The sequence below is a fragment of the Equus asinus genome, chromosome 15 (genome assembly GCF_041296235.1).
Source record: "Equus asinus isolate D_3611 breed Donkey chromosome 15, EquAss-T2T_v2, whole genome shotgun sequence".
In the NCBI taxonomy this organism is placed as follows: Eukaryota; Metazoa; Chordata; class Mammalia; order Perissodactyla; family Equidae; genus Equus; species Equus asinus.
This window is the reverse complement of record NC_091804.1, coordinates 35549647-35670657: the sequence shown is the minus strand read 5'-3', so window position 1 is coordinate 35670657 and position 121011 is coordinate 35549647. Positions and strand designations below refer to the sequence as shown.

The 121011-nt window shown below is 48.6% G+C and overlaps 6 protein-coding genes and 1 pseudogene across 17 annotated transcripts; 2 read left to right on the top strand and 5 right to left on the bottom strand.

The window, feature by feature from the left end:
• Window positions 1-17740: 17740 nt before the first annotated feature.
• LOC106843023 (uncharacterized) lies at window positions 17741-22235 on the bottom strand. 2 transcript variants are annotated; one of them, XM_014859878.3, is made up of 5 exons: window positions 22061-22235; window positions 21012-21310; window positions 19845-19961; window positions 18806-18997; window positions 17741-18347 (listed from the first exon to the last, which is right to left on the bottom strand). In XM_014859878.3, the coding sequence occupies exons 2-5, from the start codon at window positions 21280-21282 to the stop codon at window positions 18322-18324; spliced, it is 606 nt and encodes a 201-aa protein (XP_014715364.2). In that variant the 5' UTR covers window positions 21283-21310; window positions 22061-22235; the 3' UTR covers window positions 17741-18321. The 2 variants fall into 2 exon arrangements, with proteins under 2 accessions (XP_014715364.2, XP_070342102.1); XM_070486001.1 differs by lacking the exon at window positions 22061-22235 and having other exon boundaries at window positions 21012-21366.
• A 2128-nt stretch (window positions 22236-24363) lies between these two features.
• On the bottom strand, window positions 24364-25091 carry LOC106842998 (RNA-binding protein 3 pseudogene; annotated as a pseudogene).
• A 10752-nt stretch (window positions 25092-35843) lies between these two features.
• On the bottom strand, window positions 35844-45170 carry PIGT (phosphatidylinositol glycan anchor biosynthesis class T). 4 transcript variants are annotated; one of them, XM_014859865.3, is made up of 12 exons: window positions 44941-45169; window positions 44212-44389; window positions 42239-42366; window positions 41812-41912; window positions 41563-41649; window positions 40938-41025; window positions 40731-40828; window positions 40476-40641; window positions 39615-39815; window positions 37412-37577; window positions 37212-37295; window positions 35844-36519 (listed from the first exon to the last, which is right to left on the bottom strand). In XM_014859865.3, the coding sequence occupies exons 1-12, from the start codon at window positions 45125-45127 to the stop codon at window positions 36267-36269; spliced, it is 1737 nt and encodes a 578-aa protein (XP_014715351.1). In that variant the 5' UTR covers window positions 45128-45169; the 3' UTR covers window positions 35844-36266. The 4 variants fall into 4 exon arrangements, with proteins under 4 accessions (XP_014715351.1, XP_070342095.1, XP_044604091.1 ...); XM_070485994.1 differs by having other exon boundaries at window positions 44166-44389; window positions 44941-45164; XM_044748156.2 differs by lacking the exon at window positions 39615-39815 and having other exon boundaries at window positions 44941-45170.
• A 7126-nt stretch (window positions 45171-52296) lies between these two features.
• Window positions 52297-57149, bottom strand: DBNDD2 (dysbindin domain containing 2). Its single transcript, XM_014859870.3, has 4 exons — window positions 56811-57149; window positions 54275-54421; window positions 53945-54082; window positions 52297-52970 (listed from the first exon to the last, which is right to left on the bottom strand). The coding sequence occupies exons 1-4, from the start codon at window positions 56866-56868 to the stop codon at window positions 52765-52767; spliced, it is 549 nt and encodes a 182-aa protein (XP_014715356.2). The 5' UTR covers window positions 56869-57149; the 3' UTR covers window positions 52297-52764.
• SYS1 (SYS1 golgi trafficking protein) lies at window positions 54283-85202 on the bottom strand. 5 transcript variants are annotated; one of them, XM_014859877.3, is made up of 4 exons: window positions 84944-85083; window positions 84492-84730; window positions 82544-82611; window positions 54283-54421 (listed from the first exon to the last, which is right to left on the bottom strand). In XM_014859877.3, exons 2-4 carry the CDS (start codon window positions 84651-84653, stop codon window positions 54415-54417), a joined length of 237 nt encoding a protein of 78 aa, XP_014715363.1. In that variant the 5' UTR covers window positions 84654-84730; window positions 84944-85083; the 3' UTR covers window positions 54283-54414. The 5 variants fall into 5 exon arrangements, with proteins under 5 accessions (XP_014715363.1, XP_014715358.1, XP_070342101.1 ...); XM_014859872.3 differs by lacking the exon at window positions 54283-54421 and adding an exon at window positions 80105-81334 and having other exon boundaries at window positions 84944-85202; XM_070486000.1 differs by lacking the exon at window positions 54283-54421 and adding an exon at window positions 80105-81515 and having other exon boundaries at window positions 84992-85120.
• TP53TG5 (TP53 target 5) lies at window positions 59153-74867 on the top strand. 4 transcript variants are annotated; one of them, XM_070485999.1, is made up of 5 exons: window positions 59153-59314; window positions 60467-60611; window positions 71334-71408; window positions 71600-71730; window positions 73469-74863. In XM_070485999.1, the coding sequence occupies exons 2-5, from the start codon at window positions 60546-60548 to the stop codon at window positions 73959-73961; spliced, it is 765 nt and encodes a 254-aa protein (XP_070342100.1). In that variant the 5' UTR covers window positions 59153-59314; window positions 60467-60545; the 3' UTR covers window positions 73962-74863. The 4 variants fall into 4 exon arrangements, with proteins under 4 accessions (XP_070342100.1, XP_070342099.1, XP_070342098.1 ...); XM_070485998.1 differs by lacking the exons at window positions 59153-59314; window positions 60467-60611 and adding an exon at window positions 70867-71065 and having other exon boundaries at window positions 73469-74865; XM_070485997.1 differs by lacking the exons at window positions 59153-59314; window positions 60467-60611 and having other exon boundaries at window positions 71050-71408; window positions 73469-73982; window positions 74740-74867.
• Window positions 85203-98046: 12844 nt separating the features above from the next.
• Window positions 98047-117756, top strand: SDC4 (syndecan 4). The gene is made up of 5 exons (XM_014859864.3): window positions 98047-98202; window positions 110258-110396; window positions 111548-111594; window positions 112368-112566; window positions 115719-117756. Exons 1-5 carry the CDS (start codon window positions 98134-98136, stop codon window positions 115868-115870), a joined length of 606 nt encoding a protein of 201 aa, XP_014715350.1. The 5' UTR covers window positions 98047-98133; the 3' UTR covers window positions 115871-117756.
• Window positions 117757-121011: the final 3255 nt, after the last annotated feature.

Genomic DNA, 121011 nt, shown 5'->3' with positions numbered 1-121011 from the left:
TACAAATGAAAATTTGGGTGAGTTTATTCTGAGCTTAAATCTGAGCATTATAACCCGGGAGAGTCTTTCCACAAAGGAACAGAGCACTCCAAAGAAGTGGGGGTACACAGGGTGGTTATATACCCTCAAAGAATATGTTTCACACATGATTGAAATGTCCCTTTTACAATAGTCACAAGGCTGCTCTGTCAGCACAGCCATTGATGGAAACGGCAGATAGGTCTGCTGTTTCAGTGAACCCCGCAGGCTGGCATGTCTGTTGCCTCGAGCTGGGCGGTCACGCACGGATGAGCGCTACAGTCAGTTCCCAGCCTAAAGAAAGATGCTTAATCTTTAAGGAGATGCCAACGTTGGGAGGGGGAGGGAAGTTGCACCTTTATCTCAAAATGTCTAAGCAGATATACAATGCATGCTCAATGGCCACAGTCAGGCCCTTTTGGAAAAACAAAGTCAGGCCGAATTAGGTTTATGCCAAATGGCTTCCTCATATACTCCAATATATCCTATTGCTTGCCATTTTTATTTGTCACCCCCATAGGGAGTATGGAGTTGGAAGAACGTAGGGTGTAATTAAGGCAATTCTGTTTTCAGGTCCTCTGACTTTTAGTACTTGGTCACTTCCCTCAGGCATCATAAGCCCCCCTACACCTTGTACAGATGCAGAGGTTTGCTTTTTAGGCCAATGGGGAGGCCAAGTGGGCGAGGCTATAAAGCACCGTCACCAGTGTGGCTGAAGGCACTGGCGCACCTCTTGGCAGCGGAGCTTCCCAAACTTCGTTTTTCGGGGCACTGGGGAGTGTGCCCCGTTTCGAGTTTCCCGACACCAAGTCACGGTTGATTAGATTACCATCTACATTAATTTTAGAGCAACATTGATTCACCCAATGGAATCCCCTTCAGCACTGAGGACATGGTTTAGAAGGCAGCTTTTTAATATCGGCTGGCCCTCCTTTACCAGGGATATCTTTTGGACCGTACTTGCATTGTTTTGCACGGTGTCCAGGTTTTCCGCACTTAAAACAGGCATTATCAAAAAGCACCTTTGGGCAGCTGCGAAAACGCCGCTGCCATTACTTTGGCCACATGACTATGAGTTCCTACTTCCTGACACGCTCCAGCATATCCCCTAAGGTGTGAGTTCGCCTTTTAAGGTGAGACATAGCAGACTGGCAATCAGCATTAGCATTTTCAAAGGCTGTTTTCAACAGGATAATTTGAGCTGCTTCAGGATGAGCTATTTGCCTCTCAATTGCCTGCTGGAGACGGTCAATAAATTCTATGTATGGCTCGTTTGGCCCTTGTCTGACATTCACAAAGGAATTGGTGACTTTGTCTGCCCCTGAAGGGGGAGTTGCCTTCCAGGCTGCTAATGCCACCTCTGAACATTGTCTATGCAATATTCCATTTGCCTCAGCCTGTGCTTGAGGCGTCGCATATTGGCCGACCCCCTGTAGCATGTCGGCACTGATTGGGAGAGGGGGGTTTAAAGATAGATTATCCATAGATCGGGATACAGATATCTCGTTATACTCAGACCTGAAAAGAGTATATTCAGCATGCAACAAAAGAGTCTTTGCGAGCAAAAGCCAATCACAGGGTAGCAGACGATAACTGGCTCCCAGTCCCTCTATCATCCCGACAGTGAAAGGTGACTGCACTCCATTCTCTCTAATGCTCTTTTTCAGCTCCTTAAACACCCCAAAAGGAAGGGATTCATGTTCTCTTAGCCCATGATTGACCATCACGGGGAAGGCACAGGAAAAAACATCAGGATCTCCACGATTTAATCCTTCCTGAAGGCAATTATGAACCACACTATACTGCCCGGAATCAACATACGGGGCGGGTGGAGCACAAGGAGGAGCATCAGGCAAGACAGGAGGGTTCTTGAAGGCGAAATGCCTCTCTAAAAGAGGGGGGAATGGTAAATCATCATCGTCTGAGGACGTTTGTTCAAAATTTGTCTGAGACTTACTAACAGCCTTTTTAAAAGAGTCTCTTGGCGGCGAGCAAGGCAGAGCAGGCAGTGGTGGCGCCTCCTCAGCTTTGCCTGAAGGGCGCTCGGGTGAAAGAGGCCGAGTTTTCCTCATCCGATAGATCCCACAAAAGGAACAGTGCAGTACGTACTGTTCCCCAAGTCGTTAAGATATGTACATCCTTTAAAAGACCATGCTCAAGGCGAGACTTTAGTGCCTTGCCAGCCCTTTCCCACAACTCAATGTCCAAGGTGCCATCCTCAGGGAACCAGGGGCAATGTGTAGATATTGCAACATCCTCTGTAACTCGGCGGGAGAAACTGAGACTGAAATCGAGGCGTGAGCAGGGGACAAGTAAGGTATTAATATCAACTGAGCTATCCTCGTAAAAGTTCTATCACATAATAACTAGATAAACGGAGCATGATTTTTATTTCACCTTGATAGTCAGCATCAATTACCCCAGGAATGATGTTTAAGCCCTTCAAAGCTGAGCTAGAGCGTCCCATTAAAAGCCCAAAATATCCTGATTGTAAAGGTCCCCATACATTGGTAGGAACAAGAAAGGTTTCATCAACACAATCTATGACGACTGTCTCTGAAGCCTGAGATCCACTCCGGCACTTCCTGACGAGGCCGCCACTAAATCATTCACATAGAGTCGGCCTGCTGATTGAGAGCTCCCCAAATGTGGTTTTTCGGGGCGCTGGGGAGTGTGCCCCGTTTCGAGTTTCCCGACGCCAAGTCACAGTTGCTTAGAAATATTGCCAGCAATATCCTCTGTGACTCGGAGGGAGAAACCAAAACTGAAATCGCCTTCAGCAGCCGCTGAAGTGTCTTAAAGTATAATTTCTGCTGAATTGCCAATTGTTGGCCCATCATTCTCATGGCGGGCCGCCGAAAGGCGGTTGAAATTCCCCCATATCGTTACTCACCAATAATGCCGCCGATCTTGGATCACGTCGGGGTCACCATACGTCGGTGTCGCAATCCAATGTACACATCAGGATAGATGCGGAGAGGGCTGATGGCCACTCTGAGTTTATTATAACCAGCGTTTCAATATATACATAGCTTACAGCTGTTAAACATACACAGGTGTTCTGGATGAAGTAATTAGCGAATGCCAAGGATTCTTAGCGATTTCTCAAGGAGCCCTCCCTTGGCCTCTGTTTTGATATTATCATGTTATTGCTGTGCTCCTATATTTTTATCTGGGAGCAGGCAAGGTCTCTTAGGCAACGGTCCCTCCTGCTCCCGATATCGATATCGTTTCTCCATCTGTGTCCCTAGGCAGCCGCCACCTGGCTTACATTGCACCCCCCCCCCCCCCCCCGCCCCACCCCGCTCCCCGAGGTCTTACCCGTCATTGGCTAACCGGCCTTCTCACCTCCAGGTCACAGTTTGTTGGCAAGCCTTTTCCAGTGATTATTAACCCTTCCTGTGTCAGGGGCGGCTACAGTGAACCTGCCGACGCCGGACTTCAGCATGCCCTACAATGTCATCTGCCTCACGTGCACGGTGGTGGCCGTGTGCTATGGCTCCTTCTACAACCTCCTCACCCGAACCTTCCACATCGAGGAGCCCAGCAAGGGCGGCTTGGCCAAGCGGCTGGCTAACCTCATCCGGCGCGCCCGTGGCATCCCCCCGCTCTGAAACTCGCTGTCTTCACAGTGGGGTGACTGTTTCTCTCTGGGAAGGGATAGTGGCGACCCCAAGGGCTCTTTCCGCCACTTGCTGTCCCCAGAGTCGGCTTTTGAACCAAACTGCCCCTGGACTAGGACAGGGCCTAGAGCTGCGCTGTCTGTGCAGTAGCCACGAGCCAAATGTGGCATTTGAATTTAAATTAATTTAAGTTAAAAGTCCATTTCCTCAGCTGAACTAGCCACATTGAAAGTGCTCAGTAATGAAAAGTGATTCGGGACTACTGTGTTGGACAGTGCGGACAATGGTTTCCGTCACTGCAGAAGGTTCTGTTGGACAGCGCGGGCCTAGGTAACAGGGTGTGCTGAAGAATTCGTATCACTGTGTAGTAGCTGGAATTTACTGTTGTGGAATAAAAAGTGGCTGCTTCCTGGGTTCTTTGCCTGCTGTCCTTGAAGGGCTGGGAAGAGCTGGGGACTAGGGCTTGTTTGCTGGGTGCCTGAATAGGACCTCCTACATCCTCTGCCTGCAAAACACCCCAAACAAACTCCCCTACCTCCTCCCACTCCTGCCAGAGATTCCTTCTCCTCATCTCCTGCTTCCCCCTCCCCCACCCCCATCCTCGTCTGACTGTAATTCCCAGAACTCCCTGGGTTTAGAAGTGTTTATGTAGGCATAATCCATGACCATGAATGTGAAGCATGTCCCGCCTTTCAGGGGCCCTGTCACCAAGGGTAAAGCTGGAGAGACAGAAGAGCGGGGAGTGGTGTTCTGACCAGTCTGTGCATCAGATCATTTGGGGCTCTTGTGAAAATACTACAGATTCCTGGGGTCCAGAGCCTATGAATTCAGTTGGTCTGGGTGTAGCCCAGCCTTTGAATGTTTATCAGGGTCCTCAGGAGCTCACGTTGTGGGTGATCCTTAGGCCACCCACAGGCTTTGGAGCCAGGCTCATTGGATTGAAGCCTGCCCCTGCCCACCTCCCCTTCTGGTTATATAACCCTGGGTTCCTGTTAAACTCGTCCTTAGGTAGATGCCTCCCCCTGCCCATCTTCTGTCTCTTCCTCTGGCTCGCTTGGCATCAGCTGTCCAGGTTGATGGCCCCCCCTGTGCCTCTCCCAGTTTGTACATCCATTGGTTTGGCTTAGGATGCCCTGTTCCGCCAACCACACACGCTCCACACGTATCAACTGCCTGGTTATTCTTACTTACAAAGCCAGATGAGATGTTTCCTCTAGGAAATCTCCCGTGATAGCAGGCTGCTGTAGATGCCCCTCCATCTGCTCCCACAGCTGCCTGGATTTACCTTTACATGCTCCTTAGCACCCTGGCTGTTACTGTCCTTTAACTTCCACTGGACTCTGAGCTTCCTGGAGGCACAGGGGCTGTCTCCCGTCTGGACCTGACCCAGCTCAGGACGTGTAGGTTCTCACTCAGCAGATGTAAATGTGTGAACGGGTATGGGCTGTTCTGGCTTGGGATCTGGGGTGTGGGGTAGGAAGGGGGAGGGCGAGGGGCACTCTAGAAACCCACAAATAGGGATGCAACAGTCTTTAACACAGTGTACTGCTGAGGTTTGTACAGCCAGCAGAGATGGGGCTTTTCGTGTTGCCTCTGCGAACATACAAGTGATGTGTGTATCTCTATGTGCATCGGAAGGGAGGTGGTGAGCTAGTCTAGACCATGGGCAAAAGCAACTTGGTCAAGATGCGTTCACTTGAGTTTACTTCCAAAGCAGTGAATAAGCAGGGTGTAAGTGAGATAAGGACTCGGGGCGGGTGGGGAGGTATCTGAAGCTGGGTGTTCTTGGCAGCCTTGGTGGAGCTGGATGCCTGCCAAGGCAGAACAGCGTGGAGTTGTGGCCTGGCTGTCCCTTGTATACCCCCAGGCAAGTGAGTACCTAGAAACAGCCTCCATTACCATGTCATAGGTAATCTGTGCGCTGACAACACCCACATATCTCTACTCTAGACCTCCTCCCTGAATTTCAGACTCACTTACCCAACTGCCTACTCGCCATCTCCACTTGATGTCTGAAGGCATCTCAAATTTAATATCTCCAAAACCGAGCTTCCGATATTCTCCACCCCCACCCCAAATATGCACATCTGTGGTTGGCTTATCCCTGTTAATGGCGCCTCTCATCCTTCCAGTTGCCCAGGCCAAAAATCTTGGAGTCATCCTTGATTCTTCTCTCTCACACCCGTCAGCAAATCTGTGTGCTCTACCCTCAAAGACAATCCAGAGTCCAACTCCTTTTTACCACTTCCACCATCGAGTTTTCGGTCAGGTCTTCCTGGCCACCCCTATTTTAAATTGCTACCCCAGCTACAAGCTCGCTCCTTTCCCACTTCGTTTTCCTCTGTAGCTCTTACCACCATCTAACATACTGCATGTCTTAGTTTTCTTGTTTATTAGTTATTAAACTCCATGGGGCCAGGATATTTGTCTTTTGTAGCTGCAGGGTCTGGAACGGTGTCTGGTATGTAGTTTGAGTTCCAGTAATTGCTGAATGAATGAATGAATGAATGAATCTATGAATATCACATAGCAATTTTGCTGCTGAACAAGTCGGGTCACGCAAACATCTGGGTTCTGAGCCGTGGAATTCTTGCTGTGCCAGCACTGGGACAATCTTCCCTTACCCCTGCGCAGCGTCTGGGCATTTCCATTTATGCTCATTTGGTGGTTCTCCCAGGGTAGGCCTGGCCATGGCCTTCTCCAAGAAGGTCAGCACAAAGCAGCGGCCTCTGGGGAGAAGGGTCAGAGGCACTGAAGGCCAGGTCGGTCAGGCCCCCAGAGCACTGTGACCTGAGCTCTCTCCACACGGCTGGGGCTGTCTGGTGGAGCTGCTCTGGGGATAGCGCTCAAGGGAAAAAGGGAACTTCTGGCCTCTGAGGGCTCCCCGGGGAAAAGAACACCGAGTGAGCAGACGAAGGGGACTTGCGGGAGTGGAGCTGCCGGCAGAAGAACTAGTCTCCTGGTATCTTCCCTCAGCACCCGGCACAGTTCCTTGTAACCAACGCTATTCCATTTGCCGGACAGAAGCACCAACACTCAGTCACCGCAGACCTAGCAGGACACTTCCAGGACACGGCAGTGGCCCATCGTCTCTAAACAAGGCTTGGAGAGAGAGAGCTGGCTTGAAGGTCAGACCGGCTTGGCAACAGCTGCCCCTGGGATCCACCTGCCAGGTGCTCTTCTAAGGCTCGGGGGGCGGTGGGGGAGCGGGGCAAGCAGGACACCCAGAACCTGGCCCCTCCCTACCCCCAGTAACCAGGACCTGGGGAGATGGCCTGGCCTCAGCCTTCTCTATCTGCACGGGGACAAGGATGGTTGTTAATGCATTGAGAACTGGGTGAGGGGTGGAGCCCCTGCCCTGGGAAGGAGTGCTGCGCATAGGAAGAAAGAGGCAAAGTCCATCAGCCTTAGACTTCCCAGCTTCCCTGCCTCTGCCTGTGCGCCTTCCGTTAAGGCCTTGCTGACTCTGTCCTGAGCTAGATCTCCTTCCTTGGAGCCTTTCCTGACCTAAGGACATACAATGGAGAAAAAGATAGTCTCTTCAATGAATGGTTTTGGGAAATCTGGACAACCACTTGTCCAGAATGAAAGCAGACCATCATCTCACACCATACACAAAAATAAACTCAAAATGTATCAAAGACTTGAAGGTAAGACCTGAAACCGTAAAACTTCTGGAAGAAAATATAGGTAGTACACTCTTTGACGTCGAACTTAAAAGGATCTTTTCAAATACCATGTCTTCTCAGACAAGGGAAACAAAAGAAAAGGTAAACAAGTGGGATTTCATCAGACTAAAGAGCTTCTGCAAGGCAAAGGAAACTAGGATCAAGACAAAAAGACAGCCCACAAATTGGGAGAAAATATTTGCAAATCATATATCCAACAAGGAGTTCACCTCCACAATATATCAAGAACTCACACAACTGAACAACAAAAAAACAAACAGCCTGATCAGAAAACGGGCAGAGGAGATGAGCAGACCTTTCTCCAAAGAAGATATACAGATGGCCAGTAGGCACACAAAAAGATGTTCAACATCGCTATCATCAGGGAAATGCAAATCAAAACTGCATTAAGATACCATCTTACACCTGTTAAAATAGCTATACTCACTAAGACTAAAAATAACGAAAGTTGGGAAGAGCATGGAGAGAAGGGAACCCTCATACACTGCTGGTGGAAATGCAAACTGGTGCAGCCACTATGGAAAACAGTATGGAGATCCCTCAAAAAACTGAAAATAGAAATATCATATGACCCAGTTATTGCACTACTGGGTTTCTATTCAAACAACTTGAAATCAACAATCCAAAGTGACCTATGTACCCCTATGTTCATTGCAGCACTATTCACAATAACCAAGACATGGAAGCAACCCAAGTGCCCACTGACCGATGATTGGATAAAGAAGATGTGGTATATATATATATATATATATATATGTGGCATATATATATACACCCACTGGAATGCTATTCAGCTGAAAAAAAGAAGAGAAAATCATCCCATTTGCAACAACATGGATGGACCTAGAGGGTATTATGTTAAGTGAAATAAGACAGACTGAGAAAGATAAACACCATATGATTTCACTCATATGTGGAATATAAACAAACACATGGACAAAGAGAAAAGTTCAGTGGTTACCAGGAGAAGGGGGAGGGGTGGGCACAGGGCATGAAGGGGAGCACTTATGAGGTAACAGACAAGAAATAATGTACAAGTAAAATTTCACCATGATGTAAACTAATAGAACTCAAAAAAATTTTTTAATTAAAATTTTTAAAAAAGAATAAAAGAGGGGCTGGCTGGTGGCGGGCGTAGTGGTTAAGTCCACACGCTCTGCTTCGGCACCCTGGGGTTCACAGGTTCGGATCCTGGTGTGGACCTATGCATCACTCATCAAGCCATGCTGAGATGGCATCCCACATACAAAACAAAGAGGAAGATTGGCAACAGATGTTAGCTCAGGGCCAGTCTTCCTCACCAAAAAAAAAAAAAGGGCAAAAGATCTAAACAGACATTTTTCCAAAGGAGATATACAGATGGCCAACAGGCACATGAAAAGATGTTCAACATCACTAACTATTAGGGAAATGCAAATCAAAACTGTAATGAGATATCACATCACGCCTGTCAGAATGGCTATAATTAACAAGACAAGAAATAACAAGTGTTGGAGAGGATGTGGAGAAAAGGGAATTCTCATACACTGCTGGTGGGAGAGCAAACTGATGCAGCCACTACAAAAAGCAGTACAGAGATTCCTCAAAAAATTCAGAATAGAACTACCATACAATCCAGGTATTCCACTGCTGGGTATTTACCCAAAGTGAAAACACGAATGTGTAAAGATATGTGCACCCCTATGTTCACTGCAGCATTATTCACAATAGCCAAGACTTGGAAGCAACCTAGTTGCCCATCGAGGGATGAATGGATGAAGCCAATGTGGTATATATACACAGTGGAACAATGGAACACTACTCAGCTAAAAAAAGAGGAAATCTTGCCATGTGCAACAGCATGGATGGACCTTGAGGGTATTATGTTAAGAGAAATAAGTCAGAGGGAGAAAGTCAAATATAGACTGATCTCACTCATAAGTAGAAGATAAAAACAACAACAAACACACAGAGACAGAGATTGGATTGGGGGTCACCAGAGGGGAAGGGGGGAGGGAGGAGAGCAGAAGGGGTGATTAGGCATGCGTGTGGTGACGGATTGTGATTAGTCTTTGGGTGGTGAGCATGATGTAATCTACACAGGAATCGAACTATAATGGCGTACACCTGTAATTTATATAACAGTATACAGTATAAACCCACGTTACCTCAATTTAAAAAAAAAAAAAAAGGAAGGAAGAAAAGACTAGTTAAGAGCCTGAGATTTGGAGTCAGAAAGATCTGGTTTGAATCCTAACTCTACTACTTCCTAGCTTTGTGACCCTGGACAAGTTATTTAACCTTTCTGAGCCTCAGTTTCTTCATTTATTACATGAAGATAATACTTGTAGCCTCATAAGGTCAATAGGAATTAAGAGATCATTTTGTGGCAAAGCAATCAAGACAGTGCCAATATTTAATCAATAGCTGTTGTCAAAATGCCCTGTAGGTGCCCTGGGCTCTACCTACCTGGCCCTGCTTCATCCCACTGGGCTCCCGTGATGTCATCTACCTTCATGTTCAGACAGCCTCACGTTGTACCCCAAAGACACTTTGTGCACGCACTCCCCACCGGTTCACGAGGCCTAAAACTACGCCGTCCTTGCTTTGTAGAGTTGGGTGCTGTGGTTTCTCTGCCTGGTCTCCACAGGGAGAGAGACAGTAAAGACAGTCCCAGTTACCGACTCAAAAGCCATTCCCCTTTCTTCCTTGCTAAGAAAGCAAGCTTGATTTTGTGTGTGCCAACAAATACTCTCCTAAAAATACTGATTAAATATATATGTGAGAAATATTTTAGCATGAGGCTGTCTCTGTGACCTCAGGATGGGGATCAATAACAAATACTTTGTACTTTAATAGTAAATTAAGCAACAATCAAACAGGAAATTCTAGGAAACTGACAAGTGATTCCAGATGAAATCCGATAATGAGATAAAGAGCAAATACCAAAAGACAGAGTCATACAGATAGAAAAAAAAAAATCCATGATGTAAAGTATTTGAAAGAAAGAAGGAAAGAAAGAAGGAAACCCCCCATCCCTCCCTACATCCCTTCCCCAGGTTTTATCTACTCTCATCTTGGGTTTTATCCAATCTCATCTTCTGTGCATTCCTGAGAGGTGAGCAGGGCAGATTTTATGCCCACTTTAGAGAGAAGAAAACTAAGGCTGAACGGGCATCCTAAATTCAGGCAGCGCAACACAGGTCCTGCAGGGATGGCCAGTCCTCCAGGAATGAGTGTGGAAGGCTCCACAGAACCGCCCGGCCTGAACTAGCCCCTCTTCGCTCTGTACTCCACCTGATTTTCTTCACAGCAGTTGAGACTATCTGAAACTGCTCCTGCTCATTAGTGTTCACTGGTGCATTCCCTCCAGCTAGAATGCCACTTCCAGGAGAGTGAGGAGCTCGTGTGCTGTTCACTGCTGTGACCCAGAGCTTCGAACAGTGCCTGGCACGCACACGATAGGCATCAGTGATGGCAAGGTTGTTGATCCTTCTGGAGTGCAGGCAGTATTCTAAAGTCTTTACCCGGATGAGCCCCCTTGGCCTCACTCACAACCAAAGAAGTTATCATCACTCCCATTTGGCAGACGAGTCAGACAACAACAGAGAAGTAAAGTGATTTGCTCACCTGGAGATCAAATTGGCAGAGCCAGAGTCTGGAGCCATAGAGTCTGTTTTGAGCTTTCAGTCACCACATTAACTCTCCCTAATAAACGTTTGCTGAACGAGTAAATGGAGGAATCAATCTACTCAACATCTTTGTCTAAATGTGCTACAGGCACCATGGACTCAACATTTACGAAACAGAACTTGTCCTTTCCCCAAAGACTTGCTTCTCCTCCACCCTCCAGGAGGCTGGTTCTTCCTCTTCCTCATACCCCTGAGCAATCTCTTAGGAAAGCCTGTTGATTGGACCTCCTCACTATCACGCCACTGCTCTCTGCTAATCCAGGACACTCTCTTCTCCCATCTACACAATTCTCATGACCTCCGCTGTTGCAGGCCCTGCCCCTCCTCTCTATCCCTCCCCTACATTCTCCCAAGATGTCCAGGTCCTTCTTTTGCCCTTCAGAAAAAGCCGAAAACTCTTAGCTTGTCTCCCAAGGCTGCTCAGGTCTGCGCCCAACTTCACCCAGTACCATCTAGTCCCCTCTTCCAACTCATTCTCACAGACTCTCTTCTTTTCCCTAAACCATCTTTTGCTTTTCCACCTACTTAGAACGCTCTTCCCCGACTTTCCTCTCAGTAACTCTTGCTCCTTCCTCAGATCTCAGCTAAAAGTTCACTTCCTCAGGGTGTCCTTCCCATCCACCACAGCCACCGCCTCCACACTAAGCCAGGCCCCTGCTAACTCTCCCATCACACCCGCACTCCCCCTTCACCAACAGTCGCCATATTCATTATTAGTCACTTGTTTAATATCTAACGAATTTTCTGCTAGAAAGTAAACTCTAAGAGAGCAAAGATTGTGTCTGTCCTGTGTACTACAGATGCCCAGTAAGTATTTTATATTAAATACTCATGTTAATTTGTGAATTATAAACTCACTTTCCACACACACACACACACACACACACACACACACACGTCTTTTACAAAGCAGGTACCCAAAGAGTTAATTTTCACATGAAATAGGAGCTGTGTGCTAGTTCAGATGGAGGTCATACTTCTTCCTGGGGCCACCAGGGGGCAGGCAGTGTCTTCCTTAAAGACTGGTTCCTAAGAGGATCTTTGGTCTAAAGAGAACCAGCAGTAGACCCCACCTCCTGCCCACAGTTTTGAGAGACCAGAGGGTCAAACAAAGGGTGGGGACTGGACCTGGGTGAGGCTCATCACTGAAGCAAGAGGGCTTACATCAGCCCTGAGGAACACTGGGACCCGTCTGGAAGAGAGACTGTGGCACTCCTTCGACACAGGGGACTTCCCAGGGGTGAACTTCTGGGAGGTGACATTACAAAAAAAAGAAATTCATTCCTTTCTTTAATGCAGTAACCCTCACACTAAAAAAGCAGTCAGGAACCAAGGAAACGAAAAATCTATGTGCTTTAGACAAGTTGCTTTGGTCTACGGTGTTCAAAGCACTTCAGCGCCATAATCAACAAAGTGCTCAAAAATACCCAAACCTGTGAATTTCTTAAGGCAGATACCATCGCCCTGTTTTACAAAGAAGGAAACTGGCTCAGAGAGGTGAAGCGACTTGCCCAAGATCGCATAGGAACGTCCAGAGCTGCTGAAGCCAAACTCTTCTTATTAGTACCAAGTCCTTTTCCATTACACTGTTGTTAATAATTACTAATAATAAATAAATAAGTTTACTATTATTTATGAATAGTATTACTATTACTGTTATCAGAGCTACCATTCCTTGAGGGGTTACTCTGCCAGGCACTTGTACAAAGCATTTTACAAATATTGTATCATTTTAATGCTCACCATAAATCTATGAGTTGATATGAGAAAGAGAAAAGCAGGCCCTGCTTCCGAGAGCTGACTGGACACTCACAGTTGGCCTGTGATGTTCTTCCTCCCGACATAAACAATTTCATGGAACAGCAACATCAGACACAGTCGTTCTGTGCCCAGGAGGGATAAAGACAAAAACACAACCCTCTGTAATCACGTCTGAACACAGACAAAACGTGAGCCTCATGCAAGCCACAGAAACGACCAAGCCCTCCCCTGTCCTGGCTGCTAGGAGAGGCTGCTGCTTCTTTACCAACTACAGCTGTAACCCCTATCTAGTCTTCCCTTCATAGAGTCTAGATTAAGATGTCCAATCATAGAACTGCGCCACCTCCTGACAGCATCCAACCCAGAGCAAAGCCAGCTTCTTTCAACCCTCTCCCAAATCCTGTAAGTCCTTCCTAACATTCTCTTAATGAGATGCCAAATGGTCCCAAGGTGTGCCTTCTCCCTCGCTGCAGTGAGGAATAAACCCAACTCGTCCAACTGGGAACAGGAGTGTTTACAGAGGTCTGTGACTGGAGACATGGACAGGTAATATCATTCTCCTTATATGGTCAATAAGGAAAGTGAAACTCATAGAGATTGAGAAATTTGCCCAAGACTACGAAGTAGTGAATGACAGAACCAGCTCTATCGATGTTCTCATTTGTTTAACGATCCCTGCTGTTTGAGCACTCTGTGCCTTGATTTCCTCATCTGTAGTGACGCAGTTGGACTCTGCTCTCCAAAGGTTCCTCCAGCTCACATCTTCCCAGAGGCAAGGGGGTGGAAGCATTGTCAAAGGGGCTCCCCTTGGGAGTGCTGGGACCTCCCTTTGTCGGGGATCCACGAGCTTCTCAACAAGTCATTCCCACAGTGCCTTGCAGCTGGGAAGGTCTAATAATGAACTTGAAGAGTGATGCATCCTGGGAAATACCTCCAGGAGCCTTGGACCTCTGCCTACTACCTAATCCCTCCCCGCAGCCATCCTCTTTCCGTTGTTCATATTTCCACATTATCTCATTGCCACTCTCTTGTCCAGCCAGGGGACACAAGTCAGGAGGGTGACTGGGAGCTCTTACCCTACTGACCGTCCTCCTGTTCTTACACTTACCTCGCTCTTCCAAAGCAGAGAAGAGGCATCCTAGCAGTCGCTGCATAAATCGTAGGGAGCTGAAAAAAAGGGATTCCTTTCACTTCAAATCCTGAGAATCTGAAAGCTGCTGGAGGGGACTTAGCAAAATGTTGCACAAGAACCTAAAAGACACTTTGTGGGAGGGGGCACTTCCTTGAGTGCCATCTCCCAATCTCTGTGGAACTGTCTTAGGACAAAGACAGCAGACTTGATCAGTGGGTTTCCTGAGAGTAGAGTCCAGACCAGTGTAGAAAGGCAAGGCAAAGGTGAGGAGGACACTTACTGCTTCAATGGGAAAAAGAGTATTTGCATGATGGGAGCTGCCAGCTGGTACCTGCTGCCCAAGAGATAGTGAGCTCCCCGTAGGAGGAGGTACAAAGTTGAGCCTGGTTGACAAGCTGCCTTCTGTGAAATTCTAGGATTTAATGATTCAGAAGCCTTCCCCAATTTTTCTTCCAACACCAAATCCCTCCTCCATCCCAACATCTACACGACACTGTCACTCACCTCTGATGGGTCCGTTTCTTAGAGATGATAAGGCAGCTGGCTCACTCCCCAGGAGCTGTGACTAGCAGAAGGGAGCAGGAAACTCGAGCTCTGGAAGGAGAAGGGCTGGGGCTCTCAGGCAAATGAGGGGGGTCCCCATCTCTCCTGGGTAGCTCCTCTTTCTCTCCTCTCCACCCAGGGGACTCCCAGGTTCATGCGGATTCAGGGTTGGGTGGACTTTGAGGAACAAGTTGGGATCCGCTCATGATGCTCGACAGCTACTTGGAAACCCATAACAGACTCCACTGTGGGAAATGGATGGAAGGACAATCTTTTTTCTCATCTCCATCTCTTTGGCATGGCCCAAAGCTCATGTTTTCTCTTTCCTTTCTGCCTAATTCTCCCTTTGAAGTATCCAACTCACCCTTCAAAATTCAGCTCAAACGTTGCCTCTTTTGGCAAGCCAGCCTGATCTCCTTAGGGGAGAGCCAGGGTCTCCATCTCAGCTCCCACAGTATGTGTGCTGCTGGAACTCTGTGCTTCTGGCTGCCACACTGGGCGGGGAATTCTTTGAGGGTAAAGACTGTCCTGGTCCACAGGGATCCTAAGTGGGGCAGTGGGGTACAAGAAGAAAATATCTAGAAGCTTCTGCTTATTTGCTAACTCGTTGTTAGTACAATCAAGCTGATTCCAGCTCCTAGAGACCAACCCCTATACAGCAGAGCAGAACCCTGTCCTATCTTTTTGCAGCATCCTCTCATCTTCCGGCGCTGTCAGACAATGCTCTGCTGCTGTTCAGAGGGCTTTTATGGCCAATTTTTTCAGACTGGAGAGGCCAGGTCCTTCTTCCTAGTCTGTCTCAGTCTGAAAGCTCCACTGAAACCTGACACCATGGGTGATCCTGCTGGTATTTGAAATACTGGTGGCCTAGCTTTCAGCATCACAGCAACATGCAGCCACCACAGTATGACAACCGACAGACGGATGGTATGGTTCCCTGACCGGGAATTGAACCTGGGCCGTGGCAGTGAGAGAACCCACTCTTAACCATTAGATCACCAGGGCTGGCTTATTTGTTTCTAGCCTATCCTTTATTAAAATATATATTATTGAATACTTGTAATCTACATAATAGTACAAAAGTGTGCATATAATTATAATGACAGATACGAGAGTTGCACATTCAAACTTTTTATCAATATGGGTGTGAGTGATCAGACAGATCTGGCGGCTACTGTTTTGGTCATTACTGTCTCCCTAATAACTATCACAAAACAGGTACTTAATACACGAGAGAATGAATGAATGAACGAACATGATGTTGCCTGGGTTTGGTCTAATAATGGTCATGTTTGTTAGCTGGGTGACATTGGGCAAGATACTTCCCTTTCTTAGGCCCCAAATTACCTGTGAAGTAAGGAGGTTGGATCAGATTCCCTCCCAAATGCCTTCCAGGATTAATGTTTCTAGGTCTGAATCACTCATTCTCCAGGAGAGGACAGTATAATTTAGTCAATAAGAAACCTAGCGAATGTTTAAATTGCACTATTTACATGCCAGGCTCTCTGTTCTAAGGGCTCAGCATGTTCATTCATTTAACCTCTCAACAACCCCTTAGAGGGGGAAGACAGGCACAGAGAGGTTCAGTAACTTGTTCAAAGCCACATAAATAGTGTCCTACCCTCACCCCTGGGAGCAAACTCCTCCAGTACTGCTGGCTGACTTCCTGCATCTCTGCATCTGCATCTCTTTGCCAAGGGGCTTTCTTGGGAGGCGCACAAGAAAAGCCTGTACACAGAACAAGCCAGAAGTCCTCAACCAACGCAGGACAGGGAAATGGTGTGTAAACATCCCCTTGTCTCTTGGGGGAGATAATTGCAGGGAATCTGTTTTCCCACTTCCCCAGTCCCCTCTGGGATCAAGCACCAGTCTCAGTGAGAATGGGCTTAATAACTAAATGTTTATTGTCTGCCTTTCCTGCCCTGTCTCACCTGCCTCCACCTTACCTGAGTTACTTGCCCTCTGCTTCGTAGGAACCCCAAACTAAGACAGACCCAGGCTTTGGACCCCTGCAGCCTTGCTGGAGAGGCTGGGCTCTTGACTTCCGCAATCTTCCTCCCTCCGAAGGACAAAGGCTCTCCATCAGTCAGATAAGCCCAAGTTCTGCCATTTATCTGTTATAATGGGTTGAACTGCGTCCCCCCAGAAATGAAGTGTTGGAGTCCTAAGCTTCCAGAAAGTCAATGCCAGAAAGTCCACTGCTGCCACCCCCAAAGAACCCAGTGATGGTGGGTGGGGGATGAAGATGTGGATGCAGTGAGAATGAGGTCCGGGTTAGAGTTCTGGCTTCAAACCTGTCACCCTGTATCACCCAGTAGAGAGGAGTTGTGCTCATGCATGCACTCATTCCCCCAATGTTTATGAACCATCTCCTTCATGCTGGGGACTGTGTGAAGTTCTAGGCATAATGTGATGAGGAAAACACAGGCATACATTCTGAGGTTCCTCAGAATGGGACCTTATTTGGAAATAGGGTCTTTACAGAGGTGATCCAGTTAAGATGAGGTCATTAGCGTGGCCCTAATCCGGTATGACTGGTGTCATAAAAAGGGGAAATTAGGTCACACACAGAAAGAACGCATGTGAAGATTGGACTTATGCTGCCACGAGCCAAGGAACTTCCAGAAGCTAGGAGACAGAGCTGGAACAGAGTCTTTCCCAGTGCCTTCAGAGGGTGCACGGCCCTGCTGACACCTTGATCCCAGGCTTCTAGCTTCCAAAACTGTGAGACAATAAGTATCGCTTGTTTAAGCCCCTCGGTTTGCAGTACTCCGTGACAGCAGCCCCAGGAAACTAATAGGGCTGCTGTGTGACAACTCCAAGCCCCCATTTCCTCCCTGGCAGGATTCTTAGGATGAGTAAACGGAATAATGCATGCAAAACGCCAAGCGTGAAGCCTGGTGCATGGAAAGTGCTGACTAAATGGGTGTCGCAGTCGCTCTCACTGAACTAGCAAGGCTCCTTCCCCCGCCCCACACACAGCCCCAGGGCAGGTGCTCCCTGGACCAGTGGACATCTGAGACTCATGTTCCTACCTTCTTCCTTCAGAGTCCAGAGCCCTAAAATTTGACTTGGCCCCAAAAGTCAAAAAATCTTGACGCCCAGGTTTTTGTGAGCTCACAGTGGCCATCAAGAGGTAGCTGGCACTGTAATCGGTTTGCTTCCGAGACGTGGTAGGGCTCAGTGTGAAGGAAGGAAAAGGGGAGATGCCACTGCTCTGCAGAACAGTGTGAACGTCCACCATTGGGAGGGACTGTAGTAGTTAAGGTTCTTAGTTGCAAACAACAAATCCACTCCGGTTAGTTTAATTTGAAAGTGAGTTTATTTAAATCTAAGGCCAGAGAGTTTGCAGCCACAGACAGGAAAATGTGCAACATCATTATGGGGAAAAGGGGCTTCTTTTTAACGAAAATACCTGTCACTGATGGCAATCAGAACTTGATGCCAGGAAGTCCACTGCTGCCACCCCCAAAGAACCCAGTGATGGTGGGTGGGGGATGAAGATGTGGATGCAGTGAGAATGAGGTCCGGGTTAGAGTTCTGGCTTCAAACCTGTCACCCTGTATCACCCAGTAGAGAGGAGCTGTGCTCATGCATGCACTCATTCCCCCAATGTTTATGAACCATCTCCTTCATGCTGGGGACTGTGTGAAGTTCTAGGGATAATGTGATGAGAAAAACACAGGCATACAGTTCTGGCTCTCATGGTGCTTGGAGCCTACTGGATAAGACAGAGAAGGAACAAGTAGACCAGGGGGAGGAGGAAAGAGGCAGGGTTCTACTGAGGAGGGGTGGGTTGAGAAGGGATCAGACAAGGAGGCTGAACTACTTGGGAAGGCAGCCACAGCCCAGCCTTGCATGGGGCCTCCCCAGACTTCAGCATCTCAGGGCAGCACGTGTGGCTTGATCTCTGCAATGAGAAAGGACCTTGTTGATTGCCATCACTGATGCCCCTGACCTGGACACTGTCCACCCTGACAGATCCTACAGCATCCCAGAAATGAACAACCACGGTCCTCTCCATGACCGGGGTGACCAACAGGAAGGAAGCCACACCCAGGGGGTTGGGGGGTGGGCTCAGGAGCCCTGCAGATACCCTCTGCAGGGTGGCTGCCTCAATGTTCCCATCTGAAAAAGGGGAGCAGGGCAGATGGCTCAGATTATCTCAAGGGACACTTCTACTGTGACCTTCTGCCAATCTGGCCCGTGGAGGACGTGCTCCATCTCTGGTCACAGCACACTGCTGCCACTTCCTCCTTGGAAGACAGCCCAGAGGAAAGACACTGCCCAAGCATGAGGGGTATGGGCCACCCTGAACTCTACCTCTTTCCCCAGGCCTTCCCCTCCCTGCCCCGCCCCCCACCTTACCCTGGAGTGCAGCCCCCTCCCCACGGCAGGTTTTCAGGCACTCCTCCTTGCTGATGAAGTTATTCTTCTTCTGTCTACAGCCACCATATGTAAAAGTCTCACATTGCGCCGAGGTGGCGTTGTAGAAGTACCTGCGTATCATGGCCCTGCAGCGACCCACATAGGGAGGCTCCAGGCAGAAGGCAGGAGGGACTGCAAGGATACAAGAGGGCTCTGGGTCAGTTATGAGGATGATCATCCCAGCTCGGTCTACACAGTGAACAGCCGAAGATCTAGCATGTCTCAAAATAAAGAAGGGTAGTAGGGGAGGTGGAGATGCGTGTAGAGCGCCCAGCCTGGATGTGGAAGCTCACAGCCTTTGCCCAGACCTCGCCCTGTGCATCACTTCCTTCTGGCTGTTCCTGAGTTCTATCCTTTTATAATACAATAGTGATCTAGTAGTAAAATGTTTCTCTGAGTTCTGTGAGCCATTCTAGCAAATTAATCAAGCTGAGGAGGAGGTCGTGGAAACCTCTGATCTAGAGCTGGTCAGCGACAATCTGGTCTTGGAATTGGCCTCAGACGTGGGGGGAGGAGGTGCAGTTTTGTGGGACTGAGTCCTTTAGCTATGGGATCTGACTGCTGTCTCCAGGTGGATAGTGTCAGAACTGAGTTCAACAGCAGGATGTCCAGTCAGTGTCCTCTGAGAACTGGAGAACTGCTCAGTGGTGTTAGAAAAAACAAACATACCGGAGAGGGAGTCTCAGAACTGTCTTTACACATCTTTACATCTTTCCACTAGTTACAATAAGCATATATTCCCTTTGGAATTAAAAAAAAGAAATATTTAAAATAGAATATATCACAAATTTTGCAATAAGTAAATAAGATTGTAGAAGAATATTAACTGATATTGGGAAATGGTTGCAGTATATTGTGGAATAAGCAAAACACTACGTCCAGTGACATCTTAGCCTTATGAAGAATAAAACATGTGCCATGAGGATATGGACATCAATCCTTTTTAGCAGCCGTTCCCTTCTTTCAAATGAAATCTTACCAAAAGAAAACTCCTCTAGGAGGCTAGGCTTCTTGCACGGTAGTGGAGCTCGGCGGGATGCAAGTTGGCGGCGCTGGACCGCAGGTAGGGATCCACTTGTTGGTGACTGTGTTGTGGCTGCAACCCACATACAAAATAGAGGAAGATTGGCACAGATGTTAGCTCAGGGCAAATCTTCCTCAGCAAAAAAAACCAAAAAAATCCCAAAAAAGCTGTTCTGGTAGGTACCCAGGTGTGGGGTCCAGAGCCCCATCCTCAGCCCTCTCACTCCCCTCACTTCACCATTCTCCTACCTTAGTACACCCAAGGCTCAAGGAGCATCTTGTGCAAACCCCTGGACTACATGTTCTTTGAGGTGTTAGCAATGCAGCTCATTGGCTGTGTGATCTTAGGTAAGACAATTAACCACTCTGAGCCACGGCAGCCTCATCAGTGAAATGAGCATAATAATCTTAACCTCATAGATTTGTTGAGAGGATCACAAATGATGTCTATAAAGTAAGGAGCAATTAATCAAAAGCAAATAAATGTTAGTTCTTAGAACAGTTGTTAGATGCACTCATTAAATTCTAATTGAACGTTGCGTGTCAGTACCTGAGCTATAAACCACCTGTGGACAAAGTTGCCCAGAAAGAGCCCTTTAGCCTCCCCCCCACAGAAGCAGGGCAGCCAAGGCCCCCGTGGCCGCCCTGGGGACCAGCACTGCCGGATCTTCCAACACAGGGACAAATCGATGCTTCTTTTTTTTGAGCACCAGATTAAGTGAATGGCTTCCTTTTAAGGACTGGAGTGTATCAAAAACACATATTTTACTCCATGTAAAGTTTTAAAATGTGCGCTTATCCGGGAATTGAAAAATTATTATTATATATTTTAGATGTAAGTTGCCAAAACGTAAAATATCTTGACGAACATTTAAGAGAGGAACTTAAAATTCTCTGAATTATTCTATGTGTTTATTCAGCCACAGACTTCTTAACTCCTTCAATAAACTGTCGAGTAAATGGGACAAAAAAATCCTGCAAAACACAGGCTAAAAATATCACATAATTGCCCAGAAAACAGAAGGAAAGCTCTCATTTAAGAGAAAAACTTTGCATTGATTTCTAATCAAGAGAGGTTTGGTTCCCCCTACTCCTGCCCCCCCAGTCTCTTCCACAGACTCACCTGCATTTTCTGCCCCAATCACCAGAAGAGAGCTGATCGAGGGCTTATGTTGGTGGTTACGGTGGTGGCAAGGGTGGTGGGTAAGGTGGTGGCAAGGCTGGTGCTGAGGGTGCTGGGTAGGGTGGTGGAGAGGTGGAGGGGTGTTTTTCCCCTGGGTTCCGGCCACCAGGATGCTCAGGAAGCCGAGAAGGGCGAAAAGGCAAAGCCGGTTCATCATGGTGGCCTTGAGGAAGGGCTTCTGAGGAAACCTGGGGCTGACAGAGCTTTTCATACCCCAGCTGAGGGGTGGGAACAGGCGACTGGGAGAGAAAGGGGAGGAGCTGGGATCAAAACTGTTCATTGCGCAATCTCTCCCCACCTCCTCAGCCGAAACGCTCAGTAGTAGTGTTTCTCACACTTTATCACGCCTGCGAATAGGCTGGGGATCTCGCTGAAATGCACGTTATGATTCAGCAGTCTGGGGTGAGGCCTGAAAAGCAGCATTTCTAACAGGCTCACTGTGACAGGTGCATCCCCAGGCCCAATCTCCTTTCCTATAAAATGGTCCACAGAACCACCCTTTGATCAGCCAGCCTGGAGGAAACCTCACCGGGGTGGAAGGAGAAGGGGAGCCGGCGGGGAGAAAAGCTGTCTTTCCCACACGCCTTGGGAAAGTGGCAGAGGAAACAAGACCAGGAAGAGGTGAATCTCGGAGAACCTCAGAATTCTCTCACATTAATCGGCCTCTCTGAACCTCTACCTTTACCTTACTTCTTTGGAATGGTTGCAACATCTACCATGTGACAAGTACAAGTCACTTCGGTTCTTTCGCAAAATGGAACAAGTGCCCCCAAACCCACATCCCGCAGAAGATGAAGCGATTAGGTAGATTTCAGGGCGATTGAGAAGATACCAACACACCTGCACCACACTTTGCAGTGCGCACAGGTTAGTAAGGCTCAGCATCGCAGTGGTCCCCACCCACCCGCTACAGAGACACCCTCCCGTCTGGACTTGACTGAACTGTCAGGACCCACTAACAATTGCAGGTACCCTTGGGAGAAGAATACCTTAATTCCTATCTCGTGCTGGAGATGATCTCAGCTGGGAGTGTGGGACACCACAGTGGTGCAGTTTTCACAGTCAGGAGGACCTGGGCGTGGCAAATTACTCATGCTTCTGGGCCTCTGTGCCCTCATGTGTAAATCGGGCTGTTTATGAAATTCTTACACCATGGAGTCCTTATGATTCTTTTGTCCACCTTTCGCCTCGCCCTGGCCTGGGAAGATAATGCCAAGATTCACGCATCTCAGGCTGTTGCAAAGAAGGGGTCATCCAAACTACAGCCTACAACCAACTGTTGGATTTGCTCTGATGCTGGTGATCCTACAGTGCTTTCTGTCTGTCACAAACTTCTCCCTGATTTCCAGTGCCTCAGCTTCTCTGAAACAATCTTGCTGGATAAACACTTCTGAGGAAGTGGAGACACAGTTACGTGGAATACATAAACAGGCAGACTGGCTCAAAGAACTACCCCCCTCTTCGGGATCATTTCTGGACTTATTCGATTCTAGCTGGTTTGGATCGTGGGGACCCTGGCTCAGGGGTGCTCTTCAAACCTCTGTCATTATTTTGTTGCTAATGATTGTCTCCTTAATATGCTGCGTTCTCTCAAAAGCTTTAAATGTATATGGGCATCCATTGACCAACTACGGTTCTCTCCAACTGGAATGACAAAGGAGAACAGAAGAATGTAACCCAATCCAAGAACATGAGGCTGACATTGTCTCTTGCGAATACTACACTGAGACCTGAAGAGGCAATGGTAACCCAGAGTCACGCAAAGACCGATATTTTTTTGAGGAAGATTAGCCCTGAGCTAACTGCTGCCAATCCTCCTCTTTTTGCTGAGGAAGACTGACCCTGAGCTAACCTCCATGCCCATCTTCCTCTACTTTATATGTGGGACGCCTACCACAGCATGGCGTGCCAAGCGGTGCCATGTCCGCACCCGGGATCCGAATCAGCAAACCCCAGGCTGCTGAAGCAGAAGGAGCGAACTTAACCGCTGCGCCACGAGGCCGGCCCCAAGACTGATATTTTTGATCGAGCCTCTTGAATAGTCAAGAGGACGATCAAAAGGGGGGAGACTGTTAAAATAATTTTCTAGACCCAAGATGGAGCCACTCCTGCCTGGGGTGCCTAGTCAGCAAACCAACCTTAGATAAATGCTCTGCTTGACCGGAAATGCAGCATATCCAGTCAGCCAATCCCCAAATGCCAAGCCAACTCAGGGATCTATACTTATTTCCTGTTCCTTACTCATTTTCTATTTTTCTTTTCCTTTTTTCTTATTCTTTATCCTGTAGAAGCTTCCTGCCTTAAACCCCACTCTGCTGTTCCCTGGACCCTTGGGAATGGAGACTGCCCATTTCATGAAGTGTCAAGTTTGTGTCACCTAAATTTTCTTTAATCATTTTTAACATGATAAATGCCTGCTTTCTGGGGTTTGGGGCTTCACTGACTGAGGTCAGTCATGCATGCAGTATATGCCACAGTAAAAACTCAAGACACCCAGGCTCCCCTGGTTGGCAACACTTTGCACCAGTTGGGCTGAGGAATTAACCACGTCCTGCATGACTCAAATGGAAGGAGATGTTTGGAACTTGGGCCTAGTTTTCCTGTATTTCACCCCCAATACTTTTTCCTTTGTGGATTTTACTCTGCGTGGATCTGCTGTAAACTTTATAACCACTTCTGAGTCTTGCGAATCCTTTTGGCACAGTGAACCTCGGGGATTCCAAACACAAGTCGTTTCCCTGGTTATCTCCATTTACTATCCATTGTTATCATTGTCCAATGTTATCTCCAAATAGAAACTATAGTCCAGTCCATAGAAGTTAAGTAACTTGCCCGCAGTCACACAGATAACAAGTGGCAAAGCTGGTATTGAAATTTGTCCATCTCCAGCAGCTGTGCTTTTAACAACCACTGCAGGACAAGTGAAGATAATCTAACATAACTGATGTCTCTTACATAGAAAACTCAACAATTTTAACAGAAAATTGCTTCAAAGAGGTTATATAAAAAATTTCCCTAAAAACAAAATCTGTAGAAGAAAAAATACCCAGGCTCTACAAATGTCCCAGAATTTGTCTTTAAATGGGATAGAAATTTTGAAAAATACAAGGAACTTTCTAAAAGGTCTTTAACAAGCTACCTTGGGCGCTCAACTCAAAAACAGAAGTTCATGAACTAAAATCGATGTTTCAGTGCAGCTTCCAAAATCTTGCCAAATACAGCCATTTGGAAGGACGAGCCAGATCTGAAGTTTCATTCCTTGTGTATCTGCATTAGGCGTGTATGCGTCATCTCAGTTGTCGTAATGGTCTCTGTGATTTCCTCCTGAGTAGCAGTCATAACCACCCTGACTTCTGCCACCATAGTCTCCTGACCTTCCATATCCGTATCCATATCCTCCAGGTCAACTGTCATACCTGCCACTCCCATAGCCCTGGTCCCCACCACCTCTAGAGTAGCTGCGACGACACCCACGAGCCCCTAGGCATCCCTTCCAGTCCCCTGGAGCCAACTTGCCTGCGTGGTCCCCACGGATCTGGCAACCATCCAGAGACTCTCCGTTCAGGGCTCTCATGGCGTCTGAGGCCCACTCTGGATTGGTGAAGGTGATGAAGCTGAAACACTGGGACTGCTGAGTCTCCTGGTCCTCGGCAATGACCACCTCAGAAAGAGGCCCGGAGCTGCTGAAGAGGTCTCCCAGAGGCCACTCATCGATGTGGAAGTTGAACCGTCCCGCCAAGAGCTTCCCCTCTTCAGAGGACATGGCAGTGAATTTGAGTCCAGATTAAGGAGTCAAGGGGACAAAAGGACAGTACCCAGAGGAACAGAGAGACTGGGGTTTTTTAGTTTGGACTCTCAGGAGTATTAGTCTGGCAAAAATGTTCAGCCAGACTGATCTTTAAAAAAATAATGTGCATCTGGGGACATTTTGAAAACCTGTACACAATATTTATCATGGTTAGGAAGCAATTTCTGAATGTAACTAAGAAATCAAGAACATGATTCCTTAGAAGTGTTGTTTAGTCAAGATCACCACCCTGATGATATAGAAGTTTCTTAAAAATATTTGTGAAAGGCATTTTTTTTTTAATACTAGAAGAAAAAATATTCTGCTGTGTCTCATGTAGTATTTAGGATGTCCTTCACGGAGCTGACCAAAAAGAGGAAACCTGAAAAAAAAATCTGTAGATTGAAAAAAGCACCCCATGTTCCAGTTTAAAAAAAATGATGCAGAGGGACTGGCCCAGTGGTGCAGCAGTTAAGTGCGCATGTTCCACTTTGGTGGCCCAGGGTTCACCGGTTCGGATCCTGGGTGTGGACATGGCACCGCTTGGCAAGCCATGCTGTGGTAAGCGTCCCACATACAAAGTAGAGGAAGATGGGCACGGATGTTAGCTCAGGGCCTGTCTTCCTCAGCAAAAAGAGGAGGATTGGCAGCAGATGTTAGCTCAGGGCTAATCTTCCTCAAAAAAAAAAAGATGCAGAGGATGATACCAAAATATCCTCGTTAAGGTACTAAAGCTCAAAGGTGAGCAGAGATGTCCTTCAGATAGGAAAGAAAGTAACCTTTATGGGATGAAACCTTTCAGGCCACTTCATAGCCACACTCCATGGCGGAATTCAGTAAAGCCAGGTTCACAATTGTTCTAGACAAGAAAGTACGATTCAGGATTTTTCACATGATCTAATTGTCCTTCAAGTATAAAGGCAATATGCAAAACTTCAGGGAAAAATTCAGGAAAATTTGTTTTTGTAGAATTGTTTTTGTTTATCTACCTAACAAAATGTTAATGAGGTTAACCTGAACTTACTGTTAGTTACTACACGTGGTGGAAGTTCACTGTCCCATATGGTGGGCACAAGCCACATGTGGCCATTGAGCACATGAAATATGGCTGGTATGAATCATGATGTGCTGTAAGTGTGAAATATACGCCAGATTTCAAAGACTTAGCACAAAGAAAAGCAAAATATCACATTAATATTTTTTATTACATGTTGATTATATGTTAAAATGATAATATTTTGGATATATTGAGTTAAACTATTATTAAAATTAGTTTGACCTCTTTCTCTTTAAAATGCAGCTACCAGAAAAATTCTGTTTGTGGCTTGCATGGTATTTCTGTTGCACAGCACTATGACAGAACTGGGAGAAAGATTTTGCTTCTTGTTTGTACTATTCAGTATAGCTTGATCTTTTTAAAATAAGCATGATAATTATATAAAACAATCAACTCAATATTCTAAAATTAACAAAGAGCTATGTTTTCTCTCCTGGGATGTTAAAATGAACCAATGAACAAAGAGCTATGTTTTCTCTCCTGGGATGTCGAGACAACCAGCTGGGAGGCTCTGGATGGGAGCCAATAATAACAGAATAGAGAACAGCTGTGCTGGGCCCTCAGGGACCATATCGTCCAGCCCATTTGTTTTATAAATTGGGAAACTGAGGCCCCGAGGGCCCACTTACCAGTCCAAGGTCACAGGGACTCAGGTCTGCAGTAGATGAAGCTGAGGACTGGCATTCCAGATGCTGCAGAAGTACTGACTTAGGGAATTTGCTCAATAGCCCCCAAGAACTCCTCCAAGGAGAGTGGAACTGCATCCAGGTAAAAAGTCCACTTTCTCTGGGCCCGCACACCTTGCCCAGAGCGCTTCCTCTTCCGAGTAACGAAAAGCAAGATACTTCCCCCAACCCAGGGGAATAGGGCTCCTTCTCCTTCAGCCGGAGGTGGAAATTCCAGCCGCCCAGCCCAGCCCAGAACACGCAGCTCCTGGCACCGTGAAGTTCAGCCGCTTCCTTGCCCTCTGCCTCGCCCCCTGCCTCGTGGGCACGGCCAGCTCAGGAAAGATCTCCGGAGAGCTGAGGGGTTGAGAAAGAGGATCCCTGAGACTCATAGCCTGTGGGGGAATGGGGGCTGGACCAAAAGCCCACCCGGTCACTTCCACCTCGGGAGGAAACCAGGGCCTAGATACGGGACAGGGCTTGCCTGCGATCTACCATCTAGTCTGGGAAGGATCTGGGGCCAGACCTCCTGGATGTCTATTTGATTTAATTAAATCTTTGCCAAATTTTAATTTTTATTAAAAAGCAATACATTTGTTTATTTTTAAAGAACAACGTGTAAATATGTGAATTAAAAAGTGGGTCCCCAGGGCCGGCCCAGTGGCGCAATGGTTAAGTTTGCATGTTCCACTTCGACGGCCCGGGGTTCGCTGGTTCGGATCCCGGGTGTGGACCTACACACTGCTTGTCGAGCCATGCTGTGGCAGGCATCCCACATATAAAGTAGAGGAAGATGGGCACAGATGTTAGCTCAGGGCCAATCTTCCTCAACAAATAAATAACTAAAAAGTGGGCCCCCTATTTTACGCAGCCCCAACACTCCTTCTCTCCAGAACCCTACTCCCTAGAATTCTTATGAGAGAATGAGTTTCATTCTGCTTTAAAAATGAGACCAGGTTCTCAAACTTGGCTGCACATTGGAGTCACCTGGGGTCTCTCTGGGTCCCACATTCAGAGATTCTAATTTAACTGGTCTGGGCAAAAGCCTGAGCATCGGGATTTTTTTAAAGTTCCCCAAGAGAGTCTAATGTTCCACCAAGGTTCAGAAGTGCTGCTCCAAAGGAAGGGCTTGAATTTCCTCCCTGGAATAGCCTCTTCCTCTCCCAGCTTCGACTTCTCCCAGTACATCCAGCACGGCGAGGGTCACATCCGCTGAGGATTCACAAGATGGTACGGTGCAGCTGAGTTGACCCATGTGCTTATTTGTCTGAGGGATGCTGTCCTTATCAGGGAAAGTGTACAAATCAAAGTGGTGTTTGCTGCACTCCATGAAGAGATACACTGGGGTCCTGAATGTCCAAGGCTAATTGTGGAGGGTGTGTGATGTGCACATGTTTGATAAGTCACTTTGTGTGATAACCAGAGCCAGGTGTGAAAGGAGTTAAAATAACAAATGATTTGGTAAAAGAGGTCTGCTTCTTTATTTGCTGATTACCCATGGATATTAAAGATTGTTTAATGCAAATACCTTTTTCCTTATTATAAAAAATGATACTTGTTCATTGTCATTCAAATGATACTGAAAAGAATTTTTAGAAAACAAAAATCCTTGGCGCCGGCCCCGTGGCTGAGTGGTTAAGTTTGCGCGCTCCGCTGCAGGCGGCTCAGTGTTTTGTCGGTTCGAATCCTGGGCTCTGACATGGCACCACTCATTGAGCCACGCTGAGGCGGCGTCCCACATGCCACAACTAGAAGGACCCACAACTAAGAATATACAACTGTGTACCAGGGGGCTTTGGGGAGAAAAAAGGAAAAAAAAATAAAATCTTAAAAAAAAAAGTTTAAAAAAAAGAAAAGAAAAATCCCTTGAAATTCCATGAGCCAGAAATAACTGCTCTAAATAAATTGGTGAACAGCCTTGGAGCCATCGTGCTGTGGGTCTGTATGTGTGTTTGCCATCAACGGGACCAGACTAGATCTCCTATTTTGTAATTTGATTTTTCATTCAGCAAAAGTTATGGACCTCTCTCCGTACTGACACATACAGATTAGCACTACGTTTTTACTAATTGCATAGTAGCCCATCAATCCCTTGTTGGTGAACATTCACATTTTTTCCAAATTATAGTTTTTTGCAATTATAAACAAGGCTACAACAAACCTCTTGATGTTAGGTTATGAGAGGCTGTAGCACGCAGAGCTTGGATTTGAAATTAAATCTGGGTTTAAGCCCAGACCCCAACTTACAGGTTTTATGATTTTTGGAAAATTACCAAAACTCTCTGAGCCTCAGTTTCTTCATCTGTGAAGTGGGGACAGTAATAACCTCTCCATTAGGTTGTTGAAATAATGTAAAGTATGGCAAACACCTAGCAGGGTGCTTGACCGTAGAAGAGATGCTCAGGAAAAAATACTTACCAGTTCATAAAAAGGACGCATAAGCAACAATCTTGTCCTTCCTTACCCCTGCAGCCAATCTCAAGCAAGAGACCCCCCAGGAGATGACCCCAACTCTCCCTGCCCTGTGCCAGCTCCCCTCAGTGAGGGGTCCCTGCAAAGGCTATTTCCACCAATACTTCTACAGTTCAACGTCCAATGAGTGTGAGCACTTCATCTATGGTGGTTGTCAGGGCAATGCCAACAATTTTGAGACCACAGAGATCTGCTTGTGGGTCTGCAAACCCCCTGGTGAGTTCTCTTATAGAAACAGGAAAAGTAATGGTGGTGATAGGATGATGGAGTGTGAAGGGAAAGAGTGTTGGTGAGAATGGTGGTAGTGATGCCGACGATGATGTTAATATGGGAGTTGCTGATGACTCCAGTAACGGGAATAAGGGATGTGTCACCAAGTGGTGGTGGTGATGGTGGTAATGAGAGTGCTGGAGGTGTAGGTAGCAAGGCTGTGGTTGGTGGTTGTGATGTGGACAGTAGAGATGAAAGTAATATTGGTTATTGTAGTAAGGCCTCTTGAAATATGCGGTGGTGCTGACAAAGGTGAAGATAACAATGTAACCTGCACAGGGGATGATCGTGTGGATAGAGATGATGAATGGGATGGTAGCAGTGATCGTGGTGGGAAGTTGATAGAGACGAGAAGGCCTCTGGGATGGTAAATGTTGAAGGAGTTGGGTAAGGAGTCCAGCTTGATGGCTCTGGCTCTAGGCCACCAATAGGCCAGCCAAGAAGGGAGCTGATTATCATCTCCATTACAGAGACCAAGGAAGACAGCAGCTGAAGAGGATGCCTGCACATTCCTAGGCCTTGACGGAAAACTGGCTCTGCCGCCATTCCTGCACTGAGGCTCTGTTCTAAACCCATCCTGTAATATTCCTGGACTAGGTCAACAAAGCATTCAAAGTTGATGTGGCCTGAAGCCTTCCTACAAGGGCCCTGGCCTGTCTTCAAAAATTGCTCACAGACATCTCAGCTCTCAAGGGCGGTAAAACCTGTGTTACCCTTTCCCCTGCCTCCTTCGGGCCCTCATTGTCCTGTGCCCCAGAATAAACATGAGAACAAAGGACGCAGTTCCCCTATCACCAAGAGATCCTCGTGGAAGCCAGGCTGAATGGAAGTTTGGGGACCTTGCTTGTCTGTCCCAGAGCCTGACTCCTGCTCTTTCTACCTGGAGCTCCACTCAGAGCCGCGAGGTTCTTCCTGTGCAGAAGGAACCATGTCCTAGGGAAGTGTGGAAAGGGGTATAAATTCAGGGAATCTTGGTCAGCCAGGATGGGCCTTGCTTCTCCACCGAGAGGGATCCTAGAAAAATTAGGATTTTACAAATTTGCAGTAAAATATATACAACATAAAATTTACCATTTTAACCACTTCTAAGTAGACAATTCAGTGGCATTCAGTCTACTCGCACTGTTGTGCTACCATCGCCACCATCCCTCTCCAGAACTTTTTCATCTTCCCAAACTGAAACTTTGTACTCATTAAACACTGACTCCCCATTCCCCCTCCCCCAAGTCCCGGCTGCCACCATTCTACTTTCTGTCTGAGTTTGACTGCTCTAGGTACCTCGTATAAGTGGAATCATATGATATTTGTCCTTGGGTGACTGGTTTATTTCACTTAGCGTTAATGTCCTCAAGCCATGTTATAGCACGTGTCAGAATTTCCTTCCTTTTTAAGACTGAATAATATTCTGCGGTTATATAGTGTTTTGAATGCCAGATAGCGTATGCCCTAACCACCACATTCGCCTCCCCTCATAACTCTCTCCTCTTGTCCTACATCTAGTCCAACCACCTCCCCTTGCCGAAAGGGAAACTATAGCCCAGGATCAAACAGCAATACAAGAAGCCAGGACCTGGGGTTCCCAGACTAGACCTCTGTCCTTGGTGGTGTCATTGGTGGCTTTGGTTGCGTCATTGGTGTCCTGGGTGTGCCTTTCCCACCCCTCACCCCATTCGGATGGCCTGACATTCCCACCAGTTGGCCAGGAGTCAATCTAGATCATGGAAAATCATGTCAGGAAGAATGTGCTGGGTAGCCAGCCTTGCCCTAGGCTCAAGGTGGGATCCAAAGTTGAATGGAATCTAGACCTTGGGCTCTTCCCAAGGCTTGAAATGCTTCAATTAAATGGACATGAATACATGCATATTTGAGAGAAAGGGAATGTTTTTCCCTTTATTTCCCCACTCCCTTTCATATTCTTAACTGTTACCCAGAGATTGAGCTCTGGAAGGTTCAATGAGGACAGCCTTTGACCGATATTTGAAATACTTTGCGTACGCTGAAGTTTATACAGTTTTAAAAATATGACTATTAAAGATATTTCTTTTAAAGTAGAAAAATACACTTACACACACTAAAGAGTTTAATCAGTAGCTCAGATCAATTCAAGAGATGAGATAAGAAGAACTAAGCCCTTGCGATGAGCCAAGTCATAACTAACCATCATTTTCTTTTCTCCCAGAAAAATGAATGAACCCTTCCCTGGATTCACTGGGTCACAGCACTTATTCCAATTGATTTGACGTATGTGTTTCTCTCTCTCTACCTCTAGGCTGTGAGTAGGGCAAGGACCATGTCAAAGGTAGATCGTGCAAAGGACTTAACATATAGTAAGCACTTACCAGCAAGCACTGAATTAATAATTAGTGAATTCATCCTTGAATGCATGGTCCATAGTCACGTGATCCAACAGTGAGTCTTGGGGGCTCTACCTCCAAAATTCATCCCAAACTCAGTCAATTTCTCACCACCTCTACCTCTACCACCCCAGGCCCCTCTTCTGGATGACTCTGTCTCCTCCTTACTGGCCGGTTACCTCCTACAGGCTACTCTCCACACAGCAGCCAGAGTGGCCTTTTAAACACCAAGTTACTATCAAGGTGCTAGTTTTCCTGTTGGATGGTAGGTTCACGGGTGCTTACTGCGCTGAAATACACACATACACATGGATATAATCATGAAAAAGGAGCACGCATGGACCAAGGATGTGAGTATGAAGCAAGAATTAGCAACCCAATTCTGTGCACCAGGAGGCCAAAAAAGTACAGAAACAAATACCTGTGAATCAGACGGCGCTACTCCTTAGCTCCCACCACGTGTGGAATAAAACCCAGAGGCCTTGCCTGCGGGGCCTCTTCCATCTGCCCCTGTCACCTTCTCCAAACTCACCCCCACCTCCCTGCCCCCCTCCCTCAAGTCCAGCTACCCAGACTCCTCTTGTTTTGCACACACAGAAGTCATGTTCCTGCTGCAGTCTTTGCACTTCTGTTCCTTCTGACTAGAATGCTCTTCCCTAGGATTTCAGGATTTTCTCCTTCACTTGGTCAGGTCCCGGCTCATTCATTACCTCCTCAGGGGCCTTGATCATCCCTCTCATGTTCACTCTGCTTTACTTTTCTTGAAGGAACAGAGCACTACCAAATGAGCATAGATGGAAACGCCCAGACCTAGTGCAGGGAAATTACACTATCTATTTGTTAACGCATCTAGGCTTTTGTTGTCTGTCTGCCCCGCTGCACTGTAAGCCCCCGGAAGGGAGGGATTCCCTTTCTTGTTCACTGCTGTGTCCCCAGTGCCCAGATCAGTGCTTGGCACATGAGAGATACTAGATAGATATTTGTTGAATGAGTGGATGAATGGAGGAAGTGATGGAAAGATGGGTCAGAGGGTGAATGAATGAATAAATGAACAAATGAATGACTCTATGAGCTCGGCTGGAGAGGGGATCACTGTAGGAGCGGGAATGGTCAGGAAAGGCTCCATGGAAGGAGATCTAGCTCAGGACAGAGTCAGCAAGGCCTTAACGGAAGGCGCACAGGCAGAGGCAGGGAAGCTGGGAAGTCTAAGGCTGATGGACTTTGCCTCTTTCTTCCTATGCGCAGCACTCCTTCCCAGGGCAGGGGCTCCACCCCTCACCCAGTTCTCAATGCATTAACAAGCATCCTTGTCCCCATGCAGATAGAGAAGGCTGAGGCCAGGCCATCTCCCCAGGTCCTGGTTACTGGGGGTAGGGAGGGGCCAGGTTCTGGGTGTCCCCGAGCCTTAGAAGAGCACCTGGCAGGTGGATCCCAGGGGCAGCTGTTGCCAAGCCAGCCTGAGCTTCAAGCCAGCTCTCTCTCTCCAAGCCTTGTTTAGAGACGATGGGCCACTGCCGTGTCCTGGAAGTGTCCTGGTAGGTCTGCGGTGACTGAGTGTTGGTGCTTCTGTCTGGCAAATGGAATAGCGTTGGTTACAAGGAACTGTGCCGGGTGCTGAGGGAAGATACCAGGAGACTAGTTCTTCTGCCGGCAGCTCCACTCCCGGAAGTCCCCTTCGTCTGCTCACTCGGTGTTCTTTTCCCCGGGGAGCCCTCAGAGGCCAGAAGTTCCCTTTTTCCCTTGAGCGCTATCCCCAGAGCAGCTCCACCAGACAGCCCCAGCCGTGTGGAGAGAGCTCAGGTCACAGTGCTCTGGGGGCCTGACCGACCTGGCCTTCAGTGCCTCTGACCCTTCTCCCCAGAGGCCGCTGCTTTGTGCTGACCTTCTTGGAGAAGGCCATGGCCAGGCCTACCCTGGGAGAACCACCAAATGAGCATAAATGGAAATGCCCAGACGCTGCGCAGGGGTAAGGGAAGATTGTCCCAGTGCTGGCACAGCAAGAATTCCAAGGCTCAGAACCCAGATGTTTGCATGACCCGACTTGCTCAGCAGCAAAATTGCTATGTGATATTCACAGATTCATTCATTCAGCAATTACTGGAACTCAAACTACATACCAGGCACCGTTCCAGACCCTGCAGCTACAAAAGACAAATATCCTGGCCCCATGGAGTTTAATAACTAATAAACAAGAAAACTAAGACATGCAGTATGTTAGATGGTGGTAAGAGCTACAGAGGAAAACGAAGTGGGAAAGGAGCGAGCTTGTAGCTGGGGTAGCAATTTAAAATAGGGGTGGCCAGGAAGACCTGACCGAAAACTCGATAGTGGAAGTGGTGAAAAGGAGTTGGACTCTGGATTGTCTTTGAGGGTAGAGCACACAGATTTGCTGACGGGTGTGAGAGAGAAGAATCAAGGATGACTCCAAGATTTTTGGCCTGGGCAACTGGAAGGATGAGAGGCGCCATTAACAGGGATAAGCCAACCATGGATGTGCATGTTTGGGGTGGGGGTGGAGAATATCGGAAGCTCGGTTTTGGAGATATTAAATTTGAGATGCCTTTAGACATCAAGTGGAGATGGCGAGTAGGCGTTGGGTAAGTGAGTCTGAAATTCAGGGAGGAGGTCTAGAGTAGAGATATGTGGGTGTTGTCAGCGCACAGATTACCTATGACATGGTAATGGAGGCTGTTTCTAGGTACTCACTTGCCTGGGGGTATACAGGGACAGCCAGGTCACAACTCCATGCTCTTCTGACTTGGCAGGCATCCAGCTCCACCAAGGCTGCCAAGAACACCCAGTTTCAGATACCTCCCCCACCCGCCCCGAGTCCTTATCTCACTTACACCCTGCTTATTCACTGCTTTGGAAGTAAACTCAAGTGAACGCATCTTGACCAAGTTGCTTTTGCCCATGGTCTAGACTAGCTCACCACCTCCCTTCCGATGCACATAGAGATACACACATCACTTGTATGTTCGCAGAGGCAACACGAAAAGCCCCATCTCTGCTGGCTGTACAAACCTCAGCAGTACACTGTGTTAAAGACTGTTGCATCCCTATTTGTGGGTTTCTAGAGTGCCCCTCGCCCTCCCCCTTCCTACCCCACACCCCAGATCCCAAGCCAGAACAGCCCATACCCGTTCACACATTTACATCTGCTGAGGGAGAACCTACACGTCCTGAGCTGGGTCAGGTCCAGACGGGAGACAGCCCCTGTGCCTCCAGGAAGCTCAGAGTCCAGTGGAAGTTAAAGGACAGTAACAGCCAGGGTGCTAAGGAGCATGTAAAGGTAAATCCAGGCAGCTGTGGGAGCAGATGGAGGGGCATCTACAGCAGCCTGCTATCACGGGAGATTTCCTAGAGGAAACATCTCATCTGGCTTTGTAAGTAAGAATAACCAGGCAGTTGATACGTGTGGAGCGTGTGTGGTTGGTGGAACAGGGCATCCTAAGCCAAACCAATGGATGTACAAACTGGGAGAGGCACAGGGGGGGCCATCAACCTGGACAGCTGATGCCAAGCGAGCCAGAGGAAGAGACAGAAGATGGGCAGGGGGAGGCATCTACCTAAGGACGAGTTTAACAGGAACCCAGGGTTATATAACCAGAAGGGGAGGTGGGCAGGGGCAGGCTTCAATCCAATGAGCCTGGCTCCAAAGCCTGTGGGTGGCCTAAGGATCACCCACAACGTGAGCTCCTGAGGACCCTGATAAACATTCAAAGGCTGGGCTACACCCAGACCAACTGAATTCATAGGCTCTGGACCCCAGGAATCTGTAGTATTTTCACAAGAGCCCCAAATGATCTGATGCACAGACTGGTCAGAACACCACTCCTCGCTCTTCTGTCTCTCCAGCTTTACCCTTGGTGACAGGGCCCCTGAAAGGCGGGACATGCTTCACGTTCATGGTCATGGATTATGCTTACATAAACACTTCTAAACCCAGGGAGTTCTGGGAATTACAGTCAGACGTGGGTGGGGGTGGGGGAGGGGGGAGCCGGAGATGAGGAGAATGAATCTCTGGCAGGAGTGGGAGGAGGTAGGGGAGTTTGTTTGTTTGGGGTGTTTTGCAGGCAGAGGATGCAGGAGGTCCTATTCAGGCACCCAGCAAACAAGCCCTAGTCCCCAGCTCTTCCCAGCCCTTCAAGGACAGCAGGCAAAGAACCCAGGAAGCAGCCACTTTTTATTCCACAACAGTAAATTCCAGCTACTACACAGTGATAGGAATTCTTCAGCACACCCTGTTACCTAGGCCCGCGCTGTCCAACAGAACCTTCTGCAGTGACGGAAACCACTGTCCGCACTGTCCAACACAGTAGCCCCGAATCACTTTTCATTACTGAGCACTTTCAATGTGGCTAGTTCAGCTGAGGAAATAGACTTTTAACTTAAATTAATTTAAATTCAAATGCCACATTTGGCTCGTGGCTACTGCACAGACAGCGCAGCTCTAGGCCCTGTCCTAGTCCAGGGGCAGTTTGGTTCAAAAGCCGACTCTGGGGACAGCAAGTGGCGGAAAGAGCCCTTGGGGTCGCCACTATCCCTTCCCAGAGAGAAACAGTCACCCCACTGTGAAGACAGCGAGTTTCAGAGCGGGGGGATGCCACGGGCGCGCCGGATGAGGTTAGCCAGCCGCTTGGCCAAGCCGCCCTTGCTGGGCTCCTCGATGTGGAAGGTTCGGGTGAGGAGGTTGTAGAAGGAGCCATAGCACACGGCCACCACCGTGCACGTGAGGCAGATGACATTGTAGGGCATGCTGAAGTCCGGCGTCGGCAGGTTCACCAGCAGCGGCTCCGTGTAGAGCCGCACAAAGTAGCTGGAGCTGTCGGAGCCTGGGAAGCTGGGGGCAGGAAGGAGCGGTCAGGCGGACCTGCCGCTGCTCCCCATCTCTGGGGCTGCACGGGGCCAATGCGCCACGGTAAGGGTCTGCAAAGTTTTCTTAGCCTTATAACCTTTTCAACAGAAGACATCTCATATGAAAGCTTAACACAACAACCTGGCACAAGGAGAGCTGCCTTACGCTGCGGGAGAGGAAGGGGCCCTACTTTCACTTGGCTGCCTCTTCCTTAGCCTTCTGGTCTCAGCCTAAAGGCCATCTCCTCAAAGAAGCCTTCCTGGATAACCCAGCAGATTACTCCCCAGCACCAGCCCTGGGTACACGGCTCTCTAGAACAGAGCCTCCCCTCCAGACCAGAAGCATTAGCAGGGCAGGGACAAGTCCGTTCCGCTTACTGTTGTACAGCCGGTGCTCTCAGAAGTGCTGGCATTGGTTAAGTGCTCAGTTAAATATTTGTTAAGAGAATCAGTGTGTAAATGTAGGTTATAAGTACTGCTCTTCTCACGTATTTATTCTTCTAGAAGCACTTTCAAACCATTTTATAAAGTACAAATATTATAGACCACTAGGATTTTTATTAGGATCGAGTTAAATCTGCACATTACTTTGGAAGAGGCAGCCCCAACCTACCCTGCAGAAACCTGGTCATCTGTGTTAATGCCCACCCCGAAGCACACAGCTGAGGTCACACTTACAGGGTGTTGAAGAGGGGGCTCTCTTCCCAGTCCACGGGTTTTGATGCTACGATGCTGGGCACGAGGGCGCTGAGGACAGATGGGCTGCAGAGAAGCAGATATTCCGGGAGCTGTGTTGCTCACTGGCTCCCCAACCAGGGGAAAGTGGCAGAGAGGATGAGTCAGGAGGGTGGGGAGCAGTATGTGGGGGTGGAGCCTACCTGACATAGAAGCCATGGTTGGGGTCCGGGGTGTACTCGGTCCACTTGAGCAGTGCCCGCTCAAACTGGATGGAGACCTTGGTGACTGAGTTGGCTGGCAGCTGAATCAGCATCTCCAGGAGGTGAGGCTGCAGCCGGTCCTGGGCAGGCTGGTAGTGGATGTAACCTAGAGACAGGCAAGGGTCACCCATACCTCCTTCCTGGGGTCAGACTACCTGCACCTCTTGTTCCAACCTACTGAGGCCTTGGGGCCTGGATCTAGGCACCCAGAAGGAGGGCTCTGGATCACACAAGGCAGGCAGGTTCAGGGAAGGGAGCAGGATGTCAGAAAAGATGTTTCCAGGGCAGCTGTCCCAGCAGGTGCTCAATCTCATCAATCTTCACATCACTAAAACTGGGGCATCAGACCTCAGAGGCCTGAAGTAACACAGCAGAGAGTTCACAGAACCACCTGGGAAGTTTTCTGGCCAAAAATATGGGACCTGAATCTAATCAAGTCCCTAAATCTAACCAGCAATACACAAGAAACGCAGGGGATGGAGGAAGATGTTAAACATGGGCATAAGGACAAATCCAGAATGCAGAACATTCTATACAACAAATAAGACCCCAGTTTCTCCACTGGATAGATTAAAAAAAGAATGGGAACTGTTACAGCTTAAGAGAGACTTAAGAGGACCACACCAACGCAAGACGTTAATAACAGGGAAACCGTGGATTTGGGGCGTCTCTAAGAATACTATACTTTCTGCTCAGTTTTCCTGTAAACCTAAAACTGCTCTAAAAAATAAAGCCTATTAACTAAAAAAAGAGAGAGAGAAACTTAAGAGCATATCAAGCAAATGCAATGTGAGGACTTTGTTTAGATCCCAATTCAAACAAACCAATCACAAAAAGTTATTGTTAAGACTGCTGGAGGAAAAAGGAATGCTAATGATAGGCTGCACTGTCCTTTAACTGTTAGAGATATAAACTGACGTATTTAAAGATGAACTGATAGGACATCTAGGATTTATGATACTCCAGCAGAAAAACAAACCAAAAAAATAAAGGGAGAGATGAGACAAAAACGATAGGGAGCTGGAGACTGTCGAAACTAGGGGATGGGTACGAGGGAGTTTATGATATTATTCCATTTGGGTATGTGTTTGAAATTTTCCAGAGCAAAAGGTAAAAAAACCTAGGAAAACCTACAAACACATAGGTAGCATGGTGGCTGAAGCACAGATTTTGAAGGTGGTACAAACAGTGGTACTGAAAATAAGTATTAACCACAGGCTTGAAAATACTGGAAACAATAGAGGTGTTTAAGGAAGGTTTGAAGTCTGGCCCTTTGGCATGTGCTACCACCTCTTCCTAGAAATCTGTTTCTGTGCTATCAGTCTCCCCCACTCCAGAGAAACACATGTGCTTCAGTGTTACGCCTGCACCTCACAGAAAGCACTCAGCAAATATAACTCCTCTGTAGAAAAATAATAGAAAATAAAAAGACAATTTTAAAACTATACCTCTTGACCCCTCCCAAGGAAGCAAACCCATCTACTCCAGCCCTGCTATCTTCTTTGTTTCTAGTCCTCTGCTGTTCCTGCTAACCCTCTCTCTACCTGAAAGAGTCTATGAATCATCACAAAACAAGAGGCGCCCAGGGTGCCAGGAAGAAGGAGAAAACAACTGAAAAAGACAAGAAAACTACTGCTTGCATAAAGTCCCATTAAGAATCACCAGGCTTGGGGCCGGCCTGGTGGCGCAGTGGTTAAGCTCGCACTTTCCACTTCTTGGTGGCCCAGGGTTCGCCAGTTCAGATCCCGGGTGCAGACATGGCACCGCTTGGCACTCCATGCTGTGGTAGGCGTCCCATATATAAAATAGAGGAAGATGGGCATGGATGTTAGCTCAGGGCCAGGCTTCCTCAGCAAAAAAGAGGAAGACTGGCAGTAGTTAGCTCAGGGCTAATCTTCCTCAAGAAAAAAAAAAGAATCACCAGGCCTATGGGTTTTCATTATTTTTGCCTTATAAATTACTTCCAGATCTAGCATGGTGAGGCTACCCTTGCCATTTCCCAAACTATTCCTTCCTAACATGTTATGCCTGTGTAATTTTTTCGAGGTACCCCAGGAATTACCCTGAGAAATGAGGGTTTGGAGACCTGGAGGGAGAGTGAGCCAGGGTGGGGAGGGGGACGTGGTTTGGGCTCAGCTCTCACTTGGCTTGTTCTCCTTGCCCTTGGAGGTGATGGTGAGGGTGTGCACATACAGCCGCAGGTACCAGGGCACCGTGTCCAGCAGCAGCACGGGGAAGGCCCGGTAGGGGTGGGTGTTGTACAGCAGGGTGCTCAGCTCCCCACTCTGCAGCCCATAGCCGCTCACGTACCGCTGGGCGTGCAGGAAGGGCACTGGTGGGGCCTCTGCATAGAGAAAAGTCAACAGCTAGAGCTCCCAAAGGAAAGGTCACTCCCCACCCCCACATCCCAGGCCACATTCAGAGCCTCAGAGCCAGGAGGGGAAGGGGGAAAAGCTTTGCCATCAGAAGTGGGAAACCTGCATTCTGGAATCACCTGTCTTCCTCAGCCCACACTGATGATAAGTGAATTACTATTATTTACTAAATATTCATCTGTCCTGAGCTCTGTGCCCCTCCCAACCCAAACCAGGTGCTCTCATGGCATTCTGCACTTTTCCTTGCTAACACTAAACACAACTGCAATTAATTAACTGGATGCCTGCCTCAACTAGTAGATAGTACGTTTCTTGAATGCAGGGTATCTTCTGCAAAAAATATTTGTTGATTAATGCACGAAAACCTCCGTGTTTTACATTAATTATCTCATCCAATCTGCTAGGTATTACTGTCCACATCTTCCAGATGAGGAAGTAAGGTTAGGAACCTGCGCCAGGTCATAGAGCTTAGAAAAGGGGGAGTTAGAACCAGGTCATCTGACTGCACAGATCTGGGTCTAACCACAAGCCTCTTATCTTGTAGTGAAGAGGGAGGAATGGGAGTCTTCCCCAAGAGATGAAACTCTGTAGCCTGTTATGCCCCTGGCAGCCCATCCCCCACCCCGCACCATTCTCTGGGGGTCTCTTCCACTTGAGCTGGAGGTTAAGGTTGCGGGAGTTGTTGATCACGGCCGTGTCAAGTAAATCGTAGACAGCATAGGTCTTCTGGGTGCCCAGGATGACATCCTGGTATGTGGTGAGAGGGGGCGGGTTCACCTCCAACGTCTCATTGTCCTGGTGATACAAGGGCAGGTCTGAGAAGTGAGCAAAGGGGCAGGCTGGCCTTGGGGAGAGAGACTGTGTATGGCTGGAGATCTTGGCACCTGCTTAGAGCTGGTGATGTCCACATAGACTCGGCTCTCTGCAGCCAGGGGGCAGGGCTCTGTGAGGGTCCGGGAGAACATCCGGAAGAGGGACCAGTCTGAGAAGCAGAGAGAGGGAATGAGCAGGGGCTGGGGCCAGGCCTGGTCCACAAAGAGAACGCAGGGCTGGCGATGGGGAGGTAGAGATGAGCTGCCAAGGTAGCTTACCTTTCTTCCCTTGCCCCGTGACGAAGGCATCAAACACAACGGAAAGGGTCTGCCTCAGCTCCCAGGAGATGCTGGTACAGCGTGCATTCTACCACAAGGGCCAGATGGCAGCAGTAAGGACATATCACTCCCCCAACCATGCAGCATCTGACTCCTACCTGGACTCAATCTCTTGTCTATTATGCATCTTTCCATCCATCACTTTGCTACCATTCACTACTGAGCACTCGACCCTGTGCCACAGCTTTATGGGCATTAGTCGGATGAACTATCGCCAACAACCGCAGCAACTACTACTACGGTTATTCTCATTCGACAGATGAGGAAACCAGGCTCAGGGAAATAAAATAATGTGCTCAAGGTCATGCCAGCTGGCGAGTGACAAAGCTAGCAGGTGCACCCGCACAGCTATTCTTCTTAACCACTATGGTCCATGACAAAGATTTATTGAATGCTTGCCAGGCAAACACTCAAGTTTCCTTCGTACGTGGCCAGTGCCCAAAAAGTCATCATCACATCTACCACTTCCTACTGGCTCAGCCCTCGGCAGGCACTGAGCTGCATGCTTCACCTGTACCTCCTCAGGGCCCCTGGGTGGCATCCATCCCCATTCCCCATGACTTACTCTGCAAACAGGGCGGATATGCACTGCCTGGGAGTGGTAGCTAGTGTGGAACAAGCGATCAGCCTTCAGCAGCACAGAGAGGCCTGCCTGGAGGACGCGAGAAGGGATGAAAGGTCAGAGCCCTGCACTGTGGGGCAGAGGGCTGAGGCTATCTGTAAACACAGCCTGCCTGTCAGGCAGTGAAGGGCGATATGCCAACTCTGTCCACTCCCTGGGGCTCCCACCCCATTGAGACCACTCTGGCCTCACCTTGGAACTACAGGGCAAGAGCTTCTTCCATGGGGTAAGGTTCTCAGTGCAGACAACCTCCCGCGGCAGCACGGCATAGCGCAGGAAATAGTGATCAGTGCCTGAAGGAGACAGAAGTCCATCTGGGGGAGTCTTGGACCCATTCCTCAGGACCCACACCTTAGAGATGGAGTGACCTCTCCTCCTCCCCATACAACTCTCTAACACCACCACTCTAACCATCCCAACTGGGGGTGAAACCCCTTCCTCCCCTTGGGAGAAGGCAACACAGAGACAGCACAGTCTCGGGAAGCCTTCTTCTGGGGCCTGCATACCCAGGGGATTTATAAGGTGGCCCAGCTGAGGAAGGAGAAAGCTGAGGGGAAAGGAGGTAAAGGTTTGGGCAAGAGGTAACAGGAAGAAGGAAAGGGCTGCGGGGCTATCTCACCATTGGCCAGCCCCAGGGGTTTGAAGGAGGCAGTGGGAATGACCGTGTTGGTGGAGTCGATGAAGTTGAGAGAGGCACAGAAGATCCCTGAGAGGACGTTACTGAGCTCCTTCCAAGATTTATCCACACTGGATGGAGACACAAACCCACTCACTGTCCCGGGGCTGCCTCTGCTCCCTCCCTCAAAGCCTGCAATTGCTGCCAAACCATGGGTCTGGCCAGCTGATGGAGCTGCAATAGCATTGCTGCCCCACTCAGCCTACTTCCTGGGCCTCACCCACTCAGCCCCTTCTTCCTCACTGTCCTCTGGACATCCCTACCTCCCCACAGGTCTCTGCTCAGGTGACTCCTCCTCCTGCCTGGGAATGCCCTACTCCCTCCTCTCCGCCCACCTGCAAGGGAGAGCCCTCCTCCAGGGAGCGTTCCTGCCCCGCTCGACCACAGCCTCCTCCTGTGCTGCTGCGGTTCTGACCACCCGAGCCGCTCACGAGGTTCCTCCTGGGAAATGGCTAAGAGGCAGCAGGATGCTGTCCTAAGCATCTTTTCTCCTCACCTAAGCTGTGAGCAACCTGAGGACAGGGAGCAAGTCTGAGTCACCTACATACATCCCACAACACTATGTAAAGTGCCCCCCACCTCAGAGGCTGAGACCAGCTCACCGAGCCATGCTGAGGTGTGCTCGGCTGGGCAAAACTACATACTTCCCTGTGAATACTCTGGGCATGAAGGTAACTCCAGGGCATTCCTGGTTCTGCCCCCGGAATAGAAGCTCTTACATTACAAAGGCTCACTGAACAGGGAAAAACAACCATTCTAGAACCTCAAAAAACATCAAATTAAATTAGGTATTTTTTTCTTAAAAAAATATCAAAACAGATTTGTTGTCTACATTAATAATAGAAAGCATGAAACCAGAATTCTAAACATCCGTTCCATATTATAGATAATTATAAGGTGAGAGAAGACAGCAACAGTAGAGCAGATGGGAAAGCGGCCAGGAGCCAGAGTTCAGGCAAGAGAGAAAGCCTTGGCAAGTTTGGGGTCACTACTTGCTCCTCATTTGATATCACCTTAGTGCTGTTCTGGGGTTTTTTGATACTCCTCTGTTCAGAGCTTTTCAATTATTCCAATCCTCAAGCCTCAAATAAAGATTGCAGACTTGAAAACTAAAAGCTCCACCCAACCCATAACCATGTTTTCATTTGGTGTACACAACAGTAACCAACACAGCATGTCTTAAATTTTTAAATTATTTGCTGATGTTTAAATTTGCCAATTTTCACATTAAAATCCAGATTTCTAGCATCTCTTGAAAAATGAGTTTGTGACAACAGCTGGCCTCTATTCCCACATGGTAACAATCCATAGGAGCTGAGTGGCAGCTGTCCTTTCAAGCTCTCTAACGTGCCACAGTCCCCACCACTCCCTATTACTGTCCCTAAAATTTTATTTATCATACTTGTGCTATTGATTTCTCAGAGTGGAATTAAGAGGATATTGTGGTACAACAGCAGTAGCTAGACCCTCCTCTCTCCTCTAAAAACCAATTCCTCTAATATGGAGATCTGGCAACTTGTGGGCCAATTCTAGCCCACAGATATTTTGTTTGGCTCTGATGGTATTCTTTATTACTATTATTATTATGTGAATGAACATCTTTCAAAAGGTTAACCGGTTTGCCACAGTTTTCTACTGCCTTACATCCAAGTAAGCTTCGATTATTTGTTACCCATCTCTGTAGAGGTACGCATGTGCTACCTTAAGTGTGGAAGTATTAGGGGAAAGAAGCATATTCAGCAAAGTAAAGAACACCACCTAGTGGAAATATCATTTCCTCAACGCCAGCTTTACCACCATGGAATTGCTGCCTGCTGGAAGTGCTGCCCTCAAGGGGAGTGACAGGATGACAACACACACCGGCCCCTACCTCATTCCCTCCATGGCCTCCAACAGCCCTCAAAGTGGGCACTCACTCAGTGACGGTGTCTTGGAACCAGACCCAGAGCTCTGCACCTGATGGGGCCTGCAGGAAGGGTGGTCCCCAGTATCGAGTCCTCCAGAAGCCTTGAGTGAATGACAGGTGCAGCTCCTGCAGAGAATACTTGGAGATCAACTGCCCCAGGGCTTTGGGGAAGAGCCTATAATGAGACACTGGAGAAGGGGGAGTAGGTGAGTGATGGTCCTGGAGGGAGGGTTCTCACGCACCCCAAAGAAGAAGTACACCCCAGGTTCTGGGGTCAGAGATCTAAATTCCAGACCACACTGTGTCACTTACTAGCGATGTGATCTTGGGCAAGTACCTTTCCCTGTCTACATCTCCAATTTCTTCCCAGTAATCGTTCACGAACTGAGCACTGTGCCCAGCACCCAGGAGAAATGGTAACCGCCAAGATCATCATCATTAGTATTATCGACAGAGAGCCCTAATTAAAGGCTCAGAGTGGCAGCCTGGAACTACGAAAAGAGCACGGAACGAGGAGTCAGGAGGAGTCACCGTCCCTCTCTGGGCCTTAGCTTCAGCACCGGTACAGTGGGGTTCTTCAATAACTGTCCCATCCTTCCTCTAAGGACCTACTCTGTCAGGCCCCACGCCCAGGGGCCAGAACCCCACCCAGGGCCCCGAGGCCCCGCCCCCAAGACCTGCCTCTATCCCACTCCCAGCACGTGCCGCAGGATATCTTTCTCCAGTCTCGCCTTCTCACCTTCTTCCCGATGCAGCTCCGAATCCCAGCGCGTGCGGAACTGGAACGTGGCGGCTACGTCCCCAGAAGGCAGCGGGGTGATGACCAGCTCCTCCCGCAGGCTGTCGCGTGAGGGCTCTGCATGGCCCCAGCCGCCTGGCCCCAGGAGCAGCAGCACAATCAGTGCCAGCCGCACGGCCGCCGCCATGCCTGCGGCTACTTCCGCCTGCCAACAGCGCCCGCCTCCACGAGAGGCCGGCCTCCAATGGGAAGAGCGTATGAGAAGCGACTTCCGGTGCCATCCCGGAAACCGGGTGCAGTTGCCAGAGCGACGGCCTGGATAGGCCTCTAAGGGCTGGTAGATCTAAGGGGGCGCTGAGAGGGCGTGAAGGGCAGTGGGCGTGTGGCGTGGCTGCGTTGAGGACCCCGTGCTTTGCGGTATTCCCACCCACAAGAAAGTGCTTAATAATACCGAGCGCCGCCACTGCCGCTGTGCCATGAGATAGTTGAGGAAACAGACTGAAAAAGCTTAATTACTTTTGCAAAGTCACACGGCAGGGCTCATGCCTTCCTCAGCTTCCAGTGTCTCCATTTGCTCGGTCCTAAGCCTAGCCAGCTCTCTAGTGGCAGAGCTTTCCTGCAAAACGCCTAGCTGGCCTTTTTATTATGAAAAATTTCAAACATACAGTAAAGTGGAAAGAATGAACACGGGTTACAAGGAATACCTATTTCCCCATCACCTAGATTCCACCGTTAACATTTTACTATACTTGCTTTATCACATATAGTCTATAAATCCCTCAATTCATCTTATGTTTTAATGCATTTCAAAGTAAATTGCAGACATAAGTACACTTCCTCCTAAATATTGAAGCATGCATATCATTAACTAGAGTTCAATATTTGTTTACATTTTTCTTTTGGTGTAAAATTTACATACAGAGAAATGCAAAAATCTGAAGTACACATTCATTGAGTCTGACAAAGACATAACCCTGTGTAACCCAAACTCCTGTCAAGATAGAGAACATTCCTAAAACCCCAGGAAATTAGCGAATGCCCCTTCCCAGTCAATTCCTGTCCCCTCCACTCCCTTCCAGAGGCAACCACTGTTCTGATTTTTCTCCACAAAATAGGCTAATCTGTTGTAGAGCTTCACATAAATGAGATCGTCATGTCGTATGTATACTTTTTTGTGTAAGGCTTCTTTCACCAGAACAATGTTTTTGAGAATCATCCATGTTCTTGCATTATCAGCAGTTCGTTTCTTTTTGTTGCTGTGTAGTATTACAGTGTATGAATATACCATAAACCATTTTCCTGTTGATGGACACCTGAGCTCTGAGCTCTTTTAAGTTTTTTTGTTTTTGTTTTGAGGAAGATTAGCCCTAAGCTACTACTGCTAAACCTCCTCTTTTTGCCAAGGAAGACTGGCCCTGAGCTAACATCCATGCCCATCCTCCTCTACTTTATATGTGGGACGCCTACCACAGCATGGTGTGCCGAGCGGTGCCGTGTCTGCACCTGGGATTCGAACCAGTGAACCCCGGGCTGCTGAAGCAGAACGTGTGCACTTAACCGCTGTGCCACCAGGACAGCCCCTCTTTCAAGTTTTTAGTTATGATGAACTAGGCTGCTGTACAAGTTACTTTGTAGACACATGTTTATCATTGCCCTTGAGTAAATATTTACCAGTGGTCAAAGAATGGGTGTGTGTTTAATTTTATAAGAAACTGCCAGACTTTTCTCCAAAATGTATCATGTTATACTTGCACCTACAATGTATGGGAGTTCTGGTTGCTCCACATCCTGGTCAACATTTCTTTTTAATTTTTTGGACTTTTTAGTTTAGGCCAAGTGGGTATGTATGTAGCAGTATTTCATTGTGCTTCAATTTGCATTTCCCTCGTACCTAATGATGCTGAGCATCTTTTCATGTGCTTATTGGCCATTCGCACATTTTCTTTTGTGAAGGGCCTGTTAAAATCTTGTTTGCACCCTCCTTCTTTTTTACTGGCCTGTTTGCCTTTTAATTTTTGAGTTGCAGGAGTTCCAGTGTTAAATTCCAGCTTTGGTTTTTCCAGCAGCTCTATGGAGAACACATTCATGAAGGATTTTGCCCACAGTCGCTTGGTAAAACCACAACCATACTCCTATGAAAAGGCAAATTTGCTGTCAGGGAGATCTGCCAAGATATATCATAACCAGCCAGAAAGGAAGTGTCAAAAAATGTCTTTCCTTACACCTGGGATATGCAGCCATGCACTGGGGCTTTGGGGAGGAAGGAAAAGAAAATGTCTTTCTCTCATTGTGACCTCATTCTACTTACATCCAGCATTTCTATCCCACTAGACATGGACGGAAGGAAGGCCATGAGTTTAGATGTCAGATATGGGTTGAAACCCCATGGCAGCCTTTGATCCATATGAGCATGAGCAACCCTAGTATCACTTTTCCTCCTCTGTAAAATGGATAAACCTACTTTCAGGGTCGTCATAAGGTTTAGAAATTGTGTACAGGTAGGGTCTGGAATGCAATAAGTGAGTAGTAACATTTACTACCATTTACTCCAACAACTCTTTGAGGTAGGTACTGTTATCTCCATTTTACAGATGAGAAACTGAGATAACTGCCTAAGATTAGTGAGTGATGGAGCCAGGACTAGAGTCCACACTATCAACCTAAAAAAAATATAGTTGCCATCATTATGATTATTTTGTATTTCTATGCTTTGTTTCCGTTCTTTTGGTGAGGAAGATTGACCCTGAGCTAACATCTGTTGCCAATCTTTCTCTTATTGCTTGAGGACGATTGTTCCTAAGCTAACATCTGTGCCAATCTTCCTCTATTTTGTATGTGGGATGCCGCCACAGCGTGGCTTGATGAGTGGTGTGTAGGTCCACACCCAGGGTTCCAAACCCACGGCCACCAAGGTGGAGCATGCAAACTTAACCACTACACCACTGGGCTGGCCCCTGCTTTGTTTCCTTTTGAAATTGCCTGTCCCCATCATTCAAGACCCAGCAACCTCCAGAGAAGACTTACCTTCTCCTCTCTGGTGTGTACTCCTGCTACAGCCCACATTATATTTCCATTATCTGTGGCCATTCTGCTCCTGGAAGAGCTCGTGGTCACTTTAGCATTTCTGTTGCCTAAGCAAGGAGGCTAGCACATAGTAGGTGCTCAGTAATGTCTGAATAAACAAATGAACAAGACAACATCATAGCACAGTTCCATGTTGTCCCCACACCACCATCCTGTTCACAGGATCATGTTCTGTGCATCCTGGGGACTGCTACAGTGTGAGCCTTCTGGGGAATCTTCCTCCAACTTGTGGTCTCTCCTATTTCTCCCACAGGAGTCCTTCCAGCACAGGATTCCACAGGAGGAGTTTGTCTTCTTCACTCCTCTCCAGAGTCTACGACAAGTCTATGAGACAGAAGAAGCCACACTGTGGCTTAGAGACTGAAAGCTGGGCCGCTTGCCTCGGAGTTGACTCCAAATCATCCTTGCATCTCCAAGGGCACTGTGTGGCCTCAAAAAATAGTCAGCTGGAGCTTCTGGCTCTGAAGGCCAGCCAAGCCCCTGTGGTTTGGCAGAAGAAGAGGTCATTGTCCAGCTAGGAAGTGGTCCTGGGGTCTCAGCTGACCCTAGATTTTTCCAGGCAGGGCAAGGGCTCATAGCAGCAGAACTGAAGGCTCCCCATAGGCTCACAGACAATTCCACTTCTCCAGGGGGCTGTACATCACTCTCCCCAGGCAGGCTTCCTGCCCCAAACCCCACAGATTTTAGCATCACGTGCCTGGGGTACTAAGAGATTTGTTGACCTGATGACAGCAACCAAGCTAGTCTAGCTTCCCATCATTTACCTGGAAGGAAGTGGGTGATCCCAGGAGCTGAGAAGCCCTGCATAGCAGAGGCCAGGAGAAGGCTCAGCCACAGTCAGACAGGAGGTTAAGCCTTGCTACTCCAAAGAAAGGGAGAACAAGAGAACAGAGACCATGTCTTCCGTGTGCAGCAAAGTCATAAGCAACCCAGGAAAACCACAAAATTTAACATGAGCCTGGGCAGTGGCCCAGCTTAGCAGATGATCTCAACTTGGACACAGAGGCTTTTAGACAAAAGGAGCACAAAACTCCCACAAGTTTCTCACTAGCGCTAGGAAAAGCATTTAAGAACTGTCGCTTACAATGGCCTCCCGCGGGGTGAAAGTGGGATGGGACTATGGGAAAACTGCAGCCCTGTCACTCAGCCCCGGTGGCACAAAGAGCTTTGGGGTTTAAGCTGAAGTCATTGATCCCACGGTGGGTGGTGTTTGATGTAATGTGAGAAATGACTTGGTGTTCCTTAAGGCTAAGTCCTATAACTCCTCCTTTCACTCCACGTTCTCTTCTGGGCAAGCTCATTACCCCCTATACACGGAAAACTCATTTATTTATTTTTCCAGCCCAATCCTCTCACCTAAATCTCACACTCATGGGTCCAAGTGCCTATTTAACATGTTCTCTTGGATGTCTCAAAAGCACCTCAACAGGCTGGCCCCGTGGCCGAGTGGTTAAGTTCACGTGCTCTGCTTTGGCAGCCCAGGATTTTGCAGGTTCAAATCCTGGGTGCGGACCTAGCACCACTCATCAGGCCATGCTGAGGCAGCATCCCACGTACCACAACTAGAAGGACCCATAACTAAAATATATACAACTAGGTACTGGGAGGCTTTAGGGAGAAGGAGGAAAAATTAAACCTTAAAAAAAAAAAAAGCACCTCAAACTCAATATGTCCCAAACCAAACTTATGACCTTCTTCCCAAACCTGGTTGTCTCCTAAACTCCCTATCTGGGTGAAGAACCCTCCAAATAACCCTGTTGCCCAAGGCAGAAACAATGGTGCCATCTGACCCCTGCCTTTCTCACACCATCGAATCAAATCTTTTGGAATTTGCCTCCTAAATCTCTCTTCATTCCTTCCACTTTTCTGCCTCTCCTATCACAACCCTAGTCCACATTCCCTTCTGACTAGATGGCTGCAATCATCTCCTAGTTTCCAGGCAACCACTCTGGGCCCTTCTAATCGGTTCGCTACAAGGAGCCCCTCCAGCCATTCTTCTCCTAGTTTACTCCTACTTATCCTTAGGTCTCAGCTCAAATGGCACTTCCTCAAGAGAAACACCTCTGGCCTCTCTGAATAGGCTAGTAACTCCTTCTTAGCATTAGTCATAGTTGCAATTTTACATTCGGGCCCCCACCAGACTCTAAACTCTGAAGACCAGTATGCCTTTTTTTTTTTTTTGAGGTTATGATAGTTTACAACATCGTGAAATTTCAGTTGTACATTATTATTTGGCAGTCATCTTACAGGTGTGTCCTTTCACCCTTTGTGCCCGCCCTCAGTATGTCTTTTTTTGCCACTACTTTCCCAAGGCCATGCTCAGTGTCTTACACATTAAACACCGACATTTAATTTTTTTTTTTGAGGAATATTAGCCCTGAGCTAACTGCTGCCAATCCTCCTCTTTTTGCTGAGGAAGGCTGGCCCTGAGCTAACATCCATGCCCATCTTCCTCTACTTTATATGTGGGATGCCTACCACAGCATGGCTTGCCAAGTGGTGCCACGTCCGCACCTGGGATCTGAACCGGCGAACCCTGGGCTGCCAGAAGCAGAACGCGCACACCCAACCGCTGCACCACCAGGCCGGTCCCCAAAGACATTTAATATTTATTGAGTGAATGTCATTTACTGGTTTATACCCTGTCTCAACCCAATTAAGCTAATCATCACCACTCTCTTCTGGGTCAGTTACCTCCAGCATGGACTATTGCATTATATGTCTGTCTTGAGCTTGTCCTCCTCTGGTATATTCTCTATGCTGCAGCCAGAATTATCTTTTTAAGAAGCAAATTCAACCACTTAAAATCCTTCATTACTCCGAATAAAGTTCAAATTCATTAGTGTGGCCTCTAACACATAAACTGCTAGTTACCTACCCAAAAAACACTATCCTCTTGTTCCTTAGTAACATAACCCTGATTTTATCAAGACAGCAGTGTGCCCTGCTGAAGGACTATCCCAGCCTGCCCAGCAGCCAGGGTGCTTCTGAGAGGTTTGAAAGGTAGTAGAGGAATCAGATGCATTGGTCATTCAGTGACTTGAAAGGGTTACTGTCTTTCCACAGGCCAGAATTTCCTTTCTTCCAGATAATGCTGTGTCCCTATGTCTGTAAAACATCTATGAATGAAACATTTCTCATATTAGCAAGTTCTGGCCAACAGATGAAAGCAGATGCTCCTGGTTGACACTTCTCAAAATGCCTCTTAAAGTGGGAATAGACAGCTGGCTGTGCCTTTTTTGCCCATCCCCAATTTCACCTCCTGCTTTCTGCCAGTTTCAAGGACATGATGGCTGGGGCTTCAACAGCCATCTTAGACGTAAGATATCAACAAGAATTCGAGCCACCTGCCTGGGATGGCTGACCAAAGGAGCCCAGTAACTATGGAGCAGCCATATAGCCCTGTACTCTGGACTTCTATATGAGGAAATAAAGTTGTATATTAAGTCACTGATATTGTACTAGCAAATTGAAACTGGATACAGGCTACAAAGCATTGCATCACATGCCCTTTGTCAGCCTCACCTCTCCCTTCACCTTCTCCTCAAATTCAACAATTCAGCCAACGTGAATGTTTTTCAGTTCCTCAGGGCTCTTTCTCTCCATTTAGTCATCCCAAGGTGCTCTTTCTGCCTGGATTACAGCCCCTACCAAGCTAACTCCTACTCATGCTTTGGATCTCAACTTAAAAATCAGCTCTTCAATGACCTTACAAACTAGGTTGAGCTGCCCCTAGGGCTGGCCCCATGGCCTAGTGGTTAAGTTCACATGCTCCACTTTGGCGGCCCGGGTTCACAGGCTCAGTTCCCAGGTGTGGACCTACACCACTTGTCAGCAGCCATGCTGTGGTGGCCACCCACATGAGGGAGGAAAGTGACCCACATAGAGGAAGACTGACACAAATGTTAGCTCAGGGTGAATCTTCCTCAAGCAAAAAGAGGAGGATTGGCAACAGATATTAGCCCATGGCAGATCTTCCTCAGCCTACCCCCCAAAAAAAGATACCCTTATTTTCTGACACCTGAGTAGTTCTTGGTCATGTCACACTGTGAACTGTGGTATTTGATTTTCTCCTCCAGAGACAGGAGAACTCTGTGAAAGGCAGGGATACAGCCTATCTTGTTCAAAACTGTATTTCGAATGCCCAGCACAGATGTTCAATAAATAATTCTTGAAAAAATGGAGTGAGTGATGGGCATATGGTGTTGGTTAGAGAGCTAAGGAAATACAGTGGGTTTAATATCTTTGCAATGAGAAAAATGAAGCAGGATGGTTGGTATATTATTATTTGTTTATTATTTATACCGTGCCCTGTTCCAAAACAGGACGTAAGAAAGCAGGATGGCTGGAGTACCCACCCGCTGGGAGTGCTAAGGAGTTCATGGCCACTTAGAGACACTGGTTTAGGAGACTCTATCAGAAGGCTGCAGGATAGTCTGGGGGAGGGAGGAGTTCTAAGAAAAGCAGTGGCATCTTATCCTACCTCTTCTTTCATCTCCTCACTTGCAAGCCCTACGTCAGGAGGAAGCCAAAGACTGGTGGGCGGCTTGCAGCAGGAGAAGGTTAGCAGTAAAGCAGGGGATGGTTCGTTCTCAGAGAGGTGCACCATCCCACCCTCCCTTCCTCCCTCTGGTGCCTACTGCATGTAAAGAGTCTGGTCTTCTCTGAAGGGCTCTGGGGGAGCCTCGGGTCTCATGGAAGAAAAGCCAGCTCAGTCAGTCTGTAGGTGGAGAGCCACCGCTAGCTACAGGCTCCAGGCTCTGCCCCTTCATCACCCCCACCCTCCTCTTCGTCAGACTGTGCCAAGGGCGTGTCTGCTCCGCCATCACTGGGATTGGGGCTGTGCAGGTTGGTGGATGAGTCAGAGGATGAAGAAGAGGTGCGGGATGCAGTCCTGTCTAGCATGGGCAGTGGCAGGCTCAGCTCCTCTGAATGGTCGTCCACCCCTGCCCAGAGAGAAGAGCTAGTCAGGGTCACAGATAGGGCTTCAGAGGCCTCTTAGAGATGATGTGGCCAGGAGAGACTAAAGCTCAGAGAGGGGCAGGGACTTGACCAAAGTTACTCAGCCAGTCCACCAAAGAGCCAGGGTCTCCTGACTCCCAGTTCCTTCCACTTCACTACACCACGTCTGGGTTCTAGAGTCAGGTTGATCAATTCAAGAGTTCAAGTTCTACCTACATCACCTACTTGCTACTGAGTAGCTTTGAGCAAACCACTTGCCATCTCAAGGACCCTGCTCCTTCTCAGTAAAAAAGGGACACCTACCTTCCAGAGGGTTTTGAGGATGAAATCGAAGAATGCTGACAAAATGTCTGGCACATAGCAGGCCATCAATAAATAGTAGCAGTTTTAAATAAGAGAATGTCTATCTTATAGGTTAAGCATACCAGCTTTGGAGTCACACAGCCATGGTGTAAACCCAGCTTTTCTGCTTTCTGGCTATGTGACAACTTCTCTGAGTCTAATTTCCTTCTTTATAAAATGGAGATAATACCACCTGTCCTAATAGGACATTGTAAGGATTTAGATAATATATATAAAATACTTTAGCACAGTATTAGAAACCTAATGAAGTACTCAATAAACATCAACATTAAAATGACTAAAACTGCTTAGGTTGCCTAATATAAAAATTACATTTTTACATTATTTTAATTCCATTAATTCCATTAATTTCAAAAATGTAAAATTAACCAAGGTTAAGGAGGTTGGGCATTCCTAGAACTTTGGACTGGAGGTCTGTAACCCACTTCCTCTCAGGGCAACTTCCCTAAATCAGAACAGACAGCTGAGGGTGGAAACGCCCACTTCCAGCCCATACATGGAGACTTCCCCAGCCCAGCCTTGCAGCCTCACTTCAGGGCCCTGACATCCAGCTCTGGGTAACTGGTGCCCAAGTCCCCAAAGCACAGGAGCATACCAGACGTCTGGGGGGTGGGCGGAGGATCTTCGCAAGGCAAGAACACGTCTGCTCCGTCCTGATCTCCAAGGTCAATAAGTTCCACTTGCTCCAGCGTGTCCACATTCACTTCCATGGATGAGATACTACCTATGGGGGCTACAGACCGAGAAGGGAGCGAGTCAGGAGGAACCAGGCTGGAGCCGACAGGATGGTCAGAGAGATGTCAGGTCCAGAGATAGAAGTTTAGAGGGCCAAGAAAACAAGAGGGGAGGGGAGCCCAAGATTCAGGACCCATAAGACTTCTCCCCTACCCCACCCTAGTCCTCCTCCCCAGGACATAGAACTTACGTCTCTGCGACTCGAGATGCAGGTGGGATAGGGGGAAGACAAACTCGGTCTCTGGCTGTAAAATGTCCTCGAAGAATTTCTGCCGCTCCCGAAGGCGGAGCTGCTGGCGCTCCAGGGTTGCCCGAGGATTTGGGTCCATGTCAGCTCCTGGAGGGTAGAAGAGCGAGCACAGCTATGGAACGGAGGGGGACTACAGTGGGGGCTTGGGCTTGGGGAGCCCCCACTGGAGCCAGCATCTCAGCAATGGGGCCTCGGGTTCCAGCCTGGACACTTGTGGACTTGGTTACCTCCTTCCCCTTCCTGGAAACAAAGCTAATTACCACACACTCTAAGTCTCCTACAGAGGCGGGGCTACCCTAGCTCCACAAAGGGGATGCCAGTTCCAGGCACAGCAAAAGAGGCTGCTCTGTGTTCAGGGACACAGCCAATGGCCAAGTCTCAGAATCGTGCCCTTCTGAGAGCAGTTGGAGGGACTGGTCCAGCCCAAATGGGGGAGGCACTTCTACTTAATGGGTGAAGGCCAGGGAAGAGGACAGGCTAGAGATCTCAGGGTGGAAGGTCCTCTTGCTCCAGTGCTGCAATTCTGGTTCCGGCCCGTCTTCCAAAATCTACAAGAAGACAAAAGCACCCCCTCCTCTCCTCTCTCTTCACACATGCACACACACACACACACGCACACCCATCATCACCATCTCCTCCAAACTCTGCTCTTAAGTCACAGACCTCACTTCCAGTTTTGGCTCTGTCCCTAAGAAAATCATCTTTCTAGCCTCATTAAAATGGCATAATTGTCCTACCTGCCTCAAACACAAGACACTGCTTGTGAAGGTGCTCTGTGAAATGTAAAGCTCTAATTCATGTGCTATTTAGAGGACGATCACCTCTTCTCTGTACTCCCACAGCTCTTTATTTGAGCTCCTCTCCTCTGACACATCTCACTGTTTCATCTTCCCACTAGTCAGTGAGTAGCAATTGGAAAGGCGGGTCCTGGGTCCAATTCAGATCAGGCCCCCAGTGCTGAGAGCTTTGCAGAAGAGAGCTCTGGGCCAGCCCAAGCCCTGTGCATTCACTCCCACTCGCTCCATCTCCTTCCTGGCATTCGCTCTGAGCTCATCACTGGAGGAAAGGGAGCATCTAGTTTGAGGACCAGATCGTCATCCTCCGCAGACTGCTTTCCCCACCTCATCTGGTTTCAGCGTATCCGAGACCCTGGCCTCCATAGGCGCGGGGGACGGGGTTGGGTCGCGAGGGACCCAAACCCAAGTGGGCCAGGCTGGGCCAAGGAAGTGTGGGGAGACCATGTGCCTGCGGGCTGGCAGTGGAGGAAGGCGCTGACGCCGATTCCTGGGAAAGGCTCTTAGAGCTGCCGCCCAGGTCACCACGCTAAAAATACCCGGGGCTCCTGGGGCCGTCTGCTCTAGCAGCGGGTAGGGGGAGGGAGAAACAGTAGATGGGCTGCTGACGGGGACCGGGGGATCCGGGGCGCCCCCTCTCTTTTCCCCTCCCCCTAACCCCATCAATCTCACGAGATTGCAGGGGCTGCCCCCAGGAGGGCCATGGAGCCGACGCTGGAGAGACGAAGGGAGTTGTTTACGCAACTAGAGGTGCTAGGGACAGGGGTGAAGACATTGGGAGAGATTTGGGGACAGGGGGCTGCCAGGGGCCAGTGAAATGGAGAGCGCCCTCTCGGTCTCTGCCCCACCCGCACTGGAGTCAGCAAGAGCGAAAGAATTCCCTAAAAAGGGACGCGCCGCGTCCGCGGGGGTTGGGAGGGGAGGCAGTGGAGGGCCCCCCCACCGGCCGCTCCACTCGGGTCCCTGTGCCCCCCGCCTCCAGGCCCTCGGCGGCACCTGCGCCCGCCGCCGCCGAGCCCCTACCTGCCGCGCCCGGCGCCCCCGCTGACTCAGTCTGTCCGCTCCGGCAAGACGGCGGCGGGGGCGTGAGAGCGAGCCGCGCCGGCCGGGGTGGGGCTGCGCCGGGTCTCCCCGGGGACGGACGGGCCCTGGGAGCCGGGAACGAGGAAGAGGCGGGAGGCGGAAGTGGGGGAGGGGCGGCGGCGGGCACACGCTCTCGTCTCTCGCCCGGCGGCAGGAGGGATCCCCTTCTGAGGTGATTGCTCGTACTTCCAGAGCGGGCAAAAAGTTCCCGGTACGCATCCTTCCTCCCCGCGACCAACCAGACCCCTCCGCACCCCGGCTGCCCGCCGCTGCCGCCGCCCGTGCGCTCGGCTCCGCGCGCTCGGATACATCTGCTGCGCCCCGCCTGCCCGCGCAAAGGCGCAGCGGGGACACGCGCGGGCAGTCGGCCCACGCACACTTGCTGCTCCCCGACTCCCCGGCAGCCCCGATGCAACGAACACGCACTCGCGCACCCTGACTCCTCGGCCACACTTGGCACGCTTACGCGCGCCCATCTCGAGCAGGCGCACACAGAGAAAGAGAGGCTGGGTACCTGTCGGAGGGGGAGGGCGCTGACCCAGTGCCGCCCATCAGGGCAGGTGCACCGCGGCAGAGGACCCCCTAATCCTGGGACTCACCTGGCAGCCCCACGTTCCTGGATCCAGGACAGGACAGAGCCACCGCCCAGTTTTCCATGCACTGGGCGGAATCGGCGCCGGGACAGGGCGGGTCAGGGCTGGGGCGGGAGCATTGAAGCGGGCCCCCAAACACCGGCGAAGAGCCAACCCCCCCCCCCAGGGTGCTTGCTAAGAGGGGCGCTGCACGTCGGGGCTGGCGAAGGTGGAGGGGCGAGGCGCAAACTGTGGGCCGAGAGGGGAAATGCTTGCCCCCTCGCAGCGCCTCCAGATTAGCGCCAGAAGTGTCCAATATATCGGCTCCTGGACCGAGACTCTGCCCATTCTCTTCCACTTCCCTTCCACCCATCCCCTTGTGCTGGTAGCTCCAGAAGCCAGGAGGGCCGGGTCAGAGGAGGGGGGTGCCTGTCGGAGATGCTTCTACCGCGGGGTCTCTTGATCATTCATACAACAAACAGCCTCGAGCAAGCAGGGAACTAGGAGTCATTCTTGGCACCTCTCAGTCCTTCGCTGCCCACATTAAAATACACCTCCATTTCCTGTCGATTTTCTTTCCTAAATGTCTTTCTAGAATGCACTATTCCTCTCCGCTTCCACCACCATCTCTCCCTTGGCTCTTACAGTAGTAGCCTTCTATCTGGTTTTCCTGTACTCACTCGGGCCCTGCTACCTCCATTCCCCACATAGCAGTCAGTCATCATTTCAAATCTTCTGATGTGCCACCCCGTGCTTAAATCCCTCCACTGTTAGAATAAAATCTAGGCGCTGATACCTGAGCTAAATCCGGAGGAACTAAGCTCAGCAAGCAGAGAAGAGGGGGAAGGACATGTGCCAAGGGATGGAGGTGTGAAAAGTCCTGACACATTCAGGTTCCCGGGTCAGGGCACCAGCACTCTACAGATACCTACAGCACTGCCTCTTCTCTTATTATTGGGATCTCAAAACATCCCCGTGAGAAAAATACAGTAAACAGGGGCCGCCCCGTGGCCGAGTGGTTAAGTTCGCGGGCTCTGCTTTGGCGGCCCAGGATTTCGCTGGTTTGGATCCTGGGTGCAGACAGGGCGCGGCTCATCAAGCCATGCTGAGGCGCGTCCCACATGCCACAACTAGAAGGACCCACAACTAAAAGTATACAGCTGTGTACCGGGGGGCTTTGGGGAGAAAAAAGGAAAAATAAAATCTGTAAAAAAAAAAAAAAAAAAGAAAGAAAGAAAGGAGAAAAATACAGTAAACAGCTTTCCTACTGTTCTACAAGCAAGGAAACTAGTTTGTGGGAGGCAACAAGTGCAGTGGTTAAACGCACAGGATGGTAGTCAGACCCTCTTGACTGGTGTCAAGTGCAGCTAGTCTAGCTGTGCATCCAGCCAGCTGTGTAAACACAACTTCTCTGATCCTTGAATTCCTTGCCTATTAGATAGGAATAATTAATCCCTACCTCTTAGGAGATAATTCATATAAAATGCTTAGTACAGGATTTGAGCACTTAGGAGAAGCTCAATAAACGTTAGCTGTTTTGACTGTAATGCCTTCAGAGAAAGGGAGGAAACTGCTTTCTTCCATGAATTTCTGAAATTATGGGAAGTACACCCTAATAGTTAATAGTTGTATAGAGCTTATTATGTACCTGTCACTATTATAAGTGCTTTGCAAATATTTACTCTTTTAATCCTCTTAACAATCCTGTGAGGTAAGTACTATTATTATTTCCATTTTACAGATACTATACTGAGATACAGACAGGTGAAGGCACTTGTCCAAGGCCGTAAAGCGAGCGAGTGATGGAGCTGGAATTCAACCCAGCTAGGCTGCTTCAGAGACTGTGCTTATAAGCACTACTCCCAGCTTGCTCCCCTTTTATCCTGTTGCAGTTTTCATCTTCCAGGAGACATTTTGGACAGTTTGATTCTTATTCCTCATTAATGGATGGAGCAGATACTTGGTCCCATTTCCTAGCACAGAGGAATGAGGGTAAGTAAGGAGTACAGTGGAGGAGAGCTCGGCTCCCAAAGTCACCTCTCCCGTTTTCAGGCTTATTCTTGGGAACAGGACTCCATAGATGTTTTTGACCTGTCCCCAAGATAGCGACAGATCAGGAAACTCTGTCCCTTCCCTTTACCAGATATTTGTCACATGAAGGGGTGGAGGGGGAAAAATAATTCAGGAGGCTGACCTGGAAGGGTGTCAGCCAAGAGAAAGACCCAGGCAGTGGACCCAGGAGTGGATGGCAAGAGGTGTTGAAAGAAGCACTGTAAAAGAAATGGCTTGGATTTCTGGCTTCCATCTAGGACACAGAAAGCTGGGAAGAGCATCATTACCACACTAATAACAATATTAAAAAATTGTTAGGTAATCTATGAAATTATAACTTGTCAAACCCATCAGAGAGCTGAGGTTGCAGAGCCACCAGTTAACCTGCATTCCAAAGAAGAAGGAGCCTCCAAGAAGGAATGGGATGCAGGCACTGGCACACTGTGAAGCGAGAGGAAGACGATGTCTCCATGCAAGCGGTAAGAAGAGTTCGGCTACAATTTTTATTGAATTGCTAAAGGCCCAGTGGGGCTTACATGACCATACAGAATCCATGGGACTCACAGACACTAAAAGTAATCATAGAAACAACAAAACCCAAACATAGTTCAACTCCTGACAAGATTGACTCAATCCTCCACACTAATGGCCTGAAAAAAGAAGAGAGATGACAATTTCCAGGCATAAATAATATTGACCTCAGTCTCTACTGTTCTACACATTATGTCAACAAATCAATCAAAAATTACAATTCACACACAAAAAGCAATTTTAAAAACCCAAAAAACAAAAAGCCCTATTGTCAATCATCAAAGCAATTAACAGAATCAAATTCAAGACACAGATAATTTTCTAGAGTTATGTGACAGAGAATTTAAAACAACTATAACAGTATGGGAAAGGCTCTGTTGGAAAATATGGACAACATGTATAAATAGAAGGGGAATCTTAGCAGAGAGATGGAGACTGTAAAAAACAGTCATATGGAAAATGCTAGAAATTTAAAAAACATGTAACAGAGATGAAGAATCCTTTGGCAGGCTCATCAGTAAACTCAACACAGCTGAGGAAAAAATCAGTAAACTTGAAGATAGGTTAATAGAGACTAGCCAAACTGAAACAGAAAGAGAAGAAAGAGTGAAACTAAACAAAAAACCAGAAGATCCAAAGCTAACATATGTGTAATTTGAATCCCAGAAGAAGAGATAGAGATAAACACACACACACACATATTTGTAGAAATAATGGCCAATAATTTTCCAAAAATAATGAAGAAAAACACAGAGCCACGAAATTCACAGAATCCAAAAAAGATTAAATGCCAATGCACAACACACAGACACATAAGTAAATACACACACAAACAAAAAATATGATCTATCATATTCAAATGGTTGAAAACCAAAGATAAGGAGAAAATCTCGAAGGCATCTAGAGGAAAAAGACACACTGCCTACAGATGAACAAAGATAAGAGTTATAGCAGACTTTTCATTAGAGAATAAGTTATATGACCAGAAGATAATAGAGTGATAGCTTTAAAATACTGAAAGAAAAAACTGTTAACTCGGAATTCTATACCCAGCAAAAATATCTTTCAAACATCAAGGAGATTCAAACCCTTTTTTTCAGGTGAACAAAAACAGAAAATTCATTCGCAGCAGATCAGCGCTACAAGAACTAGAAAAGAAGTTCTGGAGGCAGAAAGAATATGATATTAGAGAGAATTTCGGATCTACCTAAAGAAATGAAGACCTCTGGAAATGGACAGAAAAAGGTAAATATAAGAGACATTTTTCTGTTTTTAATCACTTTAAAAGATAATTAATTGACTGTCTAAAGGAGAAGAGTAGCAATATATTGTGCATGTACAACATAAGTAAAAGTAAAATGTATGACAACAACAATAGTAAAAACGATGGGATGAGGAATTGGAAATATTCTGTTAAAGGATCTTTCTGCTATAGAAGTGATATATATATAAGAAGTGATATACTATCATTTGAAGATTGTGATTAATTGAAGAGATATATTGTAAATGCAAGGGCAACCACTAAAAACTTTTCTTAAAGAGGTATAAATAAGAAGCCAATCATGGAGATAAAATGGAATCATAAAAATATTGGCAGGCATCCTCCCTGGGCCTCTTTGTGTCCAACACATCTTGTTGAGTATGTCAGGATTGCAAGGGTCTGACTGCTCTTTCACCTGGGCCCTTGCTCAGGATTGTTAATACGGCTGGCAATTTTGAGAGATGAGGTCATGGCTTTCTCAGAAAAAGGCAGGCTTGCTTACTGCTTGCTATAAAAGTGCTAGGTCTTGGTCCCTTAGCCGCAACACAAACCCACCGTGAGTGTACTGTGCATCTGGACACTGTATCACTTGTTGGACTTAGTGTCAAGGGAGCAGCGCTCAACCACGTTGATGTTCATGTTGCTCGGGATGCTATGAGTAATAAACTGTCTCCATCAGATGCAGTAAATATTACTGTCTACTTTTGGTACCCAATAGGTTGAGGTTTTTCCCTGAGAAAACATAATCCAAACTAAGGAAGAAAAAGAGAAAAAACAAGAAAAAGCACAAATGGAAAAATAGAAAACAAATAGCAAGATGGAAATTGTGTGTGTGTGTGTGTGTGTGTGTGTGTGTGTGTGTGAGGAGGACTGGCCCTGAGCTAACATCTGTGCCAGCCTTCCTCTATTTTACATGGGATGCCGCCACAGTGTGGCTTAACAAGAGGTGCTAGGTCCCTGTCCGGGATCCGAACCTATGAACCCTGGGCCACCGAAGAGGCGCAAACTTAACCACTTCACCACCGGGCCAGCCGCAAGATGGAAAATTTTAATCCAATTTGATATGTCAATGAAAGACAACCAGTTAAAAGACAGACCAGTAGATTTGAAAAAAAACAAAAGGCAATAATATGCTGTTTACGAGAAACCCAATTTAACTATAAAGAAATAAATGGGTTAAAAGTAAATGGATGGAATAAGATACACCACACAAATAGTAATCAAAGCAAATTGGAGGCAGTACTAATATCATTCAAAGGAGACTTCAAAAGGGTGTAGGCTTCATCACTACTACCAGTGAGGAAGAGGGATATTACACAACAATAAAAGGTTCGATTCACCCAGAAGACTCAACAACCCTAAATGGGTATACGTCTAATAAGAGAGCTTCAGCAATACATGAGGTAAGAACCAACAGACCTAAAATAAGGAAGAGAAAAGTGTATTACAGTTAGAGAATTCAGTGCTTCTCTCAGTAACCAGTAAAACAAGTGGACAGAAAAAAAGTAAGGATATAGAAAACCTGAACACTATCGACTAACTTGTTCTGATTGAGACTTTTATAACACTTTACCCAACAACAGCAGAATAAACATTCTTTCAGCTGCATGTAAAACGTTCACCAAGATCCATCATATTCTGGGCCATAAAACAAACCTCAACAAATTTAAAAGAATTTAAATCATACAATATATGTTCTATGACTATAAAAGAATGAAAATATAAATAATAACAGAAAGATATCTGGAAAACATCCCAATACTTGGAAATAAAAAAAAAAACAATATTTCAAAATAACCCATGAGTCAAAGATGAAGTCCAAAAGGAAATTAGAAAAATATCTTGCATTGAATAAAACTGAAATGGAGCAGCAGCCACCAAACCAGCTCCCAATGTTCCTCGCCCTCTGTTTGTTCGTACCTTAATGTAGAACTCTGCTACACTGTATCAGCGTTACTCTATGTGACCAATAAGACATGGCAGAAATGATGGTATATCGCTTCCAAAATTAGGATTTTAAAAAAAAGACCACAGCTTCCATCTTGGGTGTGTGTTCTCTCTATCGCTTGGATCACTCACTGGGAGAGGCAAGCTATTATGTTGTCAACAGCCCTACAGAGAGGCCTACGTGGCAAGGCACTGAAGATTCCAGCCAACATCTAGAGAAGAGAGGCCTGCCAGCAGTCACATGAGACAGCATGGAAGCAGATTCGCCGGCCCTGGGAGAGCCTGGAGATGTCTGCAGCCCTGGCCAGCAGCTTGACTGCAACCTGGTGAGAGACTGAGGCAGAACCATTCATCTAGAGCATTCCTGGATTCCTGATGCTCAAAACCTTTGAGGTTTGAGATAATAAATACTTCTTGTTTTAAACTGCTAAATTTTGGGATAATTTGCTGTGCAGCAATAGATATCATATAGAGATTTTGGTACTGGGTTGAGTGCTGCTGTAACAGCTTGAACATCTGGGAGCGGCATTAGAACTGGGCCATAGACTTTGAGAAGAGTGCAGTAAAAGCCTAAAGTGCCTTGAAAAAGTTGTTAATAGAATCCTCGGGCCTTTGAAAAGGCTGCTGTGAAGGCATAAAAGAAAGTGAGGTAAATACTATTAGAACCCGGAGGAAGAGGAGTTCTTGTTATGTTGTGGTGCAAAGTTTAGCAACCCTGTTGCCTGCAGTAAAGTAGAAAGCAGAAAATGTGTCTAATGAATTGGGTGATCTAGTTAAGGATTTTTCCAAGAAAAGTGTTGAAGTGGCATCTTCCTGCTGCTTATAGTAAAATGCCAGAGGAGAGAGGGAAACCAAAAGCAGCACTTCTCAAGCGAGAGTGATGTGGGCTCCAGGAGGCCATTTGGCAATGTCCAGAGATACTCTTGCTTGTCACAACTGGAGAGGTTACTATTGGCATCTAGTCAATAGAGGCCAAGGATGCTGCTAAATATCCTATAATGCACAAGACAAACCCTCTCACTACCACTGCCTCCCCTGACATCAAAGAATTTTCCTGCCCAAAATGTCAATAGTGCTGAGGTTGAGAAACCCAGAACTAATAGGAGGGACTTAAACATGAAGGAGCCAAGACTTCATGGCAGAAAATTCTCAGTCTCTCCAAATGGCAAGTGATGGTAAAATTAAGAAATGGTTTCCTAGCAAAGCTCAAATTCAGAGTATTACTAGGAAAACATGATCCAAAAATGAAACTGAGAAGGTGCCTATAAAATCTTTTGTTTACATCTCAGAAAGATTTAAGGCAATGCCTCAGAGTACTATTTAGTCAGATAAAAGACCTCTAAAGAAATTATAGGTGTGCCTCACAGATGCTGTGAATCAAATAATAGGCATTCTAGAAAGCTTAAAGGTGATGTCCTGTAGCCATTTCAGCAGAAGCCTAATGTAGTGAAGGGCTTGTCTCAAAGAAATTGTGGGCATGGTTTTTGTCTAATAGAGTAGACCTTTTTTATTCACGAAATTCAGAGTGATCCACAAGTTCTTAAAATGATTATGTATCCAGAAACATCTCCAGCTTGGACTTATATGGATGAAGAGAGTATAAAATAAAAAGAGGGCTTCCAGTTCAGAACAAGATGGAGTAGATGCATTCCTCTCTAGACTTCCCACTAAGTACAGCTGAAAGTGCTGGACAACACATAAAACAAACATCAAAAGGCAGACCATCCAGGAACCCCAGTGCTCAAATGATACAGCAGTGAGTCCCTGGGTTTTCTTTTTGCTAGGGTGCTGGCAAAGCCTGCAACCCTGGAACTACCAAAGAGCCATAGACAAAAATTGCCCCTATGAAAAGCCTGTTCTCTCTTGTCAGAGGACTCAGAAAGGGGCACTCCAGCAAGACAGAAATCTTTTGACCTTAAATGCCCCACTCTAGCAAAATCTCAGTCCCAACCTCCATGAGCAAAGGCAGAGGGGAAAGCCTAGACTTTAACGTTTGTCTTGTGGCAACAGGCACCTCTCCCCCTTACCTCCGGGTGGTGGTGGAGGAGGCTGAGTGGGGAACCTGGGCTTCATCCCTGCCCAGCAGCAGTGAGGCAACCATCCCTTTCCCCTACAGGCTGGTGTCGGGGGGGGGGGGGGGGGGGCATTTGCGAAGCCTGGACTGTCACTCCCACCTGGTGATAAGGAGTTGGTGCCCCTATCTCACTGGCCCAGGTCAGCAGAGGCCTACTAAAACAGAGAATTAAATGAGATCCAGAGTCTCATAACATAATTTCTGAAATGTCCAGGTTATAAATGAAAATAACTCACCATACCAAGAACCAGGAAAATTTCAACTTGGACAAAAAAAGACAAACAACAGATGCCAAAGGATCACAATGATGTTGGAATTATCTGATAAGGATTTTAAAACAGTCATTATAAAAATGCTTCAACAAGTAATTACAAACATTCTTGAAATAAGTGAAAAAATTAAAAATATCAGGAAAAAATAGAAGATTTAAAGAAGAAATAAATAGAAATCTTAAAACTGAACAAAAAGTGACTGTACTGGGTTGAATAGTGTCCTCCAAAAATTCATGTCTACCCAATACCACAGAATGTGACCTTGTTTGGAAATAGTGTCTTTGCAGATATAATTAGTTAAGATGAGGTCATACTGGATTAGGGTGGGCACAAAATACAATAACTGGTATCCTTATAAGAAGACTGTGTGAAAACAGAAAAATGCACAGAGGAGAACACCATGTGCAGATGGAGGCAAATGTCAGAATGACAGGTCTACAAGCTAAGGAATGCCAAGGATTGCTGGCAATCAGCAGAAGCTAGGAGAGAGGCATGGAACAGATTCTCCCTTGGAGCCTCCAGGAGGAAACAACACCTTGATTTGGGGGATTTTGGCCTCCACAACTGTGCAAAAATAAATTTCTATTGTTTTAATCTATCATGTTTGTGGCAATTTGTTCCAGCAGCCTAGGAAACTAATACAGAAACCAAAATTTAAAAGAGAAAAAAGCTCACTGGATAGGCTCAACAGAAAGCTAGAGATAACATATGAAAGGATTAGTGAGTTTGAAGATAGAATAGTAGAAATTACCCAATCTGAAAAACAGAGAAAATTAGATTTGAAAAGAAAGAACAGAGCTTCAGAAACCTGTGAGACAAAAGATTTAACATTTGTGTCACTGGAGTCCCCAGGTGCAGAGGAAAAAGAAGTGAAGCTGAAAAAACATTCAAGGAGATAATAGCTGATGTTTTCCCAAATTTGATGAAAACCTAAACCTACAGATTGAAGAAGCTGAAAGGTAGGATGATTTCCCCTTAGGATCAAGAACAAGGCAAGGATATCTGTTCTCATCACTTCTATTCCACATGGTACTGGAAGTCCCAGCCAGTAGAATAAGACAAGAAAAGGAAATTAAAGGTACTTTAGGGAAATGTAAATTAGCACTACTGTGAGATACCACTACATACATACTAGAATGGCCAAAAGGAAACCCAACCTAATAACACCAAGTGCTGCTGAGGATGTGGAGCAAGTAGACCTCTCACACGTTGGTGGGAATAATAAAATGGAACAGCTACTTTGGAAAACTGTTTGGCATTTTCTTATAAAGTTAAACATACAATTACTCTATGATCCTGAAGTCCCACTCCTAGGTATTGACCCAAGGGAAATAAAAGTGTTTATTCCCACAAAAACCTATACACAAATGCTTTTAGTAACTTTATTCATAATCACCAAAATCCTGAAACTAGTCCAGATGTCCTTTAATGATGACATAACCAACAGTGGCAGATTTTTGCCGTGAAGAAAGGAAAGAAAAGGAACACAGTACTGATACACTCAACATGTGCAAATCTCAAATGCACTGTGTTAAGTGAAGAAATTTCCAGATTCAAAAGGCTACATATGGTAGGATTCCATTTATATTATTTTCTAGAAAAGGCAAAGCTATAGGAACTGAAAACACATCAGTTGTTGCCAGAGCCAGGAGTGGAGGGAGGAGTTAACTACAAAGAGGCTTCACAAGGGGATTTGGGGGGATTATGGAACCCTTCTATATACTGGTTGGGGTGGTTATACAATAGTATGCACTTGTCAAAACCCATAGAACATACACTAAAAAAGGTGAATTTTATGCCAATAAAGCTAACTTCAAAGAAACTAAAGGACACACTATGAGAGGAAACATAACAAAACTAAAGAGTGGAAGCTCACACCCATTAGGATGGCTGCTATCAAAAAAGAAAATAAGGGGGCTGGCCTGGTGGCATAGCGGCTAAGTTCGCACACTTTGCTTCAACAGCCTAGGGTTCATGGGTTTGGATCCCGGGCACAGACCTACACACCACTCATCAAGCCATGCTGTGGTGGCGTCCCACATACAAAATGGAGGAAGACTGGCACAGATGTTAACTCAGGGCTGATCTTCCTCACCAAAAAAGAAAAGAAAAGAACGAGTGTTAGTGAGGATGGAGAACCCTTGTACACTGTTGATAGGAACGTAAAATGGTGCAGCCACTGTGCAAAACAGTATGGTGGTTCCTCACAAAATTAAAAGTAGAATTACCATATGGTCCAGCAATTCTACTTGTACGTATATATCCCAAAGAATTTAAGGCAGGGTCTTAAAGAGATATTTGTACACCCCATGTTCATAGGAGCATTATTCACAATAGCCAAAAAGGTGGAAGCAACCCAAGTGTCCACTGATGGATGAATGGATAAAAAATACATAGTATATACATACAATACAATATTATTCAGCCTTAAAAAGGAAGAAAATTCTGACACGTGCTCTAACATGGATGAACCTTGAGGACATTATGCTAAGTGAAGTAAGCCAGTCACAAAAGACGAATATTGTGCGATTCCACTTACAGGAGGTACCTAGAATAGTCAAATTCATAGAAACAGAAAGTAGAAGGGTGGTTGCCAGGGGCTGGGGGAGGGGAAACGGGGACTTGTTGTTTAACGAGTATAGAGTTTCAGTTTTGCAAGATGAAAAGAGTTTTGGAGATGGAGGTGGTGATGGTTGCACAAGGTGAATGTACTTAACACTACTGAGCCGTACACAAAAATGGTTAAGATGCTAAATTTTATGTTATGTGTATTTTACCACATCTAAGAAAAAAAAAGTGGTGGTTTCTCACTTAAGAGGTTTGGATTTAGTCCATAAGGCTTACCAGCTGTGTGTCACTGGGTAAGTCTCTACCCCACAAGTGGTTTTTCCAGTGTAAATGGAATATGGAAAATTGCTTTGGGAGCTATTGCTGGGGTACAAAATCGGGTCATGGAGAACTCCCTGGGCCCCCGGGGATGAACTGCCTAGGTAGGCGCAGCTTCCAAAGGAAGGGAAGCAAGTGAGGGATGAAAAGTCTGGACAGAACAGGATGGCAGAGGCAGCAGGGCCAGGCTCTCAGCGCCGAATCCAGCCGCCCTGCGTCAGTTGCCAGAGCCCTTCAGGGCCCCCTGGACCCTCAAGACAAACTCCTATCTCCTCAGCCTGGTGATCAAGCCCTGAGGGGTCTGTGTCCTGCTCACTTCTCCAGTTTCAGCCACTGCCACTCTCAGCCCATATTTTCTACACAGAAACATACAATAATTCCCTCCTACACCTGTGCTTTTAAAATTCCCTCTTTCAAGAATGCCCTGCCCACGTCACACCCATTTGCCTAGCCAGCTCCTACTCCTCCTTGTTTCCTCATCACCCTCTCTGTGAAGACTTCCCTCAACTCCTCAGGCTACTCCTCTGGGTTCCAACAGCCCCCAAGATTACCTTTATCCTAGATAATGCTATTTATTTCACTTTTTAAAAAAATACTTATTGGGCATCTGTTATCTGCCAGACACTATTCTAGGCTCTGGGGTTTATCAGTGAATAGAACAGAGAAAACTCCCTGCCTGCAGGAGCCATACTCTTAGGGGTACTGGCAGACCCTGGGCCTGTGACCTTCTTGTGGGGAGGCATGCTCTGCCTATAATGTTATTGTCCTCAGTGCCTCGCACACAGTGGGTCCCCAGCTCTTGGGGCTGAGTGGCAGGTGTGGATGACTCTGATGCAGCCTGCCAGGCAGAGCCCAGAAGAGTCCAGCTGCTAAGAGCTGAAATTGTGCTGGCATGGAGAGGGCTGCCTGAGCAGGCAGAGGAGCCAAGGAGCACTGGGGTAGACAGGAGGGGGCGGGGGGAGAGTGTCCTTTGTGTCTTCCCTCCCGAGTCACCTCCTCGGGTTCTTCCTTGGGCCTGGCATGTTTAACCACCCCCTCATCTTCATCCTAATAAGACAGTTACATGTGAGAAGCTGTCGCACAGTCTAGGCTCGGTGGATCCCTGCTGGCAGGGCTAAGCACTCACTCTGCACACACACGTCTCCACCCTAGAAGCAGTGTGGTACGGAGCCGTTCCCACGTTTGGTTGGGTATCAGATTGGCTGACTGAATGGGGTGGTGCCTGAGATGCTGTTTTTCACAATCTTCAGATTATTCTGATGCAGCCAGCCAGGCAGATTATTCAGAGCAGCCCGAGTCATTAAAGCCTGCCATGATTCGTCCTAACCCTTTACCATAACTCCCTCTCTGCCCTCATCTCCTGCCACCACCAATCTCCCTTCCCTCACCTGGCTTGAGCCTCTACTCCAGTCTCGCCCTGTTGGTGAATCTGCCCCATTCCCCCCTTTCTATGTAGCAAACTTTGCCCCTTCACTCTCCCTCTCCCCTCTGCCCTGTTTACCTTTCAGTAACATAAACACACATTTCCAGCTGACGTACGGTGGTGTGCTGGAACTGACTCATAAGGCTTGCAAAAGCCTATTACATTTTTAGGAACTCTGCTGGCTGGTTGTTAAGCATAGCCATCATTAAAAGTCAAATTACACAAACTTAATTAAATTAATGATATTAAAAACAAAGGCGAAAATGCTCAAACTCATCACTTTCTCATTTTTTACTACCTTCTACTATTATCTATGTTCTTCAGAGTCTTTACATCTGTAGAAATGTAGTAGAAATATATAGTAGATAATGGTATGATCCTGTGCATTACTGTTCGACTCTGTGTTCATTGGTAGCTTGAAATAATCTGTGGTAGGAGTACTCACACCACAGAATTAGGTAAATGTGATAAATCAGGTTTGGATTTTGTTGACTATATAGACGAGGGGTGGTGATGGGTCAAATCTGGCCCGTGAAGTATTTTTGTGAGTAAAGTCTTATTGCAACATATCCATGCCCACTCATTCACATACCATCTATGGCTGCTTTCACACTACAAGAGCAGAGTTGAGCAATTGCAACCCTATGGCCTGCATAGCCTAACATATTTACCATCTCACCCTTTACAGAAGAAATTTGCTGACTCCTGCTCTAGCCCTAAGAAAGTAATGGAGGAGATGTTAATAATGAAGATTAAATGTAAACATGTGTCCCATCTATAGCCGTTATGTTGTACATAGCAACGCACACCAAAAAAAATAATAATAAAATTGAGAAAATATACTTCCTGTATTTGAAAAGTGTGATCCAATACAGCAAATAAGTCCATCATGTCATCGACGAATGAATGGAATTCCACTACCTTTGTTCTTTCACTTTTTCGCTTTCTTCTTACTCTTTAGTGTAAATGAAAATATCAACATCCATGTTGGAACTACACTTATTCATCAATTTACAACTACAGGTGGGTTATGGATACAAGAGTTAGGCAAAATTCCAGAAAAGTATACTGTAAGAATTAACTGGGTTTCTGGAATTTACAATAAAAATTAGATTCGATTTAGATTTAGATTTTGATTTCTATCAGTAAAATTTATCATAAACACACACTTCGTTTCAGAGAGCCAATTATTAAACATTTACAAGCGCACACACACTGTTTTCTTCCCCCTCCACTAGAATGTAAATTTCTTGAAGTTAAGAAATTTCTTTTATTCCAGCACTTAGAGCAGCTCCTGAATGTAGCCAGTGCACAGTCAACAGAGGTGACCAGGATGAACAGATGAGCGGTGACCAGGTGACCAGGGAACCCCTGGTTTCATGGGTAGACTGTCAGACCTTAGGTTTCCAGCTCCACCATTATCTACCTATGTGGCCTTGAGTAAATTAACCTCTTTGAACCTTGGCTTCTTCATTAAAAAAGAGAGAATAACCCTCTTCCCTCGCAGGGAGGTGGTGACAATATATGCCTTTGCCTGGCACCTACTAGGTTTCTTCGCAGGTGGGAGTTTCCTCCTCACCACCCTCCCCTGCCACACACACATTCCTTAGAGACCCAGCCCTGCTGCTGTAACACATTTCAGTGATGTCACAGCTCCCCTCCCTGGGAGTTCCAGCACAAGCATCCTGATGCCCAGCCTGAGTGCTGGCTGAACTGAGAGGGGCAGGGCGCAGGCAGTGCCTGGTACCAGTCTTGCTCCTTCTGTCTTTGAGGCCTCACAGCCCCAACATGAGTCCATCAGCAAAGAAGAGGCCCAAGAATAGAGTGCTTTCCAAGGTTGGACTTGGGACTGGACCTGGGGGGCCCTTAACAAAGAGTCCAACCACATCCAGGGCGGGGGCCTTCTAGCAGGGGGGAAAGGGAGAGGTGAAGGGTGAGGGAGGTCAGGAGAGTTAGAATGGTCTCCCCATTTCTGCCCCCAAACCCAGGTGACAAAAATCCCAGTCTAGTGTTGCTCAAACCATGCTCAGCCAAATGGAAAGGCACAATGGAGGTGTTCAGGGGGATTCCTCCTGTGTTCGTGCTCTGTCTTTCTGTCTCTCAGATGCAAGATAAGGAATCACAGGACAAGAGTCAGCAGCCTGTCAGCAGAGTAGTTGAGCAGAACCGACTTAAAATGGTGAGATGCCCCATTTTGGTCCCTGTGTAGGAGAGCCTGAGCTCCCATGTAGTGCTGTTCCTGACTGCCAGGCTGAGTGACCCGGAAGGAGTCACCAGGCCAAGCCCTGAGCTGAGTTGAGCCAAAGTTTGGGTCGGGTGTGGGAGGCTATCCCAGGAAAGCTGAAGCTTCTGTTTTTCTGACCTTTGCAGTTGTTAAAAAACTTGTCGCTCTTGAGGCTATTCAACAGCTCGAACCCCCGGACCCGCGAACTGTATAACCTGGCCAAAAGGTGTTGGAATTCACTGCTCAGAGTTCCAAAGATCCTCAGGATCTCCTCCGGGTGAGCTCGGCCCACCCATGGCCCCCCAGCGTGGACCCACTAGCTATCTTTACTAGGAACAGGCACTGTGCTAAGGTATTTAGAAAACTTAATTTTCACAAAGGTTTTATGAGAAAGGTATTTATTGGCCCTGTTTTACTGATGGGGAGCTGAGGCTCAAGAGATAAAGTGATTTGCCCCAGTGAACTGAACTGATGAGTGGCAAAGCTAGGATTTGAAGCCTTCCTGCCTGATATCAGAGCTGTGGTCATAACCAGAGTCATAATCATCCAATTATGGGACTAACCACCACCTGGGCCACTGAGCAAGAGGGGCCACTCCTCCTTCTCCCCCTCTCAAATCAACACAACCCAGAGATTCACCTGCAGACCAGTCATCTTGCTGAGGCTCAGTTTCCTCATAAGTCACAGCAGAATATTAAGAAAGCTAACATTTATAAAGCAGCTGCTGGGGCCAGCCCAGTGACATAGTGGTTAAGTTCATGTGCTCTGCTTTGGTGGCCCGGGGTTTACCAGTTCGGATCCCAGGCGTGGACCTAGCACCACTTGTCAAGCCATGCTGTGGCAGGCGTCCCACATATAAAATAGAGGAAGATGGGCACAGATGTTAGCTCAGGGCCAATCTTCCTCAAAAAAAAAAAAATAATAATAATAATAAAGCACCTGCTAAGTGCCAGGTACTATGCTAAGTACTTTACAAGCATTTTCCCATTTAGTTTGTTCTTCACAACAATCCTATTAGGCAGACAGAATTATCCCAGTTTGACAGATGAGGAAACTAGGCTCTGAGAGGTGAAATTTCTTGTCCCCAATCACACAGATGGTAAGAGGCAGAAGGGAATCTGAACCCCAGTTTGTCTGTCTCGAAAGCCTGTATTCTCCAAGCCGCCCTGCCGCAGCACTGCCTCCTACTTTGCAGGACTGTTGTGAGGGTTCTGAGCCTGACACAGGGTGGGCACTCAATCAGTGGTGGCCATTATTATCGTCAGTATTGTCATTATCTTGAGCTTGAGGCCTCATCCCTCTCCACACACACTCAGCTAGGACAGTGCTGCCACTTTGCAGGGGACCAATCTATTATCGGCACCTTTGGGGAAAGTCTCCTTCCAGCATCAGTACGTCTGGTCAACTCTAGCTCTCTGCACTCCTCTCTCTGAGTTGGCCTCCCTGATGCAGGCAATCGGGAAACCCTGAGCCAGAAGGGTCAGGCTCATCTAGTCCCATAGTTTTCCATCCTTTTAAAGCAGCAAACCTCTCTTCAAAGATCTGTCCCGAAGCCCCAGTTGTGTTGTGTGTGGGAGGAGGAGTTATCCTACCCTGACCCTGCCCCTTGCGGGGGGTGGGGGGGGGGGCAGCATTTGAGATGACTCCTCAGAACCCTAAGGTTTCTTGGAACACCAGTTGAAACAAAACACTGGACTAGTTCACCCCCTCAACTGAAATCCAGAGGCAGAACCCGAACCTAGTGGCTGATGCATACGATATATATTCCTGGGTGTTCTAACTATCAGTCATTGCCTTTCACCTTCCCCAGCCTCTCACATCCCTTCTGCCAGTACTTGTCACACCCCCTGCCCTGGGAACAAGGCCTCTGGGTGGTCGAGGATTTTCTTTTCAGGCCCTCTATTGCTTTCTTAACAGGCTCCCCTGAGCCGGCTACATAGCACCTGTCTCAGGGCCAGGCTAGAGGACCAGGGCCTTAGTCCTGCTCTGCTCACTGCCATTCTTCTCCCTGTCAGGAACAACGATGCCTGCAATAAAGTGGAAGAGCACAATGAAGAGCTCCAGGAGGCTAGGAGTTCCAAGGAGACACTGGAGTCCAAGAAATTCGAGTCCATAGAGGAGCCTAAGGAGATGGAGCCCAAGGTGGGGGTGGGGGAGACGAACAAGGCCCAGCAGTCACCTGCAGCAGTGCTACAGAAAGAAGAGCAGGCGGAGCCTGAGGTCCCAAAGACATCGAGGGATCCTGGAGCCCAGGGGAAGCAACCCCCCACTGGGGGCTCCCGAGTCTTCCTCCTGAAGACCCTCCAGCACGGAATTCCCAAGGAGGACACGAAGCAGCTGGAAGCTGCTGACCAGTGGGTCTGGTTCGAGGGGCTGCCCAAACGAGTCCACCTCCCAGGGCCCCGGGTGATGTGCAGATCATCCGCCCTGCGCTGGGTCAAGCGCTGCTGCACCCGTTTCTGCTCTGCATCACTTGAGCTGCCTATGTGCCGTTCATACAGGGTGTGACAACGCCACTGCCAGGCCAGGGTGAGATGCAGGCCCCAAGCCAGGCCTAGAGCTGGGCCCCAGAATCAGAGGGCTTAGGATCCAGAGTCTTGTGGGCTGTGGCTGGCAGTACTGGGAGGCCCTACCTTCAGGCCCAGAGAAGAAAGCCCAGAGAGGGGGAAGCCATTGACCAAGGCCACACAGCAGGGTAGTGGCTGGGCGTGGGCCTCCCAAGATCCAACTAGGGACTCTGGGGAAGGAGAGGCACTGGGAGTGTGGGTTCTGAGTGGGGGTCATTGTATTGCCTGGAGGCCTCAGGAGGGGCCACAACTGCTATAGCTCAGAATCTCACAGTTAGAAGTCTGAGTAAGGAAGTTTCAGGATTTCTAAATGTGAGAGGAGGGAGAGTGGTCAAGCAGAGCTCTGCCACATCCCATCCCCTCAGACCAAATCATCTCTCCATTTGTTTTGTTCATGCTTCAAGTAAGATTCACCCTGAACAAAAAGTTCCTTAGCGGGGGGAAAAAAAAAAAAGGACGAAAATACTCCAACCCCTCCATGAGAGCACTGAGGTCCCAGGAAAGGAAGGGAGTGATGGGTTTGGGGGTCCAGCTGAAAGACACGCTTCCCTTCGCAAAACCCACGCTTCCCTTCGCAAAACCCACGCTTCCCTTCGCAAAACCCACATCTCCAGCCTGCCAGACACAGCAGCGCCCGGTCCCTGAGCCCTCTCCATGGACGGCAGCGCCCCCTGGGGGCGATCTTCGCGCCTAACTAACGCCGAGGTCTCTGCCCGCAGGTGGTGCGACCTTGGAGGGGGAGCCACAGATGTGAGGAGAGGGAGGAGACCGCTCAATCATCCGAAAGGGAGGGTTGGGAGGGAAAATTTTGAAGAAGTCTACAAATAAAATCTCCCATATGGCACTGAAGAATACTACCGCTGGCTCTGCCTGTGTGTCTGGGGCAGGAAAGGATGGAGGAATGAGGCCCTCAGCGGAGGTGGGGAGGGAGAATGTGCATCACGACTTCAGCCTTCTTCCACCTCATCCCCAGGCCCCTAAGGTCAGTCCAGAACCCAGAATAAAGAAGCCAGCGACCGGTACCCCTCCCCCACCTCCGCGAGCTGGCCTCTGGAGTGGTGCACTTTATGAAGTCACGGGGGGGGGGGGAGGGGGCATTTGTCGGGTGCTTCCTGGTGCCAGGTGCCTCACAATAGCCCTGCAAGCCAAGAAGACGAGGAAACCGCGGCGCCGAACCGGCAAGTGACCTGCCCAGGCTCACACAGCTAGGAAGTGGCGCAGCAAGAACTCCTGATATAGGTCTCCTGGCTGCTCCCCGTTCCAGTTTCCGAAGGAAAGAAAAAGACGCAACGGGACATCGGGTCCGTCATGCACCGGCATTGCGACCTGATTAGCGCAGGGCCAGGTGTCAATAAACGGATGTCCGCTGGGCCTCGAAATGTACCCCACCTGGGTCAGGAAAGCACCGAGTCAGGCGGAGAGTTGGTACTGCGTCCCTACTGCTCCCGTGTGACATGACACGTGCCACCCTCCAACCCTAAGCCCTGGTCAACCCCAACCGGTCGGGGTCACTCTCAGTCCGTAGGAGCCATAGGACCCCGAACATGCAGTTGAGAAAGGAAAACCCGGGGAGAGCGGGCGTTCTCCGGACGAAGACTATAATCCTCCGTATTCCCCAGGAGCGGGCTGCGCGGAGTGGGCGCCCTAGGGAACGCAGCGGAGCCTTCGAGGGCGTAGAGCCCTCAGCCCCGCCCCCGGACGGAGCTAGGGCAGCGATGGAGATCGCCAGATTGGGAGAGAGGGATTGGAGGGGCTGCCTTTGAACCCGCCCGCTCGCACCCCTCCTCCCAACTGGCGCTCAGCACCGTGACTGGGCATCCGGGGGACTGGCGCCGGCAGAAAACGGAACGCGTTTCCTCCGGGGCGGCGCGGACGGGTGAGCGCGGCCCTGCTCAGCGTCGGTGAGGCTGCCGGGCCTCCGCGGCGCGCCCCCCAGCTCCCCCGCCGGCCGGCGTCCTGGCGCTGCGCCTCCAGCCCTACTCGGCATCCCTCCGCCCCCGCCACGTCCCGCGCGACCTCCAACCCAGTGCCCTCCGCTTCAAGCTGTCTTCCAGTTCAGCTTGCACCCCAGCCCATGTCCTGAGCAGTTTCCATTTCAGTTCCCTTGCTGAATGTCATCCGTCTCATAACCTTCAGTAACCTCTCCTAGGTCTTTCGTCTCAGACACCTTCCATTCGATCAACGCGCGCGTGAACTCCTGGCCTGCACACTATCAGTGGCGGTTAGAACAGCGCGCTCCCAAGCCAAATCCCAAACCCTGTCGGGGGCCCCGCTCCACTAGTCTTCGTGGGAGCTGCCCAGGGAGCCCCAAATGGGGGCTGGAAAGGCGTGGGCCTGGGGGAGACTGGCAACTTCCGCTGTGCCCCATAGGGAGCCAGAGCCCGCCAGGCTGCCCGCTGGTAATGCCATCAAGGAGCCGTGCGCCTGTGTGCCTAGGCTGGGACCCAGCATGGCCAGGGCGCCCGTGCACTCCTTCCAGCTTTATTCCCACCGGCACTGGCACTTGGGCCTTGAGCAACCTGCCTCCCACAATCGCAAGATTGGGGTCTCCCTGCTACCACACTCCGTTTGTTTAACCACCTCAATCTGAGGCTCCCTCTTGTGGGCTCAGTTAGATCCTGATTTGGGCGGGAGGCTGAGCGGATCTCACGGATCAGAAACCACCCTGGAAATGGCTCCCTAACAGTCAGCTGGGGGAAAAATTAACTTTAAAGGGTTTGAATGAGTGACTTTTAACAAGTCACGTGACCTCTCTGAGACTCTTTCATCTGTTTATAAAGCAGGGATACTAATATCCATTCCAGAGGGCTTTGAGTAAACCAGGTCTGATGTAGGTGAAGCCAGTTTGTGGGGTGCTGAACAAATGTTTGGCCTTTTTCCATGCCCGTTCCCTGGCCCTGCACCATAAGAAAGCCCCAGGCCAGTACTGGCCCTGTTTCTCAATTATGAGCAGCTGCCTAATTACCTACCTTTAAAGAACTAGTTGCTTGTTAAAAAGCCAGTCTTATGTTCATGTTCACAACCTTTTGCTAAAATGGCATCCAACAGAGAGACAGACTGGTCTCTCCCCCATCTGGATCTTGTCCCTCAAACATGACTGGAACATGGAAAGAGGATGAGGCTTTCGGGGCAGACAGGCCTAGCTTCCTATCAGCTGTGTGATGTTAGGGAAAGCTGTTTGCTCCTAATCCTCAGTTTGTCTGCAAAATGGAGGAAATAATGGTGCCCACCTCAGTGGATCAAGTAAGAATATACATACATTACTTTGCAGCACACGGCACATAGGAACTCAAAACTTGGTGGCTGTACCGAGATCACGGGCAATCATGTCCCCCATCTGACAGCTGAAAACACTGAGGCTCAGAAGAAAGGTGTCTCCTCTGTAAAATGGGGGGTGGGGGGGAGAGTGGTAGCCCAAAAACTACAACTGCTTGAGCCAGCCCGGATGGCCTAGTGGTTAGAGTTCGCTGTGCTCTGCTTCAGTGGCCTGGGTTTGGTTCCCAGGTGAGGAACTATCCCACTTGTCCATCAGTAGCCATGCTGTGGCAGCAGCTCACAAAGAAGAACTAGAAGGACCTACAACAAGCATATACAACTATGTACTGGGGCTTTGGGGAGGGAAAAAAAAACTTAAAAAAAATAAATACATAACTACAACTGCTTAGATTTACGGGTCACTTCCTGTGTGCTGGGCACAGTGCTAGGTGCTTTACACGTGACATCTCACCGAATCCTCACAACCACCCAGGGAAGAACTACCATCCTCATTTCACAAACGAGGACACCAAGGTAGGAGAGGTTAAGTATCTTATCCAAAGTCTCACAGCTGGTAGCGGGACTGCAGGACCTCACCCTACGCTCCGCTGCAGCTCTCTAAAGCCTTCTAGCATCGGACCCCTAGGATCCCCACTGACCGGCCCAGGGAGTGGAAGAACAGGAACTAAAACTCTCGGCTCCCTCTACCCACTCTTCTCTCAATACTGTTTTTACCCCCCTTTGCTACTTTCCTACAGAAACCCTCAAGCAAGACGGTGGCTTTTAATTCCCTCTCCACAGAGGGCCTCTCTTGGGACCTTCATCCACTCCTACAACCCCTGCCTCTGAGGCTCTGTGGTCCCTGGGCTACAGATACAGGGAGGAGTTCCACACCTGCACACTGACTGCCCTCTGGGACTGCCAGGAGGAAGCTCTCCTGATCTGAGAGTTATTGAGGAAAAAGCCTACGAAATTCTGCTTCCAGGGGAGCCTGTTTGAGCCATGTACACCCCAGGACTCAGGGGGACCTGGAGCTTCCCACTCTGCCCGCTGGTGTCTGCTGGCTGCCATCCTGGACCCCGTTTGGCTCTGATCTGGACAGGGCTGCCTAGAACTAGGGGTTAGAGGCACCCTGTGAGCTAGACATACCTTTCTCCTTTCCTGTCCTCCGTCCAGGTTACAGACTATCCTGAGCCCCAGCTGTGCAATAGTCTCCACTTCTCCTCCTATTGGTCCAATTTCAGGCAGTGGGTGGGATGAAGGAAGGTCTAGACTTCAGACTCATAGAAAGTCAAGAGATACACCAACTCAGTGGTAGGATGGAGGTAACTTTCTGATCTAGGTACTGTCCTTTATGCTTTGGAAATAAAAACATTCCTTACATTCCTATGTTCACTTGGAAATCTGTGGCCCTATTTAATGTACCATGTATCAGTTTTTCTGAGAAAGCCAGTAACGTTTATAAAGCACCATACATCCTTAGTATTTAAAACAATACAATAGGATGAGAACGTATAGAGCGCAGATTGTTTAACCAATAAGAACTCAGACATCCTTAACTATTAATGTCTTCTGAATGAGTTTGTTAATGTCATGACTGGAGCCCAAATCCTGGCTCTGCCAGCTCCTAACATGGAACCTTGGGCAAGTTTCTTAGTTTCCACATCTGTGAAATACAGCTGATATTCCCTACTTCAGAGGGTGGTTGTGAAGATGAAGTGAGGAAGTGGACATAAAGCATTTGCCCCACTGCTGGACATCTATTTATTAAGCAGTCAGTAGATGTTATTACTAAAATGACAAACATGTCACTGCTATCGCCCAGTTCTCTCTGGAACTTGCCTCTAGACACTGCTTTTATTGTTACTTTAGAAATCATAAAAAATCTCATTAAGATCATTTTTTCTAGCTCCAACTGTCATTCAGCTCAGTCACTATATTACTGAAAAAAAAATTTGGCTTCCCTGACTTTTGGCAGTTTCCTGAAAATCAAATTAACACTCGAGGGGCAGAGATTTGTCATCAGAGAAGACAGGCACAACAGGCACGAGCCCTTGAAGGAAACTCCCAAGGAGATGTGCCAACCAGCTGGAGCAGCCACCACCGCAGCTGACCAGGGGAGACGGCAGCCACATGATGCGAGTCCTCTGATGCCTTTCTCAAAATTAGTCACATGTCTTCAGGGTTTGTGGTGTCTGGGGGAAATCCACACACCCAGGAGGAGCCATCTCAGCTGGCCTTACCTCCTGGACTTGGCAGCCAGGATTAGTCCCATTAACAAGCTGCTTCCTTCCAGTTTGGCCAGAGCACCCCGAGTTACTGAGGTGTCTCACCCAGCACTTTCCCAGTCTCTGCCCAGGCATGTTCCTCTTAAACCTTCATCCTGTCAGCCTCAACTCCCTACTCTGCAGGGCTGGGAGCCAGGAAGCTAGAAAGGCTTCATGAGGAGAGAGCAAAACTCCCCGTCTGTGTGTCCCTAACATTGACACCTGAAAACTGACAGCTCTCTTGGGCAGGATCCAAAGAGGAATACCATGGTTTCCATGCAGAAATGGGTCTAGACCAGTGTGTTCCACCAGACACGTTCAGAAGTCACCGGCAAATGGGGAAGGAATCCTGAGAGTCGTGGTGGTTCACCAAGATGTCAAACAGGAGGCTGTAGGTGGAGGGGGTGGGACACAGAAGTCCCCAGTAACTTTGTATTTTAACCAAATGGAGGAATAACCTGGGGTTCAGGAAAGGAGACAGTGGCCTAGCAATTCTTGATGCCTAGCTGCTCTGATCTCTCACAGTTCCAACCATGGCATTACAAAGCAAGTCGAGGCAGAATCATGGAAAATACTGTATTTATATACATAGGAAGGACAGCTGCAAGCCCCTCACAGAGGACACTCCACCCCAAAGAAAAATCTTAGCAGCAAATTCCTATCTCCCTTGACACTACCAGAGCAGGTTGAGCTGGAAGGCTGGGCTTCCTGTCTCTGGGCACCCATCATACCCTTCCTGTTACAGAATTCCAAATAAGGCAGGAAAAAGGAACTACTGCCAGAACCGAGGTCCAGTGGGAGCTGGGGTGTCTGATCATTCCTAGAGAATGGGCAGTGACTCTATCATGAGGGTCAGGGTGGGGGGCGATGCTGAGACTCCTCTTGGGGTCCTAAGGCTGGCCTTGTTGAAAGCTGGCAGCAGGGTGGGAACTCAGTAGAGAACTGGAATAAAGTCGGTCATGGGTTCATGGGTGCACGTGCACAGGCATGTAGCGGGCCACAGGTTGTGCATTTTCCTTGTGCTTGATGCCTCCATCTGCCATCCTCTCCCTGACAGCAGCTGAATATTTTGTACCTACAGTTCTTTCTGTGGCTATGGATCCAGAAACCAAGTGTTTCTCCAAACAGAATAGCTGCGGTTCAGCAACACGGCAAAGGGAGCAGCTGTCCCAGGGAGGTGAGACAGATGACTAGAAGAGTGGTTTGCTCCAATCAGATATCCTTGATTTTTTTCTTTTTTAAAATAACAGGCTGGTGATACATATGGTGGCTCAAGAGTGACATGGTTCCAATTCTGTTATTACCCTGAAAGAGGTCCCCTTGCTGACCTCCCAGATACTAAGGCTTCAGCAGTCAGAGGCCATTCTTGCAACTGTGACCCTGACTGCTACCTGCCTTCTTGACGGGGCCTCACTATCTCTCCCACACCAATGGAGACTTCACATTTCCAGGGTTCCTCTCAGCCTGGGCTGGACCTCATCTGGAGGGTCTAAGCAGCCCAAGGTGTTGGGGGTGGCCAAGTGCCCAGCAGGGTGTCCAAAGGACCCGATTCTAGACATTGGATTTAGGGGCTGAGTTGAGGGGGATCTCCTTGAGCTCCGTCCGCATGCACAGGTACTCCCCGATGACAGCCATGAGTGCAATGCACACGATTTGGACCAGCCACCAGGTCAGCGCCGAGGGGAAACGGGAGCTGTAGAACCAGCAGCCCAGGAGGTGAAAGAAATGGACAGTGACAGTGAAATCCAGACACTGCTTCCCTCGTCGGATGAAGTACAGCAAGCCCAGGGCACTGTGGGGAGAGGACAGCAGTGAGTTGTCACTGGGTTGTCCTGGCCTTAGGTTATTTCGGGGAGTGGGGACAATCAGGATGACAGCATAGTGGTCAGAAGCAAGCGAGATAAGTGTGAAGCAAGGGTTCCATTATTAGATGCCTAGAAGAACCTGACAGGTAATGTTGAGAGTGAATCAGCCTGGGGAGAAGAAAAACAGACTATGAGCTTGATAAATGGCAACCGTCACTCAGGGGGACCCTAGGGATCAGGGGGGATTGTGGCGCCCTGAAGCACACATGTTCCATCTACAGTGGGGACAACAGTTACTTGCAGCTGGGCAAATCATCAGGCTAGAAGATTGGCCTGGAATCAATCATCTTCCCATTTTTCACGAGAAACCAGAAATCTGGATTTTTTATATAAAATACCCTGATTTTCAACTAAGTGAGAAAATTTTTTGAACACCATGCATGGGCTGACCACTTTGTAAGCCAAAGAGAATGTATCTGGGACACAAATTTAGGTCAAAGTCAGTCCACCAGTTTTCAGCCTCCAGTGTAAGGTCAAGAACAGTAACATGCAAGGCACTGCTCTAAGGACTTCCTGTGAATTAGCTCATTTAATCCTTACAACCATGAAATGGATAATATTATCATCTCACTTTACTCACAAGGAAACTGGAGCTTAGACAGATTAACTTGTCCACGGTCACTAGACTAGTGGTAAAGCTGAGATTCAAAGCCAAGTGAGTCTGCCTCCGGAGCCTGAGCTCTTACTCACTATGCTACACTGCCTCTTAAGAGACAGGCAACGGTCATGAGATCTTAGAGGTTACCCAGTGAAACCCTCTGTGTACAGATGAGGAGCCTGAGGCCCAGAGAGGGGGAAAGTAACCTGGCCAATGGCACAGGGACCAAGAATAAAACCCAGTTCTCCTGACTTCCAGTCCAACCGTTTCCTCACCTCGTCCCACATCAAGGAGGTGATCTGAGATGGAAGCTGTCCCACACGCAGCGTGCACAGAGTGACATCAGAGCTTTCCAGCTAAGTCAAAACCACAATGGAAGGAGCTCTATGATGGAGCCAGTCCCAGAACTGGCCTCTACCGCCCACTTCAGTCCACCACTCCCCAGGAACAAGTGCCAGCCTGTCTCATGTCCAAATGTAGGAAGTTAGTGTCAGTGCTAAGACCCCAAAAGCTGGATGGCAAAACTGGCGATACTCACCAGGTGAGGGCGTTGAGGATGAAGGACATCATGGAGAGCCGGCCTGGAGGGGTGGAGAAGCCCAGGATCTGAGGGGGAATCACAAATAGAAATACGCTGGAGAGGTGACTTGGCAGAGCCTCCCAAGGAACAAGCATTCTTCCCAGAGCACAGAAGACAATAGCCCCCTTCATCTGTATGGCAGCCCATTTCCAGCAAGGTGCTTTCACAGACATCCATTACGGTATCTCATCGGACCCACTGCAGCAGCTAGGAAGGGATTATTATCCTCATTTTACAAAGGAGGAATAAAAACTCAGAGAAGTTAAGTAACTTGCCCAAAGTGATACAGTAAGTAAAGAGCAAGAGTAAGGTCCAGAACAGGGTTCAGCAAATTATGGCCCCAGGGGCCAGGCACCTATTTTTGTAAAAAAAAGTTTTATTGAAATACAGCCACACCTATTTGCTAGTATTGTCTACGGCTAGTACAGTGGCAAAGTTGAGTAGTTGTGACCTAAAATCTTTACTATCTCATCTTTTAAGAGAAGTTTGCCAGGGGGCCGGCCCCATGGCCAAGTGGTTAAGTTCACAAGCTCCGCTTCGGTGGCCCAGGGCTTCACCCATTTGGATCCTGGGCACGGACCTAGCATTGCTTGTCAAGCCATGCTGAGGTGGTGTCCCATATACCAGAACTGAAAGGACCTACGACTAGAATATACAACTAGGTACTGGGGGAATTGCGGAGAAGAAGAAGAAAAAAAAAGATTGGCAACTGACAACAGATGTTAGCTCAGGCCCATTCTTAAAAAAAAAAAAAAACAAAAAAAACAAGAAAGAAAAGTTTGCCAGCCCTTGGTCTAGAATTCACGTTGTGTGCATGAGGTCGCTCTTCAACAAAGCCCAGGATTCCTCCACGCCCTTCCCAAGAGGACAGAGGCTCCTAAGAGGCTACCACTAGGCACCTGGTGGGTGTGCAACCTCCAATACTCTTGATACACTACTGTATACCAAACACCTGCACAACTTTCAGTTCACAAAAGCCTCTGACATCCATAGTCTCATATCATCCTCACAACAACCTTGTAAAGCTATGATTGTTGTTGTTACTCTTACCTCTTTTGGGATAATAACTCGCCCAAGGGCTACACAGAGAATAAGCAGCAGGAGCAAGGATTCCATCCCACATCTCCTGGCTCCAAGAACTGTGCTGATGACCATACACCACAGGTGCCTCTCACACGCAAACACCTTTTGGGCCTCCATTACACTTTATGAAGCATGTTCACATTCAGAGGCCCCTCTGGGCCTCTTCCCATTTGGCTGAGGATTTTTCTGCCCAGTTTCCAGAGGAGGAAACAGGCTCAGAAAGGTGAAGAAACTCATCCAAAGTCCCACAGTATGTTTGGGGCTAGACTGGACACTAAGCCTTTCTGAATCCCAAGTACCAGTTCTTTGCTCTGCAGTCCATGACCTCTCTGCTACTGCTCTCATGATTTTGCAGACAGGAAAACTGAGGTTCAGAGAGGTAACAACACTTGCCCCAGGTCACACAGCTGGTCAGTGGAACTTAAACGGAGGCGTGTCTGACTCCAGAGTCCGGGCAGTTTCCATTATACCTCTGTGAACGTTCTTTTATCCATCCCCCTCCCCAATATGGCATCTGAGAATCCAAGGCTCAGAGAAGTGAAGTCACTTTCTCAGCGTGTCAGAAGAGAGCTGTATTAGGTTGTCTGGAACGCAGGCCTATCTGTTAGAACATCCAGGCCCTTTCCTTTGTACTAACCTGCCTCTCTGTTATCAGTCATTCCATTTTATGGAGGGTCCACCTGAGGCTCAGGAAGGTGAGATCGCTTTCTGGGGGCCACAAAGCGAGAAGGTGGCCCAGCCAGGTCTAGAGCCCAGTAGTGTCGGACCACAAATCCCACCCGGTGAGGCCGAGACCCCGCCCGCTCCGGCCCGGGGATCTTACCTCGGCGTCGAACATCTGGTCCAGCGAGGGGCTGCTGCGCACCAGCCCGTCCACCAGCGCCAGCCACAGGCCCAGCGAGCCGTAATAGACCATCTGCATGAGGACGATCTGCGACACGATCAGCAACGGGTCCCACACGTAGCTGCGGAACTGGCCCGCCATGCCGGCCTGCGGGGCCCGGCCGCGGCCAGGGCCTGGATCAGCGCCGCCGCGCCATGGGCCCCAGGCCGCCCCGGTCCCTGCAAGACACACGTCTGCCTTCAGCCAGCGGGCCGTCACCATGGCAACGCCCCCCCCCCGCCCGGGAGGAGGGACTGGGATGGAGGGGGCGAGCCCATTCCAGGAAGGGGGGGGGCCGGGTGGACAGACCCATTCCCAAAGTCAGGGGAAATCCTGCTCATTCCGGCTGCTCGGTCCCCGCCCGTACTCAAGCTCCTTTGGGGTTCACTCACTGGTGACGGACTCGAGGATCGAAGCGTCCGAGGGCGGCCCACCCTCACCTGCTGGCCTCCGAAACACGGCTGACAGACACGACCATGGAGGAGAAGCCCTGCCGGCCTAGAGAGGCAAAGCGCCAGCGACGGCGGCTGCAACGTAGGAGGGAAGCATTTCCGGGGACGGCGGTGGAGGGGCGGGGCTGAGACTGCGCAGGCGTAGTGGGTGCAATCTTCGGCTCAGCCACCTGAGCGAGGGTACCGGCCGCCGGGAAGCGAAGTGTGCACATGCGCAAAATGAAGAATGAAGGCGAACGGAAGTGAGACGCGAGAGAGGTAGAGCTTGCGTGCCCTCTAGAGGGGAATCTTGAAGAAACGGAGGGCGGCTGGGGGAGGTGGAAGAGGGGTGACCAAGGGCGAGGAAAAGATGCTTGGGAATTAAGGAGGTGATAAACGTTGACTTTATTTTCAGCTTAGATTCCCAATGTTTTCTTTCTCTTAGTTAAAGTCTGGGGTAACTCGAAATGAACCTGCCAGCTCTTCCACACATGATTTTGCCACTGTTCCCATTTTACCGATGATTAAACTAAGGGCCAGAGGAGGAAAGCAACCTCTATGTCTCAAAGACATAGAGATAGTGGAGTCAGGATTCGAATTCAGGTGTTGCCAACACCACAGCATCGATTTCGTGCCTACTCGGTGCTAGGAAGCTTTGGACGTGTAGGAATGAGACAGTCCCTGCCCTCAGACACAATCTAACTATATTAGAAGGCAGAGTAGTGATGTTTTATAATGTGAGTATCTATTTACATTTACATATCTCTATATATTTATAATGGAAAGAAAACAGGTTCTGAAGTCGTCCCTGGGAGCAGATCCAGATTCTTGCCTGCTGCGTTGACTGTGTTCTCTCAGCCTTCTCTGAATCCAAATAGTGTGGACAGTCAGTAAATATTTGCTGAATGAGTCAAGAACAGAGAAAGGGCAACAGCAAAGTGATGAGTCACTTCATTCCAGCACCAGCAGACTAAAACTCCTCAACTTCATTGATCCTACGTTCCCCCTCTCCAGAGTGGAAAGAAAGGAAGTAACTGGTTCCACGAAAAGAACATGGGTTTTAGCTCTACTAGCTGTGTGACTAGCAAGCCACTTCCTTCCTTAAACCTCAGCTTCCCTGTTTAGGAAATGAGGAGTTAGACAAGATTAACGTTTTCCAACATTTAATCTATCCTCCACTAATTATTTTCCCATAAAAAAAACTTGTCAAAGACCCATGTAACTGCCAATCAGAACTTCTGAACAGCTTGTGGTAACCATATAATCACCTTGAGTTGATACAATTCCAGACAAAAGTAAAGAAACTTGAGACTTTATCAAGAGTAAGTAGGTGATTTTCCTTATCATCTGGAAATGCTGGAAACAGTTCACTTGGACTCCAGTTTGCAAGTCATTAAGGCCCAAAGATTTGTGAGGTGCTTCTAGCTCAATCATTCTTTTAGGCGCCTCAATTCAGTTCAACAACTATGTATTCAAATCACCCTCATCCACTGATTACTCACATGATCTAGTGTTTCTGAGAAAACATCCTCTGTTTATTAAATACCTTGTTTCATCCTCACTATGCAAAAGGTAGATATTATCCCCATTTTTGAAAGTGAAGAAACTGAGGCTCAGAGAGAAGCATGACCATCCCTAGATCAGAGGGCTCATAGGAAGCTGAGCTGGGATTCAAACCCAGGACATCTGACTCCACACACCGAGATACCATTACAGGAAAAAAAGAAAGAAAGGAGACAGTGAAATAAGCGGTGGAGTAGTGGGAAGTGGAAAAGGAGCAGTGAGTCCCGCTCACATAGCCCTGGGGTGAGGGATTAAGGAGAGGTGGGAGGAGAGGGTGAGGGGAAGTCCTTGAGAGATTTGAGTTAGTTCCCGAAGGCAGCTTCCTCTTCATTGCGTGTGCTGGAATGTGTGGCTCTTCAGGAGTCAGGCATGGCCCCCCTCACCACCCCCCCACCCCGCCCCTCGAAGTCACAGCTGGACCCTCTCCACTCCATCTCCACCCTCAGAGGGAAGGCCCTCCCTACCCATTCTCCTGAAATGGAAAATGCAGGTAGTCTGGGCCCTGAGGCGTTGGGGCCCAGCTGGATAGCTGGTGTCTGACGTCATCCCTGGGGCCTAGAGCTCACCTCTGGGAAATCCCCGCCCACCTGCAGGAGAGCCTATGGCAGTTTCCTTTTCCCTGTAGGATTTCAGCTCTTGAATTCTCACCTTTTCAAGCTCCGGAAATGTGTCTTAATTTGGGTACACCAAGGAAACCAAGAGCTGGGGGAAACCACACTAACTCCCTTGGCCAGCCCTTCCTTGGCCCGTTTTCTGAATTTAACTACAGACAGCCTGAAAAAGAACAAAGCCTGGGCTAGGGCACCACTGACTGGCCATGTAACCTTGGGCAAGTCCCATGCTGGGTCTTAGTATCCCAAACTGTAAAATAAAAGACAGGCATTGGACTCCAACTTCCAGATGCAGTCCCTGGCCCTGTGCCATCTGAATCACCCGAGGAACACACTGTGGAGTCAGATTCCCAGGCCTTGTTGCAAACCAAAGTCTGAATCTCTAGAAGCAGAGTCCATAAATCTGTGTATTTAAAGAGTTCCCGAAGTGATTCAGAGGTACAGCTACATTTGGTCATCACGAAGCAAGATGATCTGTAACTGACCTCAGAGCAACCCTTCCTTCTAGCGGCAAATCATTCTGTGACCTTGCCATGTCCATGGCTCTGTTCGGGCCTCCGGGTTTTTTTTCCATCTGTAATATGAGGGGGTTGGACTAGAATAGCTGATCTCCAAGGGCCTTTCCCACGCTGCCAAGTTTGTGGTTTCAAACTTATGAATGAAATTTTAAACTTTAGGTCAGAGGCAGAATGACAAAAAGCCACAAACTGGGACAAACTGTCCTCTTGGTGCAGTGGAGGGAAATGACTCCGGCTACTTGGTCACTACGTCACTCCCACACTGGGCCCCCACTGTGGGCATGTGAGAACAGCTTCTGCTGGGGTCACTTTCCAGATCCACCCCCATAAAGCCCTTGGGAAGTGTCCTCATATAGGTCTATGGGTTTTGGAGCCCTGCTTGTATTGGAATCCTGGCTCCACTACTGTCTTTCTGGGTGACCTTGGGGAAGTTAACTTCATCTCTTGGAGTCTCAGTTTCCTCCTCTATAAAATGGGAATCAGAATAGTACCCATGTTGTGGGCTGTCTTGAGGATCAAATGTGTGCTTACCCCACTGCCTGATATACAGTCAGCGTTATGTAAACGTTAGCAATATTAATTATTGTTATTATTTCTTCCCTTGGAATGTGGGAGTCGTGACTCCTGATCTCTCAGATATATGGCAAAGATCTAAGTAGACAGACAGTAAGCCGGGTGCCTGGCATATAGTAGGAACTCAGTAAATGTGCTACCTTCTCTTCCTGATCCCACCCCACCCCTCAGGTTCTCCAATTCCCTCCCTTTCTCCCTTCTTCCTTCCCTAGGCTGCCCTCCAGCCTCTCACATGATCCCTTTCAGGGAACGTTTGATGGAAACACTTCAGGGGAGACGCGTGTCTCAGGGACAGGTTATGCAATCTTGCGCTCACACTTATTGGAAACTCCATGTGGGAAGCTAGCTTTTGACTGCCTGTCCTCTGCGTTGGTGATCAACCTGTGCTCTGGCCAGCGAGCTCCTCTCTTAGAAGAGAAATTGGAGAGAGAGAGCTCATCGCCTGCCTGTTCTCTCCTCCAAACTGAGAACCCTTTGTTACCCAGACTGTTTTAAGGGCTGTGTGTGTGTCTGTGTTTGGGGAGGAACATTTGCTGAGCACCTGCTATGTGCCAGTCACTTATATTATCTCACTTAATCCCTATTTAATTTCTAAAACAAGTCTGTGAATTGCACATACCGTTAATATTCCCACTTAACAGATAAGGAACGTGAGGCTCAGAGAAAGGACACCATTTACCCAAGACCACTCTGCCAATGAGTGGTAGAGCTGGACCTCCAACTCAGGTCAGTGTGACTCCACACACTACCTCTTCCCAAAGCACAACAGAAAGTGCACCGGACATTACAGTTTACATAGAGCTTTCACGTACATGATCTTACCATCCTAACAGCCCTGGGGAGGTAGGGATATACATTTTCCCCATTTTACAGATCAGGAAACTGAGGCTCAGAGAAGGAAGTGACGCACTCAGTACACAGCTGGGGTGTGGTTGGTCTGGTCAGCTGCAATGCTCAAAGTTGAGGAACTGGAGCTTTTGTCTTTCCACTCCAGCCTCCCTCTTCTTTATACTGGAGGGGTCAAGGGACTGGTTTCCTGTGCTCTGTGCTCCACGGTTAGTGATTTTCTGCAAATTATGTCTCTATGGAGCGTGGACAATGCCAGGCATTCCACTGGGTGGCTGAGCCTCTGGAGGTTGTTGTTCCTCTTGAATAAAGAGCTCTTTTCCAGGTGTGGGTTGCCCAGGTCTAAGACACCCTGGAGAGGACGGAGAGAAGTGAGATTTTCTGAAACTGTTGCCCCACCCCTCAGGTGTTCTCCCCACCAGGTTCTACACTCTCTGCCTTTCCCTTGAAATTATTTTTTGCTCTGACCTTGAAGGATTCAGGGCTTTATTTTAAGAAGAAAAGTTACTTTCTTCACCTTCATTTCATCATCATTCATTCAATCAATCAATCATTTATTGATAAATATTCATCAAGCATTTACTGTGTGCCAGGAACTGGTCTGGGGGGTACAGATATAATGAATAAAGAGAAAAACTCTGACCTTGTTGAGTTTATATTCTCATGGAGGAGACAGACCATAACCAAGGCAACCGAAAATGTAAAATGTCATATGAAGTCATGAGAAGTGCTATGAAGACAGATGGAGGTGAGGGGGTAGAGAAGGGTAGAGGAGGAAGGGTGAGAGGAAGTACTTCAGAAACAGCCGCCCGCAAAGACCTCCCTGAAGAGCTGGCGTTCCAGCAGAGATCTGATTGAAGTGAAGGGGGAACCAACTGGATATCAGGGAAGAACATTCCAGATAGAGGGAACTCAAGTGCAAAGCCCTGAGGCAGGAATGATATTGGCATGATTAGGGGATAGCAAGCAGGCCAGTGTGGTAGGAACTGAGGAGACAGAGGGAGGAGTGGAAGCTATGCCATCAACCCTTGCCTAAGAATTTCCAGCTTACAGTTCATTATCACCTTATGACACCCTTGGGAGGTGAGCAGGGTGGGTGGGTGGGTGGAGTTAGATAGGCCAGATGGGAAGAGGGAGATAGAGTCATTCATTCATTCATCTAACAAATATTTATTGAGTGTTTACTATGTAGCAGGCACTGTGCTAGCCTCTGGGTACACAAAACAGACATAGTACCCTCCCTGAGGGAGCTTCTGATCTAGCAGAGGAGATACACAATAAAGCTAGGAAGCAAAGAAATAGTTGTATCAATATAAATTGTAGTGAACACTATGAAGGAAATGATCTAAAAGAATTTGGGCAGGAACACAATTTGGCCCCAGGGGAAGGTCTCTTTGAGGAAGGAATGTAAAACTAGTAACCCTGAAAGATGAGTGGAGTTAGCCAGGGCAAGCATGTGCCAGGCAAAGGAAACAGAGTGTTTGTAACAGCCCTCATGTCATCACGCGGCGAGTCTCATTTATTGGAGGAGAAAACAGACCTGAGACAGGGGAAGTGAATTGCCCATGTGATAAATGGCAGAGCAGGCTTCAACGGAGGTTCCTTACCTCAGTACCCTGTCGCCTTGGTGTTCTACTGACAGCTTTTGCTGTTTGCAAAGAGCAAATTCTAATCTCTGGCATCTGGAAAACAGTTGCACTCTCTCCACCTTGACCAGATGTTGGATGAAAGCTGGGGAAAAGGACACCGAGGGAGGAGGGAAAGTCAGGAGGAGCAGGAAGGCTCTGCTGAAGGATTGAAGTGAGGTGATGGGCTCAGGTTCAAAGTGTCCTGCTCTGTGCGTTGCACTCCAGGCGCTGTGGCATGTGACTCACAGGGTGCTACGCCCACCGTATGCAAGTGCTCAGACCACGGTCTCTGTCAAGGACTCAGAGGCAACAGGGTGTTGTGGAAAGAGCCCAGGGCTGGAACCCAAGGGATCTGGGTTTAGATGAAGCTTTGTAACCTGGACAACCCGCTTCACCTCTCTGAGCTTTAGTTTCCTCAACTATAAAATGGCTGTAATAATACCAGCCCTGGCTACCCTCTGGGACTGTTCGGGGTATGTAAACGCAATAACCTAGATGAAATCTCTTTGAAGAACTATATAGCACTCTGCAAATGGTTGGGATTGTTATTATCTGTGCCTTTCTCCAGCTGTCAGAGTGGGGGCTGCAGAGGAAGCACAAGCTTAGTATGCAGGAGGTTCTCAGGGACAAATCTCTCAGCCTCTCTTCCAGCATCTTCCCCTCTGCTTCCTCGGGGACAGCACACTTCAAAAATGTTTTTGTGGGGAGAACAGGAATCAGAGCTGTAAACTCAGTGGGACAACATGGTGAGACAGAATCAAAGAAATCTGATGTGAATCTGGGATTAGTCAGCTATTGCTGCTTAACAAACAACGCCTAAATCTCAGTGGCAAATGACAAGAGTGTGTGTTTCTCAGTCATGGGTTTGCAGGTCAGGTGGGGCAGTTTTGTTACAGCTTTGTTGTCTTTCTCCTCCCTAAGCCTGTTTTCGCGTCTATAAAATAGAAAGGATACTATCAACTTCATAAAGTCAGGGTGTGGATGATGTTCAACACTCCCTTCTAACTACACATGCCCTTTGCTCAGAGTGTGTTAGACACTAGAAAATGTTCATCTTCTAGGCTGATGGTAATGCAAGAAGTGGTCTGGCCTGAAAGTTCTCACCCTAGAAGGCAATGAAGGCCACTGGCCAAGCCAATCAGACTGGCTGTCCCCCAAATTCAGACTAAAAGAGAGAGTCAGTAAGTCAGTAAAAGAGAGAGAGGCACACGTCCAGGAAGAAGAGACACCCTCAAATAAAGACCATTCAGGCTTCAAGAGCTGGAGAGGAGTTGGCCAGCCTCTGGAATTATCTCAGTTCTCAATGTCTTCATTTCCATTTTAGGCTTTAGCTCTCCTGTATCCTTCTAAGAACCTCCAAGCCCCTTTTTATTTATTTATTTTTTTTGCTAAGGAAGATTAGCCCTGAGCTAACATCTGTGCCAATCTTCCTCTTTTTTTCTTGAGGAAGATTAGCCCTGAGCTAACATCTGTGCCAATCTTCCTCCACTTTACATGTGGGTTACTGCCACAGCACAGTTGAAGAGTGGTGTAGGCCCACACCTTGGATCCAAACCTGCGAACCTGGGCCACCAGAGAGAAGCACTTTGAATTTAACCACTATGCTACCAGGCTGGCCCCAAAGCCCCTTTTTCTTGCCATCCTGAGGGAGACATGGTTCCTTGCAATTGTAAAAGCCGCACTAACACAGAGGAGATCTGTACAAAGTTGCCAGCTAAGAGCTTGAAATATAATAGGTCCTTAACCACTGGTGACAATTGTTTATTAATAAGGATGTTTACTTAAGAGCAAGGATGGTGTCTCATTCAGTAGGATTTTTCAAAAGGCCTCTCACACAGAAGATGTTCATCAAATGTCTATTGGATAAACGACCGAATGAGTGAATTTCTGTGTCTGAGCCTCAAGGACAAATATCCAAATGGTATTCTTCCATTTATCTGCACAGCAAACATTAACTGAACGTTGACTTGTGCCAGATCTTGGGCAAGGTGCTAGGGATATCTCTGTCTCTGCTGTCATGGAGCTTACCTCTGGTAGGGAAACGGATGATAAACAAGTAAAAGGATAAATGCATGATGTCAGGTAAGGACAGCGTTATGACAAATAATAAACAAAGCAAGGAGAAAGGGCTGTTTTGGGAATTCTTTCAAATACCTCCAGTGCATGCTGACTCACTGTGTGAGCCTTGGTTCGTCTATTGTATAATGGGGGTGCTGTTGGATTGAGAGGACTGGGAGGGCCCTTCTGAACCCAATGTTCCCAGTTTCTGCAGTTATGCAAGGCAGTGGCTGGACATTCCATGGCCTCTGGAAACTCCAGGCTGTCATTATCTGGAACTGGAAAGACATTTGCATGGAGCAAGGAAGACCAGAGAGTTGGTGCCATTCTGGGAGAGCCCCACGGCTCACTGTCTCAGCTGTTCTGAAAATAGTGACATGATTACCTCTTATTTACTGTGTGTGAAGAGCTGTTGGGGAGGGAGCTCCCCAACTCAAGACTCTCAGGGGGAGACCTCCGTGATCATAAAAACGGATAACATTTATGTGCTAGGAATATGCTAAGGACCATACTCTCAACACTCATGACATAACAACTACAGTGATTCCCAAGTTACCAAAGAGGGAACTGAGGCACAGAGAGGTAAAGTGTCCTGCCCTAGGTCACATAGCTAGGATGAGAGCCCAGATCTCTCTGACCCTGAAGCCTGTGCTATTAACCTTATGAACTCTAACATAATTGAGAAAGAGACATCTGCCCAAGGAGGGGCAGAAATGGAGACTAGCGGTCCTAGGGGAAGGAGAGGGTGAGGGATTTGAGAAGGCTTGCAGGAAGTGGAGGTGTCGGAGCTGGGCCGTTAAGTACAGGATTGGTTGTAGCTTCTTGGGCTTGGTGTCTCTAGATGCTCCAGTGTGCACCCAGCCCAGGTTAACTCGAGCCTGGGAGGCCTGGGAAAAGGGAGAGAGGCAGCTGCACCCTCTGTAGGTTGGGTCTCAGCTCCTTTCTGAGCTGCATGGGAGGTGGCTGCCTGTTGACTCTCTGAATCACTTCTCTTTGCTTGAAAGGAAGCTGGGAGAAGGATGTACAGTGTGTGGCCCATGACATCACCCAGACTCACTCCTTCTCAGAGGCAGAAAATAAGGAAGGAGTGAGGGAACCAACATAGGGGAGCACGTACTATGCACCCTGCACCTCGCCTAATTTTATCTCCATTTTACCGAGGAGCAAAGCGACTCTCCAACTTTCCTCCAACTGGCAAGTGCTGGAACAAGGATTTTAATCAAGAACTTCTGGCCCTAAAACCTGTGTAATTTTGTTTGTTTGGCTTTTTTTCTTCACTTGAGACAGAAATTGTATTTATATAAGGTCAGGGAAACAGTGGAATGAGAGATGTGAAACTGGGGAGAGGGGCCGGCCCAGTGGCGCAGCGGTTAAGTGTGCACGTTCTGCTTCCATGGCCCGGGGTTTGCCGGTTCAGATCCTGAATGTGGACATGGCACCACTTGGCAAGCCACACTGTGGTAGGCATCCCACATATAAAATAGAGGAAGGTGGGCATAGATGTGAGCTGAGGGCTAGTCTTTCTTCCTCAGCAAAACGAGGATTGGCAGCAGATGTTAGCTCAGGGCTAATCTTCCTGAAAAAAAAAAAGAGAAACTGGGGATACAGACCAGGCGTTACAGGTGCCAGGGACCCCTGATCCATTTATTATCTCAGCTTTTTGGGTTTTTTACTTTAGTCCCATGTAGGGAACCTGGGACTTCAGTTGAGGTCTACAAACCTTTGACTACTGTGTTCTGCTTTCTGGGAGCCAAAGAGAACCCATTAGAACTTTTTACAGGGCCTCAGGGTCTGGTGGAGTTGTTTTAACCCTTGGAGGTCGGGACTTCTTTGTGGATCTAAAGAGAGAATCTGAGGTTTCTTGCCCCAGAAAAATTTACATAGAGACACATACCCTATGGAAGTAGTGACTGTCCATGTGCCTCTTGTCCCCAGTCCAAACAGCCCAGGTTAAAACCCCACAAATAACTATATTCAAACATACTGCCTGCCTTCAGAGAGATTCTCAGAACTTGGAGAGGGGGAAATTAATTTCTTAATTTCAGGAGGTTGGCATATCTTTATACAAGAGCTTCCACGAACTGTCTAAACTAGCAATCTTCAGTCTTTTTTGCTAGTGTAATTTCCGAATGATTATCGAAAAACTGTACTTCTTGGCACATTTTTTAGTTGATAGCTAACCTTTTTCATAAAAGTTGCAATAGTTGCAAAGGTTGTAATTTCCGACATGTTGTAAATTCATACACTTAAAAATAAATGGTTACATCATTCTTTAAAATGTATCCAGTTGAATTAAATACCCTAGCAATCTGATACCTACAACTAACCGTTTAAAAAATACATGAACAGGCTCTTCTCTAACAGTCAGAAATTTTACATCATTCCTTTTTCTATTCAAACTCAAATTTCCACTCCATGTTCCACCACAAAATTTTACCATGATGCATTTTTTATGCTTAAATGGCTTATGGATAAGTCTATCATATTTCTCTGCCTAAAAATATGTATATAAACTGGATCATTATTTTACTTTCTATGACCGTAAGACTAGGTATTAAATTTTTCTATCATTAGAATTATCATAAGAATGCAATTGATCAAAACAATGTAATATATTACTGTTTTTAAAAGTCTTAGAGGGCTGGCTCCGTGGCTGAGTGGTTAATGGTTAAGTTCCTGAGCTCCACTTTGGTGGCCCAGGCTTTGCTGGTTTGGATCCTGGGTGTGGACCTACACACCATTCATCAAGCCATCCTGAGGTGGCGTCCCACATAGCACAACCAGAGGCACTCACAACTAGAAGATACAGCTATGTACTGGGGGGCTTCGGGGAGAAGAAGAAAAAAAGAAAAAGAATACAACTAGGTACTGGGGCTTTGGGGAGAAAAAAAAGGAAGATTGGCAACAGATGTTAGCTCAGGGCCAATCTTAAATGATAAATAATAAATAATAAATAAATAAATAAAAAGATAAAAGTCTTTAAAAAATTTTAACAGCTTTATTGAAATGTAACTGAAATAAAATTAACTACACATATTTAAAGCATCCAATTTGACATAGGTATACATTTGGGAAACCAGTCCTAAAGCTTTGATAAATAATTATTAAATAGAAAAAAGTAAAATTGGGCAATTTTTCCTCCACAATTAGTTCACATATCCCTGGATGAATATTGTTTGTGCTAGAATGCGATAGGTTTTAGCAATAATTTTATTCCTATCTTTCATTTTTTATAGCTGTCAAGCCGTGGTGTACCAAAGCCAGCTTGTACTGATTCAGTTTTTAGGAATTCTGTGGGTGGTTGTTAAATATAACTATTACTAAAAATTAAATTATATAAATTTACAGTTAAATAAACTATTAAAAACAAAGGAAATAAGTACTCAAAACTCATCACCTCCTAATTATATCAGTACATTTTACTGTTACCTGTGCACTTGATGTTATGTGCAACTGTGATATCTGCATAGTAGAAATACTGCTTATCTCTAACCAACCCCATGTTCAGTGACATCACATTGTAGCTTGAAATCAGCCACGGTGGGAGTATTTACACCACAGAAATTGGCAAATGGTACAAATTAGCACTTCCCTCCTCCCCCAAACTATTGTGAAACATTTACCAACACACTACTGGCTGTAGGTGCTGAGAAAACTTCTTCACTTAAAGAAGTTGGTGGAAAGGAAAGGAGTTTTGTTATAGCAACGTGATGACAGATAACCAAAATCGCATAGTAATCTATCATCAAAAATTACTTTTAATGATCTGTCTACTGGCAACTAGATTAGGCCCTCCTTCAATTCTGTGGAAAGCAAAGATTGCAAAAACCATCATCTGACTTGCAAAAGGATTTCCTATTCTGACATGAAATTCATTCATTTTCTCAGTTTATTTCTGAATCCTAGGAAGGGTATTGAGAACAGCTGAAAATAATTGCTTACCTTTTAATCTGTGGGGAAAACACGATCAGCATTTGAAACTTGCTGTACTGTCAAGTATTGTGCCTCAGAAGATTTTCAACTTTTGGTAATAATTAAGGGATGGACGAGGGGAAGTCACTCCCAACTCTTCACAAAGTAGATGAATTCATAATATGCCAACAGAGGCCAGACTACCCTGGTTCTGAAGCACGTTTCAGCTTTAGAAAGATATATATATCTTAGAAAGTTATATATATCTTAGAACTATATATATATTTTAGAAAGATATATATATCTTAAAAAGAAATATATATATATGTGTGTGTGCATGCATATATATATATCTTTATACAATATAAATATAAATATGGGAGAGAGGCAAGGCTTGGCACCTTTGGTACTTTGATTGGTTATCATAGGATGCACCCACCCCAGTAATAATAATTCCAACAGTACTTGTATTTGGGGCCCCGAAGTATTCCGCCCCCCCCCCCCCCCCCCCCCCCCCCCCCCCCCCCCCCGCCATGTAATGTTAGGAGGATGCAGGGGTAAGGCATACACACCTTTCTTATACAAACGGTAGAAGAGATCCAAGAATGGAGACAAACTAGCAGACCAGTTCTCAGAGAGATCAGACTTTTTAGGAAGTTCAAAATCTGGGAAACGAATCTCTTAAAACAGAGGTCAGTCACCCAGAGACCAAAGTCTGCTCATTGCTTGTTTTCGTTCAGTCCACTACTGAGAATGGTTTTGACGTCTTTAAATGTTTGAAAACAAGGTCAAAAGAAGAATGATACTTCGTGACACGTGAAAATTGTATGAAATTCAAATTTCAGAGTCCGTAAATAGTGTTTTATTAGGACCTAGCCACACTTACTCTTTTAAGTATTTATGGCCGCCTCTGAGCTACATCGCTAGCGTTTGAGTAATTGTGACCGAGACCGTATGGGCCGCAAAGACTAAACTATTTAGCTCTTTACGGAAAAAGCTTGCTGACCCCTGCCTTAGAACTAACCTTGCTCAAGACCCATTTGGAAAGTCTTCTGTGCTCTCAGAGGGGAGGGTGCCCGGTTTGAAGAGCGCCGGTCTAATCTGAGGACCTTGGGCTAGTGCTTCCTGTCCGTGAGCCTCAGTTTCCCCAACTATAAGATGGACTGGACGCAGTGCTCTCTGGGGGCCGGCTTAGCAGGGGATCAAATAAATAAAGAGGGCTGGGGCCGCCTGGGCACCGGCAGGCGCGCACGGAGCGCGTCCCTCGGGGTTTCCAGCCCCGCGGGCGGGAGCAGCGCCCCGGTGGCCCAGCTTTCCCGGGGAATTCCGGGCGGGGGGCGGGCGGCGGGGGCGGGCCGGGGCGGGGCCGGCCGCCGCCTATAAGAAGGGCCGCGCGCCAGCCCGTGCCACCCTTCCGCGCGCCCTCTCCGCACCGCGGCACTATGGCCCCCACCCGTCTGCTCGCGCTGCTGCTGCTCCTCGTGGGCGCCCAGGCCGCCGCCGCCGAGTCGGTAGGTGTTTGGAGATCCCCACCGGGGGCGGCCCGGTGCCTCCTTTGTTCCTGAGATCCTGGGGTCGGGGGTACGCAAGGGGCTGCGTCGCCCCCAACTAGTAGCCCAGGGCCGGGAAACTTTGTTGAAAACTTGGCTCCGGGGTCACAGGGAGGCTCCCGGGGGTGGCTCCTCCGCGCGCCGCGCGCCCCTAGCCTGTCGCTCTTCACGCTTCCCTCTGACCTCAGCCCCGCCGCGGGCTCCAGGCTCCCAGTGACTAAGCCGGTGTCACTTCTCCCTCCCACACTCTCGCCCCTTCCCTGGTGATCCCGGGGCAGGCTCGGAGCCCTGAATCCCCTTCTTTGCCCTCTGGGCGCCCAGAGCGGGCAGCTCTAGAATCCGAGGTGGCCTGGGGATGGGGGGGCTGCGTGTATCTAGAAGGGGGAGGGGTTTAGGGTTCTGTGGGGCCTTGTTTCACACACGAGGGAATGGAGAACTGAGCCCTGACTCACTTCTGGCCCCAGTCCTGCACTGGCTTGTGCCTTAGGGCAAGGCCCTGTCGCTTCTGAGACTCAGTTTCCCCATCTGCACAAAGGTATGGGGAAGCAGGGCAGGAGGTGACCAGTGCGCCTGCAGCGTCCCTACAGAGTTGGGAGTCTGATCTTTCAAGGGCCGAGGGCAGGGATGGTTTACGCTCAGCACCTCACTAGTAGTTGTGCCCCTGCTTTCTACAAGAGGAGTGTTTATTTCTGCTCAGCTGCAGACTGCAAAGTCGAAGCACCCACCCTGAGCTGGGTGAAGGGGGCCAGGGGAGAGAAGGCCTCAGTGAGTCCTGAGAAGCCTCTCCGTGTCATTGGCCACTGGTCCCTGTCATAGTTTATAAAGCCCTGGGCCACCAGAAGCTCCATTTATCCCAGCAGTAGCTGGGGAGGAGGGAGGCAATCTTATCTGGGAGGTGGGTGCCTGAATTGCTGGGAGAGGCCATTTGCCCCCCCACAAGCCTGGGCTTTGTGCTCTCTTCTGTGCCCTTAAGCACCCGTGTTTGTGGGGAGCAAGTCCGTGAAGTTTACTCATTAATGTCATTTCCTTTCTGGGGCTCCTGTTTCGCTTGGCTTACTTAGGGGAGAGTCGTTTCTACCTGGTAGGCTCTTGTAGAGGAATGAGTGAGACCCTGAGCAAGAACCGCCCCCAACCTGAGCAGAATTGCTAGCACTCGGTGATTATAGCAAACATTTAGCGCTTATGGTGTGCCTGGCACTTTTCTAATAGCTTTCTAATGGTTGTTGTGATGGCTTATCAACTAGCTTAATTCTGCCTGCAACCCTACTGTTTACCGTTTTTACACTGGTCCTGAGGCTAGAGAGGTTAGCTGACTTGCCCAAGGTCACACAGCTTAATAAGGGGCTGAGTCAGATTCAAATCCAGGCAGGCAGGCTTCAAGTTCTGCGCTTATCTTAACTGATAGTCTGATGCTGCTCTGAGTGGCTGCTGTTGTGTCCCATTCTCTGGTAACTCAAGACTAGTGTAGAGTCTGTTGAGCTTTTGGGCTGACCGGCCTCAAGGAATTCTGAGGTGAAAGGAAACAGAGACCCAGGGGGAGGTCATGACTTCCCCAAACCCTTGCCAAAAGGTTAGTGGCTGAGCCGGAACTCGAACTCAAGCCGGCTGTTCCCTCGTGCAGTGCCGCAAACTAGGCCCCGAAGGATGTGTTGGAGTCACCAGTTGGGGAGGCATTGGAGGAATGCCATGTTGGGTCCCGTTGGCCTGGGCAGTGTGGGGAAAAGAAGAAAAACCCAGGAGGTTGTGAGGTCACTGCATGGGCAGCCACATGCCAGTCTCGGATCAGAGGCTACTGAGCCTGCAGGTGCTTCAGACTGAGGAACAGACAGCTGTGTCCTGGGGGCAGTCAGAAGGATGTGGTTTGGGGGAGGGGGCTGTGCCAGTCCTGAGTGTGGTGGCCTTTCAGCTGGGGGAGACGTCAGCCCTGAGCAGCTGCTTCCTGAGAGAGGAGTCCATCTCTCTCATTGTGACCTCAGCGCTCCCCTTCCTGGCTAATGTCACAGACCTTCCGTCTCTAATTGGGTCAGAGGGCTTCCCTTTTTGCCTGCCCCCTCTCCCCACCTTTCCTTTCAAGGTTGTGGCCAGAAAAATCAGACCTTGTCACAGCTGGGTTAAACCATAGAGGTGATCTGGTCCACCCTTTTCTTTTTGCAGGTGGAGAAAACAGGCCCAAGGAGAAGGTTTTGCTAAGAGCAGTTATGATTAATTGAGCGCTTTCTGTGTGACAGGTCTGGTGGTTTTTGTTTTTGTTTTTGTTTTTTTGCTGAGGAAGATTCACTCTGAGCTAACATCTGTTGCCAGTCTTCCTCTTTTTGCTTGAGGAAAATTGTCACTGAGCTAACATCCATGCCAGTCTTCCTCTATTTTGTATGTGGATTGCCACCACAGCATGGCAGCTGATGAGTGGTGTAGGTCCACACCCGGCAACTGAACCCGGACCACCAAAGTGGAACTTAGCCACCAGGCTGTGGGGCTGGACCCCAGTGCATTTTATCCTTACAGAAAACCTAGCATGTAGAGATTATATTAGGTCCATTTTACAGATGAGGGAGCTGAGAGAGGTAAAATGGTCCACTTTGGGGTAGCAGAGAGCATCCAGGCCATGAGAATCTCTGTCCAGGAGTCCCCCTCCAATAGTGTTGTTGGGGCCCCTCCCCAAATTTTAGGTTTAAGCCAAAGGCCTGCCCTCCCTTTGGGTGGTCCCTCCCCCCCACCCCCCTTTTGGTGCCACAGGTTTTGGGAAAGGAACCCAGGCAGAGCACCCAGACTCCTCTCCGTTTGGCGGGGCTTGCCATCCTAAACCAGTTCTTCCTGTCCAGCTGGGAGCATTCCCCTGAACTGCTTTCCTGCCACTCCCTCCCTGGCCAATTAAAGGCAGCCTTGTTTTGGGAGCTGGACCCCCCCCCCCCCCCGCCCACCTGCCAGAGGTGTTGCTGCCCAGGGGCACAGCCCACTGACTTGGCACCAGGCCCAGTCAGTTCTGGGGACGGGCCCCTATCCACCAGGTGTACTCTAGCTTAGAATGTTTGTGGTCTTCTTGAGAATTCTCTCCTTGATTGCACAGAAGTAGGGGTGGGGCGGAAGCCCAGGAGGTCTAGGACCCTTGAGTGACCAGTGAGAGCTCTTGGAAGTTCTTAGAAGCCCAGAGAGCTGTCAAGCACCCAGGAGAATATTTTGGCCACAGATTGGAGGGCTCCATGTGGTTGAGTCTCTTTCTCTGAATTGACATCCCCCATCTGTACAGTGAGGGGTTTGAACTGAATGGCCTGGAGAGCCTTTTCCAACTCAGATATTCTATTAATAATTTAGTACCTACCCTTTGAAAGGGGCTGTGGAAACCTTAAGACATCTAAGGCATTCCCTCTCTTAAAAAAACTTATGGTTCATGAGGGAATTAATATGCTTCACCATGTTCTGAGCCTCCCCCCAGTACCACTTCCACCCACACACCCAGGGCAGGAACTCTGCTCTGTTCATTTTTAGTGAAATACCTGTCCCAGAGTTAGTTCTCAGGAAACGTTTGTATGGATGAATAAATAAATGCATGTGTGAACTTCATTCTAAAAGGTGCATCGAGGTTATTTATCACTAATATGAATGCCTCCCAGTGATTCTGGGAGGTAGGTATTATCATCTCCATTTTTATGGGAAACTGATGCTCCGAGGAATGTAGTGCCTTGCCAAGGTCAGAACCAGGTCTGTCTGGATAACACAAGGTGTCTGGTTTGAGCATCCTCAGAGAACATTCCAGATGAGGTGATTGGCTGGGTTTGAAGGTAGATACTTGGGTCCTACTTCTGAATTGCTGGGTGGCCTTGAGCAAATATGCCCTATCTCTGGGTCTCAGTGTCCCCAACTCTGAAATGAGGTGGGACCAAAGCCCTGTAAAGGTGCTTCCTGCCCGGATTACCCACTGACGGGGGCAGGGGCCCTTCTTGGCCTCCTTGGTAAAGAGCCTAAACAAGAAGAGATGTTGGGAGGGGTGGCGGAGACATTCAGCTCCTGCCGTCCCCAGCTCCTGGAAACAGAGGACCCTTCCAAGGACTTGGAGTGCTGAGCCGGCCTGAATGAGGAGCTGGGAGAGCCAGCCTGGGCTTCCCGCCTCTGTTCCCTTTGGGGAGGAATTGGCTCCTAACTGTCCTCAGCCTCCTGGACTGGGGGGCATGATTTCCAAAAGACTGTTGAAAATTGGGGGAAGGGGCTGGACAGGGCTCTGTGAGTCACTGGAGGAGAGCAGTAGCTGGCCTGCCTGAGTCACTCGTTTCCTTTCGACGTCTTGGCGAATAGGATGACTCTATGGTCGGGGTGTCGGAATGGGCTCCAGAATTTATCCTGTCCTTTGGGAGCCTATTAGAGATACCCTGCGTCTCAGTGTCCAGGGCCTTGAGGGGACATACAGGAATACTTGTCCCAGGCCCTCAACATTCCAGCACCTTGCCTGTGTGTGGACTTTGACGGGGTAGAGTTCAGCCAGTCCTCAGAACTGGTCTTTTGACCTCTGCAGGTCAAGAAAAGCAGGTAGAGCTTTTTCTTTTTTTTCCTTTTTTCCTTAGAGCAAAACTGAGGCTGCAACTGGTCTGAGTTCATGGAGCAAAGCTGGTGCAGTCCAGATTTGACTTGACCCCAGGAGTGTCTGATTTTTCTGACATGCCGCCTCCCCGCCCCCTGCTTCCTGGGACTGGCTGGAGGGCACTGGGACGCCAGACCTCGCTGCAGGGGTGTGAAGTCCACTCCTCCTCCTTGCTGCAGGGTTCTAGATGGGCTGCCTCAGCTTCCCGGTCTGGGAGGAGATGGTGGTAAAGCTTATAGGAGAGGCTGCAAGGAGAGCTCCCTGTACCCCGCCTGGGAGGGAGGAGGCCAGGTGTGCCTGGACCTTTGACGACCCCACCCCAGGGACCCTGGAAGCTTCCTCCCCTCCCCCCAACAGCTGCGAGGTGGGCAGGGAGGAGTCTAGGGTGGGGCTGATGGAGCCCAAATCTCTTATTTGTTTGTCTTAGAAGTGGCTGTTGGCTAATTATCCGATGGGTTTATATTTAAACAAGAACCAGTTCCTGGCAGCTCCACCCCTCCTGCCGGGATCTGTAGGAACCCCCTGCTGAGCAGTTTTCAGCCTGGAGGGAGCAGGGTAGGGGTTCACAAAGGGTCCCAGACAAACAGGACACTGCCCAGGACTTGGGGTCACCCTCCTGTGTTGGAGGGGCAGTGTTCTGTAGGAGGAGGGAGGAGGGGCAGAGTTCCTAATCCTGGGGAGGCTGAATGAATTGCAAATAGCCCTCTGGGCTTGAGGGGGTTGTGATGGTGGACAGAAAAGGTACAGTGTTCTGCAAAGCTAGTTTTCATTGTGTGGTGCCTAGAGAGGGAGGAGGAGATGGCACGTGGCAACAACTGGGGCCTGATTTAACCCCAGGAATACGAGAAACCCGACTTCTTGGGCTGTCTTGTTAACTCACTGGTGACCTTTGGGTGTGGTCCCGCACCTCGAGGAGCCCTCTGGCTATGTGTGCTGGAGGCTGGGTGACTGTAAAGTGGGTACATTTCACAGCTGAGTCCCCATCCCAGCTGTGCCGCTCACCCAGGGACACACAGTTATTAAGTCACTTTGCCACCGTGAGCCCTAATGTCCTCTATAAAACACCTGTGTCACTTGAGGGTCATAATTGGTGTTTAGCAAACTTGTAAAGTGCTGCCTTAAGTTTGGTTTATTATTAGCAGCTAGACAAGGGTTCTTAACCTGGCCAGACGTTGGCTTCGGGGAGGTGATGTCTGTGTACCCGTTGAAAATGTAAGCCGATGGTTACAGTTCTTGGGGTTCAAAACCTTCTATCCTTTTCAGAGGGCTCCAGGAGTCCCCAAAAGATCACTCCGTGATCTGAACAGTTTGGCTTCGGCCTTCTACAGTCGTCATTCCCCCTACCCAGGGCTGCTGCTCCCCACCCCGACCCTGGGCCAGGCCCTCCTACTCAGCTCCCCTCCCCCATCCTTCAGGCCCCGAGCTCAGCTGCCCCAGTTTTCTCTGGCACAGTAGAGGCTGCTAGTCAGGTGACACCTGGGGTAATGGAAAGGGGAGGCAGGGAGAGGCTGGTATGTGTGGAAACAGTGACTTGGTGGAGCCCGGCCGGTTGTGGCCAGGCCTGCAGGGACTGGCTGTACTACTCGGAACCTCAGGGCGTGGGGAAAGGGGTGACAGAAATAGGGATACTCCTTGCCCTGGGGAAGCCCGCCCGGCCGGGAGATGTCTGTGGGACAGACTGACCTGGTCTGGAGCGGTGGTTCTCCGAGTGGCGGGGGAGGCTGGGAAGGGGCAGGAAGCCAGCACCCAGGGCTGGTCTCATCAGCGAGGCAAGACTATCGGCTCTGCTCTGCAGAACACGAGAGGGAGGGTTGTTTACGTCCTGCCCACGGATCCAGCAGGGCCCTCGGATCCGCTGCCTAGATTACAAACCCCAGCTTCAATGCACCTCTGTCTCTGCGGCCCTGAGGGAGCCAGCCCCCTCCCGGCTGTCTCCACCGGTAATCGGAGCAGTGCCCAGCTTCGTTACCAGGCCTCCAGACAGAGGGAGGCTTGTCTCTTTGAGAACCGTCTTTTACAGGTGGGGAAACTGAGGCCCAGAGAGGGGACTCTCCCCAGATCACCCAGGGAGTTAGTGACAAGGGTACTGCCTCAGCTTCTGGCGGGGTTATGTCCAGAGGCTGCAACAGCTCCCGCCCCCTTGCCTAGCTGGCACCCCAGGATCCTGGAGCCCTTGCTGTGGGAATGGGCTGCACTGTGAGGGGAGCTGGTGAAAAGCTGGCTGCTGGCAGTGCCCAGCCTGGCTTCTCTCTCGAGTGATTGTGTTCAGAGTAACCTGACCTTGGAGTGACATTCGAATCCCCACCTCTCCCCGTCCCCTAGACCTGGCTTAACCCTTCAGGTACCAGAGTACCCAGTCATGGATTGGTGTGTGGTTTCTTTCTGGCTTCTAGATGTTTTCTTCATCCCCGGGGCAAGTCAGGAAATACTCTGGGGGTACAGGTCCCCAGGTAGAACTTCAGGTGTCTCTGGTCACTGCCCTTTGTTCCTTTTGGGAACATTCAACTGGTCTTCCCTCTGCCTCTGTCTGCTTAGGACAGGCACTCAAAGTTGTGTGACCTTGGGAAGATCTCTGCCCATCTCTGGGTCTTTTTCTCTTGCACAATCTTAAGAGACCTGGTTGGTTGGTCTCTGGTCTCAGAAGCAAAATAAGAATGTGGATGTCCTTTCACAGTTTGCAAAGCACCTGCCCATCCACCGACCACTTTCTTTCTAGCAATGGAACTGCTTCTATCACTTTTCCCAGGTCTCTGACCCGTTGAGTACTAATCTCCTTAGCCAGAAGGAAGGCAGGTCGGGATTAATAAGAGCCAGCTACTCACTGAGCACCTGCTGTGTACCAGGCCACATGCTGGGTCTCTTGCACACATTAATGCATTTTCACTTAATCCTCATCATCCTGCACGATGCTACCAGCCCTGGTTACAAAAAGAGGAAACTGAGGATTCAAGATGTGCAATAACCCCGAGGCCCCTAGAGTTAAGAAGCGGCAGGGCTGCAGTTTGCTTGTACATCTGCCCTTATGGGTAAGTGCTCTGGTGGTAAATCCTTCGTTGGTCTGCCAAGGTGTAGAGTCCTGGTTGTGGTCCCCGGGTTTTGCTCATGCTGGGGGATATCTGACCTTTTAGAAGGGGGATGGGGGAGGACAGTGACTGTATCAGTAGCCCCTTCTAGGGGCTCTCCTGCCACGGTCACGCTGGTGGGTTTAATAGTTGGAGCCCAGGGGAATCACCATCCCCCCTCCTTCCTAAATTTGGCTTGCCCAGTTGCCCATCTGGTCTCACCTCCAGAAATAAGGGTAAAGTGTGTCCTTGACCCTGCCTCCCCTGGGGAAGATCAAGGTGAGGGAAGGCTCTCCTCCCTCCTTTGCCCCCACCAGTTCACATTTAACCAAGCCTTGACCCTGAACTTTTCCCTGGTGCCCCAGCCAATTTTCTGTTCTTTTGTTTGAGCAATATCACTTTCACCTTTATTTACTCCCTGGCCAGGGGAGGGGGTGCCCTGGAGCCCTGGCCTGGCAGTGTGTGTTGTGGCTTTGGGGTTGGGGTGGAGAGGTGAAGCGTGGGTGGCAGTGAGAAGCCTGGCTGTGGCTAAGGCATGGTCTTGAGAAAGATCTAGGTTTGAATCCAGTCCCAGCACTGTCCCTTTCTAGCTGTGTGACTTTGGATGAATGAATCAGCTGAACCTCAGTTTCCTGCAAAAAATGAGTAAAGCACCTTACAAGGCTTTTGTGCCAATAAAAAGAGCTTAGAGAGAAGCACCCAGCTTGGTGTCTGGCATGTGGTGGATACTCATGCTAGTTACCCAGTCTCCATGCCTTTCCTGGGTGACTGAAGCTGTGGGACATTGGGGTAGGGTTGGTGACCTTTTTCTAGCTTCATGCCTGTAGGCTATGGACTGCGTGGGGGGAGTATATCTGGAGTGACAGCTGCAGTCTGTGGATTTGCCGAGACCCTTAGGAGCAGCCAAAACCCTTGAAGGGGGAGGGAGGACAACTCCAGCCGGGAGCCAGGAGACCTAGGTTCGAAGTCCAGCTCTGCTGCCAGCTGTTTGGGTGACCTTGGCAAACCCCTTGTCTTGTCATCTGTTTGCTGGGTTATAAAATGGGATGGTTGTGTTCTGTGGCCTCAGATACCTTCTGTGGCAGGTGCTAGTCCCTTTGGAACAAAACAGCACCCAGCTCTCTTCTTTTCTATGGATAGTTTAGGGAAGCATCCAGCATCTCTAAACCCCCAGGCATCAACCCCAGGTGCCCACCATGGTCTGGGGGACCCAGGCCCACTGCCTTATTCAGCTGACGATTTCTGTTTTGTGTCTGTGAGAGGGACAAAGAGGGTGCCTGTGTGTGCACACACATATGAACGCGTGTTCCCCAGGCAGGGATGGGTGAGCCGAGAACAAACCACAGTCTTAGCCAGGAGCAGGGTGGGGTCCTTCTCTGGTCAGGGCTGGGCCTGGCTGCTTGGTGGCCTGGTTCTTCAAAGCCACCCCAGACTGAATGGGCCTTGTCTGAAAAGAGGGTGGGGAAAGGGAGGGCTGTTGCACACACAAGGGGTGATTGCCCACAGTTCATGGAGCTTGGTCCAGTCTTGCTGGCTCCCACCTACTTGGGAATTTCCCTCATATCAGGGTCATGGGTGGGGAAGGGGCCAGAGAGGGTACTTCTGGAGCTGAAGAAGGGTTTAATTTCCTGTGTCTTCCCATCAGCCTGACAAAGCTTCTCCCTTGACTTGCTGTAGGAGGGCACCTATGCTCATCCAATGCACAGCCTCAAGGGACCCCTGTCCTTAGAGCCTGGAATAGGTGTCTGGCCAGGTCTAATCCTGGCCATGCCGCTGATCCCCGGTGTGACCTTAAACAAGTTTATTCTCTCTGGGAACCTGGTATAAAAATGAAGGGTTAGGGATGACCACAAAGAGTGCCGAACTGAGAATAAATCTGGGTTTCAGCCTCAGTTTTGCTGCCCACTTGGCTACAAGCTCATCATACCCGCCACCTCTCTGTCTTCATTTCGTTAATGTAAATTGCAGGTAGTTTCTCGCAGCCAATCAGCGTTTTAATCCCATGGGTTGTTTTGAAACACCTCTTAGCACTTTCACATACTAAAGGAAGGGCAGGATGCGGTAAACAACATTCTGTGACTCCGTGACTCCTGGGGCACAGGGAGGGTTGGGGAGGGTCTCAGCCTGAAACAGCCCAGTGTTGGGATCTCAGCCCCTGCTTTGAGGACTTTGAGCTCTGACTCCACACAGCCAGTCTGGTCTCCAGGCTGAGTCAACAAGCAGCCAAAGTACCTTCTTTCCCTCTTGGGCTGGATTTGACCTCCACTTAACAGGGCTCCCTCCTAGCCTGGGTAGGCGGGCACTCCATGTTCACGTGTGTTTGTGCGTGTGTTTATGTGTATGTGGTTAAAGGCTTAGGTGACCTATGCCTGGGTTCTGGTCCTACGCCTGGGTGCGGTCACTTTCGGCCTGTGTGACCTTGGGCAAGTGACTTTATCTTTCTGAGCCTCCTGCCCCCTGTTTCCATTTCTGCAATAAAGATCTATTAGGAGGACCTGCTTCATGCTAAGTGGTTAGCTTGGTAAGCCATGGAGATCCTGCTGTTTCCGATTCTGGGCCCCAGGGGAATTTGCAGCAGGAGATGGGGATAGGAGCGCAGGGACCCCACCCTAGGTACTGGCAGCTTGCGCAAGCACGGAGGAGCCTTTTCCTTCAGCTGCCAAACCAAAGCCACAGGCACGGGCTGTGTGCGGGGGCTGGAATTCCAGCTCCAGCAGCTCAGCAGCTCCTGATTCTCGAGTCATGAAGTCATCCCTAACCAGAGCTTAACCCCTTCTGGCTCCCCACCCCCACGTGTGCCAGGCGCTCTCTCCCTTCCGGCGGTGGGAGGGGCAGTGCCTGCCCGCCACCTTCCTCCCAGCCTGAGACTGCTCCCTTCCCGGAATCCAGCATGTGCCCTCGCGTGGGTGGAAGATAGCACCACAGTCAGGTCCACCCCCTTCTCCACGGAAGCCAGTGGAGAGTACAGGAGGAGCCTGGGCATCTCCTGAGATGGTAACCTTGTCTTAGGAACGGATATTCCTTCTCAGGCTCCCCCGTATGTCACCGGTAGTCTCAGCTAAGGGAAGGACAGCCTGGGCAGTCAGAAACAGACCTGGCCTCTTTCCACTCAGAACTCTGTAGCTAACTCACTGTGTGACCTCGGGCAGGTTACTGCCCTGTCTGGGGCTCAGATTCTCTCAAATTCTATGAAATGGAAAGCCAGGAACTCCCTGGCCTCTCCAGCTGGTGTTCTGTGGTTCCGAGCAGAGCCCTTACTTCTCGCAAATAGGGACTCTGGGAAACAAGATGAGAATGTCTTGGCGGGGGCGGTGTGTTGAACTTAATCAAAACACTAACTCCTCTGGGAAATAGTAGGCACTTTAATATTTGAATTAATTAGTGGAATAATGAACTTTGCCCGGGGCAACAGAAGCCTCAGCCCGGAAGCTAAGGGGAAGGGTGTAGGCATCTCAGCTGCCTCCTCTCTGCTCTCCGGAGCTCTAGGAGATGGAAGCAGGGTCGCTGATGTACTGTATGACCTTGGGAAAGTTCTCTGCCCCTGTGGACTTTTGATACTTTCCTTTTGAAAGCTTCTCAGTGGGGTGGACCTAAGATCCTGCTGTGACCAGCTGGGTTTTCCTGGGGGCTGAGTGGCACTTACGGGTGCTGGAACTGTGCCCTGCACGGTGCTGGCTGCAGGACAGATCCATGGGAGATGTTTGTAGGCTGAATACAAGCGTGCGCTTATGCACTCTTGAGTCACCACGCTTGGACAGCGCCCTGACCTGAGGCTGTCCTGGGGTGTGCGTGAGCCAGCCCTGCCCCTCCCAGCCGAGTCTGACTCAGCTGGGAAAGGTGTCCTGGACTGGGTAAGACCAGAGCCAGCAGCCCTCTCCCTGCCCTGGGTGAATCAGCTGTGAATGAATGCATCATAGGACCCTGGAGTATGGGATCCTTGGCTCTGAAGTCAGGCAGCCCTGTCTGGAATCCTCACTCCTCCATTTGCTACTTGTGTCACCAAAAGAAAATGATTTCATGTCTCAAATGCCCAGTTTCCTTAGCTGTAAAATGGGGTTAAAGAAGTGCCTTTAGAGTTATTAAGAACAGGGACTGACATGTAGCAAATGCTTAGTAAATAGTACCTAGTAATATCTGTGTTCTGATTATTCCCACCTTTATGATTTTTATTAGCCCAGAAAGGTAAAGAGACTTGCCTAAGGTCACACAGTAAGTGAGGGGCCAGGACGGATCCAGGATCCAGGTCTCCAGGCTTTGGCCTGATCCCCTTCCAGCACTCCGGCTTACCTTCCTGAATGTGCAGTTCGCTGCCTTTCGAGGCTCAGGGGCTGTTGGAGAGCACTGGGGGGCCTGTTGGCTGATGTATCTCCTCTTTTCACCCTAGATCCGAGAGACCGAGGTCATCGACCCCCAAGTCCTCCTAGAAGGCCAATACTTCTCCGGCGCCCTGCCAGATGACGAGGACGCTGGGGAGCTCGGGCAGGAAGCCGATGACTTTGAGCTGTCTGGCTCTGGAGATCTGGGTATGGAGGGCATGGTGGGCAGGCCTGGGGCACGGGGCTGAAGGGGATGTGGCCTCATCTCCTAGCATGGTGACCATGCATGGGGACTTGGATTTTGGGGGAAATTTTTCTCCAGTGCTCCTCTTCCCTCAAAAAAGAGCAAACAAAAGTAGCTGGATCAACCCTTTGCACCCCTGAGACCCTCCCCTGGCTAGTTGTTTGTTGCTTTGGGTTCATTTGTAGCAGTAGGTTTTCTGAGCACTAGCCTCAACCTGTCCACCTTTGGCTGAGGGCATGGGGGTAGGGGTGGGGATGGGGAGGTCTGATGGAGTGTTTTTCTTCCTTTGAAAAGGAAAAGAACCAGTTCAGAAGCCTGGGGACATGTGTAGGCAGAGGTGTGGATGGGGAACAAAGATCAAGCCCCTGCTTGGTGGTAGGGGCATGTAGGTGAAGGGGCCAGGCCTTTTGGGGCTGGACCAGGGCAGGTGCCTTTCCTGGTCTTCTGTGACTTCTGGCCCTCGCTGCCGGGCCACATAGAACTACCGAGAACCATCCCTCCTATGTGCAGGCTGTTATAACGATTCCAAGTTTGAGCTTTGGAGTCCCATGGTGCCTGAGCTCAACCTGCCCCTCTGTGGCCTCCCAGCCTTGGTTTCCCAATCTGTGAAATGGGAACAGTAATGACAGCACATCAGTGTTGTGGGGACTGGACTGAGTTAAAACTCTTGGCTCGTATCAGGCGCTCAGTAAATATTTTAATATTGCAATTTCTAATATATCATGTTGCAATCTAGAGTGGACTCAAACAGTCCCCCGGGGAGCTTGTTAAAAGCAGATTCTGCTTCAGTGGGCCCTGAAGTTCTGCATTTCTAACATCCCCCCGGTGATGTTGTTGGTCCCTGGATCCACACTTTACAGAGCAAGAGTTTGGAGCTGACGAAGCATCTGCTCAGCTACCAGCTCAGCATTCCTGTGAAAGAGCCAGGGAGGCAGGTCTTAGGAGCCCCATTTTACAGATGAAGTGACTGAGGCTGGAGTGGGAATGGTTACCTGCTGGACAGTGAGCATTTGGGGGCTGTTTGTGAGTTAGGACTCCCACCAGCCATGGCGTTGGGAGTCATTTATTTGGGGGTAACTGACCTCACACTCACACAGCCTTTATGACCTTTCAGATGACTCAGAGGACCCCAGGATCTTCCCTGAAGTAATTCACCCCTTGGTAAGTAGCTAAATGCTTTTGCCTCTCGCCCCTTGCTTCTCTGTAACACCTGTTAAGAGGAGCAGAATAATGAGGGTCTGACCTCACTCTGCAAGAAGGCTTTTATTTGCAGCCCTGGGCTCCTCTGGGGCAGGACAACTGTGGGTCATGGCGAGGCCATCCCTCCTGCAGGGATAGTTACTATCAACACTTAATTTTGTGCTTCCGACCCCTTCTCTGCGCTTCTAGGTATTTCCCAACATTAATATCAAATTATAGACACAGTTCTGGGTACTGCATTTTTCACTGAAGGTGGTCATGAATATCTCCCCAGATGATTAAATGTTCTTCCTGTTCATTTCTATAGGGTGCATAATCATATTTTACCTGATTTCCCTTATTGATGGAAAAGTTTGTAAGTTTTTGATATTCTAAAGTTAGAATACCACAGCAGGCGTCTTTTACACAAATCTCTGATTAGCTCCTTAGGACAGAATCCCAGAGGCAAACTTGCTGCCTTAAAGGGCAAGCAATTTCTGCAGTTTTGCCACACTCTCCTCTAGAGTGGTTTCTAGAATACCCCCTGGCCAGCAGTGAGTGGGAACCCCTGCTTCTCTGCACCCTTCGTCACATTATTCATTCCCCTTTGGGGACAGACCTACTAGAAAAGTTGAGGGTACAGACTTGACAGCATGATTGTTGAGAGGTTGTTGGCCGATTTCTGCTCCAGTACCACATGGTACAGCCAGAGACGTGGCGGCTGAGTGTGTCTCTCTTCTCCTTCCCTCATCCAGGTGCCTCTGAGTAACCACATCCCTGAGAAGGCAGGGCCTGGAGACCAGGTCCCCACTGAGCCCGAGGAACTGGGGGAGAATGAGGTCATCCCCAAGAGGATCTCGCCCTTTGAAGAGGACGAGGATGTGTCCAACAAGGTGTCCATGTCCAGCACTGCCCAGAGCAGCAGCATCTTTGAGAGGACAGAGGTCCTGGCAGGTGAGGTCACGTGTTCCTCACAAGATGCCTGGGATGGGGAGGGGGCTCAGTGGGGTAGCGCTGTAGGCAGGGATGCCTCTAGCCCACGTGGCTCCTTGGCACCCCTTCCTCTCAGGCTCTCAGGGTGCGCTGGGGCACTGAAGGACTACACTTCCCTAAGGGGCCCCCTCTGACCGTGCAGCCTGGTGGAGGGGAGGACTGCGGATCAAAGGCTTCTAAAGAAGAGACAAGTAGAGTCCTTCACTTGCCTTAAGTCCTTCTCTCTTATTTTCAAAGCTCTTTTACAGCCTGGGTTTGGCACCTGGGGAGTTAATTATTGAAAGGTAACTTCTCTTGAAAATTTCCCTTGAAAGCCCCAGGCTCCGTAGGGTTGGGCTGGCTTCCCCTCCCCCTACTCTATCACTTGATAGCCTGTTACCTTGGCTGGGAAACTTTCAGAAGCTCAGTTGATGAGGGGAGCCTCAGTTTCCTTCTCTGTGAATGGGTACAGTGACACTTCCTTGAGCTGGTGTATTGACTCCATGAACAATAGCATCTGAAATAACTTGGCAAACTATAAAAGGCTGTTCTGATTTGTTAGTATAATCTGTCATTAAATTGACCCTTCAGGGTATGGGGCACACAGGGAACTTTCATGTGACAGATTAAGAAACTGAGGTCCAGAGAGGGTCAATGTTTTGGCCTCAGGTGAGAGCTGCAGGGTTCTTGACTGTAATGTGCTGTTGTGGGGAAAGTTCTGTGCCAGTGTGAGGCTTCAGGAGTGGCTCTGTCAAGCCTGACCGTGGGGCCTTCAGCCGGGGTGGTGGTGACTGGCTCCCTTTCTCCTTCCCTGGCCACCTTGGGGTCTCTAGAGTTGGCGGGGGGGGGTGGCGGGTTGTCGGCGGGAACTCCCTTTCTGGCCACATTTTACAGGCTGACAGCCACTCTGTATGAACCAGCCGGGTGAGTGGGCACCCTGGACCCATGCTAGGGAACTCAAGTCTCCTGGGAACCAGCTGGGCCAGCAGCTCTGAGGAGGCTTGCGGTGCCAGGAGAGAGCCCCGTGTCCTCCTCCCTCTGGGACAGATAAAGGATCTTGCCTGCGTCTTGTAGACGAGCTCCCTGGGAGTTTCACCCCAGTGACTTTGGGCTCAGCTCAGCCCTGACCCTGGCCTCCTGGTACTGGAGCCAATGTTTGTTTTTTTTTTATCTTTTCCTTCACTACTTTCTGTGTGATGTGGGCAGGGTGGGGGATGCTGTTGGATCTAGAGGGGCCCTTAGTGACCAGTTAGTCTTAGGAGTTTCACACTACTTGGTGGAAGTAGTTCAGAGGTAAAGGCTCATCCGTCTTCTTCAACCACAGTTTCCCTTTCAGCTGGCACATGTGGGATTAGCAGACCAACTAAGGCTTCTACTGCTTTTAAAGAAAAATTTAAAAACCACTGATCTGGTCCAAGCAACTGTTTCTTAGACATGGGGAGACCGAGGCCCAGAGAAAGCAAGCTACTTGTTTTGGGTCGCATAGCAAGAGACGGAACTGAAGCCACGCCATCTCTTAAATCTTCCAGTTGAGAATTAAACAAGTGTAAGATCCTTGTGTAAAATGTTACATTGTTGAGCTAGCTGAGGTTGGACCCTCCATTCCAGTAGCTTTTAAATAGCACCTGGGCGTTTATCAGGTGCTTACTATGTGCCATGTGATGCATGGGCCCCCCTCATGGAGTCCCCGGAACAACCGGATCAGACAGGCATAGTTATCCATACTCTTTACAGATAAGGAAACTGAGGCTCGGAGAAGCCAAACCACTTGTCCAAAGTCACAGAACCAGGAAGTGGTAGACCTGGCATTTGAACCTAGGATTAGAGTCACTTCTGAGACTGTACTTGGACCTTGACCTTGTGGGAAGTCCCAGCACAGACCCAGGGTTGAAGTCATCAGAGGGAAAGGTGATGGAGACAGGGATGGGGTTCCTAGGTGATATTCCATGTGCTTTTTCTGGCATCTTCTGGGGACTCTTTGTTGCTGCTTTTTCATAGTTTTAGCCCAGAAAGAACCTTACTTGGCTCCTCTGTGCCATTGTGCCTCCATTCTGTGCATAGATGTGGAGTGTATGTGGGGACAGAAAATTAATCTTCTTAGCCTGAGTAAGACCGAATTAGGGGACTCAATCTGCCACAGAAAGGATTCTGTGAGACATCCCTGCCCCCTCAGCGAGCAGGAATGAGCCATTCAGGCCACCTGGCATGGTGCAGCAAACACAAGCTCATCTGAGGTCGAAGCCCACATCTACCCGATGCTAGCCAGGTGCCCTGGGCAGTGCTCCTCTCTGAGTCGAACTGCGAGCATCATTTATTAAGGACTTAGTCTTGTGCCAGGCCTGATTCAGGGTGCTAGGGACACAGATAGAAACCACAAAGGTTTACAATTAATAAGCATCGAGCATATGCTATGTACTGTTCTAAGCACTTTAAGTGGGTTAATTTATTTAATCCTTAGGACAAACATATGAGAAAGCTACTATTATTTCCACTTTGCAATAGGAGAGAGAGGAAGGAACTTACCTAAGATCACACAGCCAGTAAGTGGGAGAAATGGGGGTGGAACCTAGACCTTAACCACTGAGCTACGTACGTAGGAACATAACCCACCATATATAATTATCTATAACATAGTCGTGTGGACATATTAGTATGTTACAGCCGTGTGTGGTAGCGTATACCTGTGTGTACAGAGAATGTGTATACCTGTGTATGGAAGTATAGGCCTGCCTAGCTTCGTGTGCACATAGGCACAGCTAGAGCACACTGTGCTCAGCACCGTGGGGTAAGTATGTCTAGGGGGATTTCCACAACCTGCAGTTTTCCTAGCTCCTGGCTCAGCCCTAAGCTCTTGCTGGGGAATCAGCCTGGTGTTTGGAAGGAGGCTGCCTTTGGACTCAGGCAGATGTGGGTTGGAATGGTGGCTTTGTCCCTCTGGCCCTATGGTCTTCAGTGACTTATAGTGACCCCCTTCTCATAAATGAGGTCATGAGGATCAAATAAGGCTGCCCGGCACAGGTGATGGTGATGGTAAGGATGTCCAGTTGTGAGAGGACCAACTGGGGGCCGTGGCAGTGTATCCCGAGGTCCCAGAGACCAGCTCTCATCTCCCCTCTCTCCTCTCTTCTCTCCAGCTCTGATTGTGGGTGGCGTTGTGGGCATCCTCTTTGCCGTTTTCCTGGTCCTGCTGCTGGTATACCGCATGAAGAAGAAGGATGAAGGCAGCTACGACCTGGGCAAGAAACCCATCTACAAAAAAGCCCCCACCAATGAGTTCTATGCCTGAATCTTCTGCATGGGCACCAGCTTGGACTTTAGCGGGGAGGGAAGCCGAAGGATTTTGAAGGTTGGCCTTTGGGGGAGGGCAAGCTAACACTGACCTATCAGCATCTCCAGCTCTGTGTCCGGAGAGACGCCATCTTCTACTCTTCCTGCCTCCTCTTGATTCTCTGGGCCTCGATTGTCTCAGCAGAAAAATGGGGTTAAACTTGGCCTTTCTGAAGGCGAGTCTGGGACTGAATCGTTTCTTAATCTCCCAGTTTAGAAGCTAGGCCTAGCTTAGAGCCTATACTGACCATCCCTCATCCAGAGCCCCTCTGAAGCTGTTGTGTGAGTCCTGCTGGAGGTCCACCCCTGGCAGCCTCCCTCCCTTTCACAGTCCTCCTTCTGCTAGGAGCTGGGAGAAGGGACTAGAGCCATCTGCATCTTGAGATGTGTCCATCAAAGGGCACTTGTGACCACACTACAGGAGTCACTGTGGTCTAGCTCGGGCCATTCTAGGCTCTTTCAAGTGACTTTTGGAAATGTTTTATTTGGAGAGGGAGGGGAATCCAAGAGGATGGGGAGAGGAGCTGAAAGTTCATACTGAAATAGATTTGTAGAATATTTGTAAATCTATTTTTAGTGGGGTATTTTTTTTTTTAACAATTCATTCCTTTATGCAGAGCCTCTTTGCCTGAGCAAGAATGAGCAGATGCCGAGGTCCCTGCTCTCGTGCACATTTCCACAGTACCTGCTAAGTTTGTATTTAATGGTTTTTGTTTGTTTGTTTCTCGAAAATGAAAGAAGAGCCTGAGATATGATTTTTATTATTGTTTTTTTTACTATTTATAGCTTCAGACAGGGCCTCCCCTTCCCTCTTTCTTCTTTTTCTTTAAAGCCCTTCCCCATTTTTTTTTTTTTAATACTTCCCCCTCCCCTGCTCATGACCTTGGCCCTTTCTGAAGCTGCTAAGAAGTAGCTTGTACTGAAACATAGTTTTCTAGCAGATCCCAAAATATAATGGAAGGGATGTTGGGATATTTGTATCTCTCTTCTTGTAATATATTATTATTCTTCCTTGGTTCTAGAAAAATAGATATATATATTTTTTCAGGAGATAGTATGATATTTCCAGTTTGAAGTTGGCCGGATGGTTGAGTGAGTGAATTTTTGTGTGGCTGAGTGGATTTTTACCTCTTTCTTTGGCCCTGTTCCTGGTGCCTTCTCCTGATCTGGCTGGAATAGTTGAGGGTGGATGATTCCACCTTCTATCTAGCTTTTAATTTAGCACAGCTGGTGTTCCTGTAGATGCTTTCTCCAAATTTAAGAGAAAATTGGAGAGCTGCACCATCCAATATGGTAACCACTAGCCACATGTGGCTATTTAAATCAATTAAAATTACATAAAGTTAAAAATTCCCTCCTCACTTACACCACCCACATTTCAAGTGCTGAGTTGCCACATGTGGCTAGTGGCTGCTGTACCGAACACGCAGGCAGAGACCATGTCTATCTCTTGGACAGCACTGCTGGAGAACTAAACTGACTTAACACGTCACAGTCCCAGCTTTGCTGGGATGGCCTTTGTCTCCCTGGGTAAAGAGGGGGATGGCGGCAGGGGCTGATTAGGCCTTAGCTCCAGAGCCTGTTGTCTGCGACCCCTCCTCTCCAGAGACGAGAGGCTGGTGGCTTAGCCTGGGCAGGCCAGGTCGTCTCCTGACCCCACTGGCTGGGTGGAGGGAATGATCCTCGCTTCTGCACCCCTCACCACAGGGTCCCAGCTGGCTGGGTCCTCTTCCCTGTGTTCTTCTCTGGCTGTGTTGGGAGTGAGCACCTCTTCTGTAGCCACTTCACACTGTTGTCTGTTACTGATTTTTTTGATAAAAAGATAATAAAATCTGGTACTTTCTAGATTGCCTGCCTGTCATTTTAAATGTCATAAGAAGTCATCCTTTCCAGGCTCTGTATCCCTTGATCTCAGTGGAGCCTGAGATAGTTGCCCTGACCAAATGCCCTTCCGGATGCCAGACATGGGAGGGGGAGAAGTAAGAAGCCAGCAAGGACCTGGAGAGGAGGGAAGAAAGTCAGAACGCCCACGCCCACACTGAGCTGCAGCCTGTGGGGCGTGTGGCGCCTACCTCAGTGTTTTGTTTAGGCGGCACCGTGTTTAAAAAACAAACACTAAAATCCTTGGATTAGTTGCCAGCTATAAAATGACGTTTCCCATAAAAATCCAGATTCCCCATTTCCCTTAGAGGAAAACAAGATATGGCAACGATCAGGCCTTGCTGACGGGCGGGTGCCTCGCTACAGTCTCTGTCCACCTACTTCACTCCTGTCACCTGCATGGCCTCTGCACACACTCTTGTTAGTGGGCCCTGGACAAGTACCACTGATGCCTCTCTTGATCCTGTAACAACCCTGTGAGGTGGGTAAGATCCTTTTCACCAGGGGGACAACTTGCCCTTGGCGTGTCCATGCCAAGTTAAACCTTCATGCCAGGGCCTTGCCGTTGGTGGTCTTCCCTTGGTGCCACGTGGCTCACGTCACATGTGCACATGCCAGGAACCCACTCTGCTTTACGCGTTTACCCATTTAATCCACAACTCTACATAGTAGGTGCTATTAGTATTCCCATTTTACCGAGGGGGGAACTGCAGCTCAGGTTAAACCCACAGCTTACCAACAGGAGAGGTGGGATTTGAACCCTGGCCATGGGGCTCTGGAGTCTGCTCATAACCACACTGCCTGTCAATGGGATTATGTCACCCAGAACCCCTTTACTGGGGGCTCCTTGGGCCTCACAAGCTTCCTCTGAAGCAGTGAGTCTGGTTTCAAATTCTTCCCGAGGCCCCTGCTACCCTTGTTTTCCTGAGTCCCATGAGGCTTGAGTGGGTTTCTGTTCTTTGTAACTTGGGTTTTGCAGAAGGCCCTCGCATCTCTTACATCTGTACTGCCCAATACAGTGGCTACTTACACTTAAATTAAAATTTAAAAAATTAAAATTCAGTGCCTCTCAGTTGCACTAGCAGCCACATTTCAAATGCTCAATGGCCACATGTGGCTAGGGGCTACCCTATTGGATGATGCCGATGAGAAGGTTTCTGCTGTCGTAGAAATTGTGTTCGGGCCGTTGGATGCTGTAGGACGGTGAGTCAGGACCTTTCGAGTTGGATTTCAGCTCACTGGCTGTTACCTTGTGCTCCAACAGCCTACGGGGAGGTAGGTTAGAGCCTGCTACACAGTAAGTGCCCAATAAGTGGCACTTTAGTCTCATCAGTGCCATCTTTTCGGTAAGATATTAGCTCCAGAAAGCCCCTATATTATCTATTACTGTGTAAAATTACCCCCAAACTTCGGGGCTTGTGACAACAATAAATATCTCATGTTGTTTCTCTGGGTCAGAAATTAGGAGCAGGGGCTGGCCCCATGGCCGAGTGGTTAAGTTCGTGCACTCCGCTGCAGGCAGCCCAGTGTTTCATTGGTTCGAATCCTGGGCGCGGATGTGGCACTGCTCATCAAACCACGCTGAGGCAGCGTCCCACATGCCACAACTAGAAGGGCCCACAACGAAGAATATACAACTATGTACTGGGGGGCTTTGGGGAGAAAAAGGAAAAAATAAAATCTTTAAAAAAAAGAAAAGAAATTAGGAGCAGCTTGGCTGGGTGATTTTGGGGTCTCAGGAGGTTGCAGTTAGTGTCGGCCAGGGCTGCAGTCATCTGAAAGCTCGACTGGGCTGGAGGATCCACTTCCCAAGTTGATGTTAGCTATTGGCAGGAGGCCTCGGTTCCTTGCCACAGGGGCCGCCATAGGGCTGACTAACTTGTCCTCAGGACACCGCAGCTGGTTTTTCCCAGAGAGTGAGCCAAGAGAGCCAGGTGGAAGCCTCAATGCCTCTTATGGCCAAGTCTTGGAAGTCACACACTGTGACTTCCACAATGTCCTATTGGTCACACAGGTCACCCTTATTCACTGTGCAAGGAGACTACAGAAGGGCAGGAGTAACACCAGGAGGCAAGACTCATTAGAAAGCCATCTTCAAGACTGGTTACTATAGCCACATTGCTGCTCAGCCCTGCACAGGGGCTAATTTATCTGGAGAGCTAACTCTGAGTGGCACTTGGTATAACAGTATTTCTGAGAATTGAGCAGGGGGTGCAAAGTGGGTTTTGGACAATATTGGGCCATTTTTGTTCATAATCCTGCCAATCTTCTGAGGCAGCAGAAGCAATGAGGCCTGAATGGGGTGATTCCTTCATGGGGCGTGGGAAGGCCTACAAGCCAAATAGATTTTCCCTTCCCAATAACTTGCTATGCACTTTTGGGGAGTAGAATGGGCAGAATTCTAAGACGGCCCCCAAGATTTCTGTCCCCTGGTGTATACAACCTATACATTTGCCCTGCTTGAGCGTGGGCAGGACCTGTAAATACCATGGATGTCACTCCTATGATTAGGTTACATTAGATAGCAAAGATGAAGGGGTTTTGCAGATGTCATTAAGATTGATTTTTGAGTTAGCCAAAAGGGAGATTATCATAGGTGAGCCAGACTTAATCATTGAAAGCCCTATAAGAGGATCTGGAACCTTCCTGCTAAGAGTGATGCTCTCCTGCTGGCCTTGAAAAAGCTGCCATGAGTTCTACAGCTGCAAGGACATGAATTTTGCCAACAATCATGTGAGCTTGGAAGAGGACCCTGCACCTCAGAGAGATGGCAGCCTGGTCTGACACCTTAGTTACAGCCTCGGGAGACCCTGAAAAGAAGACCCAGCTCAGCTGTGCTTGGACTCCTGACCCACAGAAACTGTGGGACAATAAACGTATGTTGTTCTAACCAGCTGCGTTTATGGTAATTTGTTACGCAACATAGAAAACGAATACAGGAAGGTCGCTTACCTCCTCTGGACCGTCAGTTTCCCCAGGTGCCAAATGGAAGGAGAGTGCAGTATTTAGATCATCTCTGAAAGTGCTTCTGGAGTCAGGACGGCACCTAGCCCATACCGAGTGGTTACTGTGGGCCAGGCCCTGTTGAAGGTACTTTACCTATACTAGTTATTTTATTCCTTGTGACATCTTATGAAACAAATACTATTATCCTCATTTCCAGAAGAGGAAATTGAGGCACAGAAAGGTTAAGTGACTTGAACTTGCCAAGCTCACCCA

Excerpts from the sequence above, each read along its gene's own strand:
- LOC106843023 (XM_070486001.1), bottom strand. The coding sequence starts at position 21,351 with ATGAACAGTTTTGATCCCAGCTCCTCCCCTTTCTCTCCCAGTCGCCTG. Across the intron at positions 19,962-21,011 it reads GATTGGGGCAGAAAATGCAG|CCACAACACAGTCACCAACA; the intron begins GTGAGTCTGTGG and ends TGTGGGTTGCAG. Across the intron at positions 18,998-19,844 it reads CCTAGAGGAGTTTTCTTTTG|TCCCTCCTGCCTTCTGCCTG; the intron begins GTAAGATTTCAT and ends GTATCCTTGCAG.
- PIGT (XM_014859865.3), bottom strand. The coding sequence starts at position 45,127 with ATGGCGGCGGCCGTGCGGCTGGCACTGATTGTGCTGCTGCTCCTGGGG. Across the intron at positions 41,650-41,811 it reads TCTTGCCCTGTAGTTCCAAG|GCAGGCCTCTCTGTGCTGCT; the intron begins GTGAGGCCAGAG and ends CGCGTCCTCCAG. Across the intron at positions 37,578-39,614 it reads GGGCAAGGAGAACAAGCCAA|GTTACATCCACTACCAGCCT; the intron begins GTGAGAGCTGAG and ends GCCTGTCTCTAG.
- DBNDD2 (XM_014859870.3), bottom strand. The coding sequence starts at position 56,868 with ATGGAAAACTGGGCGGTGGCTCTGTCCTGTCCTGGATCCAGGAACGTG. Across the intron at positions 54,083-54,274 it reads GCATCTCGAGTCGCAGAGAC|CCCCCATAGGTAGTATCTCA; the intron begins GTAAGTTCTATG and ends CTCGGTCTGTAG. Across the intron at positions 52,971-53,944 it reads GCCCACCCCCCAGACGTCTG|GGGTGGACGACCATTCAGAG; the intron begins GTATGCTCCTGT and ends CTCTCTGGGCAG.
- TP53TG5 (XM_070485997.1), top strand. The coding sequence starts at position 71,187 with ATGGTCTCCCCATTTCTGCCCCCAAACCCAGGTGACAAAAATCCCAGT. Across the intron at positions 71,409-71,599 it reads AGCAGAACCGACTTAAAATG|TTGTTAAAAAACTTGTCGCT; the intron begins GTGAGATGCCCC and ends TGACCTTTGCAG. Across the intron at positions 71,731-73,468 it reads ATCCTCAGGATCTCCTCCGG|GAACAACGATGCCTGCAATA; the intron begins GTGAGCTCGGCC and ends TCTCCCTGTCAG.
- SYS1 (XM_014859872.3), bottom strand. The coding sequence starts at position 84,653 with ATGGCGGGCCAGTTCCGCAGCTACGTGTGGGACCCGTTGCTGATCGTG. Across the intron at positions 82,612-84,491 it reads ACCAGATGTTCGACGCCGAG|ATCCTGGGCTTCTCCACCCC; the intron begins GTAAGATCCCCG and ends ATTCCCCCTCAG. Across the intron at positions 81,335-82,543 it reads ATCCTCAACGCCCTCACCTG|TGCCCTGGGCTTGCTGTACT; the intron begins GTGAGTATCGCC and ends CTCTCCCCACAG.
- SDC4 (XM_014859864.3), top strand. The coding sequence starts at position 98,134 with ATGGCCCCCACCCGTCTGCTCGCGCTGCTGCTGCTCCTCGTGGGCGCC. Across the intron at positions 111,595-112,367 it reads CTGAAGTAATTCACCCCTTG|GTGCCTCTGAGTAACCACAT; the intron begins GTAAGTAGCTAA and ends TCCCTCATCCAG. Across the intron at positions 112,567-115,718 it reads GAGGACAGAGGTCCTGGCAG|CTCTGATTGTGGGTGGCGTT; the intron begins GTGAGGTCACGT and ends TCTTCTCTCCAG.